General features: G+C 43.2%; 5 protein-coding genes across 14 annotated transcripts; 4 read left to right on the top strand and 1 right to left on the bottom strand.

Annotated features, from left to right (window-relative positions):
- The first annotated feature begins 30753 nt into the window (after nt 1-30753).
- tp53inp2b (tumor protein p53 inducible nuclear protein 2b) lies at nt 30754-46265 on the top strand. Of its 4 annotated transcripts, none has more exons than XM_083768445.1 (4): nt 30754-31106; nt 38610-39039; nt 42412-42985; nt 44745-46265. In XM_083768445.1, the coding sequence occupies exons 2-4, from the start codon at nt 38916-38918 to the stop codon at nt 45010-45012; spliced, it is 966 nt and encodes a 321-aa protein (XP_083624571.1). In that variant the 5' UTR covers nt 30754-31106; nt 38610-38915; the 3' UTR covers nt 45013-46265. The 4 variants fall into 4 exon arrangements, with proteins under 4 accessions (XP_083624571.1, XP_083624569.1, XP_083624570.1 ...); XM_083768443.1 differs by having other exon boundaries at nt 42409-42985; XM_083768444.1 differs by having other exon boundaries at nt 30754-31110; nt 42409-42985.
- An 11134-nt stretch (nt 46266-57399) lies between these two features.
- On the top strand, nt 57400-75471 carry ggt7 (gamma-glutamyltransferase 7). 2 transcript variants are annotated; one of them, XM_083768310.1, is made up of 16 exons: nt 57400-57510; nt 63224-63456; nt 64108-64259; nt 65030-65147; nt 65245-65312; nt 66816-66889; nt 68306-68499; nt 69754-69841; nt 70600-70727; nt 70990-71078; nt 71970-72122; nt 72259-72376; nt 72494-72631; nt 72739-72838; nt 73450-74263; nt 74294-75471. In XM_083768310.1, exons 2-15 carry the CDS (start codon nt 63238-63240, stop codon nt 73629-73631), a joined length of 1821 nt encoding a protein of 606 aa, XP_083624436.1. In that variant the 5' UTR covers nt 57400-57510; nt 63224-63237; the 3' UTR covers nt 73632-74263; nt 74294-75471. The 2 variants fall into 2 exon arrangements, with proteins under 2 accessions (XP_083624436.1, XP_083624435.1); XM_083768309.1 differs by lacking the exon at nt 57400-57510 and adding an exon at nt 58278-58482.
- A 736-nt stretch (nt 75472-76207) lies between these two features.
- Nucleotides 76208-101879, top strand: ncoa6 (nuclear receptor coactivator 6). Of its 6 annotated transcripts, none has more exons than XM_083769310.1 (19): nt 76208-76296; nt 77505-77849; nt 78564-78719; nt 80216-80344; nt 81131-81256; nt 81744-81955; nt 82576-83010; nt 83334-83556; nt 84762-84905; nt 86935-88225; nt 88314-88414; nt 88517-88941; nt 91014-91268; nt 92869-95869; nt 96165-96206; nt 96562-96592; nt 98173-98214; nt 98557-98690; nt 101499-101879. In XM_083769310.1, exons 2-19 carry the CDS (start codon nt 77552-77554, stop codon nt 101543-101545), a joined length of 7092 nt encoding a protein of 2363 aa, XP_083625436.1. In that variant the 5' UTR covers nt 76208-76296; nt 77505-77551; the 3' UTR covers nt 101546-101879. The 6 variants fall into 6 exon arrangements, with proteins under 6 accessions (XP_083625436.1, XP_083625437.1, XP_083625435.1 ...); XM_083769311.1 differs by having other exon boundaries at nt 81128-81256; nt 84801-84905; XM_083769309.1 differs by having other exon boundaries at nt 81128-81256; nt 91017-91268.
- An 843-nt stretch (nt 101880-102722) lies between these two features.
- top1b (DNA topoisomerase Ib) lies at nt 102723-143933 on the top strand. Its single transcript, XM_083768307.1, has 21 exons — nt 102723-102953; nt 103271-103295; nt 105186-105273; nt 108593-108725; nt 108861-108916; nt 109096-109191; nt 113405-113489; nt 113607-113692; nt 118867-118982; nt 122777-122898; nt 123761-123883; nt 124961-125148; nt 129133-129277; nt 131403-131546; nt 132871-133056; nt 134644-134712; nt 135293-135407; nt 137382-137509; nt 138714-138808; nt 139785-139934; nt 142962-143933. Exons 1-21 carry the CDS (start codon nt 102735-102737, stop codon nt 143062-143064), a joined length of 2472 nt encoding a protein of 823 aa, XP_083624433.1. The 5' UTR covers nt 102723-102734; the 3' UTR covers nt 143065-143933.
- LOC310861291 (tetratricopeptide repeat protein 4-like) lies at nt 120591-121808 on the bottom strand (the record flags this gene model as incomplete). Its single annotated transcript, XM_083768689.1, has 1 exon — nt 120591-121808. The coding sequence occupies one exon, from the start codon at nt 121806-121808 to the stop codon at nt 120591-120593; it is 1218 nt and encodes a 405-aa protein (XP_083624815.1).
- Nucleotides 143934-144179: the final 246 nt, after the last annotated feature.

Here is a 144179-nt window from a genome sequence, read left to right as displayed (position 1 = left end):
TTTAAATCTTTGAACCCATGTCATAATAGCCAAACACATTCAGTGTGTTGCGACGCGTTGCGGCTATTTTCAACAAAGAGATTCAGGGTAGAGGTAAAAAAGAGGAATAGAAAAAGTGCCCCTCAGGGCACAAGTCTCCACCAGGTCAGGTTGTGGGCTCCTGGTGGCGCTATAATAGGCCAATGTATTGGATTGGATGATTGAATGATTGGATGATTTGAGGCATTTTGTTCCAAAAATGTAGGATGGAATATGAAATATTGGACACATCCATCTTGAGTCATGTGGACTGTAGAGATACTGTGTAACGATTTGCGGGACTTTTGGACAATATCTGGAGGAGTAATTGTTTTACAATAACATAACAGGCCGTTCTGGCAAAAGTTTGGCATGATTGGTGCAGGAGATTAGCTGGTAACGGACACACGGACGGACACACACACGGACGGATGGAGTGCAAAACATACTCTAGTCTCTCCCCATGCCTTCGGCCTGGTGGAGACGAGAATTATAGTATAATAATGTATGTGTTTAAGTGGTTGAGACAAGTGTATTTGTGGAGTGAAATACAATACATCCAGTGTTATCAAAACAGAGGCTCAATATTATGGTAGACTCAATCTGAATCAATAAATTGTGTAAATGAGTGTGTGAAATAATATTAAATAGTAATAATAATAATAATAATAATAATAATAATAGGGAAAGAGAGAATAGAGATAAAATGTAAAGGCAGAATTTAATATTTCATTCTGGTTATCAAGGTTTGATATCAAAATATATCTTTTATAAATAAAAGTAGTGGATGGTGAAAGTTTTTAATTGCCTATATTATATATTCTAGTAGTCTGATGCCTAATAATGCTAGGCTATTTTATACAGAGGAATTGTGTGGTGCATTTTAATTCCGCCCCGTTTTACATTTTTAAGCCCCATTTCTGATCACCAGTGAACAATGAGGTGCATTGCTTTGCATTCAGTGTATTCAGAAGTCAGATGACTCGGCTACACCCTCAACATTTGGTTGATCAAAGGATGGACTCTGATCACTGAGTCCAACGGTCGACCTCTTGTCAGTGGATAGCTTGATGCAACGATCGGTCATTTGAATGTGAAAGAGTTGTTGAACATGTCTCGTGATTAGCCTCTGCTATAGAGGCCATCGCCCTCTATTGTTTTCAAATCAGAGCCCCGTTCATTGCTCTTCTGCTAGAATAGTGGTACTCAAACTTTTCAGTGAACTGAGAACACACACACACACACACACACACACACACACACACACACACACACACACACACACACACACACACACCACACACACACCCTGACAAGCACTTGGAATTGTAGAAGTTGAGGCATTACATTTTGTTTGACTCGGTTCCACACAGATACAATTTGTGAAAATAGCTTTATATCTATATGCTCACAACATAATTTAAATATATTTGACAATTTGACCAATGTTTGACCTTTTTTTTATATAGTTGCCTACAGTTGATTACTTTTGATGCAATGATATAATCCATTTCAGCTGTGTTAAAAAGGTCTTAAAGGATCCTTAAAGTGCAGATACCCTGTATACACTTGTTTGGTTGTTTGTTTGTTTGTTTGATTACTGTTGAGTGAGAAAACAAAACAACATTAAGCTATCATCATCTGTGGACCCCCCCAAAATCATTTGGGGACCCCCCCCCCTCCTGTGGTCCCGACCCACAGGGTGAGAACCACTGTAGTAGAATATGTGGTTTTAAGGGGGGAAGGTGGGTCTTTGTTTTGACTCAAATAACTCTACTATTTCATGGCCAGAATGTCCATGTAAACACTGTGCAGTGCTTAAAAAAAACATATCGGTCATATAATCAATACACACCCCGCAAAACATGTGACTGTATACGTTTGGAATTTGCTACTTGATATACATATCGTACGCTATCACCATTTTAGACTATTTCTGATGTGTTATGTAATTAATAGGTCCTGGGTGACTTGATCTAACAACTGTGCGTGTGTGTGACATGTGTGTGTGCGTGCGCGCGCGCACGTGTGTGTGCGTGACTGTGCGTTGCATGCATTAGACATCAGAGTATGTGAGAGTGTTGCCCTCTCGTCCAGAGGTCTACACAGGCCCAGCAGGAGTGAGATAAGTTATCCCTGAGGAATGCAGAGCAGGCCAGGCCTCATGGAGACGCACTCCCTCTCCCACACACATGCTCTCTGTCTCTCTGCTACTCTATGGAGACACACTCCCTCCCACACACATGCTCTCTGTCTCTCTGCTACTCTCTCCATCATCATCAGCAGCAGCAGCAGCATCACACGTAAACACACATAAAGGCCTTTACCACAGACTCAATTATCCTGAATATTATGGTATGTAGCGGTATTTAAAAAAAATTAAAAGATCCATTAGCAAATGTGTATTTGGCCGCGGACCCCCATCAGTAAATGTTTTGTGCCAGGGACCCTGAAAGAGTGGCACTTGGAAATAGTTCAGGTTTAGCTCTGGGGGTCTGCCTTTTGACAGACCCCCAGAAGAGAAGATTTGTGTGCAAATAATTCAAATTTATTCCAATGTTTTTCAAAAATGTTACAAAATAGCACATCTACAAGCGTGCACAGAGTGACGTGCCGTGAGCTTGTATATCTGCTATTTTTGAATAGCCAACATATAAATGGATAAAGTCTAAAATGATTGCGATGCTTAAAGAGATATTTCACCTTAAAACACGTTTGTTACTTGTCCATTTTAACCATGGTAGACTTATTGAAAACACCTGTTCTTGGTCTTTTTTTTTGTTATATACATTTTGTATGCTTATTTAGTTATTTTATATTTGTAATATATATTTAACTGCTTTTGCTGCTAAATCTCAGGGACACTAATCTACACTCAGTGTTTACAGATGTATAACCAAATGGTCCATTTACACTCAGAGTTACAGCGCTTTAAGGGTCCATTTGGTTCCTAGCTATAAATCATTTAGCTGGGGACTTCCTGGAACCCCCTCAGAGACCCCTGAGAGACCCCAGACTTTGTCACATTGTGCGAGCTTGAGGCTGGTGTATTCATTTGTTGATTTATTCACTTTTAACCACATGAATACACTATAGCATACCTCATAAGTCATACCTGTTCTGACGGAGAATATTAAACAAAAATGGCAAATATAAAAGTTTGCGCTGTGATGACCCCAGTCATCTAATTATATAGGGTTTAAGTGGTTACATGATTATAGCAGTCATTTGCTGTGTCTGTAGGCCCTATATGTATTCATATATATATATATATTTGATTGCAAAGTTGCAATGTCACATAGCTCTGTTTAATTGTCTCCACCAGGCCGAAGGCACTCCGTCCGTCCGTCCATCCGTCTGTGTGTGTTTTTGCACACACACACTCCCTGGATGCCAACGATGAACCTCTGCCCCGAATTACTCCAGATCCAGATTCTGTCCAAAGATCCTGCAAATCGTTACACAGTATCTCTATAGTCATGTGTTCAAGACGGATCTCTCTGATATGTCATATTCCATCCTAATTGGCTAACATTGGCTTTCAAAGTTTGCAGGATTGGCCCGTTTTGAACAAAAAGCCTCAAATCATGAACGCCGTGTACAATTTACGTGAAATCTTTCACAGACTTTCCTACTCTGAGGAATACATTCCACCCTTTTCACATTGGCCTGTTATATTGCCACCAACAGGTGGGTTTTTGAAAAACACATTTTTGGAACAAAATGCCTCAAATCATCCAATTGCCATCCAAAGGTAAGAAGAAATGGCACCATTTTCACATTGGCCTATTGTAGCGCCACCAGGAGGCCACAACCTGACCTGGCCTGGTGGAGATCTGTGCCCAGAGGGGCACTTTTTGGACATACATTTATTTGTTTTATTTAACGCTTGCTTTGGCAATGTAAACGTATGTTTCTCCTGCCACTTAAGTCCTTTTGCATTGAATTGGCAAGAGTGGAGGTAAAAACACGTTCCTCAGGTGTGTCTGTGTCGCTGATTGTCTGCTACAGCTACATATCATATACAACATCAACACATTATTACATTTGCAGTGTGAAGAGAGTGAAGAGAGGTGGAAATATGCATGTGAATAAGGCAATGGTCACTTCCATGGTAAGTCCTGTCTTTTGTCACATTGGTCAGGTGGGTATCTAATACATTTTTATCAGACTTCCCATGGTCGATTTAGATGTTTTACAGCGAGCATTCCGGTTATACCCTCTGGAGTAGAGTTGGTTTGTGTCACTTCATTATGTCCTGACGAAGGTCTTGTACCAAAATCCCTACAGCTAGGCCACTGTGTCTGCTTTATGGTGTTGCATGGACTGCCCCCCCCCTACATGCATGGTCATGGTACCTTTCAATGGTTGAAATTGAACATAAAATCACCTAAGATCTGTATAATATTCTATATTTTTTTCCTAGAAAATATTTTACAATTTAAATGTTTTATTTGTGTACGTGCGTGTGTGTGCAATATAGATGTGTCCATGTGTGATTAATTGTTGATCGTGTGCACCTTCACTCTTTGCTCATCTATCCACTCCCCGTGATATTAGTTTTTGAACTGGTGCTGTTGATGATGTATGATGAAGCATTGTACTGCTGTAATGATCACTGAGCAAACACCAGCACAGGTGGAAAGAGAATATTCCCTATTTTTGAGATGGAGGCGATGATAGGTGTCAACTGTAGATGAACTGGTTCTCAACATGGGGTCTGGGGACCCCCGGGACCCCCAGGGCTCCTGGAGGTGTCCCAAGCTAAATAAATGATTGACAGTTACGGTAGGAACCAAATGGACCCTTATACGGGTCAGTATACCTCTGAGTGTGTGCAAATGGTACAATGGCATATTTGTTGCATTTTGCAGTGTATAGATCAGGGTCACGGAGATGAAAACGAATGCCTAAATGCATATCAAACTGCATGGGTCCTTAAAATTAAGAAATGATAACTGGTGCACACTGACTCAATATGGGTATGCTGCATGCATCATCATATATATACCCACACTCATCTAGACTGAGTGGCAAAACATTGCAGCATGGATCATTGGAGTCTGGAAGCGCTTGCTGGAAACAGTCCTTCGTACCACATGTTTCTAAATTGCACATAATGCAGGAGGCAGCAGGATGTTGTGTTGTGTTATAAACAAGTGCTTCCATTATTATTATTATTATTTGAGGTTTTCTGACCTCAATTGCACCCCAAAAAACCTGAGCTTTGATCAGAATCAAGATCTGGGTCTATCCATTTAAGAAAAAGCATTTCAAACAACGAAAAGTATTAACTCATTGATTATACACCTGGCATCAAAGTCTTAATATACTTTTCATTACATTTTCTTAAATGGATAGATCCAGATCTTGATTCTGATTACCATCCGGTAATTATTCATAAAACCCCAGACCACAGAAAATCTACACACGCAGTCATGCGCACACACACACACACACACACACACACACACACACACACACACACACACACACACACACACACACAGATGTTGTATGTGTACGGTTGCATGCATGGCTAGGTTATACAAGCCCTTGAAGTTTCCCTTTCTGGCCAGTGAGGTGGAGGTGAAGAGATAAGATGAATCAGAATGTGGTCTGTTGGGGGTGGGGTGGGGTAGGTATAGGGTTAGGTATGTCCAATGACCCCCATCTCTGCTCCATCTATATCTGCACGGAAGACGTTGTAAATGTTGCTCCTTCTTCAAAAAGACCAGCTGTGGTTTTGGTCTGGCCAACTGAGTGAGCTCCATCCCTGGCTTCTGTCCACGGCCAATGCTTCAGTTACACTCAGTTGCATGCCAGTGTTGTGCTCAGTAAAAAGCAGATCTACAAGCTCACAACACGTCACAAATGTGACACATTGTGAGATTGTATATCTTCTAATTACAGCATGCAACAAAGTATAAATCAGGCTTTAACTCTAAAGTTAAACCCTATAAATCTGAATGGCCTAACAGGGCCCAGCATGTACCAGGACTCTAGATTAGAAACCAGTCTCCCAACAGCAGGCCTGCAGGCATATACTTTGAAGTGTGCCATGCAACCGTTTAAGTTCAGCTTGAGGTCATAAATTGCTTCAGTGGTGAGGGCAGAAAATAACAGATCTACAAGCTGCACAATGCATTGCGCTGTGACATTTTGTGAGCTTGTAGATCTGCTATTTTTGGCATGTGACCCCAGCACTCAACAACATATGACAGGGATACCCCTATTGGTATCTTACCCCCTCAGGCCGGGCACCCATATTTGGGTTCTGTACAGTATGTACAGTATTCAAAAATGTAATTTTTTTGATGCTGCTATATAAATATTTGAAGTTTTTCAGAAACCTTAGGTCAGGATTTAGAGGCGTTTTTTAGAATCGGCCTTAGGCCTAAATGGGTTAATAACCACTGTTTTTCCACTGTGAGGTTGCAGTTTACAGCGAAGTTAACATCCCACAGAACAACAACTGTTGTCCTGCGTGTCAAATCAGAAAGATTCGGGCCTATAGCAAAATGGGTTAATTCAGCATCACAATCATTTGAAAGACTTTATCCATTTATATGTTGGGCTATTCAAAAAATTGCAGATATCATATACTGCTTTTATATATATATATATCTGCTTTTTTAAAACATTTTTGACATTTAAATTTTGGAAAATTTTGGAAACTAAGAAGTAGTGTTGGAAGTGTGTTCAACCTTAACAGGCTTATAGGAATCTAATATGTTGAAAACTATACACACTAAACCCAAGCGTTTAGGTTCTGAACACATATTAAACACCTAATTGTAACACTTAATAAACGTGTCAAGGTGTTTAGATTATAAACAGAAGAACATGTTTAATCCCTGTAACACTTTTTAAACACATAAACGTGTTTATGTTTTACAATCAAAGTCAGTCATATAGGTGTTTAGAATTTGAACACTTTATGTGTTCTCGTGAGGTGTTTGAGTGAACTCGTGTTCTACTGTATTTTATGACCATTAATAAACACTTGGCATTTTATTATTAAACACATGGTGTTTAGGTTTAAACGCGTCACATGTTCCAGGGATTTACAGTGTAGGGCTTCAATTATTTATATATATATATATATATATATATATATATATATATATATATATTTCCTGTCAGCCTACTGTCTGTCCCTTCAAAAAAATCAATAAAAGGCGTAAGCCGCAAAAAAAAAAAAAAAATTAAAACAAAAAAAACCACAGCCACTGTCCATCGTAGTCTGCAGACCCCCATTTGAAAATATATGCCAAAGACTCATAACAGAAGATTTTTACAGTAGTGATTTGCAACCATTTTCATTTCAAGGACCCCCAGTTTGATATGCAACAGGCTATGGACCCCTATTTAATGGCATTTCTATCTCTGAGACCCCAATGTATATTGTAAAAGCAATGTTAATTTGTTACAGACCCATAAGGGTCCATTTGGTTCCAAATGATCATTTAGCTGGGGACCCCCTGGACCACTCTTAAGAATCGATGACTCAGAGGTAGGCCTAAACAAACAACACTGTAGCCTACATCTTTGCTCTGGCACAGATCTGAAGCATCTTCTGGATACAGTGGAAAGGGAATTAAAAACCATAAAAAGATGGTTTGATGCAAATAAACCATCATTAAATCTATGAAAATACATTTCTTGGCGTGGTTATTTACCATAAGCTAAGCTGGAATTCCATATAAATTAATTAAAAACTAAAATATCTAGGGCCATCGCAATACTGCGTAAAACAATTGTCCACAATGCTGAGTATATGAGCCAACCAATACATTATTTATAAAATCAAACAGTCAATCAAACTAGTAGACTTTAAAATCGCTCAACTCATGTATAAAATCAATAATCACATGCTCCCGGACTGTATCCAGAGGATGTTTCATATAAGACAAACAAGATATAATCTCAGAGGTACATGCATTTATTCAAAAATAAAAACCAGAACAAATGGCAAACAAAGATCTTTAACATTCGCAGGAGTAACATTATGGAACAACCTCAATAAAGAGGTAAAATTAAGCAGCTCATTACATTTATTTAAAAAAAAAAACTCTTAAAAACAATATGATAGACAATTATAAAGTGGATTGATATCATAAAAGAATAACCAAAATACTCCTTCCTCCTTTGCATTTATTATTATTACTATTGTTATTGTTATTATAATAACAACAACAACAACTAGAAATGCACTCTATCGAGGCATGTCAACTTTCTACTAACTAATGTCTATTACAACTGCCAATAAGGGTACCACCATTCTTACCAACATACATACATGTGTACATACAGTCATACATACCTTACCTTTTACCCACCCAACATTGAAACATGTCTTGACATGTCCCGATGTGTATTATTAAGTACCAAATAATAAAATATGCAGGAATCATTGCTATATTTAAACCAGACTACTATTGTGGTCGTTCATTTGGGGTGCTCATTTACAATGAAATGGCGCCACCTACTGTCCAGTTGTGGTGGTGGTTTTCTGACCGTGGTATCAGTCTGACAAGGTATCAGAAGGGGGCGATAAAAGACCAGGAATGACTGAGTCGCATGACTGAAGTCACAAACCCACCAATGACATGGGCATTAACCAGTGGTGGACATTAGTGTACTTGAGTAGCCTACTTTTTTTATCTGTACTTAAGTACTATTTTCACTATTATTGATATTTGTAAAAAAAATGTTGGGGTGAAGATGTCTACATTTAAATACAATCATAATTTGTACTTTTGAATTAAAGCACTCCAGGAGTATTTTGGACTCATATACTACTTTATATTATTATACACATATACAGGTGTCATAAATAATATTTATTTACATAATCAAGTAAAAAACACTGGTATTCGTGTACTGTAGCTATACATACAAAGTGTAGTCCAATTCATCACACTGCAGAAGAAGTCTTGACCCTGGTCTTATTGACACTTATTGAATGGATTGACTGACTGACACACAGACTTTATTTACGATCAGAAACGGAATGCACAAGTTCTGAATAGTTACAGTGTGTTCTTTGTTCTTTAATCAAAATAATATAGCCTGTACACGACGAAGTAGGCCTACATGCTGTCATGTATAGTATATCAAGTAGACTACACTTAACCATAACAGAAATAGGGCCCGTGGTGACAGTCTGTCAGTTTGTGATAAAGAACGTGAATACTGATATGTGCACATTCAGAGCAGCCTGCTAATGTCTATGACCCATAGCTCTGAGTGAAGGGTCCACTTGGTTCCATTTGTACACTCTCAGAGTCACAGACCTTGTAAGGATCCATTTGGAACCCGTCCAAGGAACCCTGAAGATCCCTGGAGCTCACTTCGAGAACCACTGGTCTATGTCATAACTTTCAATCACTGTGTTGTTGTTGCCCCCCCCCCCCCCCCCCCCCCCCATGCTGGTTCATGTCAAGATGACCTGTACTGGGATAGAATGGAACATTGTGTGTGTGTGTGTGTGTGTGTGTGTGTGTGTGTGTGTGTGTGTGTGTGTGTGTGTGTGTGTGTGTGTGTGTGTGTGTGTGTGTGTGTGTGTGTGTGTGTGTGTGTGTGTGTGTGTGTGTGTGTGTGTGTGTGTGTGTGTGTGTGTGTGTGTGTGTGTGTGTTGCGTGTGTGTGTGTCCGGTGCAGTTTCTGAATTCTCTCTCTCTCTCTCTCTGGTTAGCTCAAATATAAAATGTAGCTCAGCTCAACCTGTGGGCCGTGACGCCATCGCAAGTGGGTCCCCAAATAATTGCTGAAAAGATTTTATTGATCAAAATCCAGAAAAGGTTTGGATTGGAACCGCTGATGTAGCCTAGTTCTTTGTACACATTGTCTGACACGACATCAATCTCAAAACTGGGGCACATTTTATGTGGTTTATGTATGGGTTGTGTAAACAACCTATATTATCCTGGAGGATTATTACAGTACAGTACAGTACAGTACAGTACAGTACAGTACAGTAGCCTACAGTAGGCCACAGGAGTCGGCTAACAGCTTGAGGTAACCGGAACGCTCTTCTAAAAACACACTTGCCTTGACCCTCGTGGACTAGTGCTCTCCCCCAGCAGTTCTTGTATTTGTTTTGACTGAGGATAAGGTTAGGAATCAGTTTAGGTTTAGGTATCGTTTTACTGAGGTTACGTTTAGGCATAGTTTTTGGCGGGCGAGTGTTCATGTATTCCAGCTTGACAGGTCTGTAGATCTTCTCCTCCAGGGGTGATTATGCCACCTGGGGCCAGGGGTGTTAATGATGGAGAGATGGCTGACGAGACAGTAGTTATGTAAACTATGACAGACTCTTCATGTTCCAGGTTGCAATGTTCTCCAAAAATGGGCTAAGCAATTGACATGCGCCCCAGTGGTTGCATGCAAGGGCTTGACCCCCAAGACCGGTCTGGTTTCATAGCAGATAGTGTCTCCTGTCCTGCTCCCCCCTCAACTGCATGGCCATGACTGGCTTAAAATGGGACGACATTGATATGGTTACCTTCATTTTAGTAGGTTATAAGTTTTGAGTGTGCAAATTGCTCTTTGGCCTAAAAGGTCATTGCCCCCACTAACTCTCTGCTGTGACAGCAGAATCTCCTCCTACATTAGCCTACTGTTAAAGCCTAAAAGTCTGCTATTCACTTGGTTTACTCGGGCTGCAAATATTATTAAAGTTTAAAGCACTAGGCTATATTCTGATAGTAACCTGCTATCAAATCTCATATAGAGCTATTTAACAATTATTTTAACCAAGAAAATCACTTACCCTAGGTAACCCTATCCTAAACTATGATTCAAACTAAAATGTTCCCTCATTCCTAAAGCGCAAACCACACAAAAGGGTCTAGAGTCTCTAGACTGGACGAGACTAAGGTTAACCAAACCAAGGAGTCCCTACTCCCTACCGGTGTGGTTTGGGATAACCTAATATAAACCCAAAGTTAATAAACCCACGTGATTGTATGTCAATGTTCATCGTGCACATGAAAATGTACCTAGGCTAGTAGTAGCTCTAGGTCCATAGCCTTACTGCTCTTTCTGCCGTTGCATTAGAGCTATGGACCAGAGCTAGGCTAGCCTGATACTGCAGGCCTAGTGCTACCATTAGAGCTATGGACCAGAGCTAGGCTAGGCTATTTCTTTTTGTGGATGGTCCGTGAACCATAGTATTGAATGTGATTTTATCTTGTTGTTAATAACAGCCTACTGATGCCCAATCACCTGCTCCCGAGCTGTATCCAAGAGCTGTTCTGGCCTAGAGAGAGCCCCTACAACCTAAGAGGCACTGCCATATTCAAACAAACAAATGCTAGAATAAACATCAGAGAGAGGTGCATATCGGTCAGAGGGGTCAAGCTGTGGAATGGACTGGATGACGAACTAAAAAACTGTAGTACAATAAATCAATTAAAAAAATTGATCAAAAATAGTAGATACAACATTGATATGATGTTTTGTTTTCTCATTTTGTGTTTTGTTGTCTTGTTCCTGTTAACTATATTGTCCTGTCTGTCTTTGTTTTATGTTATGTTTGTTGTCTCCACCAGCCGAAGGCATGGGGGAGAGTATGTTTTGCACTCCGTCCGTCCGTGTGTCCGTCCGTCCGTGTGTCCGTCCGTCCGTGTGTCCGTCCGTCCGTGTGTCCGTCCGTCCGTCCGTGAGCAGCTAATCTCGGCCACCGTTAACCCGGTCGATGCCAAATTTTGCACACACACTCCCTGGATGCCAACCATGAACCTCTGCCCCAAACTTTCCAGAACGGCCTGTTATAGCGCCACCAGGAGGCCGCTTTGTGCAAAACAAGTTTTTGCACAGTACACCTACAGATTGTGTCCAAACATCACGCAAATTGGTACACAGTCTCTCTAGAGCCATTCAACCAAACCGGTCTTTCAGATTTCTCAGACTCCATCCTGATTGGTTAAGATTGGCTTCCAAAATTCACAGGAGTGCTCAGTTTCAAACAAAATGCTGCAAATCATGAACACATCGCGTGATTTCCGTGAAATTGTGCACCCACATTCCCACTACTAGGCCGAGGACGAAATGCCACATGAACAATTTCAACTCAGCCTCAAGGTGGCGCTATAACTGGCTATAACTTACCTCTAACTGCACGGATCTGTGGACAACTTTGTATGCCAACTCCCTAGAGGCCAAGGAAAAACCTTTGCCTGGAATTTTTCACATCTGCTCTTTATAGCGCCACCAGGAGGCCGACATATGTAAAACACATTTTCTATTATTACTCCTTCAGATTTTATCCAAATTTCACGCAAATCGGTACACATGATCTCCATAGTCATGTGATCAAGACAGGTTTGTTTGATTTCTCATATTCCATCCTGATTGGCCACGATTGGCTCCTACAGTTTTCAGGAGTAGCAAATGGCCACAACTCCTCAACGCAGCGTCCGATTGCGATGAAACTGTGCACGCATATTCCCACTAGGCTGAGGAAGAATCCTGGTGGAGACCTGTGCCGATTGGCACTTTATCTAGTTTGTTTTTGTTTTGTTTTCTTGTTTTTTTCCCTTCTGTTGTTTGCTTTGTTGTATTATTTGACCTATGAAAGCCATTTATTTGTTAGAAGGGTAGGCACTATAAGCTTAGGCTTCAGCCTACACCTTTTTGGTCAATGTTTCTTTTGCAAAAAAAAGCAGGCACTGTATTGATTTGTTTTAATGACCAAAATAAATAAATAAACTAAACTAAACCACACCTGTTGCCTACTCTAGTCACTTGACATCGAAGAATAATAGGCCTATATATTAATTTGGACGAATTGTAGGTACAAAGGCCCTTAAAACTAGGCTCCAGACTTCCCAAAACAAACTGGTCAGGCTCCTACTTGGCCTCACCCCCCGAACCCACCTCCCCCCTGCCCACTTTGACAGGCTGGAATGGCGTAGGGTCGACGACAGAGTAGTACAGCATCTTGCAATTGGTCTGGTTCGATTCGATACACCACCAAGATACCCATGTACCTGTCTAGATACTTCCTTAATGTAAACGAAGTCCACAGTACTCCACACCCACAACACCAGAGGAACCATGTACAACCCAGATTCGGCAAGGGACTAAATTATTTTCGCTCCTATGCCACCAAAATGTGGAACGCCACTCACAGTTAACAGTAATTTTATTGAGTTTGTGCTTGAAATGTAGGCTACTGTAATTCTGCAAACTGTTAATAAATATTTCAATCAATCAATCAATCACTAATTCCAACCGAAAACCTAACGGAAAAACGAGTGTTTTTGTATTCCAGCTTGACAGGTCTGTAGATCTTCTCGTTCAGGGGTGATTATACCACCTGGCACCTGGGGCCTGGGGTGTTAATGATGGAGAGATGGCTGACGAGACAGTAGTAAAGTATGACAGACTCTTCATGTTCCAGGTTGCAATGTTCTCCAAAAATGGGCTAAGCAACCAAAAACCTGACGGAAAAACGAGAGTGTTTTCTTTGTTTGTAAACAGTGTTGTACTTCTGTCGATCGTTTAATTGTTTGTGTACATATCATTGTGTTTGTTTATATATAATACGGACATCATGATTGACTGACAACAAGGACATTCATATTTCATGTTTCATTGTGTGTGTAAAATAATATTGTTATGTTTTTTGTTGCCGTTTTTCCACGTTGTCTTGGGGAAATAAACAACCTTACGATATCAGTTGGAGCGTTTGTTATTCTGCTGGATAGGAGCAGTTATAGAGAGAAACAAAAACGAAAAGGAGTGGAGATGCCGGGGATTGAACCCGGGGCCTCATACATGCAAAGCATGCGCTCTACCACTGAGCTACATCCCCAGATACACTTACTCATCACCACGATGGGCTATATATGGAGTTCACCCGCTCGCTGTAGTGAATGACATTTAGTGAAAGTATATAGTGTGGGCTTGTAGATCAGATCATTTCGTTGCCTAGACAAGTAGACAGAGACTAGACACCGACGCGTAGACGGCTGTATGTATGCAATTAAATGACTGTGTAAACGGCAAAAATTACTTGGTAATTGGTTGTACCCGTACCGGAGCTTTCCGACGAAAAGTTCGATGGTCGAAGACAGTATGGACTGCCCTTTACCCTTCTTGAGATTCTAACTCTTTTCTGTGGAATTTCTTAACGTCAGACTGCAGTAACTGACAACATTGACACAAAATCTTCACTATCTTTACTTTACTACATTAGCCTACTAAATGCATGGTCAGGGACCATGTGCAATACATTCACGGACCACAGTGGTCCACGGACCACCTGTTGTAAACCCCTGATTTATGTGTTTTTACAGAAAATATGTTAGCACGTGTTTTGACATGATTAGGCAGCACGCCAGCACGAGCAGGTTATTTGTGGTCTGGTTGAGGAATTATTATGTAATCTCAAGAGTTATTATTGAGAAAGGGCCAATGTGTGTAACCTGAGGTCCACACTTAATTCACCCTGGCCTGCACGGGACGAGGACGAGGTTAACCCTTGAACCTTTCCTTAATCCTTTCCAGCACATATATCGAGTATGTGCTACTGCTTTATTTGTGCATGAAAGTCTCCTGTGACAAAACTTGAACTATAGGCCTACCCTTAGGGTGTTCTAGGATAGTGTTATCACACATTTTCATCATAAGAATCCCCAAATTGACATGCATTTGGCGGGGGACCCATATTTTAAAAGATTTTGTGTCCAGTCCGGATATCCCAAAGAGATTTATAGTGGTGTTATAAATGTTCAAAAATATTTCCCAAAATGTCACAGTTTTTTCAAGATTACAAAAATTCCGAAATAGTAAATACTACAAGCTTGCGGCGCGTTGTGTAGATTGTCTATCTACAAATAGCCAAGTACAAAATAGGTGTTAAAGTGGCTTCAACTGATTTTTATGTGATATGAAATAAAATGTCTAGGTCAGGGGACCCACTGAAGGACCCCTGAGGGTCCCTGGACCGCACTTAGAGAACCACTGTTCAATTCAACAAAACGTGTTGGAAAATATATTTTGTGAAAACAAAATAAATTAAAAACACGTGATCTGAAAGGAAAAAGTGGTTAAAACAGAACATTCTAATGACTTCATTGACGTCATGATGAAAGGAAAATAACATGGGTGCTATCTTTAGCTTAAGGTCATGTTGTGGTTCAGAGACAGGGCACACAGCTGAGCAGAGGAGTCATATTCTTCCCTCACAGGAAACTTGTCTGAAGACACGGGAGAGAGTGAAAGTCCTAAATGAAAACAGAGCTAGGATAAGTATTGACAACAGTTTAGGCATTTATCTGAGTGACTGTGCAAGTGTAAAGTGCAAATCAGAGTAAGCATAAACTATAATCTAGTCGCAAGGTATTATAGTCATAGGCCTACAAGTAGCCTACTGTGAAAAGAGAGCAATGTCATGCCTCAAAAAAACTAGGATACCAGGTAAACGTCAAAACCTAGCATCTGTCTCAACAACATGCAACAACATGCTATCTGAATGTATGATATACAGTATATATAGGTTACACGTTACAGTATATGCATCTGTGAGGTGAACGGAGGGACAGACAGACACAAATTGCATTGTCATCAGCCACCTTAATCCCTGAGGGGGATTAAAAATAGCCCACTTGTTAAATTTCATAATATGCTCAACTGCTCCAGATCGGGCTGTGGACTGTACAGCATGTCCCCAAACTGTGCCGGCTGGCCGGCCCCAGTGGGCCCACCAAGCCAAGGACACCATGTAGCCTACATCAAGGCCATGTGCTTTAGCCTTGTAGGGAAACACCAGGGGATGAGAGAGGGAATGGGAGAGACTCAACACTCCCTTTTTGAGTGGTGCAACCACTCCAAAGAACAGCAATGTCCGTGTTAACCTATGTGACTATGTGTGTGGCTATGTGACTATGAGTACCAGTAGGGGCAAAAGTGGCGCTGTTGTGCCAGAAACAGAGAGAGAAAGATAGTGTTGCACTGTTGGCAGGTCCACACAGCAAAAAGCTGCGACTGTTTTGAACATTATGTACATGCCTATACTGCATGGGGTGAACACCCCCACCTCCCCTTTGCACTTCTGACCCTAAAGTTTGAGTCACTAGCCAGCATTCCTCATGTCTCATCTTCTCACTGTAAAGTCGTGAGTGTCTAAGGGCCGAAAGTTTAACCACCAAAGTACCGAAACAATGTAATTCAGTAAACAATATCCTGAAATATCATTGGTAGCCTACTATCATTGGTATTCACATACTCATTTTTATCATTATCTAGATTCTAGCTGACTACTTAATTGCACAAAATAATTTGATCACTTTAGAAATGAACTATAACATCTGTGGGTTTGACATACTATACTGATGTGTTAGAGTTAGACTAACTCAAAGACCATTTACAATTTAGGCATTTAGCATAATGATGCTGTTAATCCAGAGCGATTTACAGTAAGCAAGAACAACACATGGTAATACATCAAATAGTATAACTATAAATAGTACATAAACAAGAATGGCAAGAGTATCATTAACTGCCAGGTGAAACAAGTGCTGTCTCTGTTGTGCATTTGTCCCCGTCCCCCCCGTCCCCCCTTTTAACGTGTACATGTTTCTGTGTCACAACCTCGCGGCTGTTGTTTGCATTCGTTTCCGACGGTCTTTTGTTGGTTCAATCACTGTGTTTCGCTATGGCTTTCCTGTAGCTCCAGACGTTAGCTATAAGTCATAACATTAGCTGTTGTCAGTCACAGTGGCTCCTCGCTGCAGCGTTGCAGTGTGGGAGCAGACTTCCCTGTTATGTCGGGTGCGTTCAGAAACCGGAACGCACTCGCCTATTAGTTTGCATTGCACATTGCGCTCAGTGCGCTATTTCCGAACAGCGCCCGTCGTGTCAGGGCTTAGGAGGCAGCCAATCATGACTAGGTCACTACTATGCGATTGGCTGGCGGCGTTTCAGAGTATGGGGTCCCATTGGCTAGGGGCAGCCAATCATGACTGTTGTTGTCAGAGCCATATTTCTAATGCTCCGGGCTGTTGTATGCCAGGTTTTCACCTGGCAAAAATAGTCATCAAGAATCATAACTAAAGTAAGCTAAGAACCTAACATCTAACAGTGATATATCTATATAATGAAGTATGAGTATACACTTGACTAGACTGCTATGTCTACATAACATGCTATCAGAGCACTCCTTGGACACCCAAGCGTATATACCTATTCTGCGTTCAAACGTTCAGATAAAATTGCAGATCTATCGGAAGGGGTCCCTAGCTCACTGTTTCCCAAACAGTGGGTGGGGCAGCGATGGTTGCAGAAAATTGTGACTGGGGGTGCTGGCTATTTAGAGGGGGTCTAATGCATCTTGGTTTACATGGAGGGGGGCCTTCGGGGGACTAAGCCTCCGTGAAGTCGTCCTTGGGGGACCCATGTTTGGATCACAGATCATTTGTATGGGGCACGAGTTAATATCAATTTATTTTTGTAAATATTATTTCAAACGTCTACAAATCTACAAAAAGTACAGAGGTATACAGTTATACAATAATGCTAAAAGGACAACACAAACAGCCACGAGGACTTGTTTCCATTGTGGTCGATACAATTCATCATGACATACAATACTGTACAAGAAAATATCAATACTAGAAGCAGTAAAAGTATAAGAAAAACTAATTTATTTTGGCAAGCTAGAAGACTTGTCTAGGTCCAGTTGGACATTGCAGACAGGTTCTCTTTTGGGTCTTGAACCACTGATTATGGTGGTTTGGACCCCTGGTGGTCCCTGGGGCCGACCTTGAGAACCAGCGGTATACTTGACACATTACCACCGGACATTTTCCAAAGCATTTCTCCCGAGTCCCGCGGCTTTGTTCGGTTTTCCATGAAGGCATTGAATGCCGTTCCATTTCTAGTGCGGTATGAAAATCAGCTTGCAGAGACTTGAAAACGTCTGCTGGAGATAGTCAGAGAGCGGTGCGGTGCCTGTAACTATCTCCTGCTGCAACTCTTATCATGTGCCTGCAGCCATTAAGGCAGAGGGGAATGAGAGGCCAGACAGAACAGGGTATTAGTGTCTGAGACACCAAAAATAAAAAAAGGCTATGGAGATGGCATGGAGTCACGGCATACCAGGTTAACATAAGCTCTAAGACAGGGGTTCCCAATTTCTATTTTATGCCAAGGACCCCAAAAAATAGCCATTGTTGATTGTTGATTGGCAGCATTAGGTGCCCAGATGGCGATGGTGATCTTGAGCTTGATTTTCACAAGACTAGAGTCTAAAGTCCACGCTAGCAGCCCCTAGGGGCCGTACTGATCCTTACACACCTACCGGAAATTTGAGCTGCAGGGTGGTGCTAGAGGTGAGGTCATGGGGTCACCAAAAAGGCAGTACAGGGGTCATGAAGGTGCACAGCAAATTCCATGACAATCTAGGCATGTTCAAGATGGCAGAAACCTATCCATATTCTAACTTTTTGTGTTTTTTCGTAAATGTATGCCGTACATGACCTTTTGTGTGACAGTGTCACACAAAAAGTATAAAAAGTAGCAGATCCACAAGCGCGATCTGCTGCGTTTGCTATCTTTTTATTTGAAACCTTTTTATTTGAAACCAACGGTTTTGGAGTAATAAAATGGTATGCAGTTTCCACCCGACACAATATATTGTTTGGAACCAAAGTGTTAAATAGCAGACCTATACAGTATAAGCTCACGTGTCTTTTTTTGTCATGTGCCGCCGGTGTACGACATATGATATGAATATGAAATCTTCAATGTGCTCGATGCCACACCCACACCACACACAACAAATAGGCTACTAATGTTTACAAACCTCGTCTGGTTTGGATTGCAGCCGTATGCCCTTAGGTCAGTCAGCCTGGGCAAAGGCATGTATGGCATTGCACAATGCACATCAGCTGTTTAAGTTTGCACGCACGTGTGCACACACACACACACACACACACACACACACACACACACACACACACACACACACACACACACATGCACGCTGAGAGAGAGAGAGAGAGAGAGGGGTGGGGGCGTACAGAGGCATTCCTATGACCTCTCACCTAGTTTTCCAGTCAGCCTGGGAAACTGCAGGAATCCTGTGAAGTCAAGCATGTTGTGAACAGAATTGATCTGCCTGGATAATGGCATAAAAAAAAACTAGGAATTAATTTCTCACTCTTGTCCTCTAGAGAGTGCTGCCTTGAAGTCGCACTGATGTGTGGGCTTATATGGTCCAACGTTTGTTTTCATCACAAGGTGAGGCAAAGCGAGCTTTATTTGTATTGTAAACTATTAAAAAAAAGTATTTAGCACAAAACAGTATAAGCATTAGGAGTAAGACAATAAGTGAACTAATAAACAAATTAAGAGAGACGTTACGGTACAGCACAAGAAATGATTTAAAAAAATGGCACCACCAAACGGAAAGGTCTTCAGCTTTTATTTGTAATTGCAGTGGTTAGTTCCAGATATGTGGTGCATAAAAAACGGAATGCTTTTCTCCATGTTTAGTCCTGACTTTGGGCTTTGAAAACAGACCGGTTCCAGATGACCTGAGAGGCCTATGTGTGGTTCAGTTCATAACTTAGTTGAAGATCATTGTAAAGTTGCCCGAACGGCCAAGGCTCCAAGAACAGTCAGGAATGGTAGTTAAGGGCGTTTATTCTCCCCAAACTCCTCCACCAAAAGTCCAGTCGTCCAGAACTGTTCAGTGCAATAATTATTAATAGCAAACTGTAATACTGGCAACGAAATAAAGGACAAAAAGATAGATAAATACTTAGGCAACACTCCTTAACAAAACCCAAACAGGATGAGAGCTCTCTTCAGGCTGTACCCTGATCACACAAGGCCCTGTAGCTCTCCCTCAGGGATGTTATTTGTGTCAATGCCCACATCCAACTAACTAGCCTGTCCCTGCAGCCTCCTTTAAATAGGAGTGGATCCTACCACTGGGCACAGACTCAATTAGCATATTTCTTCTCACATACTTCACCAATATAAATACTTCCATCAACCACCTTGAATAAACAGTAACCTAAACATTCTAAATAATGTGTTACAATTAAACAAGTATAAAACAGAATGAACACTCAATGACAATTACTCCTGCATAGCACTTGGCCCCTTCCTCATCAAGGGAAATGCCACCAGCAGTGCAGGAGAGACAACTAACCAATCAGTGATTATAATTTCAATAAAGGTTAAAACAATAGTCCTTGCCTGTTATAGGAAACAGTTTCATGTGTGTGTATATATATATATATATATATATATATATATATAGGGCACGGGTTGCCCCGTGACAATCATTTTTCGAAAATAGCAGTTCTATTTTGTAATAGCCAAATACTTAAATAGGGCTTAGGTGGTTAGCAATATTGGAGACACAGGATACCATGAATTGAACTTCCAGATTATGTATGGCACATATTAGTAGGTGCCAAAATAATATAGGCCTACGGCTGACGCAAGTTACAGTTTGCAGACACTCTTATCTAGAAAGAATAACAAGTGTGAGAATCAGAGTAATCAGAGTAAGCATCAGCTGTCTAGTCAGTAAACATGAAGTAAACACGGTAAAAGTCACATTTACGGGTGCGAACAATGGAGGTTGCCTCAAAGACACTAGGATACCACCAGGTAAACATCAATAAGCCTAGCGTAGGAAGGGGGAGAGAGAGGTGAGTCAGTTCTGACCATAAAAGAGGGGGTTTGTCCCACAGTCTGGAGGAGGGAGAGGAAGACCTACAGTAGACTCGGACAGCATTCCTGTGGTAGCTGATCTTATAGCCCTCCAAGCAGAACCCAATGGTACTGAAGTTTCTGACATTTTGTTCGACCCAGTCCATGGGGTCCTGTTGCACCACTACCATGCCACCTGGTACGCAGCCATTCTTAAACATAAACAACAAGTTTAGAGCCTGTCCGCGCTCTGTGACGATATTTTTCCTTGTGAGGCTTTCTGAATATGTAAAGTATAAGTACCCATACATGCCGCTGCGAATATCTCCTGTGGCGCGGAAGCCGTTAAGTATTTTTAATCTATGTTTGCCCGATTTGGAAGCTTGGATTAATCTCTTCCTTCCTTGTTTATTGACACCTCATTGTACCGCCTATCTGGCTAGCTAGTGGCGCTATAGCTATGACACAGCAGATCAGAGGCAGGGACGTAGCCGCACAAGCCAACCGCACACCGGGAGGCGGTACAATAAACGGTAAACAAACAAGAAGAAATAAAGCGACCAAATCGGTCAAACAAAGATTAAAAATACTTAACGGCTTCCGCGACACAGGAGATATTGACAGCGGAATGTATAGGTACTTAAAGTTCCCGAATTCAGAATAATTTAAACTAAAACAGGCCGTCAAACGGCGCAGATTCTATCTTAGAGAGCATGTCTACTTCCGCGTCCCGAAATTCCCATACGAAAATATAGTTATGACCAGGGACCCAACATAAAACTCATCAAAATTTCAGAAAAGCTTTATGTAGGGTCCCGAAAGGGGCTACTGATCTTAGTGAGAGGGAACTAGGAAGGGAAGGGTCGTAGGTACTATATAGGTAGGGTCGGATCCTGTCCTGAAGGTGCCATGCCCGGTGGTGGAAAAAGTACTTGCATGCTTTACTTAACTTAAGTAAAAGTATCAATACTACAATGTAGAACTACTCTGTTACAAGTACAAGTCTGGTATTCAAAATGTGCCGTACAAAAGTATTGAATGGTCTGTAACTCTGAGAGTGTACAAATGGAACCAAAATGGTCCATTTGGTGTGAAAGCTTTGGGAGTGACACAAGGTCAATGATCGAGGCCTGTTACTTCTTGCTCCGAGATGTAATTAGATAAAATTAGATATCTGTGTCACCAGCACGGCTTGTGTGTGTGTGTGTGTGTGTGTGTGTGTGTGTGTGTGTGTGTGTGTGTGTGTGTGTGTGTGTGTGTGTGTGTGTGTGTGTGTGTGTGTGTGTGTGTGTGTGTGTGTGTGTGTGTGTGTGTGTGTGTGTGTGTGTGTGTGCGCGTGTGCGCGTGTGTGTTGCTTAGCACCTGGTAACTGTATAGGCCCGAAACCTTAGTCTCTTGCGTTCAGTAAAGCTCACATGACGCTGGTGCACAGCCCATTGGACAGGAGTCAGGACTGTCCTATCATCACTCACTTGTGACAGGATAGGCCTGTAATTGTCCATACAGTACTGTTCAACTTCCCAACCTTGGCCACGGACAGGCAAACCATACCATACCGAGGTATCCAAAGTCATGCCGCCACCACCACACTGAACAGTATGATCCACCTGGCTTCCATCGGACTGTTGAACAAGCGCTGATCCAGCTTGTCGGCAGGCTGTCCTCACAATAAATACAGGCCACACAGGATAATGTTTCTGTATATATCGTTGCTGTTGGGCAGAAACCTTATCTCCATATTCTTACTTTTTGTGTTCTTTTCCCCGTAAATTAACGCCTTACTTACTTGATCATACTACAGCGTCACACAAAAGCATTGAAAGTAACAGATCCACAATCTAGAAACTGAGCTTGTGGATCTGCTACTGTTTTGAGTTTGAATCCTGAAAAGTTTTTGACATAGGCCTATGAGGTTTCCACCTGACAGAGACTACGGTATGTTTTTATGTCTGTCACAGTTGATATTATATCTGCTGTATCGCATGATTTTATTGATATTTTTAGGTAAACCATGCACCATATATATCCTTATTATTTTCTAAAATAAATAAAATATTGAAGGTGTTTTGAATTTAAAACGTTAGTTATAGAGATCAAATTCCAATGTATTTATACATGTAAGGCTTATTAGCCAGGGATCCTTTTAACAATCTTATGTATAATATCATGCACCTTATGTATATGCTGTATTTAGTATAAACATATACATATAGTCACACTTCCCCATTGATATTTGTTTTTTCTATTTATCTCTTTCCACCATGGATGGAGAGTTTGTACGACAAAGAATTCCACCCACTTTTTAAACCTGTGATATAACGATAAACTGCTAAAAGCAGCCGGTTGGCCTACACAGACAGGATACAGAAGGCTACTGTAGACACAAATACCTGGTTAGGTGTGGCTCACTTTGTCTGGATTTGCATTCAAAACATCCCAGTCGTAAAATGTCTGATTGCATCTGTCTCTCTTAGCTAGGGTGCCTCTCCCTAGCTGTTGGCACCCCTCTCCTCTCACCCCCTTCCACTTCCTCTTCCTGTGTGTGTGTGTGTGTGTGTGTGTGTGTGTGTGTGTGTGTGTGCGTGCGTGCGTGCGTGCGTGCGTGCGTGCGTGCGTGCGTGCGTGCGTGCGTGCGTGCGTGCGTGCGTGCATGTGTGTGCGTTGGTACAGGTTTGTACAGACACCTAATAGAACAGAACTGTCCTTAGGGTATATTCAACACTGTAATTTCCTAATTTCCTCAAAACCTGCTCTAGGTATAGGGATCTATAAAACTGATGAATGGTGACACAAGTATCACTTCAAAGGATGGATAGTAAATAAACAGTGACTATGGTATGATGGTCAGATCTTTGGTGTTGGTGTATTTGTGTGAGACAGCGTAATGCAAACCCCAGTATTGATGCCAAGTTGGCATCAAGACTGGGGTTTGCATACACGCTGTCTGTACAGTACTGTAACTGCTACAGTATATGTAGGCCAGCCTGGCCAGTGCATGGTTCCCAAATAGTGTGGTCTGCAGTCCCGCGAGAGAAATCCAGGTGCTCCTTGGGATTTTGTGACAACCGCACTTTATTATTGCAATATATACAGCTACGGTATACAAATTTTAATGTATGCACGCTGAGTCATTTCCCAATACAGTGTGAAATTCTTTCCCATAAAACATATTTTAAACACTTCAACGTGGTGTTGAAAACAATAATCAACTTTTTTTTATTCAGGATTAAATAATTAAATTAAAGGGGGAAAAAAGGGAGAGGGGGACATAGCAGATGTACGAGTGCACAATGTGATGCATTGTGAGCTTCTAGATCAGCAGTTTTCTGTATTTTTGAAAATGTACGAAACTTTGGTTAGAGTTTTTATTCAACTTTAGTACCGGTAAATACATGTTTACAGCGATAGTGATATAAGTGTCAGGGTCTGGCTCTCCACAGACTGTCAGCCCTGGCCACTCCCACTTTCCATTCCACACTGCAGTCCCATTTACTCACCTGTCTCTATAACTTCCTCGTCATCCCACCTGTGAACTATTCTACAATTAACCTTCCCCCTATAAAACTGGACTCATAGCAAGCATGCATTTGTCAGTTCATAGTTTGTTGTTGCCGATGCATGATCTTTCCTTTGTTGACTTCTTGTCATTCTGACATTTCCTGATTCTACTGAAGTATGAGATGTATTCCTGATTCCTGCGTTTTGCTCCAGTGTATGATTTTTGCCTTGATTTTCAACTTGAGTTCAACTTCAGTGTAAGGTTTTTGCAACTTCTTCATTAAATACTTTTGAAATCTGCCCTTGTTTGCTGTGACTCTGCATATGGGTTCAACTCTCTCTGCATCATGACAATAAGAGTGATAGCACTTGATATGAATATGACTGCCTTGATTTGCCAAAAGTAACAGTCTTCAATCACATTGCGATGCGTGGTAGCTTGTAGATTGGCTGGCAAAGAGGTTTTTGGCACAGAAGGGTGGGAAAGCAAGCCAGCAATCCATTATTAGAACGGTGTAAATCCACCTTTTGCCTTTCAGGGAGAACAGGCACACATTTAACTTCACTTGAAGCAAACGATGTGAGCTGTGTCAGGTCCACACAAAAACCAAAACACTGTGGAGAGTCACCTGGAGCCTTGTACTGTATGTGTTATAATTCACGTTCTATTTTCAGGACTACTGGAGGCTTTATTATTGGCCCTGCTCATTGAGAGGCTTAGTGGCACTCTGCCAGGAAGGAGTCCAGTGATTTCTGGCATATGAAACAGTCAGCATCTCCTCTGACATAACTTTAACCCACATGCTGCAATATACGCCCCCCGTAAGTACACTGTAAAATCCTGAGGCTTCATTGAACTCTGTGTATACAAATGGAACCAAATTGACACTTAACACTGAGGATATTATCGTTTCAACACAGACAGCGCACACACAGATAGACATGGGTGGCCATAGCTGAATGGTTACTTGGGTAGAGGGACATGTCGTTCGTTTCCCGCCTGGGAAACGAACGACATGTCCCAGGTTCTATTCCCAGCCCTGGCAATGTGTCTAGGTGTCCCTTGGCAAGGCACCACTTGGGCAGCAATCACCTAGGCTCGTCACGTAGCCAGACAATATATTTATTATATTATATTTGTATATCTGGAACCAGGCTAGCAATCAGCTAGGCGAAGCAAGAAACTGACTAAAAGTTTACATCTGTAGCCTATACTGTGAGATGATTTGCTCTAGTCTAGCTGATGATATTTTAACACTGGTTAGAAAAGGATTCCTCATCTAAGCTGTAATCAGAAGTAGTCCAGTAATAATGTAATTTGACCTCAATCTAATTGCAAAAGAATATCCTGAATAACAGAAAAAAAGTTGCTTGGAATTGTCTGAGGGGAAAGTGTTGAAAATGGCCTGTACAGTATGGCCACCATCCATCCATCCATCTTCAACCGCTTATCCGTAGTCGGGTCGCGGGGGCAACAGCTCCACCAGAGAGCTCCAGACTTCCCTCTCCAGAGCAACATTAGTGACTTCCTCCTGGGGGATTCCGAGACGTTCCAAGGCCAGTGAGTCGATGTATTTCCTCCAACTGCGCCTTGGTCTGCCCCGAGGTCTCCTCCCAGTGGGACATGCGTCGAGGACCTCCCTAGGGAGGCGCCCGCGAGGCATCCTAACCAGATGCCCGAACCACCTCAGCTGGCTCCTTTCCAGGCGAAGGAGCAGCGGCTCTACTCTGAGTCTCTCTCGTGTGAACTTCTCACCCTATCTCTAAGGGAGATGCCAGCCACCCGTCGGAGAAAACTCATTGACATCCTAATCCTAATTAGTTAATGAATTAATTAGTGCTGACATCATCACATTTGAGCAAGTTGCTGTTTTTGTGCTTACTAATGCTTGGAATGACTTCAGCATCATGAAAACCCCCTAGTTTGATATGTCACATGCTTTAATTTAACCACTTGAACCCCATATGGGAAGCCGGCTTCCCATAGCCAGTTACACTTTGGTCAGAGGTCAATAAATGTTGATTCCTTTACAGGGGACCTACAGCATATATAATTAGCTGCAAATGTATTTTTCATCCATAAATTAGTATAATTTATAAGTATTTTAAAAATAGTGTGCAATATTTGCATATGCCAGGAATATAAGAACAACAAACATTCAAACTCGGGTAGAATCACTTTCCAGTACGTTAGCCAAACAAACTTGGTGTCAAAACGCAAGAGGACAGTCTGCTCTTTCAAATGAGACTAACCTTGCCTCGATACGATGTAAACTGTGCCCTCCAGCGTCGAAAAAGTAATCTGAGCGACAGGCATTTGCCCTCCCCACCTGGATTCCCTCCTGCAAGTCAATGTTCTGTTCAAGACTACAATCAAACAGCACCATTCTAATCCTCCGAACCCTTCAAAGGGCTGTCCATTAAAAACTGACCAATGCAACACATTTAGATTCCCATGACTGCGGTGGGTTTGGCTATTTACTCCCACTGTAACAATTATTCTGTCATCTTCTTAGTCATGTCACAGTGTGAATTTATCTACCTTAAAGTACCAACGACACCATGGAAATGGTTTGAACTATGGAAAAGCTTTAGAAACCGATAAGCTACACAGAAGAAATAGTTCAAAGTTTGTTACAAATGCTCTCACATGACCTTGATGATGGTTTGTCAGGTTATCATACTTACCTGCCAAGTTAGTACTACAACTGACATCATCAATTCTATATTACTTGGATCTCCATATATGGAGCTGACTAACCTCGACATTACTGACTGTTCATCACCTGAATCTCCATATATGGAGCAAAACCAACACATCCATCATCAGCTGGATCTCCATACATAGAGAAGACGACACCTCTCACATCAACAGGATGACTAAACCAGTTCAGCAGAATAGTATAAAAGGAGCAGACCTCCCCAGATTTCAACCAACGCACTCAAGACACAGGATACAGGACAAAGACCTCTTCAAGACTACATTCAAGACCTTTGACCTTCAGTAGACGATCACGATCAAGCACACCTCAACCCATACGAGCCAAGGTACTGACCATATACGACTCTACAGTCCAAGGTACCTTTAACTAGCTTCCTTAGACCATCTTTCCAATGACGTGGCTCAAGTTCTAATCGGACACCACTGTGGCGGGTCCGATCCTGGTGCCCTGTCATTAGTCAGAAGGTTGGTTCATTGTTCCGAAATTACTATCCCTATCTCTAACCCTAACCTAAACCTAACCGCAAGCACGGGAGCAAACCTAAACCTAACCGCAAGCACGGGAGCAAACCTAAAACTAACCGCAAGCACGGGAGCAGTGCATGTTCGGACTAACGGGACTTCGGATCTATGGGTAGTTCCCCCTATCCTAGCCTTTGAATAACAGTCCTTTCCTTTAGTAGTATTTTTAAAGTCCTTTTTTTTAACCACTTGAACCCATAGTAGTCCATAGTCTGGGGGAACATTAGCCAAAAATAGCCGATCTACAAGTTTGCAATGCAACGCATTGTGAGCTTGTAGAACGGCTATTTTTTGCCAAGACTAGACTAGGGTTTAAGTGGTTAAAGCATAAGGACATTTTGAAAATAATATATGTCAATGTTGGCCATACTGTACAGGCCATTTTCAACACTTTCCCCTCAGACAATTCCAGGCAACCTTTTTTTCTGTTCTTCAGGATATAGATGCTAAATCAGCTGAGTTTGGTTTTTTTGCACTTAGATTGAGAGGTTGACCCATAGTTGACCCTGTATTTTCCATTGATTTCCTGTACTAAAGAAGCCGACCTCTAGAATGAACCTCCCCCCACACACACACATGCACATGCGCGTACACGCACAGACGCACACACACATGGTACATCCAGACAGTAGCGTCAAGAGGTGTTGTAAACTCTAAGTAATGGACCCTGGTCTGGTTTGTGTGTGCAGGCTGGGTGGTGTGTGGTTCTGACAGACAGGTAGTGTGTGCAGGCTGGGTGGTGTGTGGTTCTGACAGACAGGTAGTGTGTGCAGGCTGGGTGGTGTGTGGTTCTGACAGACAGGTAGTGTGTGCAGGCTGGGTGGTGTGTGGTTCTGACAGACAGGTAGTGTGTGCCGGCTGGGTGGTGTGTGGTTCTGACAGACAGGTAGTGTGTGCAGGCTGGGTGGTGTGTGGTTCTGACAGACAGGTAGTGTGTGCAGGCTGGGTGGTGTGTGGTTCTGACAGACAGGTAGTGTGTGCAGGCTGGGTGGTGTGTGGTTCTGACAGACAGGTAGTGTGTGCAGGCTGGGTGGTGTGTGGTTCTGACAGACGGGTAGTGTGTGCAGGCTGGGTGGTGTGTGGTTCTGACAGACAGGTAGTGTGTGCAGGCTGGGTGGTGTGTGATAATCCGGTTGAAGTATTCCTTTGGTACGGCGACTGCGGCGGCGGGCCCGGGAGAACAATAACGCGACACGAGACAGTATCACACTAACGGTTCACAAAGTTTTTTTCACAAACGGGAACATATATAGTGCTGGATCATATTGACCTGACAACAAGATATGAGACATAATAACGTGCCTACTGCAGCAAGGCTGACCTTGCTGCCTAACTACAGATCAGGCAGTACACAATACATATCAAGTACACTGTGTCTCACGTTCAAGTATACACAGACATGGGCAACTCAGGCTTATTATAACAAGAGGCGTCAAGAAAGCACCTAGGACAGGCGTCTCTTCTGCATTTCCGTTTTTGTTTGGGGGGGGGGGGGTTTGGTTGTATTTCCATCCACACAAACCCGGAAGAGTCGCCTCTTGATGCTACTGTCTGGATGCATGAATGCATATTGCAGTTAACGGACTATTCAGCAGGTCACAACCAACAGTTTAGTGTTACACTGCATGTATATCCTGATATAATGGCTATAAGCTGTGGCTACTCGTATGAGATTACTTGTGTGCCAACTGAGTGGCCACCAAGAGGCTTTCAAAATCTCTTGGCAGCTCATTGGCCTTTGAAATGCTGCATTCAGAAAGTAGCACACCTCATTGGCCGCTCAGTGTTGAGTGACACTTAGAAGTCCACTCAGCTGAGGAGGAGTGAGGAGGATGGGATGGCACAGGGAAGAGGACTATTTATTTATTAAATTAAAAGCAACAGTACTGATGTTGGCTGGACTGACTGGGGGAGAGACAGCTCATCTTGCATTATGAAAGTAATTTTAAGGCATTGTCCATTCACACTGGTAAATTAATAACTTTGGATCTCTGTTAAAAAATAAGAATAGCGTAATTATCGTATTATTAAGACATTGTAACTTATACAAATAACAAATATGTGCTGTAATATCAATCATTAAAGGGTGTTATATTTAAAAGACATTTAAAAAATGTAGGCTAACGGAGGTGTACGATTAGTATAGATTCCATTTGACTCACTATACACACAGTCACTACGTCAAAGTCAAAAGGTGACACGAGTGATTTTGAGTGATTGATTGAATATTGCATTAGTCAGACATGTCAACAGCACGTGGTACAGTAAGACGTACATTATAAAGCAAAAAGGATAACACAAGAAGACTTGTTTCCATTGTGGTCCTCAATTAAACCATTACAAAAACAAACAATAATAATATGCAAACTAATATTATTTTCTTCTGTAAAGTTTTACCAGCAGCTTAATTAGGTTGAGGCACGAGAGCACAATACATAATGTTTCTGTCAACAGACCTTCAACTCTCCTTGTTTTAGAGAGTCCGTAGTTGGAGCTATACTAGAACACTGACCCAGGATCAGCCTACCCTCCCCCAGCCCTCCACTCTGCAATATGGGAGAGCAGAATAAATAATCTGATCTTGGATCAGACAGAGCCCATGTATGTTCTGTTCCATCTGTGTTGGTTTCCACTGTTGCCAGATTTTGCGAGAGAAATAAGCAACCAGGACTATACAAAAAAAAGAAGCAACTATATAGGCCACAAGAGCAATAATAACACAACTATATACAACTATAACACATCTGCTAGTTTAAAAAAAATAACATTTGAAATATTTGTAAACATTCTAACAACACAAATCTGATATGGGGGGGGGGGGGGTCCCTGGGCTGCATGGCACAAAATGTGTTCAGATGGGGCTGCGGTGGGCAAATACATTTTAATTTGGAGGTCCTTGACATGAAAATAATTGCGAACCACTGGTTTAAACAACATTAGGAAACAAGCGCAAATAAGCAACTACACTTTAGAAACAAGCCCCATCCAAAAAACGTAACCACCCAACCAATATCATATTGGTGGTTGCGTTTATATGTACAATATGTACAAGCCCCGCGTTTCTTATAATAAGCAGATATGGCAACACTCTTCCATCTGTGTGTGGTTGCAGGTTGACAGCACCCTATGGGCTATGGCTTTGCTATGGCTCTGGACAGCACTATCCCCAACCCCCACACCCTGTTACCAAGAGAGAGGCCTTGTATTGGTGGCTGGTGTAATATTCCGATTGGCTGTCGCGGGGCTGGGGTGGGCGCGGTCTCTGGGAGTATTGTGATCTCACAATCAGCTGTTTTGTGCGCTCTACGTACATTCTGATCTGAGGATCAGCTGGACGGCAGCACAGCAATAAACAAACACACACAGGCCAGGAGGAATAGAAATCTGCAACAGAGGGGAAGAAAAAAACAAAAACCTGCAGATGTTTCGATCGGAAACATTCGTGTAAACATTTTTTTTTACACGAAGCTCCTTCTTCTGAGAAGAAAGCCTTTTTGTTATTTTATTTTTTTACATGTCAATGGTGTTTTAACTACCTCACTTTATTATTATAAAGGCGTAATAACCTAAAGCTATGCTTTAAGAACATTGTTGTCGTTTCTACTACTGTGTGTGTTGATGAGAGAGAGATCCGCGTTTACAACTTGAATTTTATTATTGCAAAGGCAGGTAAGCTTTTCTTTACTTGTATTTTTGTGTGTTAGTGTTAATGAGAGTGTTGTCCAGACATAGATCCTTTCGCCAGTGGATCTGGTGCATACATAGGCTATATACACTATGTAATACCCCCACATAGGCCAATCTGCATATGATTTCACACACAGACGTAGGCCATTATTAATAGCATGCACCACACAACAGAGACAACATAGGCTATTTTCATGACGTAATTATATATCATTGTCTGTGTTTTTATAGTCCAGTGCAGTGCATAGCCTACATGTTTTATTTCTGCAGCCCATATAGACGTCAGGCGCAGGGATATTTGAAGCCACAGTCTAGTAGTTTATTTAAAGCTGATATGTTGGCTCGCTTTTCTTCAACCTCCTAAAAAAAATAACGTCATCCCTTCTAACCAGAGCGACCCGATTGTCTTTCACCGTGTTGATGCTGCTGAATGCAGTCGACTCGACGGTCGGAGGAGGATATACTGTGCATATGTATCTACGTGGCGGTGGGACGACGTTGGTCCTCTATTGTTTCATCACGGACAGCACTGTCACTTATTGTTGTTTATTTCTGCAGCACAGGCTATACTCAGAGACGTCCTTTTTTTATTGACAAACATCCTTCTATGTTGTGTCGCCCGCTTTCAAAGCTGCCAATGTTGTTGAGCCAGACTGTCATTGCTGTGACCCCTTCAGCTTGTAGAGAAGCTGATCGGATAATTCATGCATAGCCTGAATAATCTATCTGCACAAAGACTTTGTGTTCCATTGGGGTTGTCTTCTAAAAAAAAAAGAGCTTTGATTTTTTTTCCCCGAGTATCCTGTGGTCGTTTTTAACCTATTTATACACACTGCTTGCTTTGCTCGGATTCAGAAGCTAGGTGGAAAATGTTCCCTTTCTTTTTTTTGTACAAGTGAGTCCAGGGATTTTGACAAAGCCAAAGCAGACGACGTACGGTCGTACACTGCAGGCAACACATTCTTTTAATGCTATACGTTATAACGGTGTTGAACAAGTGACATTTTAATGACATTTATGGGCTGTAGTGTATACGTTTGAATTTATCCCTAGTTATTGATGGCTCGCCTCTCCCCCCCTTATTTTTTTCTTTTTTTGTCCTCCTCTGGACGACCGAGAGAGAGAGGCTGGGTTGACTTTCGCAGCGTCCGTGACGTGCAGAACAGCTCGACGCGTCATAGGCGTCTTGTTTCTATTTTGTCAAGCCCCACCTCCAGCTCCATTCGCCCCGCCCCCTTTTAAAGGACCAACGTCCAACAGGAGAGGAATTATATAATAATAATAATGGATTGCACTTTTCTATGCACTGTCTATATATCAGATCAGTTGATCGACAGACATGTATGCAGTTGTATTTGGCGGAAGATCTGTCATAAATAACTTGAAGCTTGAAATAGGACACGTAGTGAACAAGAGAGCCACATCAGTGCATTACACAGAGATGTGCTGTAGCCTGTGGACAGGGCTTTCTTTCTGTTAGGCTCTGCAGTTGTAGATGTGAAATATAAACTGCACTCTTGAGCCTTGAATGTGGAATATCAAAATATAGGGCGGGCCTGCCAAGTTCAGAGTACAGTATCCACCCTTAACTACAGTAGCCTCTACTAGCCTGTGTATTTATGCCTGCATTTATTGCGCTGTATGTCAGTGGCCAACCACTGACTGGTGTCTGCCCTGGCTGAGACTGAGAGGTCAGGGTCAGCTGCCTCACACAAAAAAAACCTGTCCTATTGGTCTCATGGCTTGGCAAAGCTTACATGTCAGTGGTTATTATCAGGTCAAATCTTATCACATTACTGAATCTTTACACCAGAATTTCATTTTTATATATACATGATGTTATTATAGCATTAATATGGCACAACATAATTGATTTCCAAAGTACAGTTTTACAAGCAGAACTAATCAATGTGGAGCTTGTATGTTGAGTAATGTTATATCACAGGCAATGGGCATTAGTAGGCTAAGTAACAATGTCACTGTCAATGCAAGGCTAAATTGTACCTGAAATGGAACCAATCTCTTTCCCTTCGTGTATTTTGCTATAGGTTCAGTGACTATTATTAGTTTGGTGTCTTATCTTTACAACGGACAGATAAAGCATAATTCGCTTTTACTGTGTGTGAACAAGAGTTCACCTCTGGCCCAATGCCTATGTTTATGGCTGCAACTAAATGCAAAACAGCTCTGACAGAGCAACAGCAAACATTGTGTTTATAAGTCACGGCCCTATGATTCAACTGCTCACCACTTTTGGGAATGCCCAAAGAATATAGTGCAGAGGCTAGGAAGTTGGCCTCTGCAAAACAAAATCGAACTAAAAGTCGGCTGTAAGTAAATCACCTACCGATTTGTATATATATATTTTTTTCTTTTTTCAAATCAAAGTACAATATTGCACAAGCATGTGATAATGAAACTGTTTACCATGCACTGTCGACCTAGCACCCCTATTTTGGGCATTGTCATTAATATAGGCAGACTTGTGAAGTTAATAGCAGTTCTACAACTAGAACATTGCATTGCGTCTGTGAGCTTGTTGTAGATGACAGTTTTTCGCCGCGTGATATGGCCATACGACAAAGTACTAATAACCACTTGATGCATGTTAACGAATGTTTGCCCCCGGAATACTACAGTGGAGACGCCGGGGAATACTACAGTAGAGATGGAATACTACAGTAGAGATGGAATACTACAGTAGAGATGGAATACTACAGTAGAGATGGAATACTACAGTAGAGATGGAATACTACAGTAAAGACGGAATACTACCACAGGGCTCAAAATGGTCTTGAGAACAGGAAGCTTTACTCCCTATTGGATCCGTTCCATCTACTCTCCCTTCCTAATTTAAATCTGTCAGTATTCATTTGTTTCTCATGGGATGTGTCCTAAACCAAAACAAACAAACCACTTATGTAATAAATGTGGAGAGGGCGTGTACAGTGTGGCAGATGGCTTGTAGTGGCTGTCAGTCCGCTGTGCGTTTGGCTGGCGTCACGATCGCCATGTCAAATAAGCAGGAAGTGTCACCTTTCAGAAATGTAGCCATGCATATATCTCCTATGCAAAACACACAACAATCCCTCGTGCATTTTCCTTCCCTCTTAATTGTCACGTGATTGATAGTTTGCCCTCCGCTATTTGAACACATCTCTGGTCTTGAGGTCACACCAGGCCATGCACATAATTTGTATGGAGATACAAATAGTTAGTTGCGAGGCGGTGAGTTGTGGGTACCAGCCACGAACACAGAGTCTTGGAGAAGTTGAAGACCTTTTAAAAGTTTCTGACAGCATCTGTGACATTTTACATTTTTGCATTGGCTATTCATATTGAAAGCAGATGTAAAAGCGCACACAGTCGCTGCATGCCGCGCTGCTATTTTTGAACATTTTTGAAAAATCTTGAAAGAAATCAACTGATTTAGAAGGAATTTGCCCCAAGTCTTAATGGGTTAAAGATAACTTACAAGTTTTATCACGATTAAAAACTGCACAAAACATAAACATGGCAGAGGCAGACTGACTATATTGTACAATGTACACTGTGATGTAAGCAACACAGCTGTTGCTCAGAAAATAAATGTGTGTGCGTTTGATTTGCGTCATTGTGCATTGACAATACTGTTTACTTACTTTAAATGCTTGCACATCGAGTCCGCACCCATGATGAGTCACACCAAAATCTAACATACCCATGATTAATTTGTATTAGCTGCCACTGCCTTGCTTACATCACAGTGTATGCTTGGCTTAAGATCAGCCTGCCAAGTTCTGTAGTTTTTAACCTGTACACGAAAACAAGCTACAAAATTGGAATATACTGTAGGGTTTCATACCCTTTTTTGGCCAAATTGGTTTCAGGCCACTTCCATTTTGAGCAATATGGACGCCGCACTTTTGGTTATTTTCTAAAACATTTGGAGACATGGAGACATTTGGATGTTTCAACAGCTTCATAAAAATTAGAGTTTGCTGGAATTTACACCGGGTTCATGTGTTTGGAACTGATGGCACCCCATATTGGGCGATATATATTGTTTATATAGAGGGATAGACAGTAGGCTGACAGGAAATGGGGAGAGAGATGGGGGAGATGACATGCAGTAAGTGCCGTCGGGATCAGGAGTCGAACCCACGGGACACTGCCAGACTGGATTACCAGCCAAGGTGCCTAGACCGCTAAGCCACGGCCCAGGCCATATTGGGCGATCTTTAAATACACATAGACATGGCATTGGTTCAACAGTGTTATATAACATAATATGTAATTAACGTTCAGGGTATGATTCAGGTTCTGTGGTGGACATAAAGTATACAAACTGCAGGTTTTGTGATGACTGGCCCAGCGGTTGTTGACGTTGTTCTATTTATGTACTGAGCCACACCTTTTTGAAGTTCATTTGTCAGTCAACTCTATTGGACCTTTTCATAGGTCCAATAATGACCCTCATAAATATTTGGTATAGCAATTGGACTTGCATTTTGGAGACGTCAACGTGTTTCTCAAAACAATTCCAGATGGTGTGAAATGTTGTCATGCTTTTGACACACCTACATTCTCTTAGACATGTCTGTTATGATAACAGACATGTCTATCTGTATAGACTGGTTCACTTGACTACGCTTGTTGCCGTTAATAAATAGAAGACTATTGATCCGTCTGTTTCTTTAGACTCGCTCGTATTCACGCAACCCTTTGCATTCTTAGTTTTTCTCTATATACAGTATGGTACATACCTTCTTCAGTATTTACTCTCTCTCTCTCTCTCTCTCTCTCTCTCTCTCTCTCTCTCTCTCTCTCTCTTAGGGGGAATTGGGGTCATATTTGTTTGTTATGCAAAAAAATGCACACAACTCAACTAGGGGCCATTCAAAAGATCATAGGGCTCAGCAAAGACCTGGCTCTTAAGAATGTCATGATGTAACCGTGAAATAGTTGGAATCTCCCTTGTCTACACTAGTCCTTCTACTCTCGCTTACAAATGTAAAATTTCTCTCAGTATCTATTCGTTATTCATGGCAAAGAAATGATCTGGGAATTATACAAAGCACCTCGCCCTGTGCTTGAGGTGTCGGTGTCAGCAGGTCAAATAAGCAGGTTTCACCTTTCAAACATCCTTCCATGCATGCTTATCTATTCCCTTTGCTCTCGCTCTCTGTCTACACATACTTATATCCCAGATTAATTTTAAGGCCCTCTCAATTTTCTACTTTTCTATTGGCTATCTATATATCTATCAGTCAGTCAGTCCCATCTCTGCAGTCTCCTCCCGTTCTCTATGCACACTTTGCACAGTACTTAAGTCTTGGACCGCTTTGTTCAAAAAATCTGATCTACAGGCTCACAGTCAGCTTCTATTTTTGGCAGAATAGGGATGCTGAATAGGGATGCCGGGGATCAACTGGTTAAGTCAATGTAGTGTCCTTAAGTGTGTCTTTTGTAGGATATCTTTTGTAGTGGTTAATCTATCGATTCCTTTTTTTAATTTATTAAACAGATAACAATGAAGATTTGCGTTTTTATATTTAAAATAAATGTATATCAACAAAATAACAATTAATGTATTCTTTACGGCAGCACATTCAAATCACGTGTTGGGCTTCTCAGACACACAAAGTACTGTTCCCTCAGCACCTGCACCACCTGATCCAATCCAAGTGCACTTGTGCCATGGTCTCTCCAGACTGAAGGCCGCTACTAAAACTCAACTAAATTGATTAGTCTCGTTAACACCAAAAAGTGGTATAAAGCAGGTAATGAGCCCAACTGACGGTACACCAGAATCCAGTGGGTGTTAATCGTACCCATATTCATCCAGCAGCCTCAGCCTTTTTCTCAGTGGAAAAGCACAGGCTTGGAGGACGACTTTGATACCTTCTCCTCCATATCCAGTATCTCCTCAATGACTCCCTTTGCTCGATGATACACACACACACACACACACACACACACACACACGCACTTACTCACGCACTCACTCACGCACAGACAAGTGCACTAGCAATGGACAGAAGATGTTATTTTTCAAAAAACAAAACGTTTGATGTTTTTTGTTTCCAAAAGAGACGAGCATAATTGTCTGTGTTAACAAAGCGTACATGGGACAGTTGAGGTCAGACACCTGTAAATAGTCTGTATGTGTCGTGACTCGTAATAACACATGGCTGTTTAAAACATCTGTACGCTGCACTACTTAATCACAGTCAGAGTGAGAACGAGGTCAGCCATTCTCTAGTTAGCCACATTCACCTCTGTTCTTTTGTCTGTGGTTTTATTTATTTATAGCATTGTGTGCTCTTCCATTTATTTGTTTGAGCTGGTGAGAGGCTTTGTCTTTATGTCTTCTATCTCCTGTCTCTCATCTGTTTCCTCATCTGTCTGTCCATCTGTCCTGAGAGAGACCCCCTCTCATTGGCCCAGCAAACCTAGAGGGAGTGGAGTTGTGGGCTGGGGGGTTGTGCATTGTTCAGAAAAACTCTTTGTTGGGTGACAGTAGTCTTACAGCTTCCTCAACCTAATATTATATAATTGTCTCTGTCGGGTGGAAACCTCATATGTTCAAACTGTTACTTTTCAGGATTCAAATTCAAAATGAGCAATTCAAGTAGCAGATCTATAAACTCGAAAAACGTCACTTCACACCGCATTTTGAGCTTGAGCCTCTGCTAATTTAGATGTTGTTGTGTGATGCTGTAGTAGGGGTGTTAATTTACAAAAACAAATTAGAAAAATATGGAGATACAAGGTTTATGCCCGACAACGACGATTTGTTACCACTGAGCTGAAACATTATTTTCCAAAGCAATTTGCTTATCCTGCTCAATGCAGTGCACAGCGGCCGTGACAGAGACATACTGTAATGTGTAATGACTTCACAATACCGAGTTGCATATTATGCTCCGAGTCCCAGCTAATCCAATATGCAGGTTGTCTAACAGTGTTAACATGAAAGCCAAAGAAAATGAAAAACGAAAGCCAAAGAAGGTGAAAGTCAAACGTTGGAAGAAAGAAAGATTAAGGTCCATCTGATTGCAGTTAATTTGGGCAAATTCAATTCATGAGGCCTGAGGGCTGAAGTTCAGCCTGCACATAATCAGCAACTGCCCATTGGTTGTAATGTTAGATAGTCATGTTTAGAATGTTAATTCAGTGGTTAACTTTTCGTACACCTCCCCAGGTTTAATTCACCCCTTTTTATGTGATGTCAGGGATCAACTATCAGGTGGTATAGCAGTAGCCTGGCTAATAAGCCAGACTCAAATCACACTGTCCGCTGGCAGGCAATTGTATTTTTTGCCAACGGCTGATTCGGTTTGGCTCATTGGCCAGGCTAGTATAGCAGCACAGCTGTGAGTCTTCTATAGCATGAGGTCAATTTACAGACACAGAGAAAGCTTCTGACAATGGATCACCTGACCCTCTCTTCTCCCATACTGACCACACTCCAATTTCTCCCCCATGTCTCTCTCCAGGCCTTTTGCTCCAAACCAAGTGAAACCTTACATTTGCACTACGAAGCTCGTCCAGTCCTGTGTGTAACCGTCTGCAGCATCCAACAACTAACGAGGACCAGCAAAAACAAAAAAGCACTAAAAAAGAATAAAGCGAATAAAGCAACAAATAATAAAAAAAAACATAACAAAGGCAGCTACAGCTTTTCTTTTGTGCACTGCACGACAAAAGACGACGACACACGGCACCGGGCGGCGTCATCAAACAACACCTGACACCCCTTGATCCTACACCGCCGACGAGACGCAAGCAGAGGAGAAGCAGTCATGTTTCAGCGTCTGAGCAGCCTGTTCTTTGGGGAGGTGGAGGAGGTGGCCGCTGAGCTGAAGGGACCCAACCCCTGTGTGACGGAGGCTGACGAGGAGGGATGGATGCTGGTCAACCTGCCTGGTGAGTCACTCACTTAAGGTGTTGGAGATTAGTTGGTACTGCATGTCTGCAACTGAGAGCCATAAGGGGTGAGCCTTGTTGAAAAAGGAAAGAGGCCGCACAGCTCGTAGTCACGATGCCATCAAATATATATTTTTCCAATGTTTCGGCAACAAGTTGCCTTCTTCAGGGAATGAGTGAGCCTGGTTATCATCTGACAAACTGTGCACATACTGTAGACCTATCCATTATCTTCTTAGTCTTCATCAATATGCTACTTTTTTCTATAAATAGAATAATGTTACAGCTAATTTGTTTATACTGTATACCATTGCTGTTTTTCCCCCGTAAATTAACTACTTGATCATACACACTACATCGTCACACAAAAGCATCAAAAGTAGCAGATCTGCAAGCTCGAAACGAGGAGCGTTTACGCCGTTTAGAGCTTGCAGATCTGCTGCTTTTGCTACTTCTGAATTTGAATCCTGAAAAGTACCAAGTAACAGCAAATCAAAACAATTATTTTTATATGTTCATGTGTCACATGACATTAATTAATCTATAATTTTATTAAAATATGTTTTACAATTGAGTACATCTATTGGTAACCCCCTACTGACAGTCATGTTAAAAATAAAAAATAAACTGTGCACATTACTAGACCCCATTTCTTGCTCTCTAGGCTGCTGAGAAGGTACATTCTTATGGCACCTTCTTGCATGACAAATGGATCTATGTTGGCTAACATACTGATGATGGCTAGCATGATAATGTATGTGATTGGTTGAAGGAGAGAGGATGGGACATCATGTTCTTTAAATACTTAAAACAACTACCGGTATATACTTAGTTGCCCTTGGTCCCACAGGGCCCTAAACTAGGCCCAATCCTTTTTTTCCATCTACACCAAATCTCGTTACCGAAAATAGCTGACCTACTATCTAGACGTACAAGATAGGTCAGCTATTTTCACTGAATGTCTGTCCCCGGAATAGGGATGTGAGCGTTCATGTGGTTATAAGAGTGGGGGTATGGTACAGTTAAGGTGTTAAAGCTTATGGCCTCCATACCATGGGTGTTGCCATATAAATGTCAACAACCACTGGAGTCAGTGTCGCTATAAACATGCATCTGCTTCCACTTTGTTTTTGTAATAATATGTTTTGTATGACAAAAACAAACATATTTTACATAATGAAAAAACACCAAGACATTCTGTGACGTATGGCTAGATGGGACATGACAAAAACTGACATAATTCTCCCTTTGAAGTCTCTCTCTCTCCCTCTCTCTCTCTCTCTCTCTCTCTCTCTCTCTCTCTCTCTCTGGTCCACTTGCTCTCTTGCACGCACGCACGCACACACGCACACGCTAGAGAAAACAAAAACAAAACAGCACCTGAGCAGAACATACATACTGCACATTATTTATTTGTAAATGTAAATAAGCAGACAACACAATAGAGTGGAGATCAGAGCTATAGGACATGCAATCAATGTCACATTATTATATGTGAAAGAAGCCAAGCCAACCATAAAGTATGATAGTGTACGGCACAATGAGGGATTGTTGACCTTTCATACTACAAGAGGTTGCACTGTAGACCTATCGGGTACATAATATTTGGTTATGCTGCGTGATAACGGGTCAATACAAATGGTGATAAAAATATGTGGCAAGGGCAGTTACCTGCATGAAGAGACAAGTTAATGTTCCACCAATAGTGCCAAAGTCCTGATGCCACCGCCGCTATCCCTGGGTCATGTAAGCATTTTCACCAGAGAGGAATCTTAGATGGCGTCATATAAGAACTGTGATCCAAAATAAACAAATCAGCTGGGCGATTCTGTTAGGTGTGTGAGTGACTCTGTGGGCTATATTTTCGTTAGAGCATTCTAAATACACAATTTGGGGATTTAGCAGTAGGGAAGGGGCGTTCCCGCATTAACCCATTCTGACCGGGCACCCATTTTGGTGTTGGCATCATGTTATGCTTTAGCTATTTAAAAATAGCAGATCTACAAGCTCATATCGCGCCACCGAGTGGCGCGATACGAGCTTGTAGGTCTGCTATTTTTTGAAAAATCGAAGAGCGACTGACATTTTTAGAATCTGATCTCAGGTCAGAATGGGGTTAATCAGACCAGTGTGTGTCCAGTGGGAACCTCGTATGAATCTGATCTCAGGTCAGAATGGATTAAAGTGGCTATTTTTGGTCACCTGTCCGAATCCCTAAAACACCTCCGCTACCCGTCGTTATGCATAGGTGTGGTTTGGGCGTTGCAATAATGAAACCAATCACCGTGCCACATGCCATTGCCTTTAGAGATCCCTTATCCGTTACCCGTTATGCCCAGTTCTATATTGCTTCATAGCCTTACGCCGCTCTATACACCAAACTAATTTGGCATACGGCTTACGGGCGCTTTTAAACTCCACTATCGCCTTCCCAAATGTGTGTGACCAAAATAGCGATTTAGGGGAAAGCGTGCCAACACGCCCATGGCGACACCTCTAGGCGCAAATGCCGGTATTGGCAAAATGGATAGCGGGTGACGCTGGACCAAAATACCATTAAGGGACAGAGCAAGCTCGGCGCGGCTGACTTGCGTGGCCGTGTCGTGGGTAACGGTGGCGAAGAAAATCGAGCCCTGTGTCGTTTATGATACTGAGCTGTTAGTTACATTTGATAACGTCTGTTAGGAGGATTTGTTTATTTTAACACAGTTCTTATCTGGGATCTAAGATTTCTCTATGGGAAATAATAGAAAAGAATAAGATAACTCTTGTGACTTAGGGGAACAGCACCCTCTAGCGGCAGTGATGTCAGACTTCAGTGCTCTATCTATGGTAAGTCTTATTTATACGTACTGTATTTGCACACGCCGGTGTCGCATAGATCGAGAATAGCTGATCTACAGGCTCACAGCGCATCGCAGCATGACGCATTGTGAGCTTGTAAATTGGCTGTTGGTCGTGTGTGACATGGCATGCAACCACGTATAGGTCAGGCATTTACAGCTTTGACAAAAGTCGGGTCCCATTTAGCCATGACCGGACTGACAGCTAAAAAGCTCTGAGGCTCAAACATAAACTAATGATATGATTCTTACTTTTATGTTTTGTGTTGTGTCCTTACCTCCCCTCCTCCTCCCCCGCCCTCCCCCTTCCAAATTTTGTTTATTTACACACCCACCCTCACATTCCCTATGCCGGTATGTGTGCGCGTGCGTATGTGTGCCCCCCCCCCCCCCTCCATTTACCGCTATGTCCCTCTAAACCTGCATGGAAATCTCTGCATCATCCCCCTCGCCATCATACCATCATATCCGTGCTTTACTGGGCACCGCCTGTATACGCCTGTGCCTGATCCTAACATGCGCTCAGAAGACACTGACTGCATGATGCAGGCCGACACGCAGGCTCCTCCCCTTCCCGCGCCATCGCCATCGCCCCCAGACACCGACCAATCAAACAATCAGTGCACACCTCTTTCGAGGACTGAGTGCCCCTCCCCCAGCCCCCACCCACCCCACAAGCGCCGCAGGACCAACAAAGGTCGGGGGGCGGCGGCGCGACTCGTGCTGATGTCATCGCACCCCTCGGCCTGTCCGGGCGCCGGTGCGACCCTTCCCAGACGGGCCGGCAGGCTCTCCTCCACGCCGTCCACCCCGTCAGTGTCCCCCGGGTCTGGGAGAGAGTGTGGGGGTAGCGGCGGCAGTAGGGCGGGCTCGGGCTCAGAGAGGGGCTGCATGGATGAGAGCTGGTTTGTCACCCCTCCCCCCTGTTTCACTGCAGAAGGCGCCACGGCGGAGACCAGTCCAATGGAGGACCTCCTCATCGAGCACCCCAGCATGTCCGTCTACGTGTCGCCCGGCAGCCTGTCCTCCATCGTGTCCAACGCAAACCACCTGTCCACGGTGGGGGAGGAGAGCATCGTCGGCAGCCTGTCCGGAAGCATGAGGTGAGACAAGTGTCCCCCCCCCCCCCCATCCATCCATCCATCCATCCGCACACACCTGGACACACTGTGTGTCTTCATACAATAAATGCTAACTAGACTAGACCAACAGATTTTTGGGTCGAAGAATGTCAACAATCCGGAACAATCCTGAAGTTTTTACTGATATTTTGTCAGACACACACACACACACACACACACACACACACACACACACACACACACACACCACGTTCATATTCAACCACAGTGTGTGTGCGCTGTGAACTAGCATCACCCATTTGAACAATACGAGAGAAATGGGAAGATGCACTTAACCTTTTCCTTTTTTCTTTTCTTTTCTTTTCCTTTCCTTTTTTTTAAGTTCAAGAAGGCAACAGAGGAATGTCTCTTTTTCGACTGCAAGAACAAAAGCGAACCGTGCTGTGCCGTGTAATAATATTTATTTATGGAAATATTTCCATAACGTCTGGGTTTCAGATAAGGTTCTCAGAACCTAATTCTGGCCCTGTTCAAGCTTGAGAACATTTAACTTATTAACAACAAATTAAAAAAGTTAAGCTTGTAGATTGGGTGCCGGTATTTTGTCAAACTTTGGCCTATAATAACATCATGCCTAATATATGAACGCCAGGTATAAAGTGGTGACACTGGCTGCAAAACTGCTGATATAGAGCACCGAAGTCTGATGTAATTTACGCATCCTACGCGGGTCGTGTTTTTTTCCCCCATTCTGAATTCCCATAGACCTTTCTTATATCGCGACAAATAAGAACTGTGCTCCAAAAATAAACAAATGATCCCGGCGGTTTTACTCATATGGATATGAAGAATCAACTGACTGAATTTGTAATTATTTTACTAGAAACAGACTGTATCAAATATGACTGACTGACTGACTGACTATCGTAAACGATACAGAGACACCTCCCTGACAATATCGCAGGGACAGTTTGTTTATTTTTGGACTACAGTGTAAGCACTGAGAAGATTTTAAGAAACCCTTAAATGTTATTCTCCATAGAGAAAATACGTCCGGGAACATGCAGGGAATAAGCGAGTCACGTCATGACGTCTGTGCTCTATACTGATATTGTGATATATAAAATAAATAAATAAATCAAAACAGTGAAATAACTGCCGATGTGTTGGCCAATCCGATGTAACCGATGTAGCCATAGTCCGTTATGGCCATTAGGATTACTGAGGCGCTACACTGTCTGTGTGTATACATTTACACTATCTGTGTCTAATACATTTACTGAGGCGCTACACTGTCTGTGTCTATACATTTGATGTATTACCTTCTGTTTGCCATGCTTATACAGTTGCTCTGGATTAACACATTTAGGTCAAAAAAATAAAAATCTGAAATACCTCTTTCAGACACTGTATCAGTGGTGCTCGATATTTCATGTCAAGGACGCTTGGCCTCCGACCCCCATCTGAAAATATGTTGTTCCAGGGACCCCCACAGAAGCAAAGATTTGAGTTAAAAATGTTACGTGACACATTTTCACGACTTTTTTAAAATAGCAGACCTACAAGCTCGTAGCTCTGCTATTTTTCAACAGCTAAATTATAACAATGTTTAAAACACCGAAAGGGGTTCCCGCCCAAAATGGGTTAAGAGTGTCTGACTAATAGTAAACCGTTTTAACCGTTGGGGCTCTACTAACGTCCTTCTCTAACCTTGCAGCAGGGTGATGGAACCTGATTTAACCGTTGGGGCTCTACTAACGTCCTTCTCTCAACCTTGCAGCAGGGTGATGGAACCCGCCGCCGTCCCCGCCGCCCGTGGCACCATGCCCACCAGGGTGACCCGCGGCGCCGCCACCCAGGCCGGATCCCTGGCCAAGGTCACCCAGGTGGCTCGGGTCCAGCGCGGCAAAGCCCGCGTGGAGAGGCGCCATCTGGGCCGCAACCGCATCCAGCGGCAGAACCGCACTCGGGAGCAGGTGCCTCGCCGCGCGGGCCATGCCAGGGGCACCTTCCTGCACCAGCCCAATCAGCGCAACATCTGCCACTGAAAGCTTCCTAGAGCCTCAAGGGGACGCTGTTTACTCTGTGAGGGCATTTTTGTCGTTTTTTTTTTGTTTGTTGTATACACAGTCAAACCCAGTCAAACACACACAAACACGGAATTTAGCATATTCATCCACCAAGAAAAACTAAAACAAAAAAAATGTATTCTACACATTTGCAAAAACATGCAATTACTCATGCTGGCTTGTATTAGTATATCAAAGTTAAACTAATCCCACCTGCTATATTTTCTTGCAAATCTACCCACGCCATTGTAAACCAAATCCTCTAATAAGTCAATTATCTTCTATTTATATCTCGTCGTATTGTATTGATTGGCAGAAATACGACAGTATCCATACAATTTAAAATAGGCCACAATTTGTTGATCAACTTATATATAATAATTATATAATAATAATAATAATAATGTGTGCAAAACAACACACATTTTGCTCCTTGTTTTTACCTTTTCAGAGTAACTATTATTGCCTCTTTCACTGTCCCTTCTTAAGGCATGTTTTTATTTACTTAAAATGTAACCATTTTAATCATTTAAGTAGAGTTAGAGAAGAAAACAAAACACAGTGTGCTCTCCGAGTCCGAGTCCAACAGAACAGGCTTTTCTGGGCGGGACAATGCGTCAGAAAGGTGACATTTTAGGCTCAAAACTGATCACGAGAAAACATCTAATTATTATCCTTGAGGCTTTAAGTTACAGCAGATCACACATGTTTTGGTTGGAGGGGTATATACCGTGTGTTTGAGGAGTGTGAGGAGACGATCACAAGACTGTGGCTATTTACTCTAGTATTTTGAGCAGACACTCATAAAGCAGGAGTAGGAGTGAATACAAGGGGCACTCTGTTTTCATCAGTGGAAGCACAATGTCTGAGATTCTCTTCTCTCACTTTCTGAGGGATTAAAGCAGGTAGAGGGTGGTGAGAGGCTGAACAAAACAGACTAAAGAGTAAAGGATAAAAGATTACCAATTAAAAGGAAGGAAGTTGGTGCATATAGCAGGAGGCAGATGGAGAAGTGTAAATAGTGTAGCCCTCTGAGCAGCCTGTTTAGCTTTCATTTAACTCATTCTGACCTGAGATCAGATTCATACGAGGTTTCCGCCGGACACACACTGGTCTGATTAAACCCATTCTGACCTGAGATCAGATTCTAAAAAATGTCAGTCGTTCTTCGATTTTTTTCAAAAATAGCAGACCTACAAGCTCGTATCGCGCCACTCGGTGGCGCGATATGAGCTTGTAGATCTGCTATTTTTAAATAGCTAAAGCATAACATGATGCTGACACCAAAATGGGTGCCCGTTCAGAATGGGTTAACTCATTTGAATGCGTACTATAGCTTTTGTCTCTGGATTGTTGGCCTATCTTGATTAACAATAGTTATTATAAATAAAAAAACACAATCACACATTATGAAACAACCACAAAAGGCTAGACTAGACAGTTTTAGCCTGCGTCGTGCATCAGCCTAGAAAACAGCATTTGACAAATAGTAGTAAAACCAAATATCATGCAGCAGGAACTTAACAAGATTCTTGTTAAGCTTTTTTTTTTGCATACCAATAGATTTGCTGAAAGAGCGCAGCACAAACTTGCACAAGCAACACTTCCTAAACAGATCAAAGTAGAGTTCCACAGAACACGAGACAATAAGTTAAAAAAACTATTTTTTATTTCCACACACATGTCTAGTAGAAGGTAGATCCATAGCAAGACACACTAAGGTAGGCTACTTGCAGACTGGACGCGTTTTTTGGCAAACCGACAGGAAAACGCTTCTAAGAATCTGAAACACGCAGCAGTGTGCAGGCACCTTTAGTATTATATCAATAAGCTTGCTGTCTTTTTTGTTATGTGATAATATCTTCACTGAAATTGCGAACTGCTACTAGGACAAATATAATAATTGGTAGGATGGCAAAGACTATTAATGCTGATTTCATGTGAGATTCATGGCTTGATTTTGGGCTACACTAGGGTATGAGAGGTTAAGAGTAGGGTGCAGAGCGGTATATATAAGATGGTAACTTTATTACTTTCTTTATTCTTTCTTTCTTTCTTATGTTTTGTCAACATTTTTCTTTTGTTTCCAATGAACGCCTACAAGTTCTCTGTCCGCCTGCCTGATGTACACGCCAAGAAAAGCCTGTTCCTGAGAGATAACGAGGAAATACACTGGCTATTAAAAATGCCCCCCCCCCTCCCTCCCCCCAAAAACAAAAAGATAGAAAGAAAGAAAAAAAAAAGATCACTGTGAAATACGCAGTCTGAGGCTCATTCTATCAGTCTAGAATTAAGATTCATGTGCCCGTGCTGGGCACATGAATCAACACACACACACACACACACACACACACACACACACACACACACACACACACACACACACACACACACACACACACACACACACACTACGTTCATATTCAACCACAGTCAGTGTGGCATCACCCATTTGAACAATACGAGAGAAATGGGAAGATGCACTTAACCTTTTCCTTTTTTCTTTTCTTTTCTTTTCTTTTCTTTTCTTTTCTTTTCTTTTCTTTTCTTTTCTTTTCCTTTCCTTTTTTTTAAGTTCAAGAAGGCAACAGAGGAATGTCTCTTTTTCGACTGCAAGAACAAAAGCGAACCGTGCTGTGCCGTGTAATAATATTTATTTATGGAAATATTTCCAAAACGTCTGGGTTTCAGATAAGGTTCTCAGAACCTAATTATGGCCCTGTTCAAGCTTGAACTACTAGAACTTCTAGTAGGGACTCTCCAAGAATAACTCACATCCCTCTTTAAACAGGATTGTCCTGTTTATAGGCTAATGGAGACGTAAACAACATCACTATGTCAGACCGGCACTGGTTCTGGAAAGTTTTGGGTTCGGGGAAGGTTCTGGGTTTAACCCTTATAGTCGAATAGAGCCTCTCTCTCTCTCTCTCTACTTTGCCGTCCAAACATGTACACACACACACACACACACACACACACACACACACACACACACACACACACACACACACACACACACACACACACACACACACACACACACACACTCTCTCTCTCTCTCTTATAGACATATAGATGTCTGTTATCTGTATAGACTGGTTCACTTGACTACGCTGTCGTTGAGGATAGCTTTTTCAGCTGAAACGCCATTCTTGTTGCCGTTAATAAATAGAAGACTATTGATCCGTGAGTGCTGGTATTCTGTTCCTTTAGACTCGCTCGTAGACACACAACCCTTTACATTGTTAGTTTTTCTCTATATCTGATACATATACCTTCTTTAGTATTTACTCTCTCTCTCTCTCTCTCTCTCTCTCTCTCTCTCTCTCTCCCTCGCACAACCAGCCCCTAACAGCGTCCACTTAAAGATCTAGCTTATCGTTACACTATATATGTATTAAACAATAATAGTAAAAAATGGTGCTGAAGCATAGGCTTATATTACGTATAATATACAAATGTTTTGTAAATTATTTGAGACATGGATGTAAGTTTGCACTGTCATACAATTTGTGCGTCAAAGTTTTAACTGTGTGCAGTGTGCTCTTTAATTTCTTTTTTTGTTTTATTTGTTTTTGTTTTGTTTGGGATTTTTGGTTCTGAATCAAACACATCTGTGTGTGAGAGAGAATGTTTAATGACACGTGATAGCTAAAAAAAAATAAAAAAAATACTAAAACTATTTTAAAACATGAAAAAATGGTAATGTATTCCTCTTGTATATATGACAGTAAATTTGTATCGCTGCATTAGATGTCAAAGCCACTCTGAGTAGAACTTGAGTCCTCTCAGAGTGGCTTTAGCCTGATTAGTTCGCTTGCCAGTGTTGCGCGCGGTGAATACAGCCAATCTTTGTAGATCTGCTATTTCCGCGAACGGCAACGCAAGTATAAATCAGGCTTTACTGACCAATGTGATGTGGGAATTTGTTTCTCTGCCTCGCCTCACGGCTTAAAGAGCACAGCAGTGGGTCATTTCGATAGTCAAAATGTAGTATCTTTCTTCACATTGCATTAGGATCCTGCATTGTTGTTTTTTTGTGGGATCCTCGGCACAACAACATTCATGTGCCATAGGCCAACACAGCCCTCTAGTGGGCAAACGGGGCGAGACAACCTAGGAGGGGCAGCATTTGCTGATGATTACATGCTTGTGAGGATGCTTTGATTGGCAGTGTTATAATACATGAGTGGAAATTGTCCAGTGGAGGGACAAGATGATGTTTGCAGATTATTTTGAAAATGTTCTTTCTTTCAATTATACAATAGGCTATATATAGTTATGTTTATTTTCTTTCCTGTTGGAATTACACATCATTTTCTCCCTTCATCGCCAATTCTATTAATGATTGTTTTAATTCAGAATATTAATAATATACTTTGCGATATAATTATAAATATCATATATTTCTCCTATTCTGTTTATTTTTATTTTTTTAAGATGGCTATGTAATGGCTGTTGTTTTATCCTCTGAACAAAGCAGTGGATGGATCTGAGGTGACTAGTCCACACACACACACACACACACACACACACACACACACACACACACACACACACAGCAGGGGTTACCTTTGTAACTGATTAGACCTCGGGGAATGACACATATTATGCCTGTGATGGAAACTGTTTAAGAGACTATTTGAAGATGAAGAACATGTATGAGTAGGAGAATATGAGTGAGAGTTGACAGTACAGTAACATGCCATTGTACACACAGTAAAACCCTGGTGTTTATTTATCCAGTGTATCTATGTGTACCACAGCCAACATCTTATCTACGTAGCCTAAACGCTAAAGTGGGAAACCCCTTGCACTTGGGGGAGATATTAGGGCTTTTGGTCATTTGAGCCACTGCTGCTACATTATACATTTGTACACATTATACAGTACACATGTAAGGTGTTGGACTTATCCCTACAGGGCCATCCACTGCTGAACGTGTTCGGTTCTGTTCTCTCCCCATCCTTTTCTCGTTGTTTTCCTATTTTATTTTGGTCTCCTTACTCTTCTTACCAATGTAACCTAAAAGGTATTGTTGTGATATGGGTATGTAGTGTGTGATGATTACTATTAATGTGACGTGTGTGTGTGTGTGTGTGTGTGTGTGTGTGTGTGCGTGTGTGCGTGTGTGGGTGTGGGTGTGGGTGTGTGTGGCTTCAAGCGTGGCAGCCAGCAACCTATCAGTAATAGAGACGGTGGGGCCACGAGGCGTGTCTAGCCAATGAGATGCGAGAGAGGTTTAACAAAAAAAAAGGAAGAGAAAGGAAACAGATTATGAATTTAAAAAAAGAAACAAACAAAAAAGAAATGTATCAGCAGATTGATAACAATAGAGTATATTGGTATTTTTTTCCCATTAGTTATTAGAGAAATTGTTCATCTAGTACAATAATGATTAAAATGAAAGGGGTTGAATGTCTGGGGGACACATGGGGAGTTTTATATATTTATGTTGTGCCCTGAAATGATGGCAGCTTAAAAAAACACTTTGGGCTTCTCCCATATTACATCTCAATGAAAATGCCCCATCCCCCATAAAAAAATAAATATATGGACATATTAAAAAAAAACATTGGGTGTATCTGTATGGAATATCAGTATGGTGATCGTGCCTTTCACTATTTTTGCATGGTTTTTGTGATGTATTGATTTTTTTCCCATCCACCAAAATGGACAGTATGTGGTCCATTGACAGGCAAGACCTATGCAAAAAGCACCTGATGGGTTTTTCCAGCATCCATTCAGAACATACAGGTACCCAACAAAAAAACAACAACAATAATAAACACTCAGGTGGACACCTGAATCTTGTCTCGTCATTTACATGTGTGGGGTGCAATGAAAGCATGGTGTTAAACAGACAGACAGACAGACACATAATGTGGGCTGTATTTTGCGTGTCTTAAGTACCAGGTCTTATTCCCTAACTTGAGTAAACTAAAGACATGAAGGCGTGATCAATGCTCTTTGGCCACTCAGAATAGCCAAATGGCATTGATCACGCCTCCAGGTCTTTAGTTTACTCAAGTTAGGGAATAAGACCTGGTACTTAAGACACGCAAAATACAGCCCTATATAGTCTCTGTCAGGTGGAAAGTCCAAGTGAAAGTGATATGGTTTGGCTAAAACAAAAGTAATCATTGCTATGTGTTTGTTAACTAGAGTCTGCCTGTCTCTCCAGCTATTTTTTATAGTGTTCCAGTTCCAAATTTGTCTGCTCATTTGTTTGTGTCATCACTTACAATTCAACTTGTTTAATATGTATCATCCTGACTGCGTTCTCTATCCTGACTGATTGGATAGAATTGGTATCCTGACCTGAAATTGCATTTTCTGTTTAATAATTTAAAGCAGAAGAGACATGGAGACTCCTGTTACTAAACAAACTCTATAGCTCTGAGTACTATCACAATATAGGGCTTTTTAACACAGTAGTATAATGAGTTATTGTACTGGTACTGTACGTATATTTGAATGCCAATACTTTTACTCAAACATTCAGATATTTGTAACGTAGAGTATTTCTACATTGTGGTATTGCTATATTATTTACCTATACACATACTTCTTCCACCACTGCATTTGTCTATCTCTACCTACGTATAACCAGTCGGTGAGGATGTTGTGGTTACCCGAGATTATAAAAGAGGAACATAGCCTACGGGAGAGTAGAACCTAGGATACTAAAACCTGTTCCTCAACTTCCATGTCCCCATGGGACACCGACACTTGACACTTTAACCACTTCAAGGGGACAATGTAAAGGATGTTTAAGGCCTCATCAATGCCTCTAAAACTTTAAATACTGCGTCAAATGAAAGCTATATTATGAAAAATGGTCAAACATTTTTTTATAATATTACCCAAGAAATGGACAAAGATTTTTAAAATAGCCTATTTTCACAATATTTATCTGTGGAACTGAGTGAAATAAAATGTGATGCCTCTACTACTCCTACAACTCGTGCTCGTCAGAGTTGGGGGTCCCCTAGCTCTGGTCCATAGCCCTACAGCTCTTGCTGTTACGTTGCATTAAGGCTCTGCCACTCTTTGCTTCTAGCCCTCGCATGAAACGCAGACCAGCCTCTCCTCTGTAGCGTAAATATAAAAATTACCAACTCACCAAAACAAAGGCGGTTTGTGTCATTAGAAAGCCCACTTTCCTTAGTGGACACACTCTGAGCCCCCCCACTACATGTTTAAAATGCACTTTTTGGCCAGAAAGGGATTGTTTCGGAAAATAATTACTTTTATTTACTCCACTGTGCCCTCTACTGATATTGCCAAGAGAAAGATCTCATAGACAAGATTTTAAAAATCCCTTTCTGGCCAAAAAGTGTGGTGGGGGGCTCAGAGTGTGTCCACTGTTTTGTTGAGTAGGTAAAGCATTTTTTTTTATATTTACGCTACAGACGAGAGGCTGGTCTGCATTTATGCGAGTGTAGGAAAAGAACAGTTCCATCTTTATGCTCTAATGAAGGCATTAGAGCTATGGACCAGAGCTAGGGGTCCCAGTTGAAATATGATTATTTTGGTGTGAAAAGGTTGAGAACCTCTGATCTATACTCAGCCCTATATCCCTCATCTCTTGGCCTTGGTTCTCTGTCTCAAACCTCAACCTAACTCTAGGGAACTCTCTCTCTAACCAGAGACCTTTCCAGTGAGTGAACACGCACAAGCAGCACCCTGTCTGACCTGGGCCTTAATTAGTAACACCTGTAATTGACAACACCTGTACCGGAAGTAACATTACCCAAGGCTGCCTGTTGCTACTGTTTATGTCAAGTGTGGCTGCCACGAAAACAGGTTTATTGGACCTTTAGCGTGTGCACTTACCTATCCACACACATCAATGGATCGGCCAGCCATGGAGTCAGGTAAGATGGTATATTAACAACCCAATGGTTCTCAAACATTTCAAGGTCTCCCCTTAACTCTGACAGTATTTACAAATGGAAATGAATGGATTTGTATACTGTCAGGAGTTACAGACTTTTATGTCCCTGGAATCCACTTTGAGAACCATTGGTATAACTATAACCCATCCGGCCCTCAGGTCCTCAATGTGATTAGGCGTTATACCGCCGTCCAAAATACAGAAAAGGTAACCGAGGGTCCCGAAAGGGGCTACAATGTGATATAGCCACAAGCAATTCCATCTTTAAAGGGACACTTCACCCTTTTTGCAAAAAGATATATGTTAATGACGTTTAGAAGCTTTAGAACAGTTTCCTGGGGGTCTTTGTGTGTAATATGTGGTTTTAGCTATTTTAGATTGTAGCAGTGAGCACAGTGTCTCTGATGTCATGGACACTACCTTCCTGGACTACAATTCCCATAATTCTTTGGTGCACTGCTCCTCATTGTGGATAGGGTGAGAGCTGTCTTACTGAGACAACATGTAGTCCAGGAAGGAAGTGAGCCCAGTGTCCATGACATCAGAGACACTGGGCTCACTGCTACAACCTAAAATATCTAAAACCACATATTACACACATAAAGACCCCCAGGAAAGTGTTCTAAAGCTTCTAAACGTCATTAACATATCTTTTTACAAAAAGGGTGAAGTGTCCCTTTAATATCTGGAATCTAGAGTTCCAGATATTAACCATATAGGATTGACATTGCAGCTGTACAGAAAGCTTGAATTATCCTCTTTCTATCTGCAAGGTTTTTGCTTCATAAAAATGTTATGAGCTACTTTCTGTCAATAAATTCCGTGCAGGTGATTATTTGGAGTGTTGGGAGTTTGGAAGTGCTCGTTGGAAATCACTCAGTGGTTCTGCGTGCCACCTGTCCTGAAATTGCATATAATGCAGGAGGCTGCAGGGCGTTGCATTATTGAAAACGAGCGCTTCTGAACTCCAACACTTGGGAGTACAACATGCAACTAAAATAATACAAAATAATCATCACTTAATTTATTGACAAAATAGCTCATAAGGTGTCTAGGTGGATTTTTATGAAACACACACTTTACAGATAGATTATAAATGTTGGTGAGTTTAACAATCAGATGGGACTTTTCTGTTTGGATGTATAGGGCTGTCAACCCATTCTGACCGGGCACCCATTTTGGTGTTGGCATCATGTTATGCTTTAGCCATTGAAAAATAGCAGATCTACAAGCTCATAGCGCGCCACCGAGTGGCGCGCTACGAGCTTGTAGGTCTGCTATTTTTGAAAAATCAAAGAGCGAATGACATTTTTAGAATCTGATCTCAGGTCAGAATGGGTTAATCAGACCAGTGTGTGTCCAGTGGAAACCTCGTATGAATCTGATCTCAGGTCAGAATGGGTTAACAATCAGATGGGACTTTTCTGTTTGGATGTATAGGGCTGTCAAGGGTTGCTATTGCAACTCTATAATCTATATCATTCCAGATATAAAAAAAAATAGGACCTGAAGAGTTGCTTGCAGCTAAATGTGATAGATATACAGTAGATAATAAATGGTATTTGATTGTTTTCATAAATCAATTGTGTCATTTCTTATAGTGTCAGGAGGGATGAGAATCTATGGCACGTCAATGGTTGATCCCCATGGTCCCAGCCTGGAAGTGCAGATGGCAGGCGGTCAGGCCAATGGCAGCAGTGCCCAAATTCTCCACCGACTTCCAAGACAATCGGCGTCACAGAGAGGTTTGAGTTCTTCCTCCTTCTGTGTGATTCTTAACAACCACTCAAACAATGCTTAGTGCACTCAACTCAACCTTTCACTTTCGAATCAAAGGCTACCGGCTTTCAGGAAGAAACCAAAAATACACAGGGAAGACACCCTTGCATATTATAACCACACCCATGGGTGTATTAGAGCAGAACCACTTGTACCACTGGCAGAGCTACCAACCTGCACACATTTTGTGTACCACTACCAACCACGCAATTCTAGGTGTTTATACGCCTAGAATTGCATGGTTGGTACACAAAATGTGTGCAGGTTGGTAGCTCTGCACTGGTGCAGGTACTTGAGCCCCCCTCTGGTGGTTGCCCAAAAAAGGAGAAAAAAAGACTAAAGTGGAATGAAATATTTATATTAGGCCTACTATAGGTATAGCACCTGAAATTAGCATGACAGCACACCTAGCTGTTGATAGAAGATTTGAGAACAGATTAATCACATTATTAATCATTATCAGTTGTGCTGATTAGTGATTAGACAGTTTTGTCAGAGCAGCAGTATTATTGGCTTAGGAATGGAACAAAAAGGGCAGGTATATACGCTCCTGTATTTTAACATCAGTTATGGTGGTACTTGGAGAGCCAAATATTTTCTGAGGTGGTACACCAATGTATTATTAGAGTAATGTTAAGTCTAGGCTATAGACGCAAAGTACAAAACTATGACACCCCATCTTTAACAACCACTCAAACCCTCAAACGTTTTCAGACCGTGACCCACAAAATATCAGATTTTAACTTCACCACCACCCTGACAAGCACTTGGAAATTGAGGCATTACATGTTGTTTGACTCGGTTACACAGAAAATATATTGTGAAAATAGCAGATCTACAAACTCGCAACGTTGTGAGATTGTAGATTGGCTTTTTTTTTTTTTTTTTTTTTACAAATGTTTCCTCTTTCTAATATTATTTGGCTGATGTTTAACCAGTTTTTAATAGTATAGTTTATAGTTTTTACTTTTGATGTGACATGTGCAGGGCGAGGCCTTAATTAGTGTGTAGTCTCGTGGGTGTTGATAACATAGGAGTAGACCAAGCAATTAATTAGGAAGAGAGTCCAAGGTGTCGTCCTTATTTTGAATTTAGTGTTTATTAAAGGACAATCAAAGTTAGACAAATCATGACCAACAGCAGTAGATCCTCAGTCTGAAGGTAGCCTACAGACAAGACATGGCAGCCTATATACAGGTGCATATGCCCATACAATGAGCTGCACGAGGTAAAATGCACAAGGTTTGTCTTCTGCTGAACAGTGTGCCCAAATTTCATCCGGTTCCGTGGGGGGAACGTTTGCCAACGTGGCTAGGCCTTCCATTGATAGACCTTAGAAGTGACCCTGGGTCCTGAACTGCATGACCTACTGTATATAACCGTTGTGCATCTCAGTATCTAACCATTTATGGCACTATTTGCATGGAGTATGTGAACAACATTACAATATGATATACATCACAGTATTGCATTATCTCACCAGGGGAGGGAGAAGGGGTGATGCCTATAGCCTTGCTCAGGCTGTCTGGAGTTACCATCGTACTGGTCAGTGGTGTGCACAGATAGACACTAGGGGGTGCTAGAGCACCCCTTGCCCTTTTCCCTCTGGACAAATGTGCCCTTTTGGGGGGAAAAAATAAAACATTTTTTGTACAGTGTACAGTACACTGAGTACAGTAAGTGGACCATGGTGACATTGATCCAAAAACATCTTCTGAAAGAATATATATTCAAAGATTTGTACCGCATTTTTACGATTTTTCCAAAATGGCAGACCTACAAGCTCGTAGCGCGCCACTCGGTGGCACGCTATGAGCTTGTAGATCTGCTATTTTTCAATAGCTAAAGTATAGCATAATGCTTAGTTAAAACACCAAAAGGGGTTCCCATCCAGAATGGGTTAAGGCAACCGGGCGGTTCCACACGCTGCACAAGGTGCCCTTTTTTCACTTTAATGTCTGTGCACGCCACTGGTACCGGTTCCACATGATATAGGCTACATGATAAATGTGTATTGGGGTTCCCAGATACTACAAGTGGACTGTTGATTGGGATCCCCCAAAGCAGTGGTTAATTTCAAGGACCCTCAGGCCACGAGGACCCATGTCATTCTGGAAACCAAATGGTCCATTTGGTTCCATTTGTTCACTCTTGCAGTAACAGACCTGTAAGGGCTCCAATTTGGTTCCTAACTATCATAGCCTTGGATCAACAGTAAGACTATAGCCTACTATCATATGTATTTTATCGAGTCTGACAATTGTTTATGATAGCAAGGCTATAACTATATCGATAATTTAGCTGGGGACCCCCTGGAAGTCCCCCTCAAGGATCCCAGACCCCACTGGGCTCAGGCCCACAGGTTGATTAATTGAAAAAGGAGGACCCTTATGTAAACAAGTCTTAGTGCTTTTTTCTGGTTTTATCCTCTTAGTCTTAGCCGTTTTTGTATTGACCTGTACTTTCCTTGAACTGTAACCATTCTGCAGTGGATGCAATCCACTGCAATCAATCAATCAATCAATCAATCAATCAATCAATCAATCACTGACTGATCTATCTATGATGACATACCCAGAAATTAGAATAGGGACTGTTAAATATGTGAACTGTTCCTTTAAAACGTTGACATTTGGTGACGTCGCGGTGGGATGGATGGTGTTGTGTTGATGAAACAGAAAGAGAGAGAGAGAGAGAGAGAGATTCTTCACCTGGGTGACGGGTCGCCTCACCTGCTCTGTTACATTCTAGCTCAGGTCAGGATATACATTTACGCACACTGACTCACGTCCGAGGCGGTAAGTAAGGAGACTATATATAATGCGATGGCGGTGCATGTTTTAGCTGTTTAACTACGGGCGAGGCCAGGTTCGTGTAGACTAGAGAAAGACGCTAAATTCATAACACGACGCGACTGAAACAACCTCTGACTGTAAATAAATAGGCTCAGACTTGGGTCTTCCTTGGTGGTCGTCGTTGTCAACGTGTCCGGCTCAAACTGTTGCGGGTTCAAATATAGTTAAGATGGAAACGATGTTGTGTCAATGTTACTTATACATATATCTAGATTAGATTTTACATTTTCCAAGCTGCCGCATAGAGCGTTGTCATATCTATCTATGTATTGGCTGGCTGATAACAGGGGATTTATTCCAGTATAGTGTCGTTTCGTTGGGAGACTGTCTGACTCTGACGCGTCGGTGTCCTCTCCTCTGCAGGTGTCACACGATCCCAGCCTTGAGGATCGAGGCTGCGAAATGCGACATCTCGACTGTCGGGGAAACGAACTCCATGACATCTTATTAAACGAAGCGTTAACAACAGGTTCTAAAAAAAGAAACGACATGGGATTCGTCGCATAACTCGAATCTTGTCCTTCGCCACGTCACGCCCTGCAGCCAGGTCTGATCTGTCCTTTTCATTCATTTCATTGCGTAATAATAACCCTGCTCCGTGCATGACGACGGAGGGATACGCGGTCATGTTCAGTCCCACCGCGGACTCTGGTGCTGAGGGGCATTCGGGGGGCGGCGGTGGCGGCGGAGGAGGCGGCGGAGGAGGCGGCGGAGGAGGGGGGCCCATGGCGGAGAAGGATGCCCACCAGCACCCAGATGCCATCCTGGGAGCTGGCTACTCTCCTGTTGACTACATGAGCATCACCAGCTTCCCCAGGCTGCCCGCCTCTCCCGGCCAGGACGACAGCACGGAGAACAACACGCCCAACAGATCTCGCGCAAACGAGGACCACTTTCTGAGCGAGCAGGATACAGGTCAGAGTTATCCGATGACACATTATGTATATAGTGCTGCTGCTGTTGTTGACGTGGCCATATACAGTAGGCATGCATGGATCCAAGACGGTCACCTGTCATATAATAAAGGACCACTTTTCAACCTATCTTCATATAATGGGTCCTCACTAATAAGTATAATAATTAGAGCTGGGACTCGATTAAAATAATTAATTAATTAATCAGAGGCTTTGCGATTAATTAATCTAGATTAATCGCATATCAATATTCAACCCGAGAACAGCGATAAACCTTTTTTTTTAATGTTTTTTTGGTATCCCAGTGAATCAATGAATAGTGACTACAGGATACCACTCATTTTCAACATTTTACTGTCATTAATATACCTGTTGTGGAAATAATAATAAAAGTCACCCCATTCTGTGTTGCCTAGAACTGGAGGTCTGAAAAAAGTACATCTCAGTGACATCACAAAGCTGTACTTACTTCATATTGTTACTGTTTTTTGTCAGACCTCCAGTTCTAGGCAACACAAAATGGGGTGACTTTTTATTATTTCCAGTTTTCAGTACTATAGAAAAGCGCCCAGTGAGAAACGTTCTGCGGTGAAAAAAAGGTGCGATTAATTTATCTGTAGTTAATCGCGATTAATTTTTCTGTAGTTAATTAATCTAAATTAATCGCAATTAGTCCCGGCCCTAATAATAATCATGATAAAGGGTACCATACTCAGTCTGTGTCTCATATAGGAGTGCTTTGGGCAGTTCAGAAACCCATCCACCAGTGACATCATCGTTAGGCAGCTTTGTTTTTACAAAAATGTTTAGATTTGTATTACCGTGAGCCGTGAGGACGGTGGCTCCCATCTTCGCATCGCAACTTTTCAGGACTGGAAAACCTGCAGTTTCTATTCGCTTGGATTCCCCATCGATGTCACTGGTGGACGGGTTTCTGAACTGCCCACAGCCCTCCTATGAGACACAGACTGAGTAGAAAAAAATTGTGCCATTTTTATCATGATTATTGAGGGCCTATAGTATATGAAGATGGGTTGAAAAGTGGTGACGTGGTCCTTTAATTACAGTCATGTATCTTGGCTAGTAGATATATGATGTTTTGAGATGTTTGAGACTATAGTCTGTGGTATGGGCCTTTAGACATGATACCATCCTGGCCTTTCCGGCCTTATTTGATGTTCCAAAAATAGTGCAAATTGCTGAACTACAATGTCATAACATGTTGTGAGCTTGTAGGCTATGTCTGCTATTTTATAAAAAGAAATGTATATTATCGTCACAATACATTATCATGTTATGGAACAGATATAGTAAAAATCCATAATATGGAAGTATTCTAATAGAAGAATGGCAGTAATGACGAGTGGGTGCACAGAAGTCTAAGATGATGAACTGTTGTCAAATCTCACCGACTGAATTTGTCAATTTGAGGCTGGGTTGATTGCCTGTGTGGTCGTATTGAATTCATTGATTAAATTTTCGTTAGTTCATTAGTTCATTTTTTTCCCTTTTCTTTATAACTAGCCTAAACGATCAAACAATCAATGCCTGCCCCCGTGCCAACGCACACCACTCCACTGTGTCACTCGTATCTGTTGTCAGAGTAGCATTGTATTTGTAACTGTTGTCTTGTCAGAACAGTGCAGTCATCACATCATATCATATCATAGTACTTGGAGGAGGTCAGTTCTTCATATGGTCATAAAAGGAACAGATAGGAGGCAGATAGAGATACTATATCGTTTTTGGACAAGCGCCGACTCGACAGACTTCCCAATCGCCAAGTTTGAAGTCGATCAGTTTTGATTGATTGATTGAAATATTTATTAACAGTTTGCAGAATCACAGTACAGTTCAAGCACAACTCAATACAAAGACTGTGATAGGGCCTTTCTGTGTGGAGTTTGCATGTTCTCCCCGTGTCCCCTAGGGTAGATACCCTCACAAAAACATGCCGTAATCCTGGTCTCTAAAACTACCTCCCCCTGGCCAGCCGGGATGCCTGATGGAGGGGAAAGGAACTGGTCGGAATAACGTGTCCCTTCCACGCGCTACGTCCGGCCGGGGAAATTCCCCTCTGTCAGGTGAAAAGAAGCAGCTTGGACTCCTCATGCATAGAAGGAGGCATGAGGTCAGTCCGCTGCCCCCCCAGGTTGGCAGAGGAAGTGTAGCGCCCAGGATTACATTAGATAATTGGCACTGGGTGAAAAAGAAAAAACTGGGTTACAAAATCGTGGGATAAAATGTAATAAAAAGAATATATATATACAAAGACTGTTAACTGTGAGTGGACGACCCAATAAAGCATTACACTTGTTTACAAGAGGGTCCGGTCCACCTTGTTCAATTCATCAAAACAGTCTGGAGAGAGAGACCCCTTTATACGGAGAATCTTTTCTTCTGATATTGTTGCATTGCATAGATGGAGTCGGTCAAATCGATTAGACGACGCTGACCCTGATGCTATCCATGGTGCTGAACGTTGCATATTGTATCAGAGACCATATCAATTATTGACATACACGTTGTATAACGGAATTTAGTAGCAGGGAGAGAATTCTGCACTTGAAAGCTGAGCTTTCAAATGCAGTCAAGTCTGTAGCAATAAATAAATGCAGTGAAACTCTATAGCGCTATACTAATTACTATAGAGCGATTTAACAAACAATATCATGTACTGTTAAATATTATGAATATATAATTGAGATTTAAATGTCAGTTAGCCTGGCATGGCCAAGACTAATATCCATTAACTTGGGTGTGGACCAGGGGTCGACATTATAAATGGCCCGGAAGTACTTTTCAGATCGTCCGGGCCAGTAAATGTCGCAATACTCTGGTCTGGTTTGGCCTAGCCTGGGAACCATTTCATTTCGGTATATGATCCGGTCGGGAGCGGATGATATCGTTACGTCATGTTGTAGTATTGTTTTGTAGTCGACAGGCAGGAACAACAGGCGGCAACTTTATTGAGGGAAAAGGAAGGTTCCTTCCTGTTCCCTCAATAAAAGCTCTCGTAGCCTGTAGCTTTTATTGAGGGAAAATAAAGGAACCTTCCTTTTCTCTCAATAAAATACAGAGACCAGGCTTTCCTCCAAGGTGGTGGAAAGCCTGGTGAGGCGAGGTTAGGCCAGTGGAATAAATGCCTTGAAAATGAAATGATAATAAAGTCTAATTTCACATTAATCCCCTGTAGTACTGTTTTGGTATCTCGGTAATTACCGGACGTAGTACTGTTTTGGTATCTCGGTAATTACCGGACGGTCAGCCTGCGTGGAACAGTGTAGGCTATACTAGGCTGGTCTGCAAGCAGTTCACAGCTCTGTCGCTCCCGTGGAACGCACGCCGCTTGCTTCAGAGGCGAGACTGGAAAAACAAAACAAATGAGCTGATGAATCCCGGGCCAGTGGTTATAATGGTGGGGCCAGTGATGATGAATTCCACACCGGGTCAGTGGCAAATCTCCTTTAATGTCTACCCCTGTGGACGTTTTATTTCCAACTCAACAGTTACTAACAGATTCCAACGTCACACCAAAAAAGGTCTTGCTTTGAATAGTGGGCTCTGATTGGTCACTCACAACTCTGGGGTGAGAGAAATATAATTCAAACTGAGGAGTGCCAGACCAATCTCCAAGGGGATTGTTTTTTCCTGTGGTAGATTTGTCTGGTTTCCAGGCTAAATGTGAGTAACTGTTCCATTCCATAGAATACTTTTTATATTGTGTACTTGCGAAGTTGCGACCTCCGTGAAATAGCTTTTGACACTTCAATGTGGCCCTTCCGTGTGTGGGGTCGATCGGACGATGTATTAATGATTTCTGTTATGTTTTCTATAATGGGCCCCCCCATGCACATTTTGGAAGGCAGTTATAGCCTGATGTATATCGCATGACTTCCAGAGATAATGTGTGGCAAATTGTGAGCTTGGGGACAACATCTGTAGGTCGACAAAATTTACGTTTTAAGTTTTAACTGTACGACCTACGGTTCAAGATTTATAGGCCAAAACCTAATTCAGCCGGTACAAGGCCGATTTTGAAAATGGTTTGAGGTTTGACTGTTTTCCTTGGTCTACTGTCTAGTTTCAGTTTTCAAACACGGGAACAATTTCAATATGCATTGTGAATTTGAAGATGGTCTATTTTGTCTGTGGAATGCAGCCAGAGCTTAGAATTGTTGACCATTTAAGCACTGTAGTTAAAGGGCCTGCGCTAAGAGTGAACTTTCTCTATTTAGTATTTGACGCCGTTTATTGCCCTGCTTCATGGTCATTCCAGTGACCTTTGGCCTGTGTGTCTGTTCCAGACCCTGATCTGTTCATGAACGCTACACCTGGCCCTGCTTCATGGTCATTCCATGGTGACCTTTGGCCTGTGTGTGTGTTTGTTCCAGACCCTGATCTGTTCATGAACGCTACACCTGGCCCTGCTTCATGGTCATTCCATGGTGACCTTTGGCCTGTGTGTGTGTCTGTTCCAGACCCTGATCTGTTCATGAACGCTACACCTGGCCCTGCTTCATGGTCATTCCATGGTGACCTTTGGCCTGTGTGTGTGTCTGTTCCAGACCCTGATCTGTTCATGAACGCTACACCTGGCCCTGCTTCATGGTCATTCCATGGTGACCTTTGGCCTGTGTGTGTGTCTGTTCCAGACCCTGATCTGTTCATGAACGCTACACCTGGCCCTGCTTCATGGTCATTCCATGGTGACCTTTGGCCTGTGTGTGTGTCTGTTCCAGACCCTGATCTGTTCATGAACTCTACGCCTGGCCGTCTGCAACGCCTCCCGTCCTCCGCCTCGGACCTGGCCAGCCATGACATCTCGCCCCTGCAGGAGACCACCAGAGACCCGTTGGCGGGGAACTGTGCCTGCCAGCGAGACGGGATGACGGTCATCATCACGGCCTGCTTCACCTTCGCCATGGCCGTCACCGTGGCTCTCATTGTGCAGATCTACTTTGGAGACCCACAGGTCTGGTCTCGCATTCATTATTTGAAATGTTTTAATTATTTTATTACATCAGTATTGGCAATTATGCAGATGATTTGTACGAGCACGAAAATAGAGTTTGGTTGGTTTTCACAACCAAGTGTCACTGTTGCGCAGCCACACACACACACACACACACACATTAACTGTATATATGATTTCGGGTGTGACAGTACAGTAGAGGGACCCCCCCAGGCCGGCACCCTGGGCGTGTTCCTGTGCGTCTGGAAGTTTCGGGGACCCCCTGGGGACGCCCACACGGAGTTGCACCACTTACTTCACACGGGTGTGATTTTTATTTTTTAATTCTAGTTTGGGGATTTATTTAGATTGATGTATAGGAAACAAATAAAATCAAGAATAGTCTGTCGGGTGGAAACCTCACATGTCCAAAACTATTAGGGCCTGTAGTATGATCATTGTGTGTGTGTATGTGTGTGTGTGTTTCCATTTATGAAAATACCACACGTTAGAATATGGAGAGGTTTCTGCCCCGACAGCAACGTTATACTGTGCCCTCCAGGTCTCTATATTAGCTACTGTCCTGTTTATGCTCTACAATAAATAGCAATAGAGTTCATATTATTAAGTAACGACACATCACCATTAATTTCCTTTGCATCCCATTTGCAGATCTTCAAGCAGGGAGCAGTGGTGACCGACGTAGCCAAGTGTACGTCTCTGGGCTTCGACGTTCTAGAGATGCAAGGCTCCAGTGTGGATGCTGCCATCACCGCTGCCCTCTGTCTGGGCATCATCCACCCACACACCTCTGGGATCGGAGGGTGAGTAACAGGAAGCACATAACAGTCATATCATCATCATATCATGAATCTACAGTATACAGTATTTACACAGGGTAGTAGCGGCGCACAAGGGCTCATTTTGAGCAACGCCTTGCACACACACAGACACACAAACATGGGAGCTGACCAGTACAACACAAACATGGGAGCTGACCAGTACAACACAAACATGGGAGCTGACCAGTACAACACAAACATGGGAGCTGACCAGTACAACACAGTCTTACACTGTTGGCACTTCCCCATCCAGATGTTTCCTGCCAGTCCAGAGAATCGAACCGGGAACCATCCCGGGTAACAAGTGTGCTTCTCCAACCTTTAAGGCGCTGCTGCCCCCCAAAAAAGAAATCTTGATATAAAGATAATTAAACAATGTTGCTGTCTACTTTAGCCTTTGCATAATTGAGTTGTGAAAGTACTCGACCCATGGGAGGGTTTTTAGCCTTTTCATGCGCCTGCAGGGGGGCTATATAAATATTCTACTGTTAGACTGATGTTGGATTCGTAGCTTATGATCCTTGATGACTTTCTATATATTTGATTACCTTATGATGTTCTTGCTTACTGTAAATCGCTCTGGATTAAGAGCGTTAAATGCCAAAATTGTACATCCAGTGGAACACAGGATTTCCTTCCCCCCCGAAAAGTAACGATTTTTGGACATGGTTTCCATCAAAATTATTACTGAAATGGAATACATGCGTAGCCTGCATTGGTACCTGTTTTACAATAGGTTTCATGTTTTACAGTGGAGGGGTCATGTTGGTGCATGACATCCGTATGAACGCAACCAAGGTCATTGACTTCAGGGAGACGGCGCCCTCTGCTATCGACGAGGACATGGTCCAGGCAAACCTTGATCTTAAGGTAAGGCCTTGCTTCTGAAATATGTCTCCCTTTTTAAAGCTGCTAAATTGTGATGTGGGTATATTATTATTATTATTTATTTACTGTTGTGTTTCAGCCTGGGCTTCTGGTTGGAGTACCGGGCATGCTAAGTGGCATGCAGCAGGCACACCAGCTTTATGGCAGGTATCGTACCCCTGTAACTGTTATTAATTCAACATTTTTTAACTGGCCCACATGTGCGTTCTTCGGCCACACGCAAGACGGCATTACATTCACAGAAAATCACCCAATCATAGAACCGCAGAATTTTCAATTAATTATTAGCTGTTAAGTTTAATTGATTATTTTCTTAACGGAGATTAATCGATTAACTTTTAACATCCCTACAGCTTCATCCAACAGAATCCCGTTGGGACAAGATGGTATGATGTCATGTTGTTAGTTAAAACGAAAGACGTTCTCAGTGTTAAAAGGACTGTGAATCTATTTCCAAAGACTATATTATCAGCTGCATGTGTTCCCACTTAAGAATACCACTCTTTGTTCCCTTTCCTGTTCAACGTCGATGCAATTATTAATCACATGCTCCATAATTATCATGGCTCCACGGTTCACAGCTGCTATTTAACCCATTCTGACCTGAGATCAGATTCATACGAGGTTTCCGCCGGACACACACTGGTCTGATGAACCCGTTCTGACCTGAGATCAGATTCTAAAAATGTCAGTCGCTCTTCGATTTTTCAAAAATAGCAGACCTACAAGCTCATATCGCGCCACTCGGTGGCGCGATATGAGCTTGTAGATCTGCTATTTTTCAATAGCTAAAGTATAACATGATGCTGACACCAAAATGGGTGCCCGTTCAGAATGGGTTAACACTCTTGGCCTGATGCCTGAAATGACGTCATTGTCGGTCGGGTGGAAACCTTGTATGTCCATTTTCAGAAAATGGGGAAAAATAACCTCAAGCTCCTGTTTATTGTTTTAAATAATGGTAAATGGGCGATCTAACAATTTCTATATTGGCTATTTCAGCTACGTTTACGCGTCACTCTTGTATGACAAAGTAAGGGCATTCATTTAGGAAAGATGGAAATGCAAGGTTTCTGTCCCAACAGCAACAATGACTGTTGAGTGCTGAGTCACAATTGTGGAATAGCTTAATCCAGTGATTCGTGTCGGGGGGGTGCTACTTATTTGATTTCTTTTTTTAACCCATTTAGGTCTGACGTCGAAATTTTAAAAATGTCTTCTAGATCGTGACAGTTTTCTGAAATACCTATGTTTCTACCTATGTTTCCAAATTTGCGCCACGATTTAAAAGAAATAGCAGATCTACAAGCTCGCTATGATCTTGTAGATCTGCTATTTTTCAATAGCTAAAGCATAAAATAATGCTAACACCAAAAGGGGTTCCCAACTTCCCGCCCAAAATGGGTTAATATTGAAAATGTTGAACCACTTTTTAACATAAAGCTTCTCTTCTGGAGGTCTCTCGTACAAAACATTTTCAGATGGAGGGGGGGGGGGGGGGCGGGGTCTGCAGCCAAATGCATATCAATTTGGGGGTCCAGTAGTTCTCAAAAGATTGAGAACTACTGGCTTACGAGCGATTTAAAGTATTGAGCTGTGAAGGTCAGTTTTCTGAAGGCTTTGACAAATCAGAACTTGCGTTCCACACAGGATGCCATGGAAAGATGTGGTTACCATGGCGGCCGATGTGGCCAGAAATGGATTTAATGTGACTCATGATCTGGGTAAGTAGTCAAAGAGAATTCTGAACAAATTGTAGAACATGTATATTAATCGACATGGAAATATCATAACTGAGTTTTATAATCAAGGCTAGGGCAGGTGCTATGGGCCAGAGCATGTGAGCGGAGCGGCCGATAATTCCGCTCTTCGCTCTCGACGGCTTTTGTTGCGCTCGCTCCACGCTCACGTTCATCTCCCCCCCCCCCACGCCGCTCCTCGCTCGCTCAGCGCTCACCTTCATTTACGCATGGAGCGCTCCCCGCTCCGTGCTCGCTCCGAGGCTACACTCGGATGCCCGCTCCGCTCAGCAGAAAGAAATGACGGGGAAAAAATAAAATGCTGTTTTCCTGAAATTGGCTAATTAAACCTGAAGGCCTTCGTTTCAGACCGCATGTTGCAGCAACATGCGGTCTTTTTTGGAGCATGATGTAAATTAGCCGTGCCGTGTGCATCGAGCGGCTCGGAGCGGCTCGGAGCGGAGGACAGTTCTCGCTCCAGAAGTCAATCTGACACATTTAAAAACCCGCTCCGCGCTCACGTCAAAATCCCCCCGCTCCGGTCCTCGCTCGCTCCGCGCTCCGCTCCGCTCACATGCTCTGCTATGGGCTGAAGTGGAGTCTGAAGAGGTGAGTCTTCAGATTACGATGCGAGTCTTCTGTTCCAACTGCAATAATAAATGGAATAATAATTCATTTAATTTGTAACACTTTACATTTGAAGCAAACTTCAAAGTGCTACATAAAATAAAATAAATAGCAGAAATATTGAACAGGACGAAGATAATAAGAATAAAAACAATGAATGCATTTCCGATCAGTGGTCACCTATACACAGCTAAAAGGTTTTAAAAAGCACACAGGGCACATGAGTCCATCTAGTTGCAATGGAAAGTTCATTCCACAGTTTGGGAGCCAGGGAGTCTGGGACGCATGGAGCATTGTCCCGGATGCCCCTAGTGTTATATAAATAATGTATGATTTATACAGTCAAGGCGTGAGCTCATTGTGTGTGCTGTCCCTCTTCCTCTGTCTCTAGCTGAGGCTGTAGCTAGAGTTAACCCATTTTGACCTGAGATCAGATTCTATAAATGTCTTCTACTTCCTGACAGTTTTCTGAAAAAGCTATGTTTCTATGTCAGTCGTTCTTCGATTAAAAAAAAATAGCAGACCTACAAGCTCGTAGCGCGCCGCGTCTTCCCTTGGGATTAAATTTTTTTATATTCTTAATTTTTATTTTTTTATCCATATTTTGAAAATTCCTCTAATCTGGTGTACAGGTGATGACATGCATAATAGAATTACAAATTCTTTCTTTCTTTATAATGGGAGAATTGGCACTCAAAGCCTAAACTGGTGACCACCAGATGGCGCTGAAAGAGTTTTAAGTACCAGAATGTGTCTCTTCCTCTCTGTTTTTAGCTGAGGCTCTAGCTAGAGTTAAGGACCAGAATGTGTCGCACGCGTTCCGGGACCTGTTCCTCCCCAACGGCCAAGCTCCCCTCCCCGGCCTGTTCAGCAGGCGCCTCGACCTGGCGGCCATCTTGGATACCGTCGCAGCCAGTGGGATCGCTGACTTCTACAGCGGGAACCTGACGCAAGAAATGGCTGCAGCTGTAAGAACCTCACTGTCGTCATCTGTGATTATATAAAGCCAGCAGTCATGAATACTGTATACTACTATTGCTCTCAGGCATAAACCTCTTATGTCTACTTGATCACACAAAAGCATCAAAGGTATAGCAGATCTACAAGTTCGAAGCTCGTTGTGATGTGGTTTGAGCTTGTAGATCTGCAACTTTTACGGTTCTTCTGCTATTACCGTTTTTGGATTCCACCCGACAGAGATGATATCCTACAGATGTGAAACACCGGCTCTAACCGGGAAACCCTGTAGCTCACAACACATTGCATAGTTTGTGGATCGGCTATTTTCACTTCGTTTGCATGACACTCTTGTGTACTCTTGTATTGTAAGAAGAAAAAGATTAACATGTTATGCAACTTTACTGCTATCAAGATGCTTGGCGTTTCTGCAATGTCTTTGACATGGTTTAGCTAAATGATCTGTCAAATTGATGACTCAAGTGTCTGTAACTGACTATTCAACTTCAGCCAACTTCATCTGAGATAGCTGCCTAGTTGACTTTGCCTCAAGCAAAGTGCTTTGTGCTCCCTGTTTTTGTCTGTCACAGCAGTATGCTGTAATTGTGCCACTTGGAGGTGTGACATTTCAGAAACTCACAGGAACCGCTATTGTTCAAAACTTACACGGGTGTTCAGTTTCAGTACTACACTCACTAGATCGGGTTAGTTTTTTACTGTTTAGACCAAAGACAAATTTCCACACGTGGACAATAAATGAAACTAACTAACTAACCCGATGAATTTATTTAAATGGGGTATATATTTTTTTAATTTAAAAATAAAGATCAACAATACATTTTCAAGTGAGTCACCAATTTCATCCAATTGGGAGAGAACCCATTTACGGGATTGAATTTTATACTAGCTGTTCCTTTTTTGTCTGCCCATTTTTTTTTCTTCCCTCCCCATCATTTCCAGTTTCACCTGTTTATCCTGTATATGAGTTCTCTCTCCTGATTGGATGAAATTGTTGTTCCAACCACAAAATGTATCTTGTGTTTATTGGGCGCACCCATGTTACTGAACAAACACTATAGCCTATAGCAATTTAAAATATTATTTACACTTTTAAATAAACTTTTTTGTGCGTCAGGATGGGGCTCGTCTGTTTGTCTCCAAATACCATGCATTTTTGAAAGGTACAGGCCAGATGGGGAGTGCTGATGGAAGCGGACTTTGAAAGCGATAAAACTACACATCTAACCCCATGCATTTTTGAACAGGTACAAGCCAGAGGAGGAGTGCTGACGGAAGAGGACTTTAAAAACTACAGCACTATCTTACAGCAGCCAGCAGAGATCATCTATCAAGGTACCGTACAAGATAACTTTTATTGCGTTTGGCACGCAACGGATACATTGACTTGACTTTTAGGGGCTGTGCAGAAAGTGTTTTTTTTTGTTTTTTAACTGCCAGCATTTTTCTGCCACGTATTTCTGCATTGCTTTTAAGTGCTCTGTGTGCCCTGGTCTTTTTTTGGCAGAGCACACCGAGGAGAAAATACTTAACTTTTGGAGGAGAGTCATCAATTTCACTTGTTTGGAGTGATAACAATCATTGAGCAGAGCAGAGGCATCTCACTCTGCATGTGACGTGGACATGATATAAGCCACTGCAGTCGGTGTAAACCAGTGCTTTTTATAGCCAGAGGCTTTTCTTTGCAAAGTTCAACTAGAACTTGGTATAGGAAGCTCATTTTGGTAAACGAGAGGCTCAGATTAAAGGAGAATTCAGTGATTTGGGTGTATCACTGTCCATATTTTTACTTTTTGTGTTTTTTCTTTTTGTAAATTAATGCCCAACTTGATCATATTACAGCATCACACAAGCATCAAAAGTAGCAGATCTTCAAGCTCGAAATGTGGTTGAAATCGCCGCCTTTTGAGCTTATTGATCTGCTACTTTTGAAGTTGAATCCTGAAAAGTAACAGTTTTGGACATGAGATTTTGCTTTTGGTATTGTTTGGACACTGCCTATGGTCAAGGCAGAGCGTGAAAAACCTGTTAAGTGACCTGTGCCAGTGTGGCATTTTCTTTGCCATTACTTATTGCTGCTCTTGGTTGTAAAGGTCACCATGTGATGGCAGCGCCAGCACCTCATGCGGGTGTCGCCCTCATCACTGCTCTCAACATCCTTGAAGGCTACAACATCACCAGGGAAATGCCACGCAACAGCACCTACCACTGGATTGCAGAGGTACTGCAATGCAGTGATTCTCAAACATTTTCATGTCAAGGTACCCCCGCAGTATTATGCCTGGCGGGACGCATTCAGCTTTACGAGTTCATACGGTTTATACACTTGAAAACAACCGTTGGCTGTCGTTTGGACCACACTAGCCTGGATTGGCCAGACTAATATCACTGGATTTGTTTTTCCTGTGGCAGATTTGTCTGGTTTTTCAGGCTAGGACCACACATGAATGTAATGTTTTTGTTGTGCTCTCTCTCTCTCTCAGTCTGTGAAGATAGCTCTGGCCCTGGCTAGTGGCCTAGGAGACCCCCTGTATGAAACTTCTGTGTCAGAGACAGTCACTCAGATGCTGAAGTAACTATGCTCTATTATTTATTCTGTTCTCAACCTTTTTCAGGACCTGCAGTTAAATCTGCACTAGACCAAGGCTTCCCAAACCGTTCCCAAAAATGATCATATTTGAACGGCGGACCCCCCACCCTGACAAGCACTTGGAATTAGGCATTTAGTTGGTCTCGGTTTCGCAGATCTGCGAGCTTGTAGAGCGGCTATTTTCACAATATTTGGCTCTTTCTTGTAATATTTGACAATTTGAACAATTTTGTTTAAAAAAAGGTCTTAAAGGTCATTAAATGGTCACTTTAGAAATGTGCAAATACCATGTATACACTTATACTAGTCTGTATGTTGGTTTGTTTACTGTTGAGTGGGGAAATAATATGTTGCACATTAAGCAAATCATCTGGGGACCGCCCAAAAATAATTTAGGGACAATTGGAGATGGTTCCCCAGTTTCTAAACCATTGTACTAGAGTCCACAGACAGACTCCCATTTGATGCAATTTTGTGGACCCCAATCTATAATGTAAAATGGTCAGTGCTCATTCAACCCATTTTGAACTGGGGCCGATTCTAAAAACATCTTCTAAATGCTACCTACGTTTCTGAAAAGTTTCAACGGGATTCAAATAAAAAATGGTAAAAGTAGCAGATCGTCAAGCTTGAAAATGCGTGTTTCGAACTTGTGGAAACCAGCAAATTGTGATGCTTTTGTGTGACGCTGTAGGATGATTTTTGAAAAAACCCAAAAAGTTAAAACTGAGGTTTCTGTCCGACAACAAGAATTTATATCAACTAAAAATTACACAGGAGTTCCCAGCTTGAATGGTATAACAACGTATCGGGTGTGTAATGGGTCTAAATGGCCATCCATCATAATGAAGTTGCTTTTGTTCAATCCCACAGTAAATCGAGAGCCTCCCTACTCCGTCAGATGATCGATGACACTCAGGCGTTCCCTGCCAGTCACTACACTGAATCCTTCGCCCTCGAGGCCGGCTCCACAGCCAGCCAGGTCATGGTCATGGGACCAGATGACTTCATAGTGTCCGTCATGAGGTATGCTACAGGGAACGTTATTGGTCTATCATTTTCAGTTTATAATATACAAATCCCAAAGGAAGCCAAGATTTTTTTGGAAATTACTGTGACAGTGTTTTTGTTTTTTTGACACTGTCTTTCTTCATATTTCCAGCTCTTTAAATCAGCCCTTTGGCAGTGGGATAGTGACTCCATCAGGGGTGTTGTTGAATAGCCAGATTCTGGACTTCTCATGGCCCAATAAAACGCAAGATGCTTCTCCGTCTAATCCAGTAATGAAAGCCTTTTTATTTTGCATTTTGTTGTTTGTGTTTGTTTCTTTGCTTTTGTGATGCAGATGAGATTTCACACAAGATTCACATATTTCCTTGGTTTCTTGGTCTCTGTAGCATAACAACCTCCAGGGAGGGAAGAGGCCCTTGTCTTTTCTGATGCCTACAGCGGTTAGGCCCGCCGTGGGCGTGTGTGGCACATACGCTGCCCTGGGTTCCTCCAATGGAGATCGATCGCTGAGCGGCATCACCCAGGTTATTTACTGATAGACTGCAAATTAATCAAATCTTTTCTCGTCTGTCTGTTTCTCCAAAATGTAATTTCATAGTGATTAATCTGTCTGCTCTGCGATGTCTCACAGGTGCTGATGAACGTCCTGTCTTCTCGCAAGAACCTGAGCGACAGTTTAGCGTATGGTCGACTCCACCCACAGCTGCAGCCCAACACACTCCTAGTAGACTGTAAGTATTTCCTACAGAGCTCTAGACTCCGCTGTAGAGTTTGGTTCATTCATTGTATAGTAGGCATGCACGCTATTGAAACTTTTGGCTGATATCCGATTACCGGTTGATTGCATAGTCAAATCGATCGATACCGAAATTTGCAATACACGTTTCCAGTAGGTTTTACCTTACACCCAGAGGCAGTGCTAGGCCCTTTTTGAAACTAGCTCCTCGCCACTCGCCCTACACACTTCCACTCGGTTTGAGTATAGATATAGAAATAATGGAGACGGCACCAGGATTCCCCTCCCATCCAGTGCCATCTCTATTATTTATATATCTATGCTCAAACCAAGTGGAAGTGTGTAAGGTGAGTGGCAAGGACCTAGATTTAAAAAAGGGGGCTAGGGGGTGGCCTCGGGTGGCACAGGCATCTACACCTACCGATATGAGTGTTTGGCACCATACTACGAGTGTAATATTTGGGTCTATTGCTGATACTGATATGGTGACTGATTAATCGTGCATCCCCGTGCATTGTATATCCATTGTGAAGTCTTTTTTTATATTTTTTACCACCAACTCAAGTTATCCACTTCCACACCTCTCTTCCCTCTCCTCCACTCCAGCTGAATTTCTAGAACAGGACGTGGAGATGCTGCAGGCCAGAGGTCACAAAGTGGAAAGAATAGACGTCCTCTCGCTGGTGGAGGGAACCAGGAGAACCAATGACCTCATCATAGGAGTGCATGACCCCCGAAGTGCCGACGCCTCGGCCCTGACCATGTCCCTGAACGCCTCAACTGTGTGACCATGTACTCAAGCGTGCCCTAGTCTTACCAGGATGATGGTCGGTAAAACCTGATTTATATACTTAATTGGGCATCGTGTCTTTGCACCGAAAATAGCCAATCTTACAAGCTCACAACGTCTGTGACCTTGAAGAGATAGAATTGGCTATTTTTGGTGTGAGACTCCAGTGTGTGATTCAGTCTAAAGGTCCTTGCAGACTGCTGCTTTTATTTTTTATTTTTAAGGGCGACAAAACGGAATAATTCAGAAAAAACACAGCAATCTGCAAGGACCTTAAGTCAGGTGTAAGGGAAGTGGGAGTGGTGGTAGTAGGGAACTAGGAAACGGCAATGAAGTATTACCTATCCTTGGAGAGTAGAGATGAAAGAAGGGCATTATTTATGTCTGCCCAGACGGTGGGGAGGTAGTGAGAACTGCTGCTAGAAAGGCTAGTCTGCCAATTTGAAAAAGTACAAAGTGGGGAGGAAAGACAATCTATATCTTAAGTTTTGTCTTAGACGTGACGTAAAGGCGCCACATTGTAAAGGTTCCGGAAGTCTCCTGGATGCCGTCAATCACTCAATCTGAGCCTCTTGTTTACCAAAAGCATACCGAGTTCCATGTGACAAAAGATTGAACTTTGCTAAGCATGTAAATTAAACGTTCAGAGTTCAATTCAAGCTAAACTAAACGTCTACCTCTCATTGACATTGGAAGAAGCTCTAAATTCACCAACGGTCCAGTTTGGTCAAAGAGAAGGCTCAGTTATTTTGATCCAAAACTTCAGTTTTGCACCAAAGAGGTGTGTTTATATAAAATGTGACCCCAAACCAGGACACTGCCATTTAAATGCACATGGTCTTTAGGGCACCCAAACTAGTGGTCTGCTTTTCAGGTTTTAACCAATAAAATATCGTTTAGCCTTGAACAAAATCACATGGAAAAATGAACACGCTATAGGTATAGCAGTTACAGATGTATTTATGTCAAGCACAGTGTGACACATGCCAAAATCTAAGCCACTTTACTCATGTTTGTGTACAGTACATGTTTGTGTATGGTGGCACTGGTGACTGGCTATTTCCTGATGTTGTTTTGGTGCAACTAAGGAAGGAACTGAGGAAATGCTTCCTTGAGAACCTGTTAATATTTACACATTATTTTCCTGAAATTGTTAGATTCTATATGTCAATAACTCATTGAGTTCCCTGAAATGAATGAGGGGTTTGCTTCAGCTAAATAAGCATTGAATGTTATGATAGGCTAAATGTAGTATTTATTTTTATTTAAAATTGCCTGTATTGTATGATTTTATTCACTTTTAAAAAAAATGTGTGGTCTTGATCTAGAAACGGGATGTTTTTTTTTTGTTTTTTTTTAGAATGAACTGAACATTTAAGAGCTAAATGTTCAATGATGGCTTGAGTGCAATGTATATTATGTATTTTTATATGACTATTAATGTTCATTTGTACTGTTACAGCACACAATGCATTTGTTTGTGGCAGCTCTTTTATCGTAGTTGGTTTATGATTAGCCCAGAAAGATTGTTTTAAAATGCGTATGGGGTCTTTTTTTGTTTGCTTTTGTAAAGCATCATTCCACAGGCTTTCATTGGCCAATGCTTACTAACTAAACACTGACTATACCCTTATAAGGCCATAACCTCCAATGTGCTGATTGTTGATAATGATGCTACTGGTGATGCCTTTTTTTTGAAGTAGTAGAAGTAGAATTTGTCTTAAGGCTGTGCACTGCACCCAATGATTTCATGTGCATTATTTATAGATTATTTGTATTTGATTTGAACCATAACGATCATTGTACACACTACAGAAATAAAATGTTTTCACTGTTAAGATTGGAGATGGGTTTGTGTTTATTTGATCTTTAACGGGTCACAATTGATGTAGAAACTGATAATTTGAGAACAGATTTGTGTGTTAAATTTATGGGGGAAGTTTTTGAATGAATTCTAATTGTTTAGTACCTGACTACCTGTGGCTTCAATTAGGTTTTAAATCGCCGTATATTCTGTCAGGCGGAAAGCTTATCTCCATGTTTATCTTTTTGTAAATCAATTGATCATACTAGTGTCACACAAAGCATCAAAAGTATCAGATCTACATTTTGAGCTTGTCGATCTGCTACTTTTGCATGGTGTGTCCCCCCCAGCCCCCTATGTCAAAGTTTAAATCATAGTACAATTTACAGTTTTGTTTTATCTGAAGCTGTGATTGAATACCCCATAACATGTGGCTTATTTTAGATTTGAGAATTGTTTGAGAATTAAAACAAATAGCTACAAAGTATGGGTTATTTTTGTTTGCAGAAGTTAATTGCATATAGTTTTATTGATTTATGTCTATGAAACATTTTGGCCTTATAAAATAAGAAATGGCTAGAAAGTATGGATTATTTTGTTTGCAGAAGTTAATATATTTATATTATATTTTTTGATACATTCTCAATCGGTCATGAGGAGTGGAATGGATGTTTTGTCCACAGAAAACGCCTAGGAACCAAACGCTGCTGCAGCTGCTGCGACCGTACGTTGCTTTGTACGGTGACGCACCCCTTCATTCATGTTATGTTAGCTAAGCTAACCCAGCTAGCGCTGAATGATCACACTGATGTCGGCTCGACTGTTTGCACTTAATACCTGCAGATGATGAACATGTTTGGTAAATATAGCCACCGTTTTGTTCTGGCCTTTGTGCCATTTCTTGTCGAATATAAACTAGCGTGCTTAACCATTGCAAGATAACTAAATCTGTTTCATAACAAGCGCTGTAATGTTCATTGCGTTATTGTTATTATGACGTGCTAACGGAATAGCTTAAGCAGCTAAAGACCAAGTCAGCCTTGAAATCGATATTGCCTTTATTTGCACAGTGCAGTGTCCGTTATAAATAATTGTATCGGGAATATTCCATATCTGATAGCATTCTGAACGATGGCACCAAAATGTGGTGGAATACGGTTCCGTTTTATCTGCGTTCAGTGCGTTGTCCTGAGTGGAATATTTTTTTCCTTTTTTTCCGTTTACCGATGCTAACATTGAAGCCAACGAACGGGCCTGTGTTGGTTTGTTAGGGGCCGATGATGTGGTAGCTAGGAAGCTAACGTAAATCAATCAACAACAAAAAACTGAAGCTAAATAGCGACTAGTACTAGACTATTTGTTGGCATCAATTTATTTATATACTCCTTCACGGAAGGTTGTCGCTTCCCAATAAGAACTTGTCTACAAGCGACGCAGTTGCACCATGGAGTATTTCAATGCATTTACAGTAAAGTGTCTTAATTGCCTGCTCAGTGATGCAAGTGAGTCATTATGTTGCAGCTAATGTGAATCAAAACATCTTGCGGGATAATGACGTTATTCTTGCGACTCTGGTCTGGTGACTGTTGTCTTTTGTGATTCAGCTGGATTTCTTTTTAAAAGTAGAATCTGTATAAATGTAATTTTCCTTTTGTTTTGGTTGGTGTGAATCTGAATCTTGGTTTGAGGAAAGAATCACTAGACTCAGTTCCTTTTGAAGTAATCGGATTTGGAAAACCTCGGGTCTTGAGGACATCACACTTGAACCCTAGCGTCCCTATTTTGTGTAGAGGGAAGAAAAACAGGACCAGACCTAGCATAGAGCCCTGTGTGACTTCCCCAGTCAACTAAATATATAGGTTTAATGGTAAACGCCTGCATCTCCAGGCCCTTTAAATATATTGTTTGTTACAGTTGTATTTCTCTCCTGTGCATTTGCAGCATAAACAGTTGAGATCTTTGCCAGGCCACTCCTAGCGGGAAGGAGTATGGCACATCTAGATACATATATAAATAAATATATTGAACTGTTTGTTACAGTTGTATTTCTCTCCTGTGTATTTGCAGCATAAACAGTTGAGATCTTTGCCAGGCCACTCCTAGCGAGAAGGAGTATGGCACATCTAGATAATCCACCTCAACTGTCCCAGGGGGCAGAAGATGACAATGACTCCGACAGGGACTCGGGGGTTGGAGACGAGGCGGGAGAGGATGCTGAGGGCTACCTTGGGAGCGGCGCGGCTGCCTGCCACGAGGAGGAGAAGCTTTGTGAGGAAGATGATGATGAAGAAGAACCACATAATGGGGAGGATTTTACCATCTTTGTTTCGTTTCGAGGAAACATGGAGGATGAAGACTTTCCCGAAAAGCTCAACACAATCCTTAATGGCATACCAAGCATGCTTGATTTAGGTTAGTAGTATTTAGCCCACGGTTTGAAACGGGTTTGAGGATAACGGACACCTTCCTCTAATCACAGCTTGCTTTGTAATCATTTTTAATTCAATCACAAACTCATTCGGCCACCACAGGTAGGTTAATGCGCTTTACTTTTGGTGGTTAGGAGACGGGACCCAAACTCATATTGTGGTCATGATTAAATATTCATATTCTTTGCTTCCTACATTATGTTTTTAATTATTATTTAACCCATTCTGGGCGAGAACCCCTTTAGGTGTTATAACCCTTCTGGACAGGTACCCCTCTTGGGGTTCTGTACAGTATGTACAGTATTAAAAAAAAAAATATATATATATATATATATATATATATTCTGCTATATAAATATTTGAAGTATTTCAGAAAACTTAAGTCAGAATCGGCCTCAGTCCAAAATGGATTAAAATGGATAAACAAAACAAAACAAAATCCTAACTTAACCTAACCTTTCGAAATAATTAAATAAATATCAGAAATACTTGGAATTAGTGGAAAAAAGAAGATCTACAAGCTCGCAAATCGCAATATGTTGCATCGTGATGTGTTGTGACTTATGAGCTTGAAGGTCTGCTATTTTCACTAGTCTGGGTCCCTGGGGGAGACATCACATTTCTCTTTTGGGTCTCCAACCAAAACGTTTGGGGAACCAGACAGTGTTCTAAATCCACAATCTCCTTTTGTTGTTAGGCTCGGAGAGGCTGCAGCCGCAGCGCGTGGAGCCGTGGAACAGCGTGCGGGTCACCTTCAACATTCCCAGGGACGCTGCGGAGCGTCTCAGACAGCTGGCTCAGAACAACCAGCAGCAGCTCAGAGACCTAGGGATTCTCTCTGTGCAAATAGAAGGTACGTTCGTCCTCAGGCCTCAGTGAGACTCACAACCCCCCCTTCTTGTCCTTTACATGAAATGTTGTAGGTAGGGCAGGGTTCCCCAATTAATTTTCCTCAAGGGCCATATTTTGACTAGCGTACCAGGCTGGGGGCCGAGTCGGCACGCGCAAGGTCGAGGTCTTGCCTTGAAAATTCAATTTCAGACATGCATAGGCTACTGACCCCCATGTAATGCCATTTATATCTGGGACCCCTTTCCGCGGGAACCCTGAGGTAGGGGCTTCAACAGGGGGTTGTCAGAGTTTCTACAGGGGTGGGGCAAGCACAATTTTGTGTGATTGGATATGATTTTCAATTAACCAGTTGAACCCTAGCATCCCTATTCTGGATGGAACATTATTTGAAAATAGCAGATCTACAAGCTCAGCAATGTTTGGCATAAAGGTCTGGTGTGTTGAGGGGAAATAGGAGAAACCCAAGTACAGAGCCAAATGTCAATTATTAAGTGGTTAAATGCCCGAAAGAAACTAAGACATTAAGGTTGAAGGTATCTATGAAAAAGTTTAATGTGCAACATGATTTTGTACAATATGTACTGTAGTGGGGACATTGTACATTGAAGCCGTTTCCACACTAGCACAGTGACAGACAGGCTGCAAGTCCTTTTCAACATGAAGCTATAAACTGATGCCCGATACTTTTTTCAGCAGCGTTCTTTCAGCGTCGTGACATTTTATACATGAAAGCACGTTTATTATTTCAGCACTACAGTGACGCTTTTTGGTCAAGTGTCAATCGCCATGTTTATTTTTTTTTTCTCCACAATTCTTGCTCTGTTCTGTAAAAAGATAAATTCATTCTTGCCATTTAATCAGTTCCCTGTGCTATTTAGCCATAACGTTTTTTAATCATTTAATACACAGTGTGGCTTGAGCAACACATTTTACAGTGATTTGGTGGCAATGTAGTGTATCTGGGCATGCTTGGTCATGGTTTAGTTGCCAATAGAGTGAACTAGCCTGGAATGCAGACTGATTCGCTCCGTTCAGAGGAGTTTTTAAGTAAAAAAAAAAAAAGTTTGAATGCTTCATTACCGTATTTGACAATTAACCCATTTTGGACTGAGGGCGATTAAAAATAAAAAAAAGGCTTCTTTCCTAAATCCTAAATTTTTTCTGTTTCTATGTCAGTGGTGCTCAACCTTTTTCATGTCAAGGACCCCCAGAATTATCTCTATTGGGCCACGGACCATCTCAAAATATGTAGTTCCAGGGACCCCCCCAGAAGCCAATATTTTAGTTAAAAATGTTCGCTCTGAAATATATATTCAAAGATTTGCACCACACTTTCACGACTTTTAAAAAATAGCAGATCTACAAGCTCGTAGCGCACCACTCGGTGGCGCGCTATGAGCTTGTAGATCTGCTATTTTCAATAGCCCAAAATGGGTTAAATGTAATGCCCTTTATTGGGCTCTTCTAATATTTCACGTTATTGTTTGCTGTACACAGGCGAAGGGGCCATTAATGTAGTGACCATGATGGGACAGAGCCGTGGTCAGGAGGTCAGGGTGAACGGACCAATCGGAGCTCCTGGCCAGATGAGGATGGATGTGGGCTTTCCAGGTCAGCCCGGTCCAGGTATTATACTATTTGCTTTTTGGGGCATACTTGGATTTGTTTTCTAAAGGTAGCTCTACACCAGGGGTGCCCACACTTTTTGACTTGAGAGCTACTTTCAAAATGACCAACTCAACAAGCTCTACTGACCAAAATAATTATTATCCCTTTGCTGGAAATAGTTATAAGACACATTTGGGAGGAAATAGAGGAGAAATAGAATAGGTTTTCTTGTATATAACTTTGTAATGCTACTACTATCTGGGTTTGAGCTGACAGGCCCTTTTTATGTCAATCAATCAAGTCACCTTAATACAAGTGATATATTTTAGGGGCATGTCATGTGGTCTACCTGCACAGCCTTTGTGATCTACTGGTAGACAAACTACTACAGATTACTACAAATTGAAGCCGGGAGATCAGTTGGAAGGTGTGAATTGAAGTAGCTGAATTCCCCTTAAAAGCAATACCAACAGACAGCTACTATGGTGCTAAACAATAAACATAGCCTATGGCTTGATGTCTTTTTCAACAACAAGCCTGATGCTATCCGGGGGGTCGAAAGCCAAGCAAGCTCGGTTGACGCTTCCCTACAAATTGCGACCCGACTGTACCCTCATTCCATTCAACAGCAGATCTTTTGGCAACAGATGCTTTCCAACACTTAACGACATCTATGTAGTAGGTCTACTATGACTGAATTTAATGGAAAATGTCCCCAATCTTAATGGATAGGATTTTTTCCCCTTTTCATATTTGACTGTTTTTACATAAATCAATGAACAATCCTCACATTTCTGCCAGGAGGGATGAGAATGGCCGGCCCGTCGATGGTTCCCCCTGGGCCCAGCATGGCAGTGGGTCAGGCTGGCATGATCCCTGGCAGCAGTGGCCAAATGCACCCCCGAGTTCAAAGACCATTGTCACAGACAGGTTTGAGTCACCACCTTTTTCCTTGTAAAGTAATCTTCTTTTATTGGATTTAGAAAACCATCACAGAGTGAATCGTTTGAGATTTTGGGAGGTCTGCCGTGCTTCATTATCTTCACTGACAGTGGTTGTTTGATAATATGTATTAATATTATTGATGAGCCATGTGCAGTAATTTAGAAAATTAGATGCATTCTAGAATCACGTAATCTTATCTAAACATGAGGCCAGTGAAGATCCATGCGCCTCTTTTGCGACACTTTTAGGCCTGACGTCGAAAATAAAAAAAGCTTTCGCCCTGAAAGAATATATATTCAAAGTTGTGCCGCATTTTTACGATAAAAAAAAAATAGCAGACCTACAAGCTCGTGGCGCGCTATGAGCTTGTAGATCTGCTATTTTTCAATAGCTAAAGTATAACATAATGCTTAGTTAAAACACCAAAAGGTGTTCCCGCCTTAACAAAAAAACGTGTTTCTACTATCTTTAGATGTGATGGACCCTATGATGTCAGGTATGTCAGTGCAACAGCAGCAGCAGCAACTCCAACAGCACCAACAGCAGGCCGTCCCGCATGGCCCAGGGGGGCCCATGCCCCAGCAGGGGCCCGGGGCCCATCACATGCAGGCCCTACAGGCCGGGAGGCCCCTCAACCCAGCCGCCCTGCAGCAGCTTCAACAGCAGCAGCACCAACAGCAACAGGCATGGGTTCACGTTCTCAGTCCCTCCCCACCACTGATTTCACTCATTTGGATTCCATAGAAGCCAGCCATGTCTTCTATGGAAGCATGTTGCGCAACAAAAATAGGCGATAGGCTATTATTATTATTATTACTACCCCCCCCATTGTGGCCACAGGGGGTACTGTGCCCTGGGTGCACAACATGTAATGAGTGGGTCCATTTGGATGAAAATCCCAAAGTTACAATTACTGTGTACTTTTATATCTGTTGGATCAGAACATATCAATAACATAATCCACCACTCGACGGAGGGGGAACACAGATCCCGTGCCGTCGGTAAAATACATACAGGCATCCGTCCATCCATCCATCCATCCATCTTGCATAATTACATTAGCCTACCTTTGTGCCCAACCCAACTTCCCAAGATCATCTGTTATCAATTCCCTCTCTATCAGTCATGTGATCTATTACATCGCAATACCCACACTGTACATCATTTGGTGTTCATATATTCAGAACTGTAGGACTAGTATTACTAAAGCATAATTTTAAATATAGTGTTAATTTCTTTAGGAAACTGTGTGTTTGTTTCAGAAATTGCACAATAGGACTGATTTTATTTGTCTCCGTGAACAGGCTCAGCAGCAGGCCCAGCTCTCCCAGCTGGGACCCAGACCCCCGGGGTTCAACCCCTCCGGCCAGATGGCCGTGCCTCCCGGCTGGAACCAGCTGCCCTCCGGCGTGCTCCAGCCTCCGCAGGCCGCACAGGGAGGACCCGGAGCCTGGCGGAAGCCCCCGCCCCAAGGCGTCGGACCCATGGGTCAGCAGCGCCCACCTTCCCTCGCCACGGTTCAGACTCCCAACCACCCTCCGCCCCCGTACCCGTTCGGCAGCCAGCAGGCCGGGCAGGTTTTCAACGTCATGGGACCGGGACAGTTACAGCAGCAGCAGCAGGCTGGGATGGGACAGTTCGCCGCCCCCCAGCCTAAGGGCCTACAGGCCGGTCCTGGTGGTGTGATTGCAGGACCGCCCAGGCCCCCTCCGCCCCTCCCACCCACCCCCGGACAGCAGGTATAATAGCAATTATAGTTAATAATAATTTCTAATTGTATCTGAACAATCACAGCAGGGTTTTTTTGTTCACAGTAACAGTTGCTGTCATTAGAATCTAGTTACTGTTTCAAGGTCCGTTTCTACTACACTATTCTCTTTTGGCTGATCCAGCAATACCACTGATGTCCATAAATGTAACAAGCCTGTATGTCTTAGTATATATATATTCTGCAGCATTATTGCCTGAGGCTCAGGCCTCCGGGCTATGGCGTTTTCTTTATGCTAGAATCTTCTTCAGTAAATAAATGGTACACTTCACCCTGATGTTTTCCATAATACAGGGCAACCTGACTGCCAAATCCCCCGGGTCGTCCTCGTCTCCTTTCCAGCAGGGTTCTCCAGGAACTCCTCCCATGATGGCTCAGCGCCCCACCACCCCACAGAACTTCCCCCAGGGCGTGGGCTCCCCAGGGAGGGCGGTCCTGGGACCACAGGGCGCCATGGGACAGCCAGGGTTCATGGGCATGCCCCAGCATGGACAACCAGGGGGCCAAGTGCATCCAGGTAGGGCTGCGACGCGCCCCCGTTTGCCCTATCCGATTTCACACCAGTGAGGGGTGGGAGGGGCTGGGGGCTCTCTGGACGCCAGACCACTGTGGAACTTGAAGGACAAGCGGGTTCGTCCGTGGGGACGAAAACAGAAGTGCAACACGAGGATAAAGGAAACATTCAGTACAAATGTCCAGTTTGCTAATTCACTACAACTACTACTAGTTTGGCGTTGAATGTAAACTTTCACGACAGCAGACAGCCTAAGTACAGATTTCATTTATGAAAAGGCTACTACAGTGAAGTCGGTTCACGGAAGTTCTTGTAGGCTATGTGGGGATTATCTGACGAGGTACCATTTGAGTGGGCAAAACCTTACATATACTAAATTGTTTATAGGGTCAATATAAGTAAAATAATATAGCCGCCCTTTCCATGAGTATCTTTTTATATTTTTCCAAAAAGAATAGGCTACAGCCAGCCAAAAGTTATGAATCTTTAACCTAAGGCAACTAAAACAATTGTAAAGGTTGTTTGCTGTAGTAAAAAAGGCAGTGTGTTTGAATCTGCATACAGGGGTCTCGCCCTCCCAACCCTCACTGGTGCGAAATCGGGTAGGAAATACGCGAACGCGGCTGCGAACATCAATTATCCATTCGTTTAAAAAATAATTATTAGCGATGCTAGTCCCTCCTATGTCCAGCTTTGAGTGTTTGTGTAAACAAAAATATTGAAGACAAAAGTGTGTAAACGCAACCATTGAAGACAAAAGTGAGGACGCAAATTGTGATTGGCCAGAATGAGATGATGTATGATGATAATAAGAGCACACTTCACTTCACACGGGTGTGATTTTCTTTTTAAATACATTTATATATTGTTGCCGTCAGGCAGAAAACCTCTTGTCTCCATAGGTTTACTCTTTGTGTTTGTCCGTAAATTAATGCCGCACTCCTTCTTGTTGTACAATGGTATCACACTTTGCATGGTGGCGTGTTGAGCTTGTAGATCTGCTATTTGACTTTTCATAACTGCTTAAATTAACTGTTGCACCCTTACATCCAGGTGGAATGGCAGGTTTGTTTACGGCATGGCTTTGTGGATTACAACAAGATCCACATGATTCCATTTCCTTGTTTAATCTCTTAAGGCAGCTGCTATGGATGTTTTCCTAAATTAACTCCTTGTTATATGTGGGATGTCTAATTGTTTATTGCTAGGCATGGCTAAGCGTCCAATGGGCTTTCCAAACATGGCAGGGAACCAGAACTTTGTCCAGGGTCAGGTGACTGCCAGTGGACCCGGGACACCTGGAGTAGGAGCCAATCAGCAGCTGCAGAGCAGCCAAGCTATGACTCACACGGGTAAGAGTCAATTAACGACAATTTAGGCATTTACAGTACCAGACGCTCTTAATCCAGAGCGATTTACAGTAAGAAAGGTAAGCATTAACTTAATACATGAAATTCATAGAAATTGTAATCTGTGATCACAGATAAACCAAGAACCTATCATCAGTTTAAACAGCATAAAATAAATATGTACATTGAAACTATACAAACTATGGGATGCCAAGTCAACAAATGATAATAATAGTCCTCATTTTCTGCCCTAACCCGACCTGGCCGAGCTGGGCCCAAAAATGATGCTAATTAGTCGGGCCGGGCCGAGCCTCGGGCTCCCTTATTCTCCGTGATATATATATATATATATTTTTTTAATGAATTTGATTATAATTAAAATAACAATTCTGTTTTGTGTAATATGTATTGATTTTGTTACGAGAGGGGTGCGCTGGTGTAAGTTACTATGTGCCTGTCTGGAGGAGTGGAGTGCAGTGCACTGAACTGGCTGTTTCATGCTGCTGTTCTGGTGGTGGTGGTTGTTGCTACTTGCTAACTTGTTGCTGTCGCTGGCTGTGCTCTGGTTTGCACACCATGCAAACATGTTCTATAAGATCATCGCATGATAGCTCGTTTTGGACACGTCGGGGGTTTCATGTTGCACTGCTGTCTCGTTAACCCAGCTGGTTGCGGTGAATATTAATAACCTAATGTCCTCCTGACCTAATCAATCAAATCAGCGCGGTAAACGCTCCATATAACGTTAATGTTCACTGCCTACACGTAAGATGCAGCAAGTTACATGATGACCACTGTTGCAGTCCACTGTACAAATTATTTCGTTTCCAAAATGCTTAGTATTCATTCACACCTCATTGTTATGTGTCCAAAATAACAGATCTGTAAGCTGTCGACATGAGTCTAGGGTGGTTATTTGAATAAGGCAAGGATGTTTAATGCCAAAATGTAAGTTTTATTCAAGTGCTACAAAGTGCTACGGTAAGTGAGCAGGGCTGAGCAGGACCTAAAGCAAAGAACAAATCAAAAGTTTACCTAATACTTTATCCTAACAAAAACCCTCCTGAATCTGACTACCTAACTAATACCCTAATTAGCAATGAAAGAGAACCTGACTACCTGACCACTCTATTCTTTTACCTATAACTCAAACAGTGAGGAACCTGCTTAACTACCTGGTGAAACTAACAGTGGAATATACTATAGAAAAATACTTAATAATACTACCTGCCCTGGATCACAAATACAATTTAAGTGGATATGTAGCAACTCCTTACAAAATACAACTGAGGGTTTACTCAAGAAATGAATGGGTTAAGACACTCTATTATTCCCGGCACGGAGGGCACGCTGTCACTCCAGACAGAATGACAGCGGCCAGGAGTGAAGTCTTCAGAGTGGCTTTATGCTGACAGGTGGAGGAGCCGATTGGATGCTGCCGTAGGAGACTCAGTCGACCAATGATGGAGCGTGGGGGAACGCTCTCCACCAATGGCTGTGCTGACGTATCTGCAGGGACCAATAAGACAAACGAATTTCAGCTGCGGCGACTATAAGTCTGTTCTCTCTCTCTTTCTCACTCACTCGCCGGGCGCCTCGGCCAATGGCCATATAGTGGCTTTTTTCTCTCTCTCTCTTTCGAGACTAACATTATGGTAATTGTAAGGGTCGGGCCAAGCCTCGGGCCGACCCAGTTTGGGTAGGATAGGGCCGGGCTTTCATTTTCAGGCTCGATGAGAGCTCTACTACTGTACATAACATGCTATCTAAATTCAGCACCTGCTTATAAAAAAGCAGGTGCGCTTCCTCTGGATATTGCCCTTGGTTACGGCAGTGGGGGCTCAGCTTTGAAAATAAGTCATAAACCAACTAAGTGGAAAAAGCGGCGCTCCAAAATAGAAGATGCAATTTCTCATGTTTATTTGAGAACGCTGAGGTGGTTCAGCAAACGGCCATCTTCAGATCTGCTCTGCAAATCTAACGGTTTCATTATGACATGATTCACTGGTTATATATTTTTGTCTTACAACAGGAACCCAGCCATCGGTTTCCACTTCCAACACGCTGCAGGGCCCGCCCCATGTCCAGCCTAACGTCATGGGGGTTCAGAGTAGCATGGCGGGTCAGTCTCCCGGAACGACCGCCGGGCCCGGCATGGGCCAGGCCCACATGATGGGCCTCCAGCATCAGGCCCAGCCCGTGTCCTCGTCCCCCAGCCAGATGGTTCAAGGCCAGGGAGGGGGTCAAACCGTCCTCTCACGGCCCCTCAGTCAGGGGCAGAGGGGAGGAATGACCCCACCCAAGCAGATGATGCCTCAACAAGGCCAGGGGGTGATGCATGGGCAGGGTCAGATGGTTGGAGGCCAAGGGCACCAGCAGGCCATGCTCCTGCAGCAGCAGCAGCAACAGAACTCCATGATGGAACAAATGGTTGCCAATCAGATGCAGCAAGGCAACAAGCAGGCGTTTGCGGGTAAGGTTCCAGCCGGGGTGATGCAGCAGGGCCAGATGATGCGGGGCCCCTCTCCGGGGAACATGGTTCAGTTTCAGCAGGGCCAAGGTGGCCAGCAGCAGCAGCAGCAGCAGCAGATGACCCCCCAGCAGCAGCAACAAATGGCTCAACTCCAGCAACAGCAGTTACAGCAGCAGCAACAGCAGCACCAGTTACAACAGCAACAACTACAGCAGCAACACCAACAGCAGATGGGACAACAGCAGCAGCAGCCCCAGCAGGTTGGTCCCATGGGTGGGGGGAACCCTAACCAGGCCATGGGCATGCATGGGCAGCAGATGAGGCTCCCTGCCGGTCACCCTCTGGTCCAACAGCAGCTACAACAGCAGCAGCTGCAGCAGCAGCAGAAGCAACAGGCCCTGCTGCAGCAGCAGCAGCAGCAACAACAGGCGGCTCAGCAACACCAGCTTGGTTTAGTAGACCCCAGCGGAGCGGGAGGGGACATGGGGGTCCAAGGGATACTCCCCGACATGCAGGCTCAACAGCAGCAAGGCATGATGGGGGGCCCGCAGCACATGCAGGTGGGCAACGGGCACTTCCAGGGTCACGGCATGAACTTCAACCCGCAGTTCGCCGGTCAGATGCCCATGGGTGGGCCGTGTGGACAGCAGGCCGGCTTCCCGGTCAACAAGGACGTGACGCTGACCAGCCCGCTGCTGGTCAACCTGCTGCAGAGCGACATCTCCGCCAGCCAGTTTGGTCCGGGAGGAAAGCAAGGACCGGGCGGTCCGGGCCAGGCCAAACCCAAGAAGAAGAAACCGCCACGAAAGAAGAAACCCAAAGTGGAGGAGGGACAAGGACAAGGACTGGGGTACAAGTTTGTGCTTTATTGTTCATTTTATGTTTTAGTCATCTTGGTGACATGAATTCAATTATACATGTCTTATTCACTGCTACAGGGGTCTGGACGTTGCTACTGGCCTGGAGGACTCTGAGCTGCCAGGGCTGGGTGGAGAGCAGAGTTTGGGCTTGGATAACCCGGGCTCCAACAGGCCTGCAGGTGATTTTCAACATTTGAACAGTTATTTTGATGAGGTTGTCATATAGTATGTCTACCGAGTTCATTTTATTCATTTTGAACATACTTACACTTTTTCTCTAGGCTTCCCTGGCCAGCCTGGAGACCAGAGAGTATTGCAGCAGGTACCCATGCAGTTCATGCAGCAGCAGCAGCAGCAACAGCAGCAACCACAGCAGCAACATCAACACCAACAACAACAAATGCAGCACATTCAGCAGCAGCAACAGATGCAACAACAGCAAATGCAGCAGCAACAACAAATGCAGCAGCAAATGCAACAGCAACAGCTGCAACAGCAGCAGTTGCAACAGCAGCAGTTACAGCAACAGCAGCAGATGCAACAGATGCAGCAGATGCAAGGGCTCCAGGGTGCTCCAGGGCAGCAGGGGATGACGGGGCCGCAGCAGACTCCAGGGCAGGGTCAGCCTCAAATGCATCCTCACCAGTTGCAACAACAACAGCAGCAACAGCAAGCTCAGCAACCTCACCTTCAACAGCAACAACAGGTGACATAGATGGATACTTACTTACTTGGATAACTTTATTGACTTTAAAACACCAAAAGTGCTAGTTAAAATGAGAAATCCTATAAAAAATAAACGATGGCACTTGAAATTATGCAATTATTTTTTTTATTTTGTTGAGAGTTGAGAAATAATAAGTTGTGGCATTAACAGCTTCTCTTAATGAAATTATGCTATTCTTAATCTAAATGATCAGACTAAGAATAATAATCTTAGTCTGTAACTAAACTAAAGTTTATATTCTGAAAGAGCAGAATATAAAATAAAGTAATTTAATATATATATTAGGGATGCACCGAAAATTCGGCCACCGAAAATATTCGGCCGAAAATGGCTAAAAATGTATTTTCGGCCTATTCGGTTTCGGCTCAAATAGGCCGAAAATATATCACCGAATAGTCAAAACACCGGGTCGGTATAAACACAACACGCGATTGTCTTGAACGTAACCAGAGCGCTCCGCATCTACCTCTCTCTCTCTCCCAACTTCAGTCTCCCCCCCACACACACACACACACACACAGCGTCAAGTTGCTCTGTGCTGTGGCTGCGATGCGCTCCGCGAAATTTGCGAGCTCATCAACAGGTCCCAAAACATGGTATTTGTGAGCACCGCCACTGTCTATTCTTTTGTCGTAGGCTATGACAAAAAATGCTCCCCAATGTCTGAATCTGTGAGTTTGCATGCAGGCTACGACGAACACTAGCAGTAGCTTGCTCGTTAGCTCCTCAAAGTTGTTCCACCTGTGTGTAATCTCAGCAGCGCATTGAAGTGGGCACAGGCAGGGCAAAAGCAGAAGCAGAACGTCCGTGAACGTTTTGCTTAACAATGATCAGTTGTTCAGTGCTGTTTAACTTTGGCAATATGTGATACTAGAGCCTAGAGAACATGCTAATATGGCTGCTAAATAAGAACGTTTTCCCCTATCAGCTAGCATGCTATTGTGTGTGTGTGTGTGTGTGTGTGTGTGTGTGTGTGTGTTTGTGCGTGCGTGTGCGTGCCCACACACTGTGTAGGACAGTGGTTCTCATAGTGGGAGTTCCAGCTAAATTATAGATAGTTAGGAAGTAAACCAAGTGGGGCCGGTCTGTAACAGAGTGCAAAAATGGAACCAAATAGACTCTCAAAATTTACATAGATTTTTACAATAGAAATAAAAAATAAATTGGGGTCCCAGAGATAGAAATAGGAAGAAAGACAGTCAGCTATACACAGTCAACATTACAGATTACAGTATCATTACAAGTACAAGGAATGGCAATGAAATCAAATTGTATTAAAAAGGGGGTAAAATATTAATTTTGAAGGAGTATTCATTTTTATTGTCTTTATTGTTAGTTACAACATGCCTACAATAACTTGAAGCATTTTTTTAAAGGTAATTGCAAAAAGGTGGCATAATCCGATTAATAGTTTAAATAATCGCCCGATGAATCGATTATGAAAATCCATAATCATGTCTTTTGCCATAATCAGGTAGCTTTACAACAAAGCTGTATTCGGCTATTCGGTATTCGGTTTTCGGCCAACTGTTTCCTATATTCGGCATTCGGTTTCGGCCAAGAATTTCCCTTTCGGTGCATCCCTAATATATATATATATATATATGTTAACTTATTAAGATGGTGACAAACCGGACGTGCGTCATAGTAAATTTGCCTCACGTGGTGGCACCCAAGCTCTACCACTTTTGTCCACCAGGTGACAGTAAAAAAAAGCGTGAATTGAAACGACGACTGCAATTCTGTGCACAGTTTATTAACCCATTCTGACCGGGCACCCATTTTGGTGTTGGCATCATGTCGTGCTTTAGCTATTGAAAAATAGCAGATCTACAAGCTCATATCGCGCCACCGAGTGGCGCGATACGAGCTTGTAGGTCTGCTATTTTTGAAAAATCGAAGAAACTTTTAGAATCTGATCTCAGGTCAGAATGGGTTAATAATGAAACTGTCAGGATGTAATAGACATTTTTAGAATCTGATCTCAGGTCAGAATGGGTTAATCTGTGTTGGTGGTAGTCGTGTTTCAACCCTTCATATTAACATTTCAGCAGCAGCAGCAGCAGCAGCAGATGCAGATGATGATGCTGAAGATGCAGCAGGAGCAGGCCAAGAACCGCATGCCCCTCCCTCCAGGAGGGCAGCTCCCTCCCCGGGGCATGGTCAACCCCGCAGACGGCCAGAGGCTGCCCCAGGGCTCCCAGCAGGGCAGCATGCCCGTCATGATCAGCCTCCAGGGGCACGGAGGAGTGCCGCCTTCTCCGGACAAAGTCAGAGCCATGCCCCCCCACATGGTCAACCCACAGGTGAGGGCAACCTTCTAAAAGACATGGATGATGATGGGATATAAAACTAGGGATGGAGCTCGTTAAGTTTTATTGATAACGATCACCTTATTGAGCAGGCTTATTGGTCCTTTATGGAGCCCACTATCGAGCATTTGCTATTATTTTGTGGAAAGCTGGGAGACAAATTCTGAACAGAACCTTATTTTTATTGGCCAGTTAAACCCAGTTGTGAGAGTTTGTATGCCATGACACACACACACACACACACACATATTTTTTCTATAATCTTCTCTTTATTTTAACCAACCAAAACATCCCTTGCACTACATTTTACTAGAGCCTTGAAATACATACAGTATGAGGGGCAAGGTGGCACAGTTGGTAGTGCTGTCGCCTCACAGCTAGAAGGTCCTGGGTTCGATTCCCGCTCGGGGCGCTGTGTGTGCTGGCGGCGTGTTTCCTCCTCCGCGTCATCAGTGCCCATACCCGAAGGCGGGGTTGGCGAAAGGGCCTTTCTGTGTGGAGTTTGCATGTTCTCCCCGTGTCCCCTAGGGTAGGTTCCCTCACAAAAAACATGCAGTAATCCTGGTCACTAAACTGCCTCCCCCTGGCCAGCCGGGGCGCCTGATGGAGGGGAAAAGAACTGGTTGGAATAACGTGTTCCTTCCACACGCTACGTCCAACCAGGGAAACTCCCCCCTGTCAGGTGTAAAGGAGCAACTTGGACACTCAGGCATGAAGGAAGCATGAGTTAAGTCCGTTGCTCTCCCCAGGTTGGCGGAGGGTGTGTAGAGCCCAGGATCACATTAGATAATTGACACAGGGGTGAAAAATGGGTTACAAAATCGTGGGATAAAAAATATATTTAAAAATGTACAGTACTTTTCTAACAGACAGAGGGAACTGTTAATTGTGTACAATCACTTTAAAAGCGTAATGTAAATGTATACGTCATTGTACATCAGTGTCACGCACCAAAAATAGGCAATCTACAAGCTCACACTGCGTCTGGTTGCGCCGCATTGTGAACTTGTAGATCTGCCTTACGATAGACTGAGAAGTCGCACATCGAGTTATTATTAGAACTCTGTGGCAGAGAGGGAGTTTTGAGTTTCCCAAACGTATTATGAATTGGATTATATAAATTCTGGCATCGGAGTCTTGCTGGGCAGTAAGCACCACATGTCTTGGTTGGAAGAGGACGGTTATTTCGCTCCCGTGTTGTTTCGACTCCAGACATGCAAAGGTATCGCATTTGGGTAATTGGGGTTAATACAATGCATTATTGACAGATGCCTATGCATTGTCGAAATGTTCCCTTTCGTGCATGTACTAATTAAGTTAACAACTGTGCTACATTATTGCGCAGATTTATCATAACGCCGATGCCCGATGTTCTGTCCTAATTTCTGACTTCATCGTGCATCTCGTTTAGAATATTAACGCTTCTAAGGACGGCGATGTAGTAATGCAACATTTCACCTCCCGGTTTAGGTGGGAAAAGAAAGGCGGGGGTTTTCAGAGTAAACTCCCTCATCTGCTTGGCACTGTAGCGCCTTTTTATTCTGAAAAATTCCCCCGGCACCCAAATTGTTAAAATAATATTCTCCTTTTCCAGCTCACTGGACCAACACGGAGAATGTCCCATCCCGAGGCCGGTCCAGGATCCCAGGGTCCTGAGGATCCTTCCGGAGGAGGGGCCCACCCCTCCTTGCAGGACAGGCCTGGCGGGGGGGGCCCAGACATGGGGGGTAATGGGGGCCAGCAGCAGATGATGGGGCCCAACCAGGGTCCCAACGCACACATGATGAAGCAGGGCCCCGGCCCTTCACCCAACATATCCCAGCATCCCGGGGCCAGTCCCCAACAGCAGCTGCCTCCCCAGTCCCAACAAGGAGGTCCCATGCCTGGCCTTCACTTCCCCAACGTCCCCACCACTTCCCAGAGTTCCAGACCCAAAACCCCCAACCGAGCCAGTCCCAGGCCCTATCACCACCCCCTCACCCCGACCAATCGTCCGCCGAGCACCGAACCCTCGGAGATCAACCTCTCGCCCGAGAGGCTCAACGCCTCCATTGCGGGTCTGTTCCCACCTAAAATCAACATTCCTCTGCCACCCAGACAGCCTAACCTTAACAGGGGCTTTGACCAACAGGGTCTCAATCCCACTACTCTGAAAGCCATAGGGCAGGCACCTCCAAACTTAACTCTGTCGGGTGCAAACAACAATAATGGCGGCGGCAGTGGAAATGCTAACAATGGTCAGCCTTTCCCTGCTGGCGGAGCTGCATCTGTAGGCGCTAAACAAGACAAGCAGCCCGGATCGCAGGGTAAGCGAGCAAGTCCCAGCAATAGTCGGCGATCCAGTCCGGCCTCTAGTCGCAAATCTGCCACCCCGAGTCCAGGGAGGCAGAAGGGCACAAAGCTTGGTCTTGCATGCCCTCCACACCAGCAGCAGCAGATGGTTAACCCTCAGGGTCAGACCATGATGTTGAGCCCCACTCCAATGCCCCCCAACCCGGTATCTATGCCCTCACAAGTTAGTATGGGCATGGAGGCTCAGCAGACCCAGAGTCCCTTCCACGGTATGCAGGGCAACTCTGCTGAGGGTATCAGGGAAGGGCAAGCTGTGATCACAGCAGAACAGCGGCACGTGCTTCAGCACCCGCCTCAAGGCCAGCCTCAGCCTTTGAGGGAGTTAACAGCCCCTAGAATGAGCAGTCCTCGTGTCCCCATGATGCCCCAGGAGCCTAAACCCGGAGTGGAGCTGCAGGCCGGTTTAGTGGAGAGACATTCAACCCACCAGACACCACTGCAGGACTCTGTTTCTGAGGCTTTACCAGCAGCAAGGGAGGCCCCGACCTCTCTTAATCAGCTGTTGGATAATGCGGGTAATCCCGCCATGTCCATGCGCCCCACACAGTCTGTCCCTGCAAGGGATGTTGGGGGGAAGGAGAGCCCTAAGCCTCCTGGAGATCCAGAGAGACCAGTCCCCGGGGTCACTCAGAGGTCAGACATGGCAGCCCTTGTTACCGCTGATGTTCTAAGGGAACAAGAAGCTAAGCCCAAGCCCACCATCCCTGTCCCCACCAGCACTCCCAACCCACAGCGTGCAGGAATCCCAAACTTCAGCCCCAACACTAACTTGAACCCCAATACTACAGCAAGCCTTACCCCCAACCCCACCGTCGGTCCTAGTGTCAACTCTACCTATACGAATGTAAATACAATGACCAGCCCAGCCCTCGCTACACCCAACACTAACGCCGCCCGCAGCGCCAGCCCCAACCCAGCCACTTTGAGTCAGCACAATCCAGCGCCGACTGTCGGCAGCGGTCCAAACCACAGCTCTGTCGTCGGTTCTAAACAGAGTCCTAGCCCTAAACCCTCTGCCGGCGTTCACTCTGTGCTACAGATCCCTGCCTCGTCCAGCGCCATCACCCCCAGTCAGATCACCGTGTACGTCACCTCCAATCCAATCACCTCTACTTCCGCCCCCCAGGCACCTCCCCCGGCCATGGTCTCCGCCATGGTGACTGTCCCGAACAAGAACATGAGGCCGCAGGATGTCCGGCAGCAGACCCCTATCTCTCGCCCTCCACCTCAATTCATTACCACCATTTTCCAGGTACCTGGTGGTGCGTCCGGGGCGCCCGCCAGCACCATGGTGTCACAACCGGTCATGGTGGGGCCCATCCAAGTGTCCGCTGCAAACATCCAGCTCTCTCCGGCTCCAGGTGTCTCCAGTTCCACCCACGCTAATCTGACCGGCCCTCAGCCTGCCAGAACAGTCATTGGGCAGGTCCAAATGGCCACTAGCATGCCCTCCTCTGCCTCCCAGCTGCCACAACCAGGGATGTTCAAAGCGGATACGGACGAGGTAGTATCCGTTCAGAAGCCTGGTCCTGCTCTCGGTCAGCCTCCTCCTGTCCATCCCAGCCCTCCCTCCTCGGCGTCGCCTCCCTTCCAGCATCCCCTGGCGTCGCCTCCCCCCTCCTGTTCAAGTCCAGGAGCCGTAGCCGGCGCTATTCGAAAGAACCCCATGTCCCCAGCGTCTGTCACCCAGGCTAAGAATAAGCCTGTGCCCGGTCCAGCTGACTCCCAGCTGAGCCCTGAAGAGAGGGGTGGGCTGCCAGGGGGAGGGGCTGTGACTCTCCAGGTCTCCCTTCCTCCTCCCGTCGCCCCGATGGCTCACACGGAGGCGCCTGCGCCTCCTCAGACTACTGCTGCTCCCGGTGTCACCTCTCCTCCTCCACCTCCTCCTCCAGTCCCCTCACCAACAGCAGCTTCTTCTGCCCAAGTTCCTGCCGCCGCTGCCCCGGCACCGCCTCCGGTGGTGGCCCAAACCCAAGCTCCTGTGGTGGTAATTAAGCCTGCTCCCACCGTTGTCTCTGCTGCTGCTCCTGTTGCTACCTCAATGTCTGCCCCTGCTCCTGTACATAGTCCCGTCCCTGCCATCGTTGCCGTCCCCGGGCCTAGTTCAGAAGGACCCCCTGCAGCTGCTGTTTCCGCTCCTGTCACCAACCCCCCCGACGGAGCTCCACCAGCCCAGGCTGAGCCTCCAGCGGCGGAGCCTTCCAGACAGCCAGTGCTCTCAGCGCCCTCTGAAACCAATCCAGGTACAACCGTCTTCCAATGCAAGGGTTCCCAATGTAGTATTAAATTGAGACTTTAGAAATGTGCAGATACTCTGTATGTTTGGTTTGTTGTACTGTTGTTGAGTGAGAAAACAATGTTGCACATTAATAATCTGGGGGAGCCCCAGAAAGAAAATCTCACAGGTTGAGAACCACTGTTCTAACCACTGTTCTAGTGTTGTATGTGAGCTTGTAGATCAGCTATTTACCACTACTAGTGCGACTGTACATGGTGTTTAAAACTGTTGGATGTTTTCATCCTTTTTTTATTTCCTAGCACCAGTTGAACCAGAGGAGCTTGTTTCTGGTGAGAAGACGTGTGAGTATTGTTGAACTTGCTGTTGACATTGGCATCACAATTATGTGTTTTAAGAGAACACAGATCATTCGTGTAAAACGGTGGTTCTCAACGTGGGCTCCAGGAACCCCATAGTGGCCCTCGAGCGAGTTCCAGGAGGTCCTTGGCTAAATGATTGATAGTTGGGAACCAAATGGAACTCATGGGTCTGTTTGGTTCAGTTGTACAGAGTATTTTACTGTGGTGTTTGGGGTCCCAGAGAGGCATTATCAAACGTGTGGTCCTGGAAACTATAACCGTTGAGAATCACTGCTGTAAAACATGTTGTAGAATCTAGCTGTTTGGGGGCTTACTTTTCTTTGTTGTTCTTCTGCAGCGGAGGACATGTCAGCCGTTTCAGAGCAGGGGTAAGATTGTTTATATAACCATGTAATCCTTTTTTTAAATGTGTGTATCATTAACGAGTAACTTTTGCCAAAAAAAAGTTTTACCAGAAAGCTGTCGTTGTTTTGTGATTTATGTGTGGGAAAAATCGGGCATAAAACTTGATTTCTGTCTCGAGAGCTGGCCCTCAAAGGTTTTTGGGTGAGAAAATGTGAATGTATAATAATAATTTGCAGTACGGAGTTGAATATGATAAGACAAGCCATGGACATATGTAATGTTTTTAGGCAAGGGTTTAAGATATATATGCAAATCTAATAGTAGACCTTAGAATTCACATGTGCCTCCCCGTGGATCTGGGACTTGATATGGCCAGCCTGTGCCGTCACTCATCTATGACGTCTGACTCCAAATTTGGGCTTAGTTTCAGCTCTGATCAGAGCCCATAAAACATGTGCTTATTTGGTGTACTGGCACAAGAAATGTGGCACTGATCAGACCAGCCGGTTGATGAGATTAACTGACACGCACGCACACACAGACTGACTGACTCTCTCTGTGTGGATGGAAGGGCATATTCTGAGACACAAAAGTGGATAGGATACTAGTCTCTTTACATCAAAATCTTTATCTCCCCCGTAGAATCAATTGTATTATGCAATACATTAGTCTACCAATCACATGCTAACAATCTGAAAGATAGGTTGGTAAAAAACGTATCGCTTTTTGTTTTTAATGGCAGTTTTTGCAGAGTTTTTGAGGGTGAATTCTCGAAAAACAAAGTCAAATGTCCTCACAATTGAACAATGGTATTCAGGATTATTTTTTTAAACGGTGTTGTCGCCCTTATTTTCTTGCACTGGGATTCAATGAGGTGTATCAAAGAGTCGTGAAACTTGTCCGACTAAATTGTTGTTGAAGGCTTAGACATTTCTAACCTTACTGAAACTCTGGGTGTTGGTGTTTGGTTGGCCCTGAGGGTACGCGGTGAAAACAATGAGCCACGTTTGCCTCAGCACTTGGTATGTATGCTTGGCATGCAACAAATATGAAAACATTTACAAATGCACGACATTGGATATTCTGGGACTTGGGATGTTGTGATATCATGATATGCCAGTGTTGTCTTGACCTGGTTTTAATCTCGTCCACATTTTATGCTTAAATCAAAAAAGTAGCTTATCTGCAAGCTCACAACGTGTTGCATTGCGATACTTTGAGATTGTAGGACTGCTATTGAATTATTCTTTTTTTAATATTATCTATATCACAATATATTATCAGCAGATTCAGCACACGTTTTGGGTAAAATAAAATTGCGATTTTTATCTACCACAAAAATCATTAAAAAAAATTTGTCTGGAAAATAATTTTGTGTTTCGTATCGTGTATCGTATCGTGAACCTCATATCGCGATACACTCAACTCACGGTACGATACGTATCGTTACATGCCTACTAGTACACAGATAAAGCAAAAGCTATCTGCAGGCTTTTTGTGATTTTGGGCCTTTCCTTATCTTTTGTTTTCCTGGGGGATTGTCGTATGTTTTTGTTCAGCTCCAGTTTTTTAGTTTACCGCTGTTTTTCCACTTCTATCACAGATGGGTAAAGAAAAGAAAGACGCCCATCAACTTAGTCCCAAGGTATGTATTTAATGTGCATTTGGCGCTGCCAAAGACACAGAGCAGCGACCATGTGGACCTTTTTACGTAGTGGTGGGTGCTGTCGGAAAGGAAGACACCGGACAGTATCTGTGGTAGAGGAGGAAAAACAGCCCCGTCACAAATGCGGTATTCCATCTTTCTCTCTGAGTAGAGCAGAGCTACCTGCGTGGTTGCATCGTGCGGTAACACAAGCCTCCTTCCCCTCCCTCTTGTCTGCACGCTGTGTGTTTGTCTGTCTGTGTGCTGCGTACGTGCACGCTGTGTGTTTGTCTGTGTGCTGCGTACGTGCACGCTGTGTGTTTGTCTGTGTGCTGCTCCCAGGGGCGCGCTGGAGAAGCCCAAGGGCCCGAGCAGGCGGAGCTCCCGGGCAGAGAAGGAAGTGGAGGAGGAGCCGGTCGCCGACAGTGGGACGAGGAAGAGATCAGCCAGGCCAGGCGCCAGCACGGCTGCAAAAGGTAACCAGACGTCTCTCCTCGCTGTCAGGTAGGGAATGGGATGGATGGGGCCATATGAAAACTGCATGCCGTGAACGATTATTGTGCAAAGATAATTGAGATTAACAATAGTATCGCCATAATCAAAATATTCTTATAACTTAAAATGACAAGGACAACTTTAGTTTTTTTTTCCAACCAGGTTCATATTTTAGGTTATTAGAGTATGTATTTATTTTTTTACAAAAAATATAAATTGCTAAAACGAAAGAATGCAGCAAATGAAAATAATTATAACACTCACCTTTTACTTTGTCTAATAACAACCTAAAACTTGTAAAAAGTAAAGATGTGCTTTAACTACTTGAACACCCAGCATCCCTATTCTGGGGGGAGGTTTGCCAAAAATAGCCCATCTACGTACGTACAAGCTCACAATGCGTAGTATAATTAGAATAAGAGTGCGCTCTTTACAGGTCCGTTTTATCTAAGTATAGAGGGTTTAAGTGGTACTGAATTTGCAGCTCAACAAAAGCTAATTCTTAGTGTATGACAGAGGACAATTTCATGATAAATTTAAATCTCTGCGATACGATTATTGTCCCCCAGTGTCGGGCAGAAACCTTGTATCTCCATAATTCCAACGTTTTTTTCTTCTTTTTCGTTTAAGTCCTTGTCGTCATGTAGAGAGGAGGCATGTGGTTGTGTGCACCCTACCCAGGATAACAGTAGATGGATACACATTACATAAACATAACCTGGTGAAGGTAAAAAGCTCAAAAAAATAAATCTTCACAAAGGGAGGTAAAAAAAAGATGCAAATAAGGTGGCTTAGCTTAATATTTATTTATTCTCCATATTTTGTTCCCTTGAGGTGCTTGAAGGTGCCGTGTGCCACACCATAATTTGACTGCGTACTGATTATTATAAACATGTGACAATTCTGACAAATCTTATCTTATTCTAAACAATCTTTATTTAAATCTTTGTTTTATTAGCTGTCATGGTGATATCAGTTGATCCTTTTCCAGTTGCACAAAATTATATCTCAAGGATCAAATTGTCAGATTGCCCTGAATCTGGCCTCTGGCCAGCAGGGCGTCTGATGGAGGGTGAAAGGAACTGGTCGGAATAACGTGTTCCTTCCACTCGCTACGTGCAGCCGGGGAAACTCCCCTGTCAGGTGAAAAGAAGCAGCTTGGACTCCTCATGCATAGAAGGAAGCATGAGGTCAGTCCGCTGAAGTTACAATGGGTTTGTAACCCATATGAAGGGGGTGGGGGTAGCTAATGAATATCAAATATCTAAATACTGAATCAAGCAACTTAAAAACTGTTGGGGTGTTCACATAAGACCGAGTAGACGATGAAATGACAAAGTTCTTTTGAAAGTGAAATATCCCTTTAAAGACCATTGTCAATCAGTGTTGTGAAGGTGCAACGATGAAAAGATAACATTTTAAAAGATTGACGCAGACGTGCACTGGTAGCATTGATGCAGTTCAAAGTCTTCAGAGTATGAAAGAGAGATGCAAACTATATACCTGCGTGTTGTAACAGGGAGGTTGTACTAAATCAGATTACACACACACACACACACACACACACTGAGATTGATATTTACTGTTATCTTTTTAAAGATTACAGCATTTGAAGTGATCCAATAGCAATTTGTTTAGAAGAATTTTCCATAAAACCCTAATAGTCTGTGTTATTTCATAAAAAGCAATGGTTAAAGCGTCAATCTGTGCAGAAACGATATTACTCAAATGTAATAGTTTTACATGTTGGAAACGTCGCTAATGTGGGGTCACTGCCCTGTCAGTCACATTGTCTCACCATAGTGAATACAAGCTTTTATTTTGCTTTCATCCATGCATACAGACGAGGAGCAAGTAATTATCCCAAACATCAATTAGACAAGATGGAGAAAATCTATATATTATCCATCTAGTATTTAGTAAGTATTTATACCCATTTTGGGCGGGAACCCCTTTTGGTGTTAGCATTATGTTATGCTTTAGCTATTGAAAATCACACCCGTGTGAACTGAGTGGTGCAACTCCCCGCTCACCCCCCCCTCCTCTCTCACTCTCTCTCTCTCTCTCTCATTAGCGGGCAACAGTGCAGCACTATCTCTCTCTCTCTATTTCTGTCACAACAGTGCCCCTACTGGTACTAATAGTCATACTGGTGCTCATAGTCACATGGTCATATGCTCATAGTCAGGTGGGTTAACGTCACATAGGCACACGGACATTGCTGTTCCTTGGGAGTGGTTGCACCACTCAAAAATAGCAGATCTACAAGCTCATAGCGCGCCACCGAGTGGCGCGCTACGAGCTTGTAGGTCTGCTATTTTTGAAAAATCGAAGAACGACTGACATAGAAACATAGCTTTTTCAGAAAACTGTCAGGATGTAGAAGACCTTTTTAGAATCTGATCTCAGGTCAAAATGGGTTACGGTTACATGGCCCCTACCAATAGACAAAGGGTCAAAACATGGCCGTTTTGTGACCATCAAAACCATCATGACATTTATATTTTAACCCATTCTGACCGGGCACCCATTTTGGTGTCAGCATCATGTTATGCTTTAGCTATTTAAAAATAGCAGATCTACAAGCTCATATCGCGCCACCGAGTGGCGCGATACGAGCTTGTAGGTCTGCTATTTTTGAAAAATCGAAGAGCGACTGACATTTTTTTAATCTGATCTCAGGTCAGAATGGGTTCATCAGACCAGTGTGTGTCCGGCGGAAACCTCGTATGAATCTGATCTCAGGTCAGAATCGGTTAACAGATTTATTTTATTTTCCTCTTCCCCAGAAACCGGAGCCAGTCCCACCCAGGCCAAACGAAGGAAGTCTAAATAGCCCTCACCACACTCGTCGTGGCAACCTGTGAACTTGTACTGTAAATGTATTTTTATTTTCTTTGTGAATCATTTGATATTGGTTCTCTCTCTCCTGGATTATGACATTTCAATTGAGGAAGCGACCATGTACAGATTAACTGTTATAAAATAATTATCTTATTGTTTTGTCCCTGCTATCATGTGAGATTGTAGCTAGACTGTGTATGGAATTGTGTGAATGTTTTTTTTTTTTTTTTTTTTAATGCTGGATTAATCATGTCTAAGACTGATAATGGAGCTTGTCATGATTGTATAATTATGTTGTTAAAACTGAATTAAATTTTCTACTGCTACTGCTTTTCCTGTGAAATGGTTAAATTAATTCCTGGCAGTCGAGATCTGTCTACTATAGTTTGTTCACATCCGACTAAACCTTGCCAGATGTGTTGGATTGCTACAAGAATATTGATCAAGTAATTAATAGATCAAGTGATTAGCTCTTTTTTTGTCAACAGAGTCGGACATCCACACTTTGCTTGTTAAATACAGATCAAATGACAAGTCTAACTACTAAGATATTGATCTGACGTCACCCAACTGTCTGTAGCATAATTAAACATCCATTTGCAAAACAAGTATGCTCATTTGTTTAGCAGTGCACTGGTTATCAACGTCTGGTCCAGGGATCGCCAGGGGTCCAAATGGACCCTTTGCGGATCTGTAAGTTGGAGAGCTGGACCTGTATGGGTCTAGTTGCATTTGAAGTCGGAGTTAAATGAATACAGAGGTTTTACAGCATTGATTGAGGTCCCAGAGATGGCAATATTGAAATGATCGATTTAGATTTCGGTAAAAGATACACAAGTAAAATCGCAATATAAATTAAAGCGTAATGAAACCGCTGTTTCCAATGTGCGACTTGCGAATGGCATCAAATGGGGGTCCGTGGGTCGGTCGACCGGATGAAAGTTGGGAAATAAGTCTACCCATATACTGTAGATCTGTAACAAATTGATCCATTTTGAACACTCAAGATGTATGTGGGGGACTGGGGCCCCATGGCACGTTGCAAATCAAACTGGGGGGCCTTGAAATTCAAAAGAGAAATCACTAGTTTATAAGCATAAGGATCTATTTTATTTTGGGTCAGGGAGGGACCCATGCAGAGTCTTCTAGCTCTCTTTCACATTGTTCAAATTGATGTGAGCATGCGCAGTCGGTCAATATTGGGACTTAGCCGAATGCGCAACGAACGGACTCCATTCCAGAGTATACTAGAAGGCTCTTCCCAGAACAAGCAGCCTAGCTCTGCTGCCTGCCTGCCTGCCTCGCATCCTTCCCGGACACCCATCGGTCTCCCGGACCTGCTGGACAAGCGGACACAAACTTGGACAATGAGTGGAGATCATGGCCACAAGGACTCTCAGGTAGGGTAACCCTCTGTTACTGTCACACGCGAATGCTTTTCGGGTGTCACAGGGTCAGCTGCTATATATCTGACAAATAATAGTGGCATGGAATGTTTGATAAAATGTGTAATGAAGGCGTAATAACGCATCGCTAAATAAGTTTAAGCTACTTGTCATTTCTGTGTGAACTTGGATATGTGGATGCGTTATTATTGCATTTCATTGTGGACATGTTCGGCTGCATACCTGCTACTTGAAACTTGGATCAAATAACTAATGCTTACCGGCATTTAGAAAATGCAAATATTTAATGTCTTTGTTTTCACAATCCGCAGGTCAATTCCGGATCGAAAGCAATCGGTACGTCCTCTGATCATCCTCTTGTTCCATGTTATGTTCGCTTTGCACTCGCAATCGTGACTCGTCTGGCTCTAGGCAGCTGATAGTTTTTTAAAGGGACCAGAAATGGCGTCCCAGAGACTAAGTCCCTTCTCCTCCACTCTCTTGCGGCTATTGTTCAAAAAGAGGCCCTCAAAATGACACTTGCGCCCGTCCGTATTCTAAACCGAGGGCACATTTGTGCAGGGCTTGGCGTCGTGTTTTTTATGCACCCGCCGCACGCGCGATATGCGTGTGCATATACGGCTAATTTTGGAGCCGAAAGTGGCCGAATTGGGGCTGAGGACTTAGTCTCTGCGCCATTTTCTTTTTCTCTATCTAACCAGCCAGGGTGCGCCGATCAGTGGGAGAACTGTCTGCCTTGATATGGAGGAGAGAGCTGGGGAGGTTATCACTGATCCACAGCCCACACACACACACACACACACACACACACACCGTTATAATGTCACAAATACCATCTGCATATCTGCTTACGTTTAATTTATGAAAACATCTTCCACATGGGTAGGAGGGTTGGGATTTATAGGGCTTATTTATAGTTGTAAACTTGAAATAATTGGAAAAGAAAGTTTAGGGCTGCATTATTAAAACCACATGGTTGTTCTGACACAATCTTGCAGACATTATCATAGACCTATACATAGGAGGATTTTTGTATTGTGACATAAGATAAAACTATTATGATCTGACATGAATAATATTGTGGAAGACAATTAGGCCTACATTATTGGAGGATTCCGACTTCCCCCAACTAATTTAAAGTTCAGAGCACATTTTCTTGGTGAATTAAGTCTCGTGGGGCAAATATAAGGCGTCCCAATTAGACTCCCAATAGTTCTGCACATGATGAATGGATGCGTGTTATTGTTTCCCTTGACAATAGCATCCTATCCTGTCAGTTATTGACCTGTCATGACAGCGGGACGCCACCAGGTGACGCTCAAGTGTCAGCATCTGTCTCTCCAGTCCTGATAGGCTTGCAGCAGCATTGGAATGACGCTTGATGCTTCAGAGTTAACTTTTTGATTTGATTTGGTTTACAATTTGAATCGGTCTACAGTGAGAGCTGTATTAATGCTGCCTTTTTTTAGTTGACAGATCTCGCCCATTTGTTTTCGTTTAAAGACATTTGGTCACTAAATAATTTGATAAAAAATTGGCTGCTAGGAAGAGTGGGCACCTCAATATAACTTGGCTAATATTTGGAAAATGGTCTTAAGTAATTTTACCCATTTTGCGCGTGAACCCATTTTGGTGTTAGCATTACGTTGTGCTTTAACTATTGAAAAATAGCAGATCTACAAGCTCATAGCGTGCCACCGAGTGGCGCGCTACGAGCTTGTAGGTCTGCTATTTTTGAAAAATCAAAGAACGACTGACATTTTTTTAATCTGATCTCAGGTGAGAATGGGTTAATCAGACCAGTGTGTGTCCAGTGAAAACCTCGTATGAATCTGATCTCAGGTCAGAATGGGTTAAAGTAGCCTAGAATCCCTAGATGATTAGAACATGATTGACAGCCAGGCTCAGGTAAGCCTCAGGTCTGTCTGTCTGAATTTTCAGGATTCAAATTCAAAAGTAAGCTTCTGGAACTGCTATTTTAGATAATATTGTGTGTTACTGTAGTATGACCATGAGTAGGACATTAATTTACAAAAAAAAGTAGAAAGTTAAAGTAAAAAACAACTGCCAAAACAACTGCCAACAACGACATAGTATTATACATAAACTACAGCGTCTAAGATGAAGAAGAGTGCTCTTAATATTACACCTTCACTGGTCCAAGTCCTTGTTGCTGTGGGAGGATGCTGAGATGTGTGCCGTTTCATGTGTTTGTTTGTGCCGTAGACTCTCACAAGCATAAAGACAAGGAGCACCGGCACAAAGACCACAAGAAAGACAAAGAGAGAGAGAAATCCAAGCACAGCAGCAACAGGTAAACAACTACCATGATATGATGATGGCACTCAATCCCCTCCTGGCTTTGGCATTGTTGTTGTTTTTTGTTGTTTGGTGGGTGGATATTCAGCTGTCTCTGAACCATAGACTGTAAAAAATATGGACAAAGCGTTCCCCGGGTCTAACATGAACGTAAAATGAAGCCTGTAATAATATGCTAATTCCTGATGTAAGTCGCCATCTTTGGTACCAGCTGGCCATTGGCTGGCTCCGTTTTGTATACCAGCTGGTCATTGGCTGCCCAGACAACGAGGCGGGACTTCCCACCTTCTTCTCCGTTGGTTTTTATTTTGACTCGAGTGGGAGGGGAATCCCGATCATAGACTGTAATGGTAGCCACGCCCCTCAGAACATACGCGATGGTTTTTTTTCTTTATGGTCATTTTTTTAATTAATGGGACCATAATTTTCCAAAAAGAATATTATGACATTAGAAATGAGACTTTAAACTAGTGACTGGAAGAAGAAAGTATTCATGACCATGTTTATTAAGGTAATACAGTCTAGGTGAAGTTGGGCCAAAATACATGGGCCTCTATGGAGCTATGGGGCTTTTTGGGTCCGGTCCAGCGCCACAACAGGCCATTATATGAACTACCGATTTCAAATGAGGCTTCACGAAATATCTGGCTGACTGCCCCCCTGCTCTGAACCCGCCAACATCAACGCCATTTGTGCCCATATACCCGAGGCGGGGTTGGCGAAAGGGCCTCTCTGTGTGGAGTTTGCATGTTCTCCCCGTGTCCCCTATAGGGTAGGTACCCTCACAAAAACATGCAGTAATCCTGGTCACTAAACTGCCTCCCCCTGGCCAGCCGGGGCGCCTGATGGAGGGGAAAGGAACTGGTTGGAATTACGTGTTCCTTCCACGCGCTGCGTCCAACCAGGGAAACTCCCCCCTGTCAGGTGTAAAGGAGACACTTGGACACTCAGGCATGAAGGAAGCATGAGTTCAAGTCCGTTGCTCTCCCCTTGTCCCCCATATATGGGGACTAGGTTGGCGGAGGGTGTGTAGAGCCCAGGATCACATTCGATGATTGACACAGGGGTGGAAAATGGGTTACAAAATCGTGGGATACATTTTTTGATTGGTCAGGGGTGACTAAGACTAAGTTACATCTAACCGTTATATTTGACCATCACCTACTCACTGTATAGTACTTTTATAATACATTATGATATGTCATATTTGGTAGCCTGTAGGGGCCTGATAGCTATTGTTTTTGTTACAGCCTGTGTGTTGTGGTTCAGCTTGTCCTTGTGTATCAGCTAGTATAACTATATGGTCTGCATGGGCCCTGTGCTCGTCAGCAGAACCAACTTGCCACAGATCTGTGTCTAGCGTACTTCTCCCCATGATATCATGTACATTAAAGCATCATCTTGACTCCCATTGCCAGTTACTGATTGATCCAGAATTCCACGACAGGGGCAATCACGTAGTTGACAGCTTAAACGGCCTATATGCTTTGTTGACCGGGGTCCCCAGGGGTCTCTACTTGGACCTTTCCTTTTTTTTCCTACTGCAACCAAACATTCTATGTATGAGTGTAGATCAAACACCATATTTCTGTAACTACATACAGCCCACCTGAGGGACAGAAATAAATGACTCAAATCAATCACTGTTCATCTCTGTCTGAACTGACATTAATGATCAGCACTTTGAAGTATCTTATTTATTTATGGCTTGTTGTTAAACTTCACTGCCGTGAGGCTAACAATCCTCCACAGTGTCATTAGTGCTGTTTTTATCAGGTTTGGTCCAATTGAATGCAGTATTATGACGCTCATTATCTCTGCACCACTTCAACCTTTATTGTTATTACTGTTGTGTTCTTTTTTTTTATTGTTTGTTGCTCACTGATATCTACAGTGCTGTGTAAAGGAATTCCTCCTTCGGGGCGATATAGTCTAATATTCTATTGGTCAGTATTTAACCCATTCTGACCGGGCACCCATTTTGGTGTCGGCATCATGTTATGCTTTAGCTATTGAAAAATAGCAGATCTACAAGCTCATAGCGCGCCACCGAGTGGCGCGCTACGAGCTTGTAGGTCTGCTATTTTTGAAAAATCGAAGAACGACTGACATTTTTTAGAATCTGATCTCAGGTCAGAATGGGTCAATCAGACACCCGGCGAGGTGTCCAGTGGAAACCTTGTATGAATCTGATCTCAGGTCAGAATGGGTTAAATATGACCTCCTTATTATACCGTATTTTGTCTAAGAGAACCGAGCAGCAAACAGAATAAATCGCACAAGATCTTTATTTAAGTTTATTATTATTGTGGTATTGTTTAAAATCCTATTATTTGCTTGACACAAAAGCAAAACTGTCATCACAGACAATCAGATGGTCAATCACATTTCAAAGCTCTTGTATAAATATCATTAGTTGTTTGATGGAACTCATTGTTTGTTTCACACCTGGCAAAGTATACACAGCATATTATACCGGTATTAGTGTATATTTATTACTGTTAATATTATGACAATGCAATTGTTTGTAACTGTCAGGCTTTATTCAGGAGAGGTTGTTTCTGTAGTTGGAGATTTGTTACTTAAGACAATGTCTTAAGAAACATAATCAGCCTAAATCATGTGGGAAAGTTTTTGAGTGGTGCAACCACTCCAAGGAACAGCAATGTCCGTGTTCACCTATGTATGTGTCTATGTGTTGGTTAATGAGCACCAGTATGACTATTTAGCACCAGTAGGGGGCGATGTTTGCCAGAAACAGAGAGAGGGATAGAGCTGCACTGTTGCCTGCTAATGAGAGAGAGAGGTGGGGTGTGTGGGGGGTTGCACCACTCAGTTCACACAGGTGTGATTTCTTTATAGTCCATTCAATGGTCTACTGAGTCTGAACACATTTTTGAAAATCAGATTTGAACCGTGTTCCTATAGGTGGTTTGAAATGTGATTCAAATCTGATCTGTGTTTTAGTTTTTTTGTATTTCTCAATTTACTTCTATATTTGTAAAGATGTCTCAGTCTGGACACTCGCCTGCTTTATACTCGCCCGCTGAAAATAGCAGATCTACAAGCTCACAACACTTCGTGGTGTGACATGTCGTGAGCCGGTAGATCTACTATTTTTGGTAACGTCTGATGTCTGAAACAAATCCGATTTGATCCCTTTCAAATAACCCGTGTGGACGCTCGCTCAGTCCTAAAGATTGTCTTTGAGAAACAAATCAGACTTGCCTGCAATCTTGAACAAAAGCCTTTGTGTCTGTGAGTCTGGCCTCCGTCTGGCCTTTGACCTTTCACCCCTGACCTCTGTGTTTCAGTCAACATAGGGAGCACTCTGAGAAGAAACACAAGGACAAGGAGCGAGAGAAAGTGAAACACAGCGGTGACAGCAGCTCCGATAAACACAGGGACAAACCCAGAGAAGACAAGGAGAGGAGGAAAGAGGACAAGGTTGGTTGACCATCTGCCTTCACTTTAAATAGCTGCTCAAATTTGGATTGAATGGAATCTTGTGACTTATGGTGACAAAACTTCAGACAGCTTAAGCAACCTAGCTGAAGCATCATACCTTCTTATTTTTTACAGATCAAATCGTCCCATGTCGACAAGCCCAAAAAAGAGAAGGAAAATGGATATGCAAAGTAAAGCGTGACTATAAACTATAGTAAATATGACTGAATTTAAAAGTCTGACGTTAGTCCAACGTACTTACATGTCAGATATTACACAAATAAGAAACTCTGGCAAAAATTAAGTAATTTATTGTTATTATCATCACAGTGCTGTACTACTAACATGAAGTTCTCTGCTTCTTTTCAAGTCCTCCTGCTGTTAAGAGTGAACCTGACGAAGACAACGGCTTTTACCCTTCTCCCAAACACCACAAACCCTCCAAGAGAGAATATGACGATGAAGAGTATGTATCATTCCTGATGATTCCAAGTAGCCTATTGTCTTTCCAATGGTTCCACCTGTATCGCCGTCGTAGCAACGTTTAACATTGGTTGTCTCATTTGTATTCATCTCTACCAGGAGATTCATGTTTTAATGTCTGTCTGCTGCTAATCTTCCGAACTACTAGGCCAGTCAGAGTCATATATCTTGTGCGCTCTGACAGACAGCAGTCCAAGTACCTCAATTCCAGAATATCTTTCAAATTGGTTGAGTCTCGGTGCGCGCGCACATTCAACGTACTCAGACTCAGTCAGTCTTAGCCCATTTGACTTCAGATTATATAGTGCTGCTGATGTTTTCTATTGTATGCCCCAAAACTAATATATACCGGTAGTCCAATATAGCACCACCTTCAAATCATAGCTATCATGTCTACAATACATGTACTAGCATGCTTGATGTTTTGGCTGATTTGAATTGGACATCACGGAATTAAAATGTAATGCAATGTGTGTGGATCAATCAATCTCTCAATCTATTAATTTTAATTTAGAGAATTTGACCCCTTTTTCCAATTGATTCCTCCCCACACACACATATTTGTGTCACTGCTGTCGTATCTTACTGACTCACGTCCCAGTGAAGAGCTCCCACCAGGACGATGTAGGGCCTTCGACAGATCTGCTATGTTTGATACTTTTGTGTGATGCTGTAGTATGACAGCATGTGTTGTTAATTTACTTAACAACACAAACAAATATAGAGAGATAATGAGAGGTTTCTGCCCGACAGCAACAATATTATCCTTTCAGCTGAGTATTGCTCACTTTCTCTTCGTGAAGGACTTGCTAATCGACTTGCTATAACCGACACATTTCAAATCACACCCTTTGATTGACTAGTGGTTCAAGCATAAATTGAAACAGGGCTTTGCGTGTTACAGAGACATTTGAATGACAGCACAATCAGATGGAGAGAGAGGTAGACAATGAATGTGTGTGACAGAGAGAGAGAGAGAGAGAGAGAGCTGAAGGCGGCAGGGATGATGATGTACAACTGGTAATCACAGGCTGCCCCGCCGTTTAATGGCTCTGGATTGTAATTACATTGCACGCAGTGCTGTCATTATTAGGGTGTGAGTGTCTTGAAAGATATAATCAGAGACTTTAGATGAAACCGAGACACCACAACTTGGATTCATTTTCTGTATCCGTATGTCACGTGGTTCCACTGTGGCTCTCAAATGTGGTTCTCAAAGTTGTGTCCAGGGACCCCCAGGGGTCCTTGACGGGGTTCCATGTGGTCCCCATGAGCCAAAATGTGATTCCATATTATAACATCAAAATCAGTTCAACCATATTCGCTCAAGGAACTCTTCTGATAATATCAGACGCCTTCTCAATATTATGTGGGTCTCTCAAAAGGAGGACAGCCCTACGGCGGCCATTTCCCTTGACGCGGAAAAGGCATTTGATAGGGTAGAGTGGCGTTACCTATTCCTTGCTCTTGAACAATTTGGTTTTAGTGAATCTTTCATTAAATTGATTCAGCTGCTTTATGCTAGCCCCAAGGCATCTGTTCTTACAAATGGTATTATCTCCCCAAGCTTTGACTTATCTAGAGGCACGGCCCAAGGAGATCCACTTTCCCCTTTGCTCTTTGCACTGGCGCTCGAGCCGCTCGCAGCCGCTGTTCGTAATGCTCCAGGTTTTCCAGGGATACAAATAGGTGGGTCAGCCCACAAACTCATGCTGTATGCTGATGATATCCTGGTCTTCGTTTCACAGCCTCAGAGATCCTTACCTGTTCTTTTTGACATCATAGAGTCGTTTTCCAAACTTTCCGGATATAAGGTGAATTGGGGGAAGTCTGAAGCCCTACCTCTGACATCCTATTGCCCTAAAACGTTATTTCAAGGTGACAAATTTAAATGGCCTACAAAGGGTATTACTTATTTGGGCATAATATTTCCCTCCCTTATTAAAGACATCATTGATGTGAATATGGTTCCTCTTTTGGATAAGTTTAAAAATGATATAGAGAGATGGAACCCTCTTTATATATCTTTGTGGGGAAAAGCTAATATCCTTAAGATGAATGTTGTTCCTAAATTTAATTATCTCTTACAAGCCCTTCCAATTAATATCCCGCTGAAATACTTCAAACTATTTGATAAATTATGTAATCAATTTTTATGGAATAACAAACGCCCTAGGCTTGGATTGAAGAAGCTGCAGTGGCCGGTGGACCAGGGAGGTCTGGGAATCCCAAATATTCTGCTCTACCATTATGCTTTCAGCCTGAGACATCTAGCTCACTGGTATCTCCCTCCTGAACGAGCCCCACCGTGGTCTCAGATAGAGAACCACTTCTCTGATAGCCTACCTTTGGTATATTTTACCACTGCTCAACTACCTGAGGTTGTTAGTGACCATCCCATTTTTCTCCACTTACGTTGGGTGTGGAAGAGAATGTCGCTTTTTTTCAAATTTAACTTATACCTTAACCCATCTTCCAGTATTTGGCTGAATCCCAAACTCCTTATTGATAGAAGACCATTCATTTGGAATCTATGGGTAGAAAGAGGTATTTTGGCTCTGAAAGATTTGTATGAGGGAGATACATTTAAAAGTTTCACAGAACTTGCTGATCAATATGGTCTTCCACGTAATCACTTCTGGAAATATCTTCAAATTCGGCATTTACTATTGACAAATGTAAGAGCTCACCCCAATATGCAGACAGAGTTTGACCTTTTGAAAACAGTGTTAGCAATATTTGGAACTGGGCATGAGGCGTCAACATACTATTCAATTATGATAGCACACCAAGGTCAGCCCTCAAGCGTAAAGAGTGTTTGGGAGGTCGATTTAAATCAATCCTTTACTGACGGTGAATGGAAGATGATTCTACGGAACTCAAAGAAGATGTCCCGTGAACTTAGAACCAGATTAGTTCAATTTAAAATAATGAATAGAGTCTACTGGACTCCGAGAAGATTGTTCAAGGCTAAACTCAGAGATAGTCCGGTTTGCTGGAGGTGTGATGAGGACCTCGGTACACTTATTCATGTATTATGGGAGTGCCCTAGGGTACAGACGCTATGGTGTGCTATTCATGAGAATATAATGCAAATCACAAACCAGGATATTCCTTATACACCGGCTCTCTTTATTCTGGGTGATCCATCGCCACTAAAACACCTCCCTGCACCTCTAGCTGACTGGATTCAAACAGCATTAATGGTGGGCAGGAAGATCATTGTTAAGGAATGGAAGTCTGAGGTTTTACCTCCAGCACATGTATGGTTCACTCAGCTCGGTACTGTGGCTGCTTTGGAGAGGTTATCCTTTAAGATGAATAATCAGTTGGATAAATATGATCTGAAGTGGGACGTGTTCCTCAGTCATGTTGCAGGTCCCTTGGTGTGATCCATGGTCAGGCAATGCCCTCTTGATTGTTTATTGTATTACTACACATTATGATACGGTTGATGATGCTGCGTTTGGTCGTGTAAATAATGTAAACTATTTTCACATTTTAATTTGATTTTTCCTTTTTTTTTTCTCCTTTATTTTAATTTTTATTTGTTTATCTTATCTATCTTAATTGTCTATCCATGAATACGTACTCTGCTGTTGTTGCTTGTGTTTGTATTGTAGGTCTTATGTTTTATGTGTTTGTAAAAAATCAAAATAAAGTACTGATCACAAAAATCAGTTCAACCATATTTTATACTTTGGCTATTTGATCTACATGCTCACAATGCATTGCTCAATATCACATTGAGAACGTGAAGATCGTCCATTTTCAAAGATTTTACATTTACATTTTCAAATGGGGGTCTGCTACCAAATATGTATGTATATGAGCCTCATATCACTGAAATGAACATTGGATCCTCTCTTCACAAGCCTTATCATCCTGACATAAAATTAGTATTTTTCAGACGGATGGATGACGTGGAAATGAACTTAGATCCTAACCTGTTTGCTACATCTGACCTTTGATATCATTGCTGTGAGGCAGAAATCACTTACCGTTATCTCCATATTTTAACTCTTGCGGGTTTTCGTAAATTAACGCCCTACTTGATCATACTACAGCGTCACACAAAAGTATCTAAAGTACACCCGACAGAGACAATATACTCCTTCCCTTACTGTATTCTTTTTTACAGGTTTAGACATTTGATATAATCTTCCAACGTATGCTCTTACTCTATTTGTTTACAGGTTTGAATACAAGCCCAAAAAAGTCAAGACAGAGAATGACAAAAAGTCTAAGAAGCGGAAACAGGAGTACGACGACGACGATGAGGTTCATCATCTTTTGTATAAATTACTTGGATGCAAACATCCACATAATCACTGAGATGCAATCTGTATTGTTTGTCTTCTCACACTTTCTGTTCTTTCTTTCTTCCTTCCTTCCTAGGACATAAAGCCTAAAAAGAAAATAAAAGACAAAAGGGGAGCTGATGGAAAGAAGTCAAAAAAGGAAGAGGAGGAGAAGTGGAAATGGTGAGATAGATGGGACACACACACACACACACACACACACACACACACACACACACACAGTCACACACACACACACACACACACACACACACACACGTTCCTCTCTTCCGTCAGGGGCTTCATAGATGCACAGTTTGTCTGGAGCAGTGGTTGCTGTGAAACAAGTCCAGGTTTTCTTTGGGATTTTGTGATAAGCACAGTTATTGCCACATTAATTAATTAATGCTTAATCAGCTCAGTGGCATTGGGGTTAGAGTGTTCGTCCCGGACATTGGGAGGCCGGGGTACGATTCCCCAGCTGGGTCATCATACCAAAGACTATAAAAAATGGTGCCCGATGCCTCCCTGCTTGGCACTCAGCATTAAGAGTTGATCCCTGCAGCATCCTAGTGTCGTGTCCAGGGGGTGCACTTGGACTTGTCAAGCTGTCTCAGGCTACAGAACTAGGAGGGGCTCCTGCTGTTGTAGGCAACAGGCTCGGCAAGGCTTACTACTACTACTGCAGTTATTGCAACAATATACTGTATTCAGTTAACCCATTCTGACCTGAGATCAGATTATAAAAAATGTCAGTCGCTCTTCGATTTTTCAAAAATAGCAGACCTACAAGCTCGTATCGTGCCACTCGGTGGCGCGATATGAGCTTGTAGATCTGCTATTTTTAAATAGCTAAAGCATAACATGATGCTAACACCAAAATGGGTGCCCGGTCAGAATGGGTTAAATATAAACTTGAAAATCACTTAGGTCATTTTCAGCAATGTTGATTGTCCAAATAAATAAGCAAGTAAACATTAATGAATACCGTACACAATAAAACAGGCAAGTTAAGATTATCAATACTCAAAAAAGCTCAAACTAATGTATAAGACTGTCTTATGAGCTTACAATGTACATGTGGGACTTTCAGAACCAGTTAAAGGGATTGTGACAAAGGTTAGGTTAGGTTTTCTTAGCTCAATTGCACCCAAAAGAACCTGAACTTTTAACATTCAGTAGATTCTCTGTGGTCTGGGGTTTTCTGCTGTTTGTGATGTCACAGCCTGTAAATCCCTTATATGTCAATGAGATTTGTCAGCAGATGTCACTGTTTTTTTTTTTTTGGGTGGTCCACAAAGAGGTGGTCCGCGGTCCGGTCGCGGACCGCGGTCCGCCAGTTGAGTACCCCTGCAGTAGAGTGACTGAATCTAGGGTTTTTCTAAAGTTGAAGCCGCAGCACGTCTATACATTACAATGTAATGTATTACATCAGTGTAATCGAAAACAAAACTGCTTCAACGATCTTCGTCCTACTAATCGTAGGAAAACTGGTTTTATTTCTATACACAGGAAGCCAATTTCCCACATACAATAGGGCTGCACAGTGTTTTCTGTTGTCATGGATGGATATATTGATTGAGTGATTGAAGTATTTATTAACAGTATGCAGAATAGGTATATTTCAAGCACAACTCAATACGAAACTGTTAACTGTTGACGACAGCATTAATTACACTTGTTTACAAGAGGGTCCACCATTTTAAATTCATCAGAACATTTAGAGACGTGCAAATATACACGTCTATATAACAAAAATCAGGAAATCATCATGAAAGGTGAAAAGGGGTGTAGGGCCAGTTTCGAATAGCATCCATCTGTAGGTGCCCTTTGAGAGCAGTTTTGAAGGAGTCTTAAAGGAGTTTTAAGACGTCACATGTCTTAATGGCTGTTGGTAGGGCGTTCCACATTTTGGTGGCATATATGAGTGAAATTAATTTAGTCCCTTGTTTGTGCTGAATCTGGATTGCACATGGTTTGTTGAACTCCCTCTGGTGTTCTGGGTGTGGACTTCGTTGACGTTGTGGAAGTATTTAGACAGGTACATGCCATGGGTATCTTGGTGGTGTATCGAATCTTGTGGACCAGACCCATTGCAAGATGCTGTACTCTGTCGTCAACCCTAAGCCATTCCAACCTGTCAAAATGGGCAGGGGCGAGGTGGGTTCAGGGAGCCTGACCAGTTTGTTTTGGGAAGTCTGGAGCCTTGCTTTAAGGGCCTTTGAGGTGCTGTGGCACCAAGAGGTGCATGCATAGTCGAAGAAACCTTGTACAAGGGCTCCTGTAAGAAGGTATAGGGACAGTCAGAGATATGATTTGGGCGGATATCATTTACGACTAAGATAGTGGCAGAGATATGATTTGCTCCGGATTGATGTTTTTTGATTTGATATGGAGATATTTGAAAGAATTGCTTTAAGTTGACTATTTACCAATTGATACTCCTATAGTATCTCCACTTTTGTACAAATTAAGGAAAGACATGCGCTGTTTTCCAGGAAACAGGAACTATACTTGAAGAGTGAAGACATTGAAATATAAAAAAAGATATAGGTTATTTGCTCTGTAATTAGTGGAGCAGCTATTAACCTGAGAATGAAAATGTTCCAGCTTAACCTCTCAGCCTACTGCAACTTGAATGCACCTGTGTGAGACAAACAGATATATTGATTGATGACGTTTCTGGTAAATGCACAGCATGCACCATGCACAGCAAATCTGATAGGGGCAGCTAGATTATTACAGTCTAGGACTATTACAGTGTGTGATACAGATACTAGTGCAACCTATAGGAACTGTCTGTGGGTGAGCCGAGGAGGAGGACCATGTTCTTGACGGACCGGTCCGGGTCAAAAGTAAACACATGTTGGGGTCGGATATCGGCTTTCTGTGAGCAGCAGCAGGATTATATCCATCTACTATGGGTGAGGGTGACAGACAGTAAGCATTTCGCATCCGAACTGCAGTCGGCAGACAGTCTCGGACTTTATCCGTTCCAAAAAAGACATTGAGAGAAATAGAATCCACACCGGGCAAGCAGAGGACAGTCAGCCTGTGCGTAATTCATCTGCAGTGCTGCTGAGCCGCTGCGGCTGTAGGCTACTGTAGCCTGGCTCCAGCCCTGAATCGCTATTCGCTAGTATCGCTACCATTACAAATATAATGTCTGTCCGGAGACTCCGGACGATTCAAACGAAATGAAAATGCAGAATGAATGTCAGGCTACTGCGGCTGAAGATCAAGATATCATATGTGTGTGAATTGGACCGGGGGAGAGAATCATAATACATTGTTACAATCTGTCTGGGTCTGGCATCAAATCGCCGCTGCAGGTTGCTGATCCGGTCTGGTTCTAAAGAGCGGACACGGAAACGGTGCGTTCATGTGTGTGTGCGTGCTTGGTGCTTTATCGTGCACACGCAGAAGGGCGGGATCTGTACCGGATCACGCTGGTCACCTGGGAACTAAAACCAAGGCTTGTAAACTTAAATGGGTGAATTCACGTTTCTGACAAATGATCGGAGAGTTGTTGTTGTCAGAGGATTTATGGAGACGCGGCGGTGATATGATGTGGACACGACGTGTTGTCGTTAGCGGCTTGTGTCGCAGCAGGCTGCTCTCCTCCCCGCCTCTGCCCACCAGTGCGGCCGGCGGTAGCGCGGTGCTGTCGGTTGTTTTGGAGGGTCAGCAGACGAGGAGCTTGACCGTTGGAGCTGGATGCTGCAGGACCCTGCTTGCCGTGCCCTGCTTGCGGTGTTCTACCACCGCCAAATACGACTTTACAAAAAGTTATGTTATGTTATGTTATTTTTGATGAATTGAACAATGTGGACCCTGTTGTAAACAAGTGTAATGCTTAATTGGGTCGTCCACTCACAGTTAACAGTCTTTGTATTGAGTTTGTGCTTAAATTGTACTGTAATTCTACAAACTGTTAATACACATTTCAATCAATCAATCAATCAATGTTTAGCTCTGGTCCATAACCTTCTACTGCTTCGATTCTGCCTGTTATGTTATTTAATGTTAAAGGTTTTATGACATTCATTTTCATTTATTTTTATTTTTTATTTTAGGTTTTATGACCTCAATTACACCCAAAAAACCTGAACTTTGAACATTCAGTGGATTTTCTGTGGTCTGAAGTTTTCTTTGGGGTTTGGAGCTACTTTTGAGCTACAATGAAAACAGGCAACACAGTGAAACAGTGACATCTGCTGGCAAATCCCATTGACATATATGGGATTTGCAGTAAGTGATGTCACTTACTGCCGGCAAATCAGAGCACCTGTTTGAGCCAGAAAACCCCAGATCACAGAAAATCTACTGAATGTTAAAAGTTTTTGGTGCAATTGAGATTAGAAAACCTAAAAATAATAAGAACAATTCCAAAACCTTTTTTTTAATGTCACAATCCCTTTGTAACTACTTTGTGCATTACAGAGGCTAATTATATACGCACAAAAAATATTAACCACAAGTAGTTGTTAAACGTTTTATTTGGCATTAATATATAAATAAATTCAGAGTGATGAGTAGGTAATAAAAACAATATATGACCAGGGAAAACGATTGTCTTTGTCCGTAAACATACAGGAAAACTGGTAGACAAAGACTCGCACTCCACAAAAACTTTAAGGAAAACTCCTTCGACAGAGAGTCGGAGACTAACAAAATATATTTCTAAAATAGGATAGTCAGAGACTATAGCATTGGATCACAAGATATTATCTGTAATGTTTGTATCAGGGCTGCTTCTGTGCTATGAATATGATACTAACGATGGTGGAGTCAGTGCAAGTCTTTTTCTACCAGTTGTCCTTTCGTCCATACCAGGGTGGTTCCCAAACTTTTCAGGCTATGACCCCACAAAAGAATCACATTTGACCTGGGAACCTCACCACCGTGACAAGCACTTGAGGCATTACATTTAGTTTGATTCGGTTCCACAGATACATATTGTGAAAATAGCCGAACTACAAGCAGAACTTTTCACCATTCTTGCCTCTTTCTTAGGTAGTATTTGACAATTTGGTCAATGTTGACCATTTTTGATAGCATAGTTTGTTAGTTACTTTTGATGTAGCAATGGACTTAGTTATTACTTATTAGTTTATTAAATTGTTATTTAGAGGTACGAAAAAGGTCTTAAAAGTCCCCTCCAATAATGTTGGGACCCCTAATTTGGGAAGCACTGCTTTAGGCTCCAAGTGTACCTTTGGAAGGTGACTTGACCTGTGCTTTTGTGTGCCACAAAACGTTTGAAACCACTGGTCTGAAGCGCCCATTACCTATTCTATTAGGGTGAATTTGAATGATATTTCTGTCTCTTTCGTTGGTGTTGTTTGTATGAACAGGTGGGAAGAAGAACGAGCTACAGATGGGTCCAAGTGGCGTTTCCTTGAACATATGGGTCCTGTGTTCGCTCCTGCTTATGAGCCCCTACCAAACAAAGTCAGATTTACCTACGATGGTTAGTCTGTGTGTGCGTGTGTGTGTGTGTGTGTGTGTGTGTCTACAAAATCTGTAGATCTGCTATTTTAACCCGAATGTTTAAGCCTGGGTTCCGGCCTGATTCACTGCGTTCTGTGGATTTGTTTTCTCACTCGCATTTCATAACGTCACCCGTTGCGTAGCAACGTTGTTGTTGATACGTCAGCCATTGCCACTCTATCCATGCTTCTCTCTGTTGAAAATAATAGCGCCAGTTCGAGACTAAACCTACGGTAAAAAGTAGTCCACTGTCAGATTCAGTAGCACAAAAAAACTGACGGCTGTGCGGGGTCAGTTTAGTGAATGATATGGGGACGTTGCAGGGCAACAGCAGTAGCTGCCCGGTGCGCATTGATACGACGTTAAACTAAACTGCTGTTTTTCCCCCAACCCGCCACACCACAGACCAATCAGAAGCCACGGTTCCATTTCACCCTTTTACATGTCCCGCCTACCTTGGAGATAGGACCCTTTCCAGACTGAAGGCTCATACATAGTCTGGATTTTCGGTGGTTAGGTGACCACCGAACTACAACATGACGTAACGAGCTGCGGTGAAGAGCAAGCCACCGCTCCAGCCCTTCACGGAACGCAGCTCCAGCTCCAGCCCTTCACGGAACGCAGCCAATCAGGCTGGAACCCAGGCTAGGCCAATTTTCCGTGGCACAAAACATTTTCAAATGGGGGTTCGCAGCCAAATTCATATTTTAACAAACGAGTGTGAGAACTACAGTGATTTAATGCATTTTTATGTCTTAATGGGTTACGGTGCGAAGAGGTGTTGTACATGAGATAATGCTGTTTCAGGTTGCACCGGTAGCTGAGTGGTTATTGGTTAAGACAAATGAATATACTGTGAGGCAGCGGTGCAATAGCTCCTTGAGAGATGAGCCACAGCTTACACACACACACACACACACACACACACACACACACACACACACACACACACACACACGTGCACATATAGATTGTTTATTGGCAACATTTCAAACTCTTTCAGAACCAAGCCATTAACTAAAATCGAATCATGTTGATCCCCGGATCTACATGCTAATGGTTTTATATGCTAATGACTTTACATGGTAATTTCGTTTTGAGTGTCGCTACCCCCTCCTATGCACAGCTTTGTCTTTGACTCTGATGAAGTCCGCTAGGTCTAAACGTTCTGTATAGGCTACTTAGCACCTAATAAAAGGCTCTTAAAACATTTTGACCTGAGATCAGATTCTAAAAATGTCTTCTACATCCTGACAGTTTTCTGAAAAAGCTGTTTCTATGTCAGTCGTCAGTAATCTTTCAAAAATAGCAGACCTACAAGCTTATGAGCTTGTAGATCTGCTATTTTTCAATAGCTAAAGCATAGCATAATGCTAACACCAAAATGTCCGTGCTGCTCCGGTGTCCTCTCCTCCTTCTGCACAGCTTCGTGTGTTTGTGTGTATGAGCACGGACTGTGTTTGTAAGTAATACATCAATATATCTTTAATCATACATCATTACCATGAAAATAATTAACAATATTGTAACACAGTGAGTAATCCTGCCTCTCTCTGATCGCTGAGGAACATAATGTAACATACAGTAGTTACAATCTCTTTACCGTCTGCCCCGTCAGAAAGCGCTTGCAGAATGACGACCCTTTCACCAGCACAATGAAGCTGGGAGTGCCCGCCTTGACCAAACACCTCTCGTGCTGCAACGCCGTCAACAGTGACGTCTCTGGGTCGACCCGGTATAGAGTCTCCTTCTCGCGGTCGTCTAAGAACAGCTGGAGGCTTTGTGGGCGGTACTTCCGGTCTGTGTCCCAAGGCGGAAGCTCCTCTCCGAACATAACGGCCAGGTGGTCCGAGAAACGAGCGCTTTCGCAGAAGGCCGAGACGACGTCGCTCTGTCGGTGTTCTGGGTAGAGGAAGAGCACGGGCCAGTGCAGGGCGCCATGCTCGTCTAGGAACACCCGCGCCCCCGTGGCCTCTTCACGGGAGCCGAGGCCGTCTGGAGTCAGCTCTGCCATGGTCCCCGTGGCCTCTTCACGGGAGCCGAGGCCGTCTGGAGTCAGCTCTGCCATGGTCCCCTTGGGGTCTCCGTGTTCGGGCCTGTCGTCAGCTCGGAGGAGCTTGATACCTCGCTTCCGTATTGCCGTCAGCAGATCCTCTCTCTGACTCTGATCCTTCTTTTCCTTCACTTTGGCCTTCCTGGCGTCTCTCTCGGCGGCTCTCTTCCGTTTGTCCGCGGCCGCTCTCATCTCCAGGAGCTTCGCGTCAGCGGAATGGGCCTCGAGTCCGGCGTCACACCAGCGGACGGCCTCGGCAAAGCGCCGTAGTTCCACGCAGCACTGAGCGCCTCTGACTAGCGCTTTGAGATGGCCCGGCTTCACCTTCTTCGCGGAGGTCGCGTCGTTCAACGCGGAGCGCACGTTGCCGAGGTGGAAGTGCGCCGCGGCCCTGTTGGTGAGAAGGACGGCGTCGATGTCCCGGTCGCTGCAGTTCTTCTTCAAAGCCGCCGTGTACGACACTATTGCCTTTCGGTAGTTCTTCTCTTTGAAATGCGCGTTCCCTTCGTCTTTAAGACTCGTCGCCTGCTCCTCTGGCGTCCCGCCGTGGATCATAGCTTGAAGACATGCCATGTCCGGATGCTTCACTGGGTCTATCTCTCCAGGGGAGGTTTTCATGAAGATGGGCATTTTATCAAACTCCTCTTCCCAGTTGCTTTCGCTGAAAGCATTTTTGTACTTGTGTGTCTTGAAAGCATCCATGAATATGTCCATGCCATCGTCACTATCGTCCTGCGGCGCGGGTGGGACCATTGTTCCACCAATCACAATGTTTCCTTCTCACCTTTTCTTTCGTATAACGTTTTTCTGGAGCCACTTAGCGGTATACCTTGTTTAGTGCGACTTAACGCGTAGAACACGGAAAGCTTCTTGTACACGCGAACAATACACTACATTCAGCCTTCATGTGGCCAGCCAGTGACATCAGCGTCTATGACGTAATTATGACATCATGATGTATCTACAGTATGAGATACAATATTATAATGGCCTCGTGGGACCAGGGTGGACGTACCGTATGTCTCATATATGGAGATTTTCATGTCATAAAAAAACTCAACTCGACTGAGTGCATGGCCCCTCATAGACATGTCAATTAAAAATTGAGTGTGTGTCAACCACACAATGTAATTTTTTTGTCCACATAATCACATTGTGTGTGGTTTCAACTCTCAATGCCCCAAATTAAACTTAAAACTAATCTGAAGGTGTGTGTGTGTGTGTGTGTGTGCATGTAGTTCACTTGCTTGGCTCAATACCATTAATTTCCGCTGTCTGTGGTACAGTCTTGCAAAAGTTTGGTTTTGGTGTTTCTTTTTTTTTTCTTCCAGCACCATCTGGTGGACAAATGTTGACATAAACACTGCACAGACAGACAAACAGTTTAACCCATTCTGACCTGAGATCAGATTCATACGAGGTTTCCGCCGGACACACACTGGTCTGATGAACCCATTCTGACCTGAGATCAGATTTCTAAAAATGTCAGTCGTTCTTCGATTCTTTTCAAAAATAGCAGACCTACAAGCTCGTATCGCGCCACTCGGTGGCGTGATATGAGCTTGTAGATCTGCTATTTTTCAATAGATAAAGCATAACATGATGCCGACACCAAAACGGGTGCCCGGTCAGAATGGGTTAAGTATGGTATATTTCTGCACTTGCTTCACACAGCTGAGCTTAATAAATATTAATGCTATTCTTTTTTTCTCTCTCTGGAGGTAAACATATGAAACTGAGTCCACCTGCAGAGGAGGTAGCTACGTTCTTTGCCAAAATGCTGGATCACGAGTATACGACTAAAGAGATGTTCAGAAAGAACTTCTACAAGGACTGGAGAAGGGTAAGCAGGGCAGACACACATTCTATAAGGACTGGAGAAGGGTAAGCAGGGCAGACACACATGATGAGAGCCTGACCGATGAAGGGTAAGCAGGGCAGACACACATGATGAGAGCCTGACCGATGAAGGGTAAGCAGGGCAGACACACATGATGAGAGCCTGACCGATGAAGGGTAAGCAGGGCAGACACACATGATGAGAGCCTGACCGATGAAGGGTAAGCAGGGCAGACACACATGATGAGAGCCTGACCCATGACAGATCACGATACTCCTAGAGACCATGATTACCAATATTTTGACCACAATTTTGTTAACCCATTCTGACCTGAGATCAGATTCATACGAGGTTTCCACTGGACACACGCTGGTCTGACGAACCCATTCTGACCTGAGATCAGATTCTAAAAATGTCAGTCGTTCTTCGATTTTTTTCAAAAATAGCAGACCTACAAGCTCGTATATGAGCTTGTAGATCTGCTATTTTTCAATAGCTAAAGCATAACATGATGCCGACACCAAAATGGGTGCCCGGTCAGAATGGGTTAATAAGTGTAACATTTCTTAAAATTTAGATTTTAAGTTTAAGTTTAATTTTAGAACATTTAATTTATAAGCTAATTAATAAATAAACAACAAAAAAAAGTTTTGATGGATACAAAATAATCACATGAACTGCGATTATCTTATTAATTATTTATGCACTTACTAAACCCATAGCTTAAGTAGTTACATTTCTGTATGAGATTCTTGCCCATAAGGATGACATGCCCAAATCAGGGGATTCCAAGTGATTCATAGCTGGTGTGACGGTCCAGGTATCAAACTTATAAAGCTCTTTCTCTCTCTCTCTCTACTCCCAGGAAATGACACCAGAGGAGAAATCAAAGATCACCGACCTGAACAAGTGCAACTTCAACGACATGAGTGAACACTTTAAGGCCCAATCAGAAGCCAGGAAACAGATGTCCAAAGTAGAGAAGCAGGTAAGACATTTTTTTACTTTGACCAATCATGCATTCTCATACATAGCTGCTTATGAATGAATATGCTTAACCACTCAAGCCTGATCTACTTCATTGTACACAATTTTAGAGAGTATGCACCTGCACATTTAGCCTGGCTAATAAGCCAGACCGAATCAGCCGAATTGCCTGCCGGCGGATTACGGTCTGGAGAGGCTCAATTGTACGCCCATTTCCTACACCAGAGAACTGGGGCGGCCAATCGGGACACGGTATGCAATATGGGCGGGCTTTGGTACAGTGACTTTCAATGCTTGAGACCTTTGACTGACAGTAGCGCTGACCAATTGCGTCAAAGAGAAAATGTTTGAACCCGCCCCCCCGGGAAACAAGATCCATGCACAGCCTCTCCAGACTCAAATACCACACGACAGTGTGATATGAGTCTGGCTTATTAGCCAGGCTACCTGCACATTATCACTTTTCCACCGGGACACACCCCACCCCCCCCAAACGGACCTGCACACCACCCATTTCTAAATTGCACATAATGCAGGAGGAGGATGTTGAAAACGAGCGCTTCCAAACTCTCAGTCTGACAAAAAGAAAAAAAGCCTTTCAAACCATAAACATTTCAGACTCTTCTGTTTGGCCAGAATGTTGTTATTTACCACTCAGTAGAGACGGTACCACATAACCTCCGGGTACGATGATGATGTCACTTGCACTTACATTGTAATGACATTCCCCGAAATAAACAAGCAAACAAAGTAGAATTTCTCCGTCTTTAACCCATTCTGACCGGGCACCCATTTTGGTGTCAGCAATGCATCATGTTATGCTTTAGCTATTTAAAAATAGCAGATCTACAAGCTCATATCGCGCCACCGAGTGGCGCGATACGAGCTTGTAGGTCTGCTATTTTTGAAAAATCGAAGAGCGACTGACATTTTTAGAATCTGATCTCAGGTCAGAATGGGTTCATCAGACCAGTGTGTGTGTCCGGTGGAAACCTCGTATGAATCTGATCTCAGGTCAGAATGGGATTATAACGGCACGTTGAGAGTGAACGTGCTTTGTCTGGATCCTTTTTGTTAGAAAATCAAAGAGGAGAACGAGAAGGTGCTTCAGGAGTACGGCTTCTGTGTGATGGACAACCACAAGGAGAGGATAGGCAACTTCCGCATCGAGCCGCCGGGCCTCTTCAGAGGGCGAGGAGACCACCCCAAGATGGGCATGTTGAAGCGCCGCATCCGACCCGAAGACATCATCATCAACTGTAGCAAGTGGGTCATCTCTAAACTTTTATTGTCTCCACCAGGCCGAAGGCATGGGGGGAGAGTATGTTTTGCACTCCGTCCGTCCGTCCGTGTGTGTGTGTGTGTGTGTGTGTCCGTGAGCAGCTAATTTCGGCCTCCGTTAACCCGGTCGATGCCAAATTTTGCACACACACTCCCTGGATGCCAACGATGAACCTCTGCCCCAAACTTTCCAGAACGGCCTGTTATAGCGCCACCAGGAGGCCGCTTTGTGCAAAACAAGTTTTTGCACAGTACACCTACAGATTTTGTCCAAACATCACGCAAATTGGTACACAGTCTCTCTAGAGCCATTCAACGAAACCGGTCTTTCAGATTTTTTACTTTTGTTGCCCTTTTATCCAACCACCAGATGAAGGCAAGCTGCAATGTCCTACATTCCTATCCTGGTGGAGACCTGTGCCCAGAAGGGCACTTTTTCTAGTTTTTCTATCCCTTTATCCCATTTTGACCTGAGATCAGATTAAAAAAATGTCTTCTACATCCTGACAGTTTTTTGAAAAAGCTATGTTTCTATGTCAGTCGCTCTTCGATTTTTCAATAGCTAAAGCATAACACCAAAAGGGGTTCCCGCCCCAAAATGGGTTAATTTATATTTTTTTATGGAGGGACAGACAGTAGGCTGACAGGAAATGGGGGGAGAGATGGGGGGGGGGGGGGGGGAAGACATGCAGTGAAGGCCGTCGGGATCGGGAGTCGAACCCGCGGCACACTGCCAGACTGGAGAAAAGCATCGCTTCATGCCGCATTTTGAGTGTGCAGATCTGCTACTTTCCATGTTTTCGTGTGACACTGTAGTATGATCAAAGAGTGTGTTAATTTATGAAGAGAAAAAGTTAGCAGGAAATGTCAGCCCCTGCTGCTCTGGGTAAAACATTTGCATGGGTGTAGCTCTGCGTTTTTACCACAAGGAGGCCCTGTCTACCGTTGTACAGACATGTAGGCTACTGTGGGTCATATGGTGTGCGGGCTGCCTGTGGGCGAATGACACACACACACACACACACACACACACACGTTGCATAAGTAGGTTGTGAACTCTGTGTCTCCCTCTGAGAGCACAACATGTTACATGGATGTTGTTTTTCTGAGGAACTGCAATTGTTCCTGACATCAATCCTCACTGATTGAGTTGGTCAAAGGTACCAGCTGTAGCTTCTTTGCACGTGCGTGCGTGTGTGTGTGCGTGTTCTCGTCTCCCTGCACAGCAAAATACTTTGTGTTCGCTGTAGCTGCAACTCCTTGCAACTACTCGCAACTAAACAAACCACACCAATGCAACTCCAAGTTGCAACTGCCATTGGGAATAATGGTTGCAAGTAGTTGCATGTTGGCGACCCTCAGGTGTGGTTAGACCTTTAACTTAATCCATTAGCTACTCTGAGAGTGTATAAAGAGTTAAATTGACACTTCGTTGCTGTTCTATCTTGGCGGTTTGACTTTAGATAAGAGGAAATAACAAAAAGGAGCTGTGAGGTACAGCTGTGAACCCAGGAGTAGAGTACACTCTGGATACTGTTTTTCTGGCCCCTTCCCCGAAACCCCCCCCCACCTCATTGTTACGTTCCCCCGTTCCTTCCCCCGTCTGTCCGTCCGTCCCTCCGTCTGTCTTTCTCTGTCTGTCCCTCCTGCGCTTTTATTTCTGTCCCACCACGTGTCTCCTACCCTCCTCCCTTATCGCCCCCTCCATCTTTTCACTGCCAAGTTTGTGATTGCTCAGAGTTATTTATAGTAGTGGTCCGGGTGGGATCATTCTCTGTTCAGCTTGCACGCGTTCATGTTTGTGTTTCAAGAGCCAAATCTCTGTTGGGTGTTTGGTGCACAGGTTGACCCTGTGCACCATAGAATGGCGCCCACCACAGCTACTAGTAGTTATAGGATGGGTAAATGGCATGCACAGGACACATTTGTCGTACGTGCAAACATATGTACAGTGACAGATAAAATGTTGAATAACAAGATGAGAACAATTGCAATCACTTTGGCCTTTTTTGGGTTGGGTATGGACTATGGGTGTCTGAGTCTCTGTGGCCGACAGCATAGAAAGCAAATACGTACATTTATCTCAGATTAACACAGTCCAGTCAGTGGTTCTCAAACGTTTCCATGTAAACGACCCCCAAATTGATTTGTATTTGGCCGCGGACCCCCATTTGTCCCAGGGACCACCAGAAGAGAAGATTTGTGTAAAAAATAAATACAAATAAAGATCCAAATGATTTAAAATGTTCCCATAATTTCAAGATAAAGTGGAAACAATTTTTTTTTTTAATTGCCAATGTGTAACTTGTGAAGCTATATTATTAGCACATTTAGCTGGGTTCATTTCTCATAGGGTTTCATGTAAAAAGGGGTCCATATTTAGTTTTTTAATGCGGATAGTGTGAACATTATGCGGTGATGAAGCCTTATTTTAGTCAGTAAATTTTTCCTAAACTTTCTTCAAATTACAAAAAATGGCAAAAGAAGTTGAGGGATAAGGTGTGAGGCACTGACGAAAATAGGGCCCATTTATTCTGTCATGTTATGCCTTTAAAATAAAATATAATAAAATAAGAAGTGCCTTAACGTTATCATTTTTGCCTATCATTCTCTTCATGATAGATTCTTTGGAGTCGTGCACCCGTCCCGGCAACACACACACACACACACACACACACACACACACACACACACACACACACACACACACACACACACAGTGTTACGTACAGTGTGTCAAAGGTAATCTTCCTGTTAGTGCAGCCCATAGCGTACAGTCTGTGTGCATGAAACAATAACATGACCCAGAGAGGACATGTTGGCCTCTACATACTGTACTGTTGTTCATATTTCTTTCACTTCAGACTCTCCTCTGTATAATTGCTTGTACTGTACAATGGGGACTCGGTCTCCTCAGCAAGTCAGTGACTCATTGAAGTGCACGACGAATGATGCAAATGGTTTAGGACCAAAAATACATTTCTGATCTTGAGCGATATTTCATGAACCATCCAGATCCTCTCAGGTCATCTGGGAAAGGTCTGCTTTCTGTTCCTACAACCACAAATAAATGTGGGGAAGCAGCATTCAGTTTCTATGCACCACACATCTGGAACAAACTCCCAGAAAACTGGCACATCTGCTGCCACTCTTAGGGCCGATTCATACTCCTATTTTAGAGCCGAATAAAAGTTGGTTCGGCGCTGTAGAGCCTATACAATGTGACGTCATTTGAGGTTCGGAGGGGGGCGGGTACCGTCCTAAAGTCGGCTCTTCGGTGCTACTGAAAATTTCTGACGAGCCGAAATCATTTCGGCACTACAGCGCCGAAACAGCGGTAAAATAGGAGTATGAATCGGCCCTTATTTCTTTTAAGAAGACACAACTGAAGACCTTTCTGTTTGCCGCTGCCTTTGACTGAGTTATTTTTATTTTTTCTATTTCACTTTTACACTGTATAACGGTATCTGTCATGTTTTTCTTCTTTTGTTTAATGCATCCTAATATCATTGTATAATTGTGTTTTATGGATGCACCGAAAGGGAAATTCTTGGCCGAAACCGAATACCGAATATAGGAAACATTTGGCCCAATATGATTAATATTATATATCTTTTTTCCTACCATTGCTGTCATGGCCGTACCTTAATGCTACCTGATTTATGGCACAATATAGGGTTATGGCAAAACTTAACTTGAATAATAATGACTTTGAACATTTATTCAGCTCTTTTTTGCATACACTATTCGGCGATATATTTTCGGCCTATTCGGGCCGAAACCGAATAGGCCGAAAATGCATTTTTTTTGCCATTTTCTGCCGAATATTTTCTGCGGCTGAATATTCGGTGCATCACTATTGTGTTTCCTTTGCTTGATGACGTAAAGCACATTGAATGACCTTGTTGTTGTTGAAATGTAAATGTGCTATACCAATAAGAGTGCCTGGCCTTGCCATGTCTTCCTTAGGGACTCCAAGCATCCCAAGCCCCCTCCAGGCACTCGCTGGAAGGAGGTCCGGCACGACAACAAGGTGACCTGGCTGGTGTCCTGGACGGAGAACATCCAGGGCTCCATCAAGTACATCATGCTCAACCCCAGCTCCAGGATCAAGGTACACACTGGAGCGTTTCATCCTTAGAGTATGTATGAATAGAGACGGCACACAGAGGAAACCCTGAGGCCAAATGGACATAGTGGCCGAATTTGGTATTTCAACGCGACCAGCACGCCGTATATTCAACGTGCTGGTCCGTTGACTATCATTGTGCATGTTCACGATGACATGTGAACGCTGTTTCACACGTGAACGCACGTGAACGCGTGCGATGATAGTCAACGGCAGCGCGTTCATGTGTTTGGGGCAAATGCATCCCAGAATGCACTCTGTTCCTACCCGGAAGGAGGAGTGAAATCACCTCATGCGCTTTTTTTTTTTTTATAACTTTATTTATAAGATTTTCAATTTTTGTAGACAAACAACCCCACATATACCCCACCCTCCCCGGTTCCATCACAAAACAAGACAACAAGAACAACAACAAAAAAACAACAATAAAATTAAATAAACAGGTAGTAAAGGATATAAATAATAAATGAAATAAATAAATAAATACAATAAAATAAAATTAGCCTTTTACTAGATTAAGGGGCTACACAGTGAACCAAATTACATGTAGGAAAAACACTTAGGACACATCATCAAAAGACAGTGAGTCGGAAGACAGTGAAAGGGTGAATTCAAGGAAAGGGGACCAAGCCTTTACAAATTTCTGGCGAGATTTGAACCTGTTGTATCTGAGCTTCTCCAATGGTATAAAGGATAGAACATCCTTGACCCAACTTGTAAATGTTGGAGGTTTATCAGATTTCCAATTGCGGAGAATAAGTCTCCTCGCTATGAGTGAAGCAAAAGCTATGAAATTGGCTTGGGGAGAGGTAATTGGTGCATCGTCGTTGGGAACTCCAAATATAGCAGTTATCGGGTTGGGCGCAATTGGCATATGACAGATGGTTGAGAAAGCATCAAAAATACTATTCCAAAATGGGTTCAAGGAAGTGCATCCCCAGAACATATGTATGTCCAATAGAGGCTGGCTCCAGATGACATCTTATACAAGTAGAGTCAATGTCAGGATAAACTTTAGATAGTTTTTCTCTCGAGAAATGCAAACGATGTACCATTTTGAATTGAATTAGGCAATGTCTAAGACATAAAGAGGTAGTATGAATACGCCTCAAAGAGAGTTCCCACGTCTCTTCCTCCAGCTCTAAATTCAGGTCCTGTTCCCAGGCTGATTTTGTTTTATCCAAGAGAGGAGGGCCAATCTCCTGTAAAGCCTTATATATATTAGATATGCTACCTTTGGTGTATGGGTCCCAGTCTAGTATGCTGTCTACTATACTCTTATCTGGCATAGCTGGAAATGGAAAGTGTTCCTTAGCAAAACTTCGAACTCGGAGGTATCTGAAAAAGTGAGAATTTGGTAGCTCATGGTCATCTTGGAGGTTTTTAAAGGATGCAAATGTGCCATCTATGAATAAGTCGCTAAAGAAAATCAAGCCATTGATGTGCCATGTTTTAAAAGCTGAGTCCTCTCGCGAGTGAGGAAAAAGATGATTGTTGGTCAAGGGCATATGGCCACACGTATTATTAAAATCAAAGTGTTTTCTGAATTGGCGCCAGATTCTGAGAGAGCTATTTATTGCTGGATTGCTAGAGCGTATGGAATTACCATTTGGCAGTGAGGAGCACAACATGGCCACTAGAGAGATCCCAGGATCAGTTAGAGTTTCCATACTGGCCCAAATTGGACCATGTTTGTATTCATGGACCGCAACCCAATAACTCACCTTTTTGCCTCATGCGCTTTTGAGCAACTTAATGCAAGTGGATGGAAGGAGAACTCGGGTGCCATCTCTATTCATATATACTCTAAGGTTTCATCACGTTGTGAGCAGTAGCTCAGCTATTTTTGATGCGTGACGCAGGCCGCGTCACACAGCGCACAGCCCAGACCTACGAGCTTGTAGGTCTGCTATTTTTGAAAGATCGAAGAACGACTGACATAGAAACATAGCTTTATCAGAAAACTGTCAGGATGTAGAAGACATTTTTAGAATCTGATCTCGGGTCAAAATGGGTTAAACCGGTCACTGAGCTGTGTGTGTGTGTGTGTGTGTGTGTGTGTGCGTGTGCGTGTGCGTGTGCGTGTGTGTGTGCGCGCGTGCGTGTCTAGGGGGAGAAGGACTGGCAGAAGTACGAGACGGCGAGGAGGTTGAAGAAGTGTGTGGACCGGCTGCGTTCCGGATACAGAGACGACTGGAAGTCTAAAGAGATGAGGATCCGACAGAGAGCCGTGGCTCTCTACTTCATAGACAAGGTGAACTAACAGCAACCCATTCTGACCTGAGATCAGATTCATACGAGGTTTCCGCCGGACACACACTGGTCTGATGAACCCATTCTGACCTGAGATCAGATTCTAAAAATGTCAGTCGCTCTTCGATTTTTCAAAAATAGCAGACCTACAAGCTCGTATCGCGCCACTCGGTGGCGCGATATGAGCTTGTAGATCTGCTATTTTTAAATAGCTAAAGCATAACATGATGCTGACACCAAAATGGGTGCCCGTTCAGAATGGGTTAACAAAGAGCCGTAGCTCTACTTCATAGACAAGGTGAACTAACAGCAACCATTAACACCTGAGGCTCATTCTACAGATCCTAACCCAAACTAGCCTCGTTCTCATCTGCGAAGAGAAAAGCAACAAGCCTAAGGGCCGATTCATACTCCTATTTTACCGCTGTTCCGGCTCTGTAGTGCCGACATGATTTCGGCTCGTCAGAAAATTTCAGTAGCACCGAAGAGCCGACTTTAGGACTGTACCCGCCCCCCCCCGAACCTCAAATGACGTCAAATTGTAGGCTCTACAGAGCCGAACCGACTTTTATTCGGCTCTAAAATAGGAGTATGAATCGGCCCTAAGACAGAGAGTTCTGTTCTCACCCGTGTTCTCCTCAGTGGCTGAAGCACTTGATCCGGCCATTATTGACCATTAGCATATATGCACAAAATGACAAATCCCGTTTTTTAACTTCCACAAAATGTAATGTAAGCTGTTTATTAGTGGGGTTTTTTTTACACTGGAGATTTGGTCGCCAGGTTTACACCCTGCAAGCTATGGGACGATCATACCAACATCATGTGCTGAGTTTACTGCTGCTGGCCTCGTGTTTGTGTGTGTACTGCTTTTTGCCTTTCTTCTTCATTTGCAAGGAGTGTGTGTGTGTGTGTGTGTGGGGGGGGGGGGGGGGGTGTGCTTGCTGTGTGTCTATGTCAAAGTCTACAATTACTTTTGATTGCACATCCACGAGTATGGTCTAGTCTAGTGCCTGCTAAATTAGAAGTTCACACCTTTAATGCTAAAATCAAGAGCTTGTAGGTCTGCTATTTTTGAAAAATCGAAGAATGACTGACATAGAAACATAGCTTTTTCAGAAAAGTGTCAGAATGTAGAAGACATTTTTAGAATCTGATCTCAGGTCAAAATGGCTTAATGTCGGTTTTAACTTGGAGAGTGCGTGTGTCTGTCTGTGTGTGTGTGTGTGTGTGTGCGTGTGTTGCGTGCATGTGTGTGTGTGCGTGCGTGCGTTGCGTGCGCGTGCGTGCGTGTGTGTGTGTGTGTGCGTGCATGCGGTGTGTAGCTGGCGTTGCGGGCGGGCAACGAGAAGGAGGAGGGGGAGACGGCGGACACGGTGGGCTGCTGCTCCCTGAGGGTGGAGCACATCAACCTGCACTCCAAGATGGACGACCAGGAGTACGTGGTGGAGTTCGACTTCCTGGGGAAGGACTCCATACGCTACTACAACAAGATCCCTGTGGAGAAACGGGTGAGAGACATAGAGAGGGAGAGGGAGAGAGAGAGAGAGAGGTAGGGAGCGGGAGGGGGGAGAGAGGGAGAGGGAGAGAGAGAGAGAGAGAGGGAGAGAGGTAGGGAGGGGGAGGGGGGGGGGGGAGAGAGAGAGAGGAGGTGGAAAGAGGGAGAGAGAGAGAGGAGGTTTGAAAGAGGGAGAGAGAGAGAGGGAGAGAGGGGGAGAGGGAGAGAGAGAGAGAGAGAGGGAGAGAGGTAGGGAGGGGGAGGAGGAGGGGGAGGGGGGGAGAGAGGGAGAGAGAGAGAGGAGGTTTGAAAGAGGGAGAGAGAGAGAGGAGGAGGGAGGGAGGTGCCAAAAGTTTGAGAATACCACTGAGGTAGAGAAAGTGAGAGGGAGGGAGGGAGAGAGAGGAGGGGGGGGGGGTGGCAGAGGGAGAGAGAGGAAATGCCATTCATAAAATCTCAAAGATTTCCATGTAAACGACCCCCAAATTTTTTTTTGGCCGCAGACCCCCATTTGTCCCAGGGACCACCAGAAGAGACGATTTGTGTAAAAGATAAATACAAATAAAGATCCAAATGATTTAAAATGTTCCCGTAATTTCAAAATAAAGTGGAAACAAATGTTTTAATTGCCAATGTATGACTTGTGAAGCTATATTATTAGCACATTTAGCTGGGTTCATTTCTCATAGGGTTTCATGTAAAAAGGGGTGAGAGAGAGAGAGAGAGAGAGAGGAGGGAGGTAGGTACCAACAGTTTGAGAATACCACTGGAGGTAGAGAAAGTGAGAGGGAGGGAGGGAGAGAGGAGGGGGGTGGAGGGGGTGGGTGTGGCAGAGGGAGAGAGAGGAAATGCCATTCATAAAATCTCCGTCCAAAACATGTTGACGTCGTCTGATGTCGAAGTATAGTAATACAAGCCTGTGTGTGTGTGTGTGTGTGTGTGTGTGTGTGTGTGTGTGTGTGTGTGTGTGTGTGTGTGTGTGTGTGTGTGTGTGTGTGTGTGTGTGTGTGTGTGTGTGTGTGTGTGTGTGTGTGTGTGTGTGTGTGTGTGTGTGTGTGTGTGTGTGTGTGTGTGTGTGTGTGTGTGTGTGTGTGTGTGTGTGTGTGTGTGTGTGTGTGTGCGCGTGTGTGCGTGCGTGCGTATGTGTGTGTGTTTAAAGGAGGATGTTTGTACAGACAGGTGATCTAGGCCCTAAATGCTTTCCGTCAGCAAGGCCTCATGGGGTGGTCTGTTTCCTGCAAACATGCACAAGCGCACACACACACACACACACACACACAAAAAACAAAACAATACACTTTGTTGTACACATTTTCTCCCATAAACACCCCACCACCCACTTACATATGGGGGCACACACACCAAGACACACACAGACGCACCGCACTCTCTCTCTCTCACACGCACAAATTCACGCATGCGCGCACACACACACACACACACACACACACACACACACACACACCACTTTGTACTAACTATAACACCTGTGCTTGTCTCCTCCCAAACACGAGTGAAGTGTCCCCGCCCCCTCTGGCAGAAATGTGACATTGCATCCTGGCCTCTATAACGACTCTTTGCTATTCGTCACATTTCTCAGGTCTTTAAGAACCTTCAGTTGTTCCTGGAGAACAAGCAGCCCGAGGATGACCTCTTTGACAGACTCAATGTAAGACACGCACACACACACACACACACACACACACACACACACACACACACACACACACTCCATATCTCAGCATGCAACACTGTCGTAGGACGATGGTCTTGTGCCAACATTATATATCTGATCTAGTCAACCCCCTGCGATAACAAATTTAGGCTGCTTTAATTCGCACCCAATGCCCCAGGGCTTCTACCTACTGTCTTTGTTTATTGTGTTTTCTAATGTTTCTTAAATTTTCTGTGTTAACAATTATGGTGTTTTATATTATGATGTACAGCACTTTGGTCAACCATGATTGTTTTTAAATGTGCTTTATAACCAAGACTCCCAAAGTGGGATCACACACACACACTAGACGATCTACAATGTAGATCGTCTAGCGTGTAGATTCTACATCGACACGTTGTGAGCTTGTAGATCGTCTTTTTAAACTATTCTTAATGTAAAAAGTAAATAAAACAGGGCCCATCTCTTATCGCTGGATCTGCTCTTCCTCTGCCAAACAGACATGTCTTCCTCACCTCCCGTTCCTCCATCCTTCTTCCTCCTCTCTAACCTTTCCTTTCTCTTCCTCCTCCAGACTTCTATTCTGAACAAGCACTTACAGGAGCTGATGGACGGGCTGACGGCCAAGGTGTTCCGTACCTACAACGCTTCCATCACCCTGCAACAACAGCTCAAAGAGCTCACCTGTCGTAAGTCATTAGCACATAGTGCTGCCGAGCCAGCCGGACGGCATGCCGCGGGTTCGACTCCCGAGCCCGACGGCCTTTGCCGTGTGTCACTTCCCATCTCTCCCCTCCTTTCCTGTCTGTATACTGTAGTAATCGGCCATCAATAAAGGCATAAAAAAGCCCCAAAAAAACAAAATCTTTAACCCATTCTGACCTGAGATCAGATTCTAAAAGTGTCTTCGATTTTTCAAAAATAGCAGACCTACAAGCTCGTATCGCGCCACTCGGTGGCGCGCTATGAGCTTGTAGATCTGCTGTTTTTCAATAGCTAAAGCATAACATGATGCCGACACCAAAATGGGTGCCCGTTCAGAATGGGTTAAAGAAAAGAATACAGTGTGAGGAATGACCACCGTGCGTAATGCTAAAGCATCTCTAAGCATTCCAAAAACAGTCAAAGAGGTAAAGAATGTCAGTAGCTATGCAGGGAGGAGATGTTGTCTCTGTCGCGTGGAAACTCATATCTCCAAAACTGTTTACTTTTCAGGATTCAAATTCAAATATAGCAAATCTGTGGCAGATCTACAAGCTCAAAACGTGTTGATTCCCGCGGTTCTTTGAGCGACGCTTCGAGCTTGCCCATCTGATTTTGATGCTTCTAAAGTGGTGTGACGCTGTAGAATGATTAAGTAGGGCGTTCATTTACGAGGAAAATAAATGGAGATAGCCTGACAACAACGATATGATGAGTGGTTACTCAGCAATGGTGTGTAAAATAAAGTGAGTGCATACACACTGTGACTGGAGTATGACTTGCTTCCAGTCAGGACCCCGTGGTCCCCCCCCCCCCACCCTCCGAAGGACCTCTGGGGGTCTGCAATGTTTTAACCCATTTAGGCCTGACATCGAAATTGAAAAAATGTCTTCAGAATCCTGACAGTTTTCTGAAAAACCTTATGTTTCTGTATCAGCGGTGCTCAATATTTCATTTCAAGGACCCCCCCACATCTGAAAATATGTTGTTCCAGGGACCTCCCCAGAAGCAAAGATTTGAGTTAAAATGTTCACTCTGTAATATATATTCAAAGATTTGAGGCCCATTTTCACGATTTTTCAAAAATAGCAGACCTACAAGTACATAGCGCGGCACTCGGTGCCACGCTATGAGCTTGTAGATCTGCTATTTTTCAATAGCTAAAGCATGACATAATGCTAACACCAAAAGGGGTTCCCGCCCAGACTGTTTTAATGTTCATCAGCAGCAGTCAAAATAAACGGACGTGCATTGAGCTGTTGGTAATTCCAACACTGGAAACTGGATGTTGGGTCAGAACAGGTCAGAATGCGTCCGCTTTATTTTGACTGCTGCCTGCAGATTGTGCAGAACAATTAAAAGACTAGAATTATTGACTAGAAGACAAGAATTATTGACACTAAAGTGCGGATATTGTTTTGGTTCAGTGCAGTGTCAAGAATCTGCACCCGAGTTAACCTCAAGACTGGCTTTTGAGTTTCCTTTTGAAGTGAGTTGCTTACGTTAGCAACGGTAGACATCCCAGGGGCATATTATATGCACAGAAACAGGTCTTTGTCAGGCATATTGAAGAGCACTTCTGACACTGTCACATCTTGGGTGCTATAATCTCTATCCTGAGGGGAGCACGTTGTGTAAAGGGTGCTGGGAGTCAAAGATTAGATTAGAAATATTATTATATGTACACCAGTAACCTTACATCACACCTTCACAGTAGATCATAGCGAATGTAAAAACTGACTCAGTACAAAACACTTTAGGCAGAGACCATGTCAACGTCTCTTCTGAACTTTCTGAATCTGCAAAAAAGAATTGCTGGTTGTCACAAGTTTTATATGAAAATATTAGAGTATATTTCTTTTATCAGATGTTTCTGCGTGGTATTGTATCTCTCTTTTGAAGTTTTATTGTTTATTTTATCAGATGTTTGTGTGTGTCTTTGTATGTGTGTGTGTCATTAGCTGAAGACAGCCTCCCGGCTAAGATCTTGTCGTACAACCGAGCCAACCGAGCCGTGGCTATTCTTTGCAACCACCAGAGGGCGCCACCCAAGACCTTTGAGAAGTCCATGCAGAACATGCATACCAAGGTACAGACCACCTCTTTTATGCATGGCATTAACCAAATGAACCCCAGCTATGCCTATTCTGGGGGCAACCTAAGCCTAAATTGAGCTTGTAGATCGGCTACTTTTGCCAAAGAGCTTTGGTCTTGACAGAAAAAAGCTGTCCAAGAAATGTCTGTTTTACTGAGGGTTTAGGCCACATGTGAATTACATCAATAATTATGGTTGTTTAATTATGACCAGATACATAATGGTTTAAGGGTGCAATTCATGACAATAAAGCTGAGATCTTTCTCTTTTTATGGAAGCCCACGTTTGGCGTGTGAAACTAGAATTAATACAAATCTTCTAATTTATTTTGATAGTAATTAATGATTCAGCTCTTCTTTATTATGTGGCAAAGGGGGCTGAAAAACAGCCGAAAAGACACGCACATCTACAACCTTTTATCCCATTTAGGCCTGACGTCGAAATAAAAAGAGTCTTCTGAAATAATATATATTCAAAGATTTGTGCCGCATTTTCACGATTTTCCAAAAATAGCAGACCTACAAGCTGTATACAAAATGTATACAAATCTTTTGAAAATATCATATCTACAACCTCACAATGCGTCACATCTTGTAGGGCTGAAGTGTATAATGTATCTTTTGTAATAATAATCTAAATCTACAAAGTAACTAGTATTAGTAACTAAAGTTTTCAAATAAATGTAGTGTAGTAAAAAGTACAATATTTGGATCTGAGATGTAGTGGAGTAGAAGTAAAAGTATTGGAGATGGAAATACTCCAGTAAAGTAAAAAACATAATACCTAAAAAATTGTACTTAAGTACAGTTAAGTAAATGTACATTTCCACCATTGATTTTGGGAGTGCTGGATCTAATAATCGATGGTATGGTAAAGGACAAGGTGATATAATTTTCTTAAAATAAGTGTTAAATTGCTTTATATTCTGATAGTACTAATTGATAATAGTGTTTGTTCAGTAACAGTGGAGGGGTCTCCCCGTCCCTTCAACCCATTTTGGGCGGAACCCCTTTTGGTGTTTTAAACATTATGTTATAATTTAGCTATTGCAAAATACGAGCTTGTAGGTCTGCTATTTTTTTTAAATCGTAAAAATGTGTCGCAAATCTTTAAATATATATTCTTTCAAAGTGAATGTCCAAAATGGGTTAAACAGAAAATGCATGAGTTCATCTTTGTACAATGTGGTGATCTGCAGATCGACGAGAAACAGGGCCAGCTGTCTGCCGCCAGGAAGCAGGTGAAATCCGCCAAGGCCGACCACAAGGCTTCTCATGATGACAGGAGCAAAAAGTAAGGTCTCACTCCACACCACTCCACTCACCCAGTAGACTCACTCGTTCCCACTGTTTTGTCAAATAGAGCAACGAAGTTCTGACGTAACTCGCTCATCCCTTCGATTCCCCTGGTTCGCGGAAGTAATTTATCTATGGAGAATAACATGGGCTCATCTTAAAATCGTTTCATATAAGTGTTGTGGTCCAAAAATAAACAGGCTGTCAGGGAGGTGTCTCTGTATCGTTTGCAACAGTCAGTCACTCATTATGATACAGTCTGCTTCTAGCGAAAATGTAACTAATTCAGTAGCAGTAACATTAGCGTTTTCTCTCAGTCTATGAGGTGATCTAAAATCCTCCTATGGGGATTACAATGCAAATAAAAAGTACACGAATCAAAAATAATTGATTTAGCAATGCGTCGTGATTCGAACCGTACACGATTCGGATTCTGCATCGATGCAGCAACGTGACAATCAATAATCGAGGACTGAATATAATCATATCATATATAATTACAATATCATTATAATACTGTATATAATATATAATTAGATTCTAAATCAAATATGCTGTTCAGTACAGTATATCTGACTGCTTGTATTGACTGATGAAAAGTGTGCCATGTTTTAACTCTTGGACTAGCATTAGTTATAAGTAGGCTATTGGTACACATGTACACAGTTAACCCATTCTGACCGGGCACCCATTTTGGTGTTAGCATCATGTCATGTTTTAGCCATTGAAAAATAGCAGATCTACGCGCCACCGAGTGGCGCGCTACGAGCTTGTAGGTCTGCTATTTTTGAAAATTTGAAGATAACGACTGACATTTTTAGAATCTGATCTCAGGTCAGAATGGGTTCATCAGACCAGTGTGTGTCCGGCGGAAACCTCGTATGAATCTGATCTCAGGTCAGAATGGGTTAACTATGGCAGTGTATACAAACGGGACCAAACGGACCCCCTTGTCTGTGCTGTAATGTTTTCAGGACTGTGGAGCTGAAACGGAAGGCGGTGCAGAGGATAGAGGAACAGCTGATGAAGCTACAGATGCAGGCCACCGACAGGGAGGAGAACAAACAGATCGCTCTGGGAACCTCCAAGCTCAACTACCTGGACCCTCGCATCTCTGTAGCATGGTAACAATCCTTTATTACACCTCCTAGCTCAACTACCTGGACCCTCGCATCTCTGTAGCATGGTAACAATCCTTTATTACACCTCCAAGCTCAACTACCTGGACCCACGCATCTCTGTAGCATGGTAACAATCCTTTATTACACCTCCTAGCTCAACTACCTGGACCCTCGCATCTCTGTAGCATGGTAACAATCCTTTATTACACCTCCTAGCTCAACTACCTGGACCCACGCATCTCTGTAGCATGGTAACAATCCTTTATTACACCTCCTAGCTCAACTACCTGGACCCTCGCATCTCTGTAGCATGGTAACAATCCTTTATTACACCTCCTAGCTCAACTACCTGGACCCACGCATCTCTGTAGCATGGTAACAATCCTTTATTACACCTCCTAGCTCAACTACCTGGACCCACGCATCTCTGTAGCATGGTAACAATCCTTTATTACACCTCCTAGCTCAACTACCTGGACCCTCGCATCTCTGTAGCATGGTAACAATCCTTTATTACACCTCCTAGCTCAACTACCTGGACCCACGCATCTCTGTAGCATGGTAACCTGCAGCATCACAACCCTTTATGGCAGTGGTTTTCAACCTTGTTCCACACCAGGGTCTGTCATGGTAACCTGCAGCATCACAATCCTTTATAGAGCGTCGCAGTCCCGCCCCCTCGAGACACCCGGAAAATAAATCCCCGTTAATTTTCCTCATAGACTTTTCAGAAAGTATTTATTTAAAGACGTTTACGCCGCGGACAAAGACAACTCTTGTCGTGACCAATCATGACAACCAACACAATTTCGCCTTTATTTTATGTAAAAAGTGTCAATTATGGTTAATGTATTCAGCATGTATGTACCAGTAAATGTACTCTTCAGTGGCCATGGAAGTGGTGGTATTTCCTGGCAGAATACAACAGAGCCCGGGGGCCATGTTGTAGACAGCTGTTTACTGGTACATGATGAATAGATTACTGTAATCTACAGAATGAGTCACACCTCCACCTGTAGGTGGTGCTGAAGGGAAAGAGTGATGAGTAAACCGTCTACTTGATGTGTGCGTGTGCGTGTGCGTGTGCGTGTGCGTGTGCGTGTGCGTGTGTGTGTGTGTGTGTGTGTGTGCGTGTGCGTGTGCGTGTGTGTGTGTGTGTGTGTGTGGTCGCGGGCGTGGACGCGCGCACTGTCGGGGCCAATGAGAGACTAAGAGATAAGCGATTAAGGAGAACTTTCAGCTAATTATATACAGCAGAAAGGCAGGAAATGCTCTTGGCGAGGTGGTGAAATCCAGCAGGGTAGAAGAACGCCAAAAAGATATAAAACCCCAAAAAGAACGTGTATATATACGGCTCACCAAGTCCAAACGAAAAGAGCCAGGAGGAAAAAGTGTGAGGAGGAACAATAGCGTTTGTTTCTGAAGCTCAGTGAGCATCTGAACACACAATGCTCTCCTTCCTCCTCCCATGTGGGAAGGCAGAGCGCGGAGGAGATGTCCTCCATGGGGCTGAATGGAGGGCTTGGCCTGGCTGGAACAGGGGAACAGCCCAGCCCAGCCCGGCCGTCCGCCCGTCACCGCCCTCCTCCCTATAACCTACGGCCCACAGCTATTTATGGAGCCTCCTCCTGCTCCTCCTCGTGCACAATGGATGCAGGAATGCTCTGTGTTGTTGCCTCCTGGACGCGTTATTATGTATCCCACCAACGTCTGATTGGCTCCCGGGAAGGCATAGTTTTACTGAGGTTAGGCCGTTCAGGTTAGGTTTAGGGGGGTGCATACTTAGTTTAGACTAGTCGTTGGTTAGACGTGGGTTAAGGTTAGGTTTTAGGTGTGCTGCCCCGTGGGAGGTTAGGTTTAGGGTGAGGGTTTGAGATAGATTGTAGTTGTAGGACTAATGACTGGTCGCAAAAACGAGAACTGTCAATCACAACGACTACTGGCCAATCACAGCAGGGCTTTCCTAGAACGTTGGTGGGATTCATAATAACGCCTCCTGGACGCAGGGCCTAAAGGCAGTGGTGTGTCGGAGTACCCAAGGAGTATGTTAATACAAAATGACTGAGACATTTACATTCTTGTCAAAGGTCATGTCTCACTGTCCTAGACAATAGATTTGACCTGGCGGTCAAGATTCAATTCGTCCCCTGAGCACGCAGGCCAGCTCCTTTTATGATGAATTCCTGTTCTGTTCTTTGACTATATAGACGTGTCTATTTGTACGTGAATGAATTGAACAAGGTGGACCCTCTTGTAAACAAGTGTAATGCTTAATTGGGGTCGTCCACTCACAGTTAACAGTCTTTGTATTGAGTTTGGGCTTGAAATGTATACTGTAATTCTGCAAACTGTTAATAAATATTTCAATCAATCAATCAAAACTCTATTAGCTCAATGGTAAAAATGTCAGCACGTGCACAGAAGAGGAAAGTTACATAATGCAGCTTTAACATTTACAGGTACATTCCTATTCATTTTTTTTTACATGGAATTATATATTTCAAATACGGAATATTTGTTGACAGGCCTAGTGTGTACAGTATGTGGAGCAGGCATGACCTCACTGAACCATCCTTGTCTCTTCTCCTCCCGCCTCACTGAACCATCCTTGTCTCTTCTCCTCCCGCCTCACTGAACCATCCTTGTCTCTTCTCCTCCTAGTGTGTATGTGGAGCAGGCATGACCTCACTGAACCATCCTTGTCTCTTCTCCTCCCGCCTCACTGAACCATCCTTGTCTCTTCTCCTCCCGCCTCACTGAACCATCCTTGTCTCTTCTCCTCCTAGTGTGTATGTGGAGCAGGCATGACCTCACTGAACCATCCTTGTCTCTTCTCCTCCTGCCTCACTGAACCATCCTTGTCTCTTCTCCTCCTTGTGTGTATGTGGAGCAGGCATGACCTCACTGAACCATCCTTGTCTCTTCTCCTCCTTCCTCACTGAACCATCCTTGTCTCTTCTCCTCCCTAGTGTGTATGTGGAGCAGGCATGACCTCACTGAACCATCCTTGTCTCTTCTCCTCCCGTCCAGGTGCAAAAAGTATGACTGCTCCATCGAGAAGATCTACAACAAGACCCAACGGGAGAAGTTCGCCTGGGCGATCGACATGGCCGAAGAGGACTACGAGTTCTAAACCACCACCTCTCGTATTCTGTTTGCCCCCCCCGTCCTTCTAATCTCCCACCCACGCCTTCGACCGTAGAGATGTTTGTAGTTTATGTTAATGAGACCCATCATGTGGGAGGGTGAGGAGGGGAAGGGGGGAGGGGACACAGCCGAAGAATTATGGTGCTGTAAACACTGATTGACTGTGGATATCGTCACTGTCAAGCAGAAACATCTTATAAATCTATATTTAAACTTTTTTTTGTTTTGTTTGTTTGTTTTGTTTTTTTGGTAAATGGGTGCCCTACTTGATCACAGTACAGCTTCACACAAAACCATCAAAAGTAGCAGATCCACACGCTGGAAATGGCGTAGATAGATCTGGTACTTTTGTATTTGAATTCTGAAAAGTAACAGTTTTGGACATATGAGGTTTCCACCCGACAGAGACGATATCGTGGGGCGAATACACCTAAAGCAATTGCTCAAGAAGATCAATCTACTTTTAACCCATTCTGACCTGAGATCAGATTCATACGAGGTTTCCGCCGGACACACCACTGGTCTGATGAACCCATTCTGACCTGAGATCAGATTCTAAAAAATGTCAGTCGTTCTTGTCGATTTTTCAAAAATAGCAGACCTACAAGCTCGTATCGCGCCACTCGGTGGCGCAATATGAGCTTGTAGATCTGCTATTTTTAAATAGCTAAAGCATAACATGATGCTGACACCAAAATGGGTGCCCGGTCAGAATGGGTTAAAGACATTAGTATTAACTTTGATCCGTTAAATGTCTGTACTCAAAATTTCTAAGCCATCAAGATTTATTGAAAATAAATTCTATATTGTAATAGAATACACGAATAAATCAATGAATTGCCACTTCTTTATAAAAGGAGATGAATGGGGGGGGGGGGGGGGGGAGTGTGAGAGAGAGAGAGAGAGATCATGAGAGGTAAGAAATAATAAATAAGATGAATTAATAAGCCTGTGGAGACCCAGTGTGATGAGCCTGACGTGAATATACATGGCAAACCCTAGCACTATGCTTATGTAATAATTTACCACTTGGAACCCTAGCATCCGTATTCTGGGCGCGTCATGATAGGTGAACATTAGGTGAAAATAGAGAAGCTTTTA

The sequence above is a fragment of the Protomyctophum parallelum genome, assembly GCF_964188405.1.
Source record: "Protomyctophum parallelum genome assembly, chromosome: 7".
NCBI lineage: Eukaryota > Metazoa > Chordata > Actinopteri > Myctophiformes > Myctophidae > Protomyctophum > Protomyctophum parallelum.
This window is presented reverse-complemented; position numbering and strand designations above follow the sequence as displayed.

Bases quoted from the DNA above. Each gene is read 5' to 3' on its own strand.
- tp53inp2b (XM_083768443.1), top strand. From the start codon at position 38,916: ATGTTTCAGCGTCTGAGCAGCCTGTTCTTTGGGGAGGTGGAGGAGGTG. The intron at 39,040-42,408 runs GTGAGTCACTCA...ACATGCGCTCAG, and splicing joins GATGCTGGTCAACCTGCCTG to AAGACACTGACTGCATGATG. The intron at 42,986-44,744 runs GTGAGACAAGTG...TCAACCTTGCAG, and splicing joins AGCCTGTCCGGAAGCATGAG to CAGGGTGATGGAACCCGCCG.
- ggt7 (XM_083768309.1), top strand. From the start codon at position 58,293: ATGGCGGAGAAGGATGCCCACCAGCACCCAGATGCCATCCTGGGAGCT. The intron at 66,890-68,305 runs GTAAGTAGTCAA...CTCTGTTTTTAG, and splicing joins TAATGTGACTCATGATCTGG to CTGAGGCTCTAGCTAGAGTT. The intron at 70,728-70,989 runs GTACTGCAATGC...TCTCTCTCTCAG, and splicing joins CCTACCACTGGATTGCAGAG to TCTGTGAAGATAGCTCTGGC.
- ncoa6 (XM_083769307.1), top strand. From the start codon at position 77,552: ATGGCACATCTAGATAATCCACCTCAACTGTCCCAGGGGGCAGAAGAT. The intron at 81,257-81,743 runs GTTTGAGTCACC...TACTATCTTTAG, and splicing joins AAGACCATTGTCACAGACAG to ATGTGATGGACCCTATGATG. The intron at 84,906-86,934 runs GTAAGAGTCAAT...GTCTTACAACAG, and splicing joins CCAAGCTATGACTCACACGG to GAACCCAGCCATCGGTTTCC.
- top1b (XM_083768307.1), top strand. From the start codon at position 102,735: ATGCGCAGTCGGTCAATATTGGGACTTAGCCGAATGCGCAACGAACGG. The intron at 123,884-124,960 runs GTAAGACATTTT...CCTTTTTGTTAG, and splicing joins TGTCCAAAGTAGAGAAGCAG to AAAATCAAAGAGGAGAACGA. The intron at 125,149-129,132 runs GTGGGTCATCTC...TGTCTTCCTTAG, and splicing joins ATCATCATCAACTGTAGCAA to GGACTCCAAGCATCCCAAGC.